The sequence below is a fragment of the Rhinoderma darwinii genome, chromosome 8, assembly GCF_050947455.1.
Source record: "Rhinoderma darwinii isolate aRhiDar2 chromosome 8, aRhiDar2.hap1, whole genome shotgun sequence".
Taxonomy (NCBI): domain Eukaryota; kingdom Metazoa; phylum Chordata; class Amphibia; order Anura; family Rhinodermatidae; genus Rhinoderma; species Rhinoderma darwinii.
In genome coordinates this window covers 20,400,453-20,544,631 of record NC_134694.1, presented here as the reverse complement: position 1 = coordinate 20,544,631, position 144,179 = coordinate 20,400,453, and the positions used below count along the sequence as shown (strand labels likewise).

The 144,179-nt window shown below is 43.7% G+C and overlaps 3 protein-coding genes and 2 non-coding genes across 6 annotated transcripts; 4 read left to right on the top strand and 1 right to left on the bottom strand.

Moving 5' to 3' along the window:
* Positions 1-74,468: 74,468 nt before the first annotated feature.
* SRPK3 (SRSF protein kinase 3) lies at positions 74,469-111,071 on the top strand. The gene is made up of 16 exons (XM_075835472.1): positions 74,469-74,812; positions 75,434-75,554; positions 91,335-91,471; positions 92,593-92,701; positions 92,989-93,076; positions 93,239-93,326; positions 93,479-93,585; positions 93,984-94,149; positions 95,110-95,144; positions 98,458-98,677; positions 100,073-100,330; positions 100,417-100,517; positions 100,606-100,713; positions 101,272-101,341; positions 104,009-104,101; positions 104,528-111,071. The coding sequence occupies exons 1-16, from the start codon at positions 74,482-74,484 to the stop codon at positions 104,710-104,712; spliced, it is 2,217 nt and encodes a 738-aa protein (XP_075691587.1). The 5' UTR covers positions 74,469-74,481; the 3' UTR covers positions 104,713-111,071.
* Positions 111,072-112,258: 1,187 nt separating this feature from the next.
* Positions 112,259-127,154, bottom strand: IDH3G (isocitrate dehydrogenase (NAD(+)) 3 non-catalytic subunit gamma). Of its 2 annotated transcripts, XM_075835469.1 has the most exons (14): positions 127,000-127,154; positions 125,763-125,804; positions 124,852-124,863; positions 124,242-124,339; positions 124,049-124,164; positions 123,910-123,970; positions 121,576-121,708; positions 117,404-117,537; positions 117,224-117,326; positions 116,804-116,950; positions 116,226-116,320; positions 116,053-116,113; positions 113,658-113,760; positions 112,259-112,515 (listed from the first exon to the last, which is right to left on the bottom strand). In XM_075835469.1, exons 1-13 carry the CDS (start codon positions 127,075-127,077, stop codon positions 113,659-113,661), a joined length of 1,182 nt encoding a protein of 393 aa, XP_075691584.1. In that variant the 5' UTR covers positions 127,078-127,154; the 3' UTR covers positions 112,259-112,515; position 113,658. The 2 variants fall into 2 exon arrangements, with proteins under 2 accessions (XP_075691584.1, XP_075691585.1); XM_075835470.1 differs by lacking the exon at positions 125,763-125,804.
* On the top strand, positions 127,076-134,960 carry SSR4 (signal sequence receptor subunit 4). Its single transcript, XM_075835471.1, has 7 exons — positions 127,076-127,107; positions 127,515-127,612; positions 130,365-130,483; positions 131,629-131,703; positions 133,538-133,627; positions 133,706-133,771; positions 134,763-134,960. Exons 1-7 carry the CDS (start codon positions 127,091-127,093, stop codon positions 134,865-134,867), a joined length of 570 nt encoding a protein of 189 aa, XP_075691586.1. The 5' UTR covers positions 127,076-127,090; the 3' UTR covers positions 134,868-134,960.
* LOC142660107 (small nucleolar RNA SNORA42/SNORA80 family) lies at positions 127,803-127,939 on the top strand. The gene has a single exon (XR_012850423.1). It is a non-coding gene; the product is annotated as a small nucleolar RNA SNORA42/SNORA80 family (small nucleolar RNA).
* LOC142660108 (small nucleolar RNA SNORA42/SNORA80 family) lies at positions 130,517-130,650 on the top strand. The gene has a single exon (XR_012850424.1). It is a non-coding gene; the product is annotated as a small nucleolar RNA SNORA42/SNORA80 family (small nucleolar RNA).
* Positions 134,961-144,179: the final 9,219 nt, after the last annotated feature.

Here is a 144,179-nt window from a genome sequence, read left to right as displayed (position 1 = left end):
GATAGAGGAACTAAGGGCAGTGGGGAACCCTTTGCCGCAGTATCTGACATGGCATTTCTTTTACCCATGCAGCTGTGTCTGGTACTGGAGCTAAACCCTATTTAAGTAAACAGGGCTGAGATGCAGTACCAACTGTGACCACACACACAGGGGTGGCCCTATGTCGGGCAGTGAAGTCAAGGTGACACGTCTCTCCATCATGTTTCCTTCACTCTGTTGATTAGTGGGCTCTCGCGCTCAGATCCCTATCGATCACACATTCATGACCTAAAGTCTCTAATACGCCTTTATTTATGGATTACTTGGAAATGATTATTCTTTAGGAAATCACCCAAAGTTGACTTTCAATTGTGGACAGAAAGTATCTTTAGACCTTGCAGTCCTACAACCTCGATGATACCTGTATCTGCAGTATACAGTGTCATTACTTGTGTATTATGGAAACACATTGTTTGGAATGGTTTAGGGGCTGAATTATGTGGAGAATTGCAGCAACATGAAATATACAGCAAGACATCACGCCACAGGGCAAACAAACTGATATATTTATCCCTGTGGTTGACTTACGTCAACTTCATAGATAATTGTCATGTAACGTATAAATCTTCAACTGTACAATTTCATTCTCAGCTATGTTTTTATACTATGCAAATATAAATTCACGGGATTGTTCTATGCATTATTTATCTGTTATATGATGCCCTTTACTGAGGGTGTTTATAGGCTATGAAAATACCTGGGGCACCAGGTAGAGCTGGTGGGGGGCAAGGATGCAAATATAATTGAATGTGGGAATCGCTGGTCCCAATAGACCAGGGGAACCGAGCTAGAGACCCAGGACAAGTGTCCCTGGTGGGAGGTGCTAGCAACGCCACTGCCCTTTACCCAATCAAAACCGTGTTCGTTTGACTATTCACATTCAGATTTGCAACAAATTAATTAATCAGGTGACCGCTGTTCTCAAGATAGGCGCAGGTCCTAGGGTTGTGACCCGCATTTATCAGTCCTTTATGGAATATCTCGTAAATATGCCATAAATGTCTATAGTAAAATTCCACCTGTGGGAAAAAATAAATGTTAATAAAGTTTAACAACATAATTAGTTAAAAAAAAAAAGCACAGAAAAATAAGGAATAAAATGATTTTTAATAAAAAGAGTTGTTATTATATAGAAGTCATAAAACATAAAAACACATATATTATAAATCCCCTTAATTGTTAGAACCGGTAACAATTTAGGGTATTCAGAGAACTAAAAAAAAAAAAGCATGGTGGAAATAAGTTTTTTGCACATTCTGTTTAAAAGAGATTAAATTCATATAATTTAACCAGAATTTTTTATATACTCAAAAATTCAACAAAAAACCCTAAAACGACTCACACAGCAACGCCAGTGAAAAAATAAAAAAAAAGTTATGACACTCGGAATACGATAAGGCAAGAACGGAAAAATATGCTGCGTCCTGAAGGTTAAAATAAGCCGCATACTTAAAGGGGATTCCCATTTTGGAAATTTTTGGCATATCCACAGGATAAGGCATAAATGTCCGATATATGCGGGTACCACTATGCTGTCTCTAGAATTGGGACCCCTGTTCTACCTTCTGCCGCTGTCACTAGGCTCCGGCAATTGCCTGATGATGTGGCCGGGCTTCGGAGTGCGATTTGATACGGTGTTTCCGGAATTCATATAGAAGTGAATGGAAGTTCGGGAAACAGCGAGCTCTATAAGGGCATATTGACATCAGTGAGGGGGTTCTGCGGCTTAAAATCCACCTCTAATAGCAAGAGCTAGGACAAATGGGGACTTTTGCTCTGGCGGACTTATTTACCATAATTACGCAGCTTCCCTCTGCAATAACAGCAGGAGTTTCTGAAACCAAAGTGGAAACCCCACCATAAGTTTTATACCGCCACCTGATTTATGTGACCCCAGCAGATTTGGGGTCATGTAGGACTATAAAGTGTATGGCCAGGTTATAGCCAGTGCTGCCTATCAGATTTACCTTCAGCAACATTGTCGCTACAGCTAAACAGCTACAGTACGTCATCAAAATAAAGCTGCATATAAATGATTATAGAAGGGAGACTACTGCACCCACTCCCACTGCACACACCTGACCATGACAACCTAGCAGGGCTGAGTATGTCAATGAACCAAAGTGGAGTATGTCCTTTGGCGCAATTCATTGTAATATTATGATATGCCACAATTCAAAACTAGAATAGCCAAATTAAACATTTACAAGAATACATCTGTAATCGGGTTATCATACATGACTCAGTCGCATTAAAGGGGTTTATCGAAACTTCAATATTGCTAACGTATACTTGAATGGGTAAACATTAAAGGAGACATGAAGTGGCTGATTGGCAGGTGCCAGGGAGTCTGACCACCTCGATCAAATATTGATATTAATGTAATTGAAGGGGTTATCTGGCTCCTAGTAAATAAATGTTACATACGGCTATCAAAAAGATAAATCAATACTAATGTACATTGGGGCTCATTTACTTTTCAAATTGAGCCATAATTCAAGCGAACATGCTGTGCGCCACATTTATTAACTGTTGTAGACACTTTTTTTGCCATGCTTGACAAGGGGGTGTGGCTTAGCAGAAATGGGTGTGGTCCAGAACAAAGTAGCTCGCTTAAAGGGGTACCCCCATCAGGATATCCTAAATGTCAGGTAGATGCGGGTCCCACCTCTGGGACCCGCACCTATCTCTAGAACGGCGCCCCCCTAAACCCCGTTCTATCTCTCTGTGTTGTGGCTGAAGCGTGTGATTTCCAACCATGAAGAAGAAGACAGCATAGCTCGTTGAGCTGCGCTGTTTCCGGAAGTCCCATAGAATTAAATGGCAATTATGGAAAAAGCGTAGATCGCATGCTGCGCTGCTTCTGTAACTGCCATTCACTACTATGGGAGTTACGGAAACAGCGCAACTCCACGAGTTATTCTGTTTTCTTCTCCATGGTCGCACGCTTCAGCCGCAACACAGAGCAGTTGAATAGGGTTTAGGGGGCCCCCATTCTAGAGATAGGTGCAGGTCCCAGAGGTGGGACCCGCATCTACCTGACATTTATGACATTTATGACATATCCCGTTGATATGTCATAAATGTCCCTGATGGGAAAACCCCTTTAACAGAGACATTAATGCCATAATTGTGCCAAAGTTTTGGCGTAACAAAATTGGCATAAACTAAGCCAATAAGTGGTATAAGGAAGACAAAGGTGTGTAGATTGTCTAGCAAAATGCACCAAATATATCATACATGATAAATTTGGCGAATTTCCTGACTGCCTTGTCTAAAGGGGTTTTTACACTGGGCGGTTATAGGGCAAACGAGCGTTCATATAACGCTCGTTGCCTGAAATTGGCCTGTGAAAACAGGGAAGCGATCAGCAGATGAACGAGCAAACGCTCAATCATCTGCTGATCATATCATTTTAAAAAAGTGAAATATAATCGTTGTCGGCAGCAAATCTCCCTTTGTAAACGCGCTGCCGACATGATGATAATGTATGGGGACGAGCGATCAGAGTAACGACCGATCGTCACCATTCATAGCTCCGTGTGACAGGAGAAAACGAGCACCGATCAACGATGTCTCGTTGAACGGCGCATGCTGTACCGGCCAATTATCGGCCAATGTAATAAGGGTGTCTTAAACTTAGAAAGGATTTAGAAGACCTGCCCCATTGACTTCTAGATATACATGGTTTCATAACGCAAAGCCTGATATCCAAGCCGATGTCCAGGCATTCAATGATCTCCTAGCCCAGAACTGTGGCATACAAGTAGCTGGGTGGGAGCAGAGCTGTTAATCACACTCTGTCCCACCCACATTCAGCTGCCCACATTGTAGATATTAGGGAAAACACAGCAGTGGCCAGTACAGGATAACTATGTGTTCTTCTTTTATTATGCTTAACAAGAATACATTTTTATTATAGGTTTTCTGGGGCATTCTTTTATTTATTTTTTTCCGGGATTTTTCAAGGGTGTGGCTAATGGGGGATTAGCCACACCCCTGAAAATCCAATTATATGAAAGTATATCTTTCATACAGATATTTGACTCTGAATATTAAAGCCGTGTTCCTCTTGTATAACAAAAACGAATTCTTGTGTGTGCTTTATGTCGCACTCCTATTCATTTCCCAGATTAGACTTGATAATATATCAGGCACATTTTCGTAGCTTTACTAATTCATTCAATAACAAAGCTAGCCTTGTCTCATTCCTGCTATCAAATACCACGTGCCAGAACCAAAAATGATGGGGCTTATCTTCTGTTCCCAGGAAGTATTTACAAGCTTTGGAACTAGTTGAACATTAAGATTTGTAAGAATTGTTTGGACGGCTGCGAGCGTTGATTTATACCCCATTGCTTTACTAAGGGCAGGTTATGTAAAAAATGAATTATGATAAAACCAATTTCATATTGTGTGATGCAGTACTACCACTATAATATGATCTTAACCTATTCATGACCAATGTTTTTATTTTATTTTTTATTTTTTATTTTAAAGGGGTTGTATGAGATAAGAATGTATAACTGATACATTGTACCAAATCATCAGTGAGATGTATTTAGCTGACAGAGCACTGCCCAGACTGGGTACAATTGTATCCACTTCTCAGCTGAGAATAGGACTAGGTATGTAAAGGTTTGATGTCTCTAGTCTTCTTATTCACTGACGGCAAACAGATATCTTGAAAATGGTGCGGAATTGAAACTTAAAGTTTATTAGAAAGTTGCAGAATTTTTCATTTACGCACTAGTTAAGCTTTATTTACATAAAACCCGAGAAACCCTTTTAAGGCACAAAATTTAGTGCATCCTTTCAAGAGGGGTTAAAAAAAAATCATTCATCATGACATATCCTCTTTAACAAGGCAAAATCCACCAAACTGTCGGTTCGTTAAAGTTATTAACAGCTTAAAGTGCATGTCTACTTTTTAGCACCATGTAATTTTTAGGTCTAACTTCCTATCTTGAATAATTTTTGAATACATCTGTATAATGGTCAGAGCTCTATTTTTCTGATACAGAGCTCCAAATTCCCTGCATTGACAAAGAGTTAACAGCTAAAATTCTATCTGCCTGTAGCCACCACTAGAGGGAGCTTCGGAGCTTACTGCATACTGGTTATGCATTGAACTCAATAGTAAAACTGTATGCAGTTAGCACCTAAGCTCCCTCTAGTGGGGGCTACAGGCAGATAACATTTTAGCTGTTAACTCTATCTTCCTGTAGCCACCACTAGAGGGAGCTTAGGTGCTAACTGCATACAGTTTTACTATTGCATTCAATGCATAACCAGTATGCAGTAAGCTGCGAAGCTCCCTCTAGTGGTGGCTGAAGACAATAGAATTTCATCATTTAGATATATGTCTATGCAGGGGATTTGGAGATCTGCATCACAAAAAGGAAGCTCCGACCACTAGAAATATATATTGAAGAATCAATCTACACAGAATTTTGGTCCTAAATACAACATGGTGTTAAAAGTTGAACGTTCACTTCAAACTTCAAAACTTTGCTCAGGAAAATTCCATGTGTCCCATAGATAACTATGGGGCACATCGACTATACTTTTGACCTAACTTTTGATTTTGAAATACCAGGAAGACAAAATGTGTAGGTGAAACCCCAAGCCGATAATATCTACAAACAGATGTAGCCATCTTTATCTGGACTTTTAATGCATTAAATACACAGTGGCAAGATCCTTTACTTTGACCTTTTCAATGACTTTTCAATGGCTTTTGATGTGTGATATCACGCTGCAGCAAGTTATCAGAGTCAAGATAAAGATGGCTACATCCGTACAGTTTCAATCCCATATAGAGTATAAGGAATTCTAGGAGAAATGATAGCAGCTTTTAGTGGCTTGCAATTACTGGTGTCCCGTTTTTACCAATTTCGTCAAAGGTAAATAATCTGATTGGCTGTAGTGTTTACAGCAGCTGTATCTGTAGTAGCGACCCCATTACTATTCTAGAAACAGCTTATATATCAATGTCAGGCATGTCGCATCCAACTGTGGAAAGAATTCGGAAATATAAGCCTTAGCGGCCTCGGGATATATCTGATCAGAATACGTAAGATCAGATTGCAACAATCTTTGCAAATAGAACTCACTAAATGTATGTTAATTAAAAGATGAGATGTGGGTCGCACAGCCAAAGGACACAAGGAAACTGATCTAACTGCAGGACTGGCTTGTGGGTAAGCCAAATGAGGTAACAAACTAAGCGTATCAAAAAAAGCCCTAAGAAAAAGTGTAAAAGGTGTCAGAAATTATTATTATTTATTTAGATCCCTATAGCATTATATACTGTATTAGACACGGGTGCAATACATCCTCCTGGATGACTATTCTTTTCCTAGTCAACCACGATTGAATAACATCTATAGGAAATACATGGAAAGCATTTAAAGGGCAAGGAAAATGGAATTATCACCCATGATGTGCTCTGTCAAGTAAGAAATAAGAGATTAACTAAGTGCAGCAACCCAGAACATGTATAGAGATGTTATAGTCACATTAAAGGGGTTTTTCGAAACTTCAATATTGCTATCCTATCTTTGAATGGGCTGAGCTAGGGTAAACATTAAAGGAGAAAAGAGTGGCTGATTGGCAGAGGTACCAGGGAGTCAGACCACCTCGATCAAATATTGATATTAAAGTAATAGGGGTGTCTTCAATGGCAGAATAGACCGTCAGATTATCGGAGGATCCTCTGATGGGCCACAATAAAAGGCCCTAATGGTGCAGTAGTGGATAACCCCATTTGTAGATGACTCTGGAGTCAATCACTTTCCACTAGGGTCTTTAAGGTTGATTCCCAATAGATAAACACATGTTCCGTATAGATGGAAAATGAGACCTCAGAACCACCTCTAGTGGGCTTGTAAGGGTGTGGGGGAGATCCCCAACCTTTAAAAGGGAACTTTGCTGTATTTTTGGCCTGTAAAGTGTGATTTATTTATTTATGTACTGTGCCTTTAACACATGCTGTTGCTGTCTTTTTCACCACCCTGGTGGCGTTCTACAGTAGGAGGGGCCTGTTCGGCTTACTGCACTTATGTGGCCAGTCCAGGCTGTTTATTTGTGCTGTTGTTGTGGTAATTCTAACGTCCACAGCCGCGGACTGCGTGCTTACCTGTCCCCTGATGGACGCGACCATGCACAAGTGAGTGCCGGGCGGCATCTCCCTCCTGAGGAACACTCACTTCCACATCGCTGCACTAGCTCCCGTAGGATGTGTGGGTGCGCCCGGCCATAAAGGGCCAGTGCACTCACATGAAGAAAATTTGTAATAAGCCCATGATCACCCTGGACTATAAAAAGGGATCTGCCCTTTCATTCATTGCCTGAGCGTTGTTGTGTTTACCCATGTTAGTCTTAGCAAATGGTTCCTTAGTGTTATCCAGTTCCTGTACCCTGCTACCTGTATCCTGTATCCCAAGCTATATTTGTTCCTGTGCCTTAACCTGTTGGAGTCGTGTTGTGCCATCGGTCATGCCTGCTGATATACACCATGTCTGGTGTCTACTAGTTCATCTGTGCCGAGCCTCCATTACTGTCTGGACTATTACAGGTACTATTGTACTAGGACTGCTGTTTTGCCAGCTGCTACTCCACCACTGCGGTGCTGCCTAGTGGGTCCACATATCCACGGATCGTGACAGTAATGCATGTAACGTTATAGGTTGATTTGTACAGGTATGATGATGGTTGGCCCGCTGTCAGGAACCCTTATAGGACCAGCGCCGAACGACCCCGGCTGTAATACAAGGGTTGTGTGAGTAGTGGTGGGTACGAACAGGAGCTTTCCCACGGGGGAAGGTCAAAAACCATGGCAGAACATGATGTTTTTTTATGCATCTCCCTTTCAAAAAATATTAAAAAAGCTCATCAATTATATGTACCCAAAAATAATACCACTGAAGACTCAGCTCATTCTGCAAAAACAAAAGCCCTAACACGGCTACATCGAAATTCAAAAAGTTATGAATCCTTAGAAAGTAGCAACATAAAAATTATGTTTTTATTGTGCAATAGTACTAAAACGTAAAAAAAAAATATGTATATTTGGTATCGTCACATTTGTGCTGACCCCTAGAATAAAGTTGACATGTTATTTTTTACCACACGGTAAACAGCGGGGGATATAAAAGAACTCTAAAAACAATTGTGGAATTGCTGGGATTTTTTTTTTTTGCATTCTCTCCCAATTTTTTTTTTTAAAAGCTAATCAATAAATTATATGTACCCCAACATGGTGCCATTGAAAAATACAACTCGTCCTTCAAAAAACAAGCCCTCATACAGCAATATCACAAGTCTTTAAAGAGTAACAAAACATTTAAAATATCATGTCGACATATCAGAAGTTTTGATCGTTGGGTGTTCGGGTGCTGAGACCCCCACCTTAAATGAAACAAAGGGGCAACAGCACTCAAGCTGAGCTCTCCGTGCCTTCAGTTGTGATTGCTGCAACTTATTAGAAGATGGCTCTCATAGACATTCTAAGTGAGATGTCTTCAGCCATACAAGAATTGCCGATCACAGCTGAAGCTTTTGCACCTTCGTTTCAGCGACAGTGGAGGTCTCACCATCCGGACCCCCACCGATCAAAATTTATGATATGTCAATATGACATACAAAAAGTTTTCTAAAAGTACAGTTACACTTAAAGGACCTTTGCACAGGGCGCATCTCTCCAGCAGGTGGAAGGGGGCGCTGTGCCGGCTCCCTCCCCCTGTTTGTGTTTCAGAAGTGCCTGGTCCAGGCGACTCAGCAGCTGCCTTTCCGCCCGGGTGCTTCTTCTCTCAGTGGTGCTGTAGCAGCCAAACGTGTGTGTGTGTGTGGGGGGGGGGGGGGTGCTACCTACAAGGAGGCTGTGTGCCACTACCTACAAGGGGGCTGTGTGCCACTACCTACAAGGAGGCTGTGTGTCACTACTTACAAGGGGGCTGTGTGCCACTACCTACAAGGGGCTTTGTGGCACTACCTACAAGGGGGCTGTGCGGCAGACATGGGACAGGGGCATTATACCGTGTGGAGGCCATTAAGCTGACACTATACTGTGTAGGGACACTACAGGGGTCAATATACTGTGTGTGGCATGATACTGTGTGGGCACAATTAGAGGACAAAATACTGTGTCCTTGAAGGGGTTATAATATATTATTGTTAGGGATCTGCCAGGTACTTCATCTAGGTATACTCCTGGGATTAATCAATCCACACCTGAGGCCAGACCTGTTCGACTGACACCATCTCCCACCAACCAGGGTGGCAGGCTCAGGAGTGGGAGAGCCTATCGCGGCCTGGTCTGTCGGAGTTAGCTCCGCCCCCTGTCCTTTATTACCTGCCCTGTTCTCTCCCTCAGTGCTTGTAATTCTTTTGGATTCCTGGCCCCACTGCTGCTTGCTCCAGCCTGCTTCTGCCGTGCTTCTGCCTTGCTGCAGTTCTGCTTGACCTGCTTTGCTTTGCCCCTGGCTTGCTTCTGTCTCCTTGCCCGCTCGGGTGTACTCACTTCGTCCTGGTCCTGACTGTCCGTTCGCCGCTCCGTTTCCTCGTGGCGTTCCGTGGCTACTGCCCCTTCCCTTGCATGTTCCCTGTTTGTTTTCCTGTGCACTTAGACAGCGTAGGGACCGCCGCCCAGTTGTACCTCGTCGCCTAGAGCGAGTCGTTGCAAGTAGGCAGGGACAGGGCGGTGGGTAGATTAGGGCTCACTTTCCATTCACCTCCTTCCGGCCATTACATAATTACAAGCCCTTACCTAGTCTACCATTTCTCCTACGCTGACGCTATCATGGACCCCCTTGAGACCCTGGCCCAGCAGATGCAGGGCCTCTCCCTACAGGTCCAGGCCCTGGCCCAAAGGGTCAATCAGGGTGACGCTGCTTTAGTAGTACCCCTCACCTCACCTCTAGAACCCGACCTCAAGTTACCTGACCGGTTCTCAGGGGACCGTAAGACGTTTCTCTCCTTCCGGGAGAGTTGCAGACTGTATTTCCGCCTAAAGCCCCACTCCTCAGGTTCCGAGAACCAGCGGGTGGGTATCATCATATCCCGACTCCAGGAAGGGCCCCAAGAGTGGGCCTTCTCCTTGGCTCCTGACGCCCCTGAACTTTCCTCTGTTGATCGTTTTTTCTCTGCCCTCGGACTCATTTACGACGAGACTGACAGGACTGCCTTAGCCGAGAGTCAGCTGGTGACCTTACGTCAGGGTAGGAGACCGGTTGAGGAATACTGTTCTGATTTTAGGAAGTGGTGCGTAGCTTCTCAGTGGAACGATCCGGCCCTAAGGTGCCAGTTTAGGTTAGGATTATCTGACGCCCTGAAGGATCTGCTGGTTAGCTACCCCTCGTCTGACTCCCTTGACCAGGTTATGGCCCTAGCAGTACGACTTGACCGACGTCTCAGGGAACGTCAGCTAGAACGCTTCAGTGTGCTCCCCTCTGACTTTTCTGCAATCCCCCCCGAGGTCCCGTCTCCTCGCCCCTCCACGGAGGACTCGGAGGTACCTATGCAACTCAGGGCCTCCATGTCCCCTCGACAACGTAGGGAGTTTCGCAGAATGAATGGTCTCTGCTTCTACTGTGGGGACGACAAGCATCTACTGAACACCTGTCCCAGGCGCAAGAATAAGAAGCCGGAAAACTTCCGCGCCTAAGTGATCATCGGGGAGGTCACTTGGGCGCACAGGTATTTCCCGTTAATGTGAAACGCAATAAAATTTTGCTTCCCTTTCAGGTCTCGTTTGCTGGCCGGGCTGCCACGGGCAGTGCTTTCGTGGATTCAGGGTCATCTGCTAATATCATGTCTGCGGAATTTGCTATGTCTCTAAAGATGCCTTGTATTGATTTACCTTATCCTATCCCTGTAGTAGGAATCGACTCAACTCCACTTGCTAATGGTTATTTTACTCAGCATACTCCTGTTTTTGAACTCCTTGTTGGCTCCATGCATTTGGAGCAGTGCTCTGTACTGGTGATGCAGGGATTATCGTCTGATCTGGTTTTAGGCCTTCCCTGGTTGCAGTTGCATAATCCCACGTTTGATTGGAATACTGGGGATCTCACCAAATGGGGTAATGAATGTCTTATGTCATGTCTTTCTGTTAACTCTATTTCTCCCCGGGAGGAGGTAAACACGCTTCCTGAGTTTGTTCAGGACTTCGCCGATGTGTTTTCTAAGGAGGCCTCCGAGGTGTTGCCCCCCCATAGAGATTACGATTGCGCTATCGATTTGGTGCCTGGTGCCAAGCTTCCTAAGGGGAGGATATTTAATCTTTCATGTCCTGAACGTAAAGCTATGAGGGAATATATCCAAGAATGCCTGGCCAAGGGTTTCATTCGCCCCTCGACTTCTCCTGTAGGTGCTGGCTTCTTCTTCGTGGGGAAGAAGGATGGTGGTCTTAGGCCGTGCATTGATTATCGTAACCTGAATAAGGTCACCGTAAGGAACCAGTACCCACTTCCTTTGATTCCGGATCTTTTTAATCAGGTTCAGGGAGCCCAATGGTTTTCTAAGTTCGATCTACGGGGGGCATATAACCTTATCCGCATCAAAGAGGGGGATGAGTGGAAAACTGCGTTCAACACACCCGAGGGTCATTTCGAATACCTGGTCATGCCCTTTGGGTTGTGTAATGCCCCTGCTGTCTTCCAGAATTTTATTAATGAAATCCTGAGAGAGTACCTGGGTAATTTTCTTGTTGTGTACCTTGATGACATACTGGTGTTTTCCAAGGACTGGTCCTCCCACGTGGAGCATGTCAGGAAGGTGCTCCAGGTCCTTCGGGAGAATAATCTGTTTGCTAAGACTGAAAAATGTGTCTTTGGGGTACAGGAGATACCATTTTTAGGGCAAATCCTCACTCCTCATGAATTCCGCATGGACCCTGCCAAGGTTCAGGCTGTGGCGGAATGGGTCCAACCTGCCTCCCTTAAGGCGTTACAGTGTTTTTTAGGGTTCGCCAACTATTACAGGAGATTTATTGCCAACTTCTCGGTCGTCGCTAAGCCTCTTACGGACCTTACCCGCAAGGGTGCTGATGTCCTCCATTGGCCCCCTGAGGCCGTCCAGGCCTTTGAGACCCTCAAGAAGTGCTTTATCTCGGCCCCCGTGCTGATTCAGCCCAACCAAGAGGAGCCATTTATTGTGGAGGTTGACGCTTCCGAGGTGGGAGTGGGGGCCGTCTTGTCCCAGGGTACCAGCTCCCTCACCCATCTCCGCCCCTGTGCTTACTTCTCTAGGAAGTTTTCGCCCACGGAGAGTAACTATGATATTGGCAACCGCGAACTTCTAGCCATTAAATGGGCTTTTGAGGAGTGGCGGCACTTCCTGGAGGGGGCCAGACACCAGGTAACGGTCCTTACGGATCACAAGAATCTGGTTTTCCTAGAATCGGCCCGGAGGCTTAATCCTAGACAAGCTCGGTGGGCACTATTCTTTACCAGATTTAATTTCTTGGTTACCTATAGGGCTGGGTCCAAGAATATTAAGGCTGATGCTCTGTCACGTAGTTTCATGGCCAATCCTCCTTCTGAGAAGGATCCTGCTTGTATTTTACCCCCTGGTATAATCGTCTCTGCCACGGATTCTGATTTAGCTTCTGATATCGCGGCTGATCAGGGTGCAGCTCCCGGGAACGTCCCTGGGGACAAACTGTTTGTTCCCCTGCAATACCGGCTGAGGGTACTCAGGGAAAACCATGACTCCGCTCTATCTGGTCATCCTGGCATCTTGGGCACCAAACACCTCATTACCAGAAACTATTGGTGGCCTGGGTTGCGTAAAGACGTTAGGGCTTACGTCGCCGCTTGTGAGGTTTGCGCTAGGTCCAAAACCCCTAGGTCCCGACCTGCGGGCCTACTACGTTCCTTGCCCATTCCCCAGAGACCTTGGACCCATATCTCCATGGATTTTATCACCGATTTGCCTCCATCTCAGGGCAAGTCGGTGGTGTGGGTGGTAGTCGACCGCTTCAGCAAGATGTGCCACTTTGTGCCCCTTAAGAAGCTACCTAACGCCAAGACGTTAGCTTCTTTGTTTGTGAAACACATCCTGCGTCTCCATGGGGCCCCAGTCAATATCGTTTCTGACAGAGGGGTACAATTTGTTTCCTTATTTTGGAGAGCTTTTTGTTAATAGTTGGAGATTGATCTGTCCTTCTCCACCGCCTTCCATCCCGAAACTAATGGCCAAACGGAAAGGACCAACCAATCCCTGGAACAATATTTAAGGTGTTTCATCTCCGACTGTCAATTCGATTGGGTCTCATTCCTTCCCCTTGCTGAATTTTCCTTGAATAACCGGGTCAGTAACTCGTCAGGGGTCTCCCCGTTTTTCTGTAATTTCGGGTTTAACCCAAGATTCTCCTCCGTCTCCCCTGGTTGTTCCAATAATCCTGAGGTAGAGGATGTTCATCGGGAACTGTGCACCGTCTGGGCTCAGGTTCAGAAGAACCTAGAGGCGTCCCAGAGCGCACAAAAGATTCAGGCAGATAGTAGACGTTCTGCTAACCCCCGGTTTGTCGTCGGGGATCTGGTCTGGTTGTCGTCCAGGAACTTGCGCCTTAAGGTCCCGTCCAGGAAGTTTGCTCCCCGATTTATTGGACCTTATAAGATCATTGAAGTCCTCAACCCTGTATCCTTCCGTCTGGAGCTCCCCCCATCATTTCGCATACATGACGTCTTCCATGCCTCCCTCCTTAAACGCTGCTCCCCGTCCTGGTCCCCCTCGAGGATACCTCCTGTTCCCGTTCTCACCCCTGAGGGGGTGGAATTCGAGGTGGCCAAGATTATGGACAGTAGGATGGTCCAGGGCTCCCTCCAGTACCTGGTCCATTGGAGAGGATACGGGCCGGAGGAGAGGACTTGGGTACCTGCCCGTGATGTTCACGCTGGGGTATTGATCAGGAGGTTCCACCTTCTCTTCCCCACTAAACCGGGTCCCCTTAGTAAGGGTCCGGTGGCCCCTCATAAAAGGGGGAGTACTGTTAGGGATCTGCCAGGTACTTCATCTAGGTATACTCCTGGGATTAATCAATCCACACCTGAGGCCAGACCTGTTCGACTGACACCATCTCCCACCAACCAGGGTGGCAGGCTCAGGAGTGGGAGAGCCTATCGCGGCCTGGTCTGTCGGAGTTAGCTCCGCCCCCTGTCCTTTATTACCTGCCCTGTTCTCTCCCTCAGTGCTTGTAATTCTTTTGGATTCCTGGCCCCACTGCTGCTTGCTCCAGCCTGCTTCTGCCGTGCTTCTGCCTTGCTGCAGTTCTGCTTGACCTGCTTTGCTTTGCCCCTGGCTTGCTTCTGTCTCCTTGCCCGCTCGGGTGTACTCACTTCGTCCTGGTCCTGACTGTCCGTTCGCCGCTCCGTTTCCTCGTGGCGTTCCGTGGCTACTGCCCCTTCCCTTGCATGTTCCCTGTTTGTTTTCCTGTGCACTTAGACAGCGTAGGGACCGCCGCCCAGTTGTACCTCGTCGCCTAGAGCGAGTCGTTGCAAGTAGGCAGGGACAGGGCGGTGGGTAGATTAGGGCTCACTTTCCATTCACCTCCTTCCGGCCATTACAATTATGTTATTAAATATTATTATTATACTGTATGGGGGGCACTAAAGGGGCATTATACTTTGTGGGGGCATTATATAGGGCATTATACTGTGGGGTGCATTTTACTTTTTTATTGGGCATTTTTTATGATGGGGTGGGGCACCGAAAGATAATTTCGCACAGGGCGCCATCTATCTTAAGGCCGGCCCTGGTCTTACCATATCCACTGTTCACTTGCAGGCATAGAGGGAAGGTTTTCAGAGGTTTTGTTGAACCTCGGTAGAGGAAGCACTTCCAGACCGAAGGATCCTCTAATGGGTCCAGCTTCAGACTATAATGGGATCCTGCCACAAAAGGGGCCATGAGATCTAGAGGAGGACAACCCAATCTGAAGCTTTGGACCTGACATCTTACCGCTGTTGTTTTTTACTGTTTGGGTTTTTTAAGAAATCCCCTATTATTATTTATTCCAGATATATCCCCAGAAGTTACAATGTAGACATGAACTTGTATTGTTGTGTGGATGGATTATGGGTCCTCCAGTCTAGCACTGGATCCCAGTTACAAGAACCAACTGGAGGCACATGAGGCTAGAGGTGTCCGGAATCATTACCATGTATATTGTTTGAAAAATATTATCCTAATATATATATATATATATATATATATATATATATATATATATATATATATATATATTCAGTATATTACACAAAGATATTGGATTCATGGAGCACAAAGAGCCTGCATAACACGCCTCTGGAAGACACCGCCCCCTGGAATGCAAAGAGGAGTGTGCAGAAGAATGTACAGGAAAACTTACAGCTGAGGAGCCAATGGGATTTAAGCAAGTCCCACATCTATAGGGAGGGGCATGTGTCTTCTCTGTGTGTTTCTTTGTTCTGAATAAAGTTCAGTTCTCTTTGTCTGATCAAGGGAAGTTATGTACCAAACATTTTTGGCCGGTTTATTTCTTTCCAGGCATGCCTTCAGCTTTCAATTTACAGAGGTGGTTATTCAGTGTGAAATACGGACCTGACATTTGGTGCCCGAACGTGGGGCCTCACTCGAGGAAATATCAAAATCAGGACAATCGACAATCACAGGGTGAAACAGATAACTCAAAGTTGCCCACTGAAGGAATTTGATCACCTCCGCAATAACACGGTAAGCGAATTGATTTTATAAATCTTCGTCTTATCTGTGTTAGTGGACAGTCTTGTGGCGATCTGTAGAACCCTTTTGTTGATTTCCTGGATTATCTCAGGCGACAGAGGTGATATTTTCCGCTGTGAGGTTGAAAACCTGTGAGACCTTAGTCGCGCCCGACTAACCATCCTCTGGGTAATTAGAGTCTAAATAAAAGATTATATAACCGACCGGAGAGCTGCAGACTGTGAAATTTTAATATTTCCAGCGAGGCCAGAGAGTCTAATTAAAGATTTTTATATCCTAGCGAGATGTAATAAATTACATTGCAGACTAGAGATGATACTATTTCGGCGAGACTTAGCGTTGGAGACTGTGAAATTATAATATTTCCTGCCAGACGAAGAGTTGCAGATCGAAAATTGTTATATAAATTACGTGTATAATATAGACTGTTAGAATGGATGGTTTACGGTCCATATTCAAATCATCAGGATCACCCGATCCTATTCATGATTTGGTGAAGTGAATGGAAGTTAGGAATAAGAAAGGTATTGTATGTTATATGTATTAGAAAACACAGGACCAGCCGACGCCCGGTAATGGTGTCCGTACCTCATGTTGAGTGTGTCCTCATTGTGGGTGGGAAACCACCCCCCCCCCTTCACAGCTGAGCAATGTGTTTCCAATGGGAGAGGCTGCCCCCCCTGCCCCTGATGTGGCCACGCCCGGCCCAACCAAATCAGTATGAAATAATCGCCTTGTTAATTTTGTCATTTGTAGTGTTTTTTTTTCTATTTACAGAAGTTCCAGTCTAGTTCACTGATGAAACAACACGTCATCATAATATAGAGATGGTGGCCGACAGATTGTACTGTTACAAATTATGTGGTTGATGTTTTGAACGTAGATAATTCCTATACAATGGTGTGATGAATGATTGCAGATACGTATGTTGTTTTGCCGGCATTGAAAGTGTTAAGATTGTGAGACTAGACGCTGTTAGAAGCTGTGAGTGTGTGACCCCCCTCCCTCCCCCCTGTAGTATACTGTGCTGTGTTTGGGAGGAGGAGGGGGGCTGACTGGGTGCAGTCTGCAGGGCTGATGGGACAAAGGGATGTCAATATGCACTGCTAGATATATATCAGTAATGTCTACAAACCTAAATAAATTTCTTCTCTTTGCGCATGCGCTGTTGTTTATAAAAGTTCCGATATTTATGTGTTATGATGTGATCAGATTTCATGTGTTTTGATGTTAATTAAGATGTATTAAACTACAGATTCTGTGAGACACGGGGTTTTGAAAATGTATGTGCCCCCATCGTTCCCTATTTTTATATACAGTTTATTGGTTTGCAGTAATTAATGTTATCAGATATAATATTTTCTGTTTTATTGAATAACTAACTACAATTGTTTTGTTTTTTATTTCACACTTGAGTCATGTCATTGTAAAGATCAAATGTATTTTCGTCAGGAAAAAAGTCATTTTTGTTTCAGGCTGTTGTACATTACAGGGGTTAAACTAGTGTTATGTTGAGATGTAGTTTTGAACTCTGCTACATTACTTTCGCAGAGTCCACAAAGGGGGGAAGGGTGAAGGAACTGATCAGGTACAATTTTGGTTTGTTTTGAATTAATTAATTTGGTTTCAGGAGATCTACAAAATGTGTAAGAGACCCCAATGAGTAATCCAGATTAAATGTGTATGAGAGTAACCTAAATTTTGAGGTTTTTCTGTGTAGATGGTTCCAGATCTTTCCAGAACAGTAAATATGGCACTGGGTATGCTGTGCTGTAGTCTCCACCCAATATGTGGTATTGTGTAAGAGACCATCCCCCTCCAGCAAATTTACACAGGAGGTGACGTCACTCACAGATGAGTCTTTACAGATTTAGAAGGGGGAGAAGGAAACAAACAAAAATTGTCTGGACATTGTTAATTTGATGTAAAGTTTTTAGGAATTTTTTTATTTTGTTTTTGTATTAATCAAGTATTTGCAGAATCTGATAAAAGTGAAGATTCTCAAAGTGTTCTGGATTATAAGATGAGTGTGGAGAAGTGTATAACATTTGGTTTTATTTTTAGAGGATGAAGACGCCACCCCTTTGAGATGTTCTATCTATATGTGACATGGGTTTCTAATGTAAATTTGTAATAAAGAGATTTATTATACAGTATGTACATGACAGGATACGAGGCACCAGGTAAATTACCCAGAAACCACTCTCACCTTCTTGTTCATCTCAAGGAGCGGAGCAGGAGGTGCTCGCTGAGACTTGTAACCTGGCAGAAGGTAAGACGGCCGATATTTACACTGACTCTAGGTATGCTTTTGGCATCGCCCACAATTATGGGCCCATTGGTAATAGGAACTTTATTGGATCATCGGGTAAGCCAATTGAGAGAGCAAGAGAAGACAGACCTGACAACAAGGATATGTGCAGTCAGGTATCAGTAAATTGGCTTGTCCCTGGATACAATAATGCCACCACTAGGTTTGTAGCAGCTGGCATGATGTGCGCACGGCATGACATAGGTAAAACAGCAAAGGTACCTGTGAAAAGTGCAGCCCGGCCAGATTATCCGTCCCAGCGACTGCAGAACATACAACTACCCGAGGTAGAAGTGTATGACAATGTGCTCGTGTGTGTAGACCAGTTCTCTGTATTTTCCCCACTGCAGACGTTGTGTGTAAGTGACGGGGGAACAGTGTTATCCCAAGTATTGACCTGTTGTTTGTACAATGATAAGATGTTAGCAGTTCTCTAGATGTTATTCCAAAGTTAGTTTGTTTAATAATTGTATTTAAGAAGTGTTGTGGGAATATTAAATACGGAGGTTAAGTTTTATGTAAAGTTCTGGACCAGCCTTAGCATTGGACTATTGGAGGCGTCAGATAAAAGGTACAGAAGTGGAATATTCCCATTCGAAAACATTTTTATTTGTTTATTTTTTGTTGTGAAAGGGAAATTTTAGAGCAGAGCAATTCTGTGCAGTGTATATGTGTATGTATAGATATGTATATGAAGAAGAAGAATCAGTTTGTAAGTTTTAGTTACTGACCAATGTGAACATTCGATGTAAAGATGCAATTTGTTAATGTTTTTCTTCAAATTAATTATTTGATTAAGATCAATTAATGTTTATACAATGAAAAAGCTTGTTCTCCACAGGAAGAGTCCAACTGGGAGCGGAAGGCGTGAGAACCAGATTCTAACAGAATGTGGACGGATAAGGGAACGTGAACCGGTAACACCCAAGGCACTCTTGATGGCACTTGCATTGATGGTGTATGACCTCACATATGCCCCAAGACTGCAAGGATCGATTTGGTAAGATCTATTTGGTATGTCCCAGGCTTTACAGCTGATGCTGCTAAATTCTGTTAGAGCTGTTTGATTTGCCTACAGAACAGTCCTGGCAGACCGGTGCCAACCTTACCGGTGCCTCCCACAAAGAGAACCGACCTTGAGAGGTCTTCCCAGGTAGAACGAACCAGATTAGAGTAAGAAAAATAGGTTTAAGACACTTGTCAGATAAACATGTGGAATCTGTGTATGTTTCTGTGAGGTGGAGATGTTCTAGGCAATCAGCTGAGATCAAGGTACAAATCCTGCTGAAAGGGTATCACCAAGTGCAAATGAAATGTACCCAATAATTACACATCTTCTAGGTGCCCTGTCCATTGTAACAGAGAAGTTTTTCCTTATATAAAGGTGTTTGATGTCATTTAAGGGCCTGACATTATTGTATGTACTTAGAACAACGTTTATAATGTATGCGGATGATGTTATCACCAGATTAGTATTTATTTTATCAATTGACAAGAGTTGGGGGTCCCCAGCAAGTGCCAGAAAATATGAACTAAAAGACTTTTAACACGATGAACTCCATCACAGAGATGCGGCAGGCGCAGCCTGAGCCACTACAACGCGTTTATCATGAACTGACGGCAGTGTCACAATTCTAAGCGGCCGCCCAGACAAGTAACTTGCCAGAGGAAGAGTACAGATGCGGAGGGTTTGATAGTCACAATACCACTCCACTAATCCGCCTACGTGGGATCTCACTCCAGGCTCACAACATGAGGTGCTATGTACAGCCTGATGACGTAAACTAAAGGAGACAGTGTCGGACAGATGAGAAGGACCAAACCAAGTCCTGATGACATCAGCAAAGATCAAAGTAAAGACCAAAGACCTGAGTGAATCCGTCAGCAGGATCAAGTGTTTTGATAAGTAAGTGGCTAGGAGGGGGTAATAATAACTCCCCCACTGGACACCAACGTAGTCTGACTCCACAATTGTGTGGGTTACCCTGAGGGTGACAGTCAGTGAAGAGCAGAAGACAGGAGAAGAAGAAGACGATGGTGTACAGGACTGGCAATGAACTGATGGGACCCGAAACCTGAGGGTGATAGCATGAGATTGGTGATAGCATTATGATTATTAGTTGAGGCCCTATTGTTTATATTGTCTGAGGTTTATAATTATAATGTGTGTAAATATGCCACGGCACTGCAAATTACAATCTGAGGAGTTTTATGTGAAGGTGTGAGGTGAAGGTCACTGTGCTGCCCATGACCTGTCATATCTGCAGGGGTAAAAGTCCCATTAGGATAGTAAGTGATAGTGCGACAGTTGTTACTATTAATAAAATGTAGACTGGATTAATTATATATACATTACAACCAGCAGCGGTTTGTAGATTATATCAAGACAACCATCCTGTATCCAGAGGAGAATAGGGAAAGTTAGGACCACTCTGACACCTTGGAAGTCCAGGTACAAAGGGGGGTTACTCATCAGGAGTAGCTCGTCTCAAGCTGGTGAAGAAATCCAAAACCCCTACCCGCCTGGTTCGAGTGGTTAGTGGTAGGTTGATAGGCAAGACTCAGGGATAGAATAATAATATTCAGGGATCATTACCATGTATATTGTTTGAAAAATATTATCCTTACACATATATATATATATATATATATATATATATATATATATATATATATTCAGTATATTACACAAAGATATTGGATTCATGGAGCACAAAGAGCCTGCATAACACGCCTCTGGAAGACACCGCCCCCTGGAATGCAAAGAGGAGTGTGCAGAAGAATGTACAGGAAAACTTACAGCTGAGGAGCCAATGGGATTTAAGCAAGTCCCACATCTATAGGGAGGGGCATGTGTCTTCTCTATGTGTTTCTTTGTTCTCAATAAAGTTCAGTTCTCTTTGTCTGATCTAGGGAAGTTATGTACCAAACATTTTTGGCTGGTTTATTTCTTTCCAGGCATGCCTTCAGCTTTCAATTTACAGAGGTGGTTTTTCGGTGTGAAATACGGACCTGACAGAGGCACATGAGAAAGAGGACAGTCCCACAGAGGCTTAATATGTTACAATACTACTATCACTGCCCCCTCGATGGTCACCCACCCTGCCTGCCTCTTCTCTCAGCCCTTGTAGAATGTTCAGTTATTCTCAATGGTTTATAGTGTCTGGAGATGGAAACTTCACTCCAGATACAGCGCCACTGCCGTCCATGGGCTGGGTCTAGTATTACAGCTCAACCTTATTCAAATGAATGGAGCTGAGCTGCAATACCAGACACAGCCACTAAACAAGAGAGGCACTGTTTTTTTGAAAGCAGACCCTTTTTTCTGATTTGCATACATTATTAAAATACTAAGCACCACAGAACACAAAATTAAGAATTCTAACCAACCCCCACTATGCAGGGGATACACTTACACTATGCCAACACTACATGGACATCCTCGTGTTCTCCTTTCTAAATGATTTACGTAAATCAGAAGATGTTTTGTCTTCACCATGTTTAGTTGGATTTTCTGTCGATTTCACCATCGTGACTGACCATTACATTGCCAACCTAAGCGTGCCAGCTTCGAGAAAAATACATATTTGTTAAAAAAAAAGTTTGTAAATTGGTTACAATTCTTGGACAATTGATCAATTCTACATATTACAGGGTGTATGATGTGATGAAATCGCCCTTCTCTGCCATATGTCGGACTGGTATGTGATAATAGGGACTGAATGTGATCCCATTCAGCAGCATGGCACATGTACTACAAGGATCAAGAGCTGTATTGTACAATCAATATCTCCAGTCCATACACACTAAACAACAAAGTGGCAGCTTCCTTATTGCCTCATTAAAGGGCCACCACGATGTCCTGACCTTTGTCTATATAACATTGAATGTGGGACAGCTGGGAATGATGTATTGAAGTCATTGCGCAGGCAGAGCTGTGTTTAGATGTAACCTTTCGGAAGGTTAGTTACGCAGTAAATTCTTGTACCTCTTGCTGTATCTTCCTTTATCAGTACATAGTGGATATTAAGATACTATTGATTGCTAGCGAAACACGCGCTAAGATTAATGACATACATTACACGGTAGCAGTGGTTGAGGACACAATTCAATGGTCATCGTTACATTAGGACACCGAGTATATAGTAATAATAATAGTAATAATAATAATAATGCGGACTATAACATAATGAAAGACTCTAGGTAAAATGTGATCTGAACATATTACAAATGTGAAGGTGTAATAACCAGGGGGTTGTGGACCCACTGTGCTACTTAACCGGTTTGACTCTGGGCTACCTCTAAGGGGTCTTGTCTAAGTAGCCTCCCCGGTCTTTATCCTTTAACCCCAGGATCCTTCGCAGGAACAAACTAAGTTGCATCAAAGTTGCTCAGGCACGCGGTAACCAGAGGACTTGCCTTCAAGAGATGGCCAGGGAGAGCGCGCACCCTATGGGACATGTGTGTAAAGTGGCGGCGAGAAGAGAAAAGAGGAGGAGCGCGGTCATGGAAGGCATATGAGGACCGGGGTGGGTAAACTGGTGGCCAGCACCGCCGGCAGGGGCAGCACCCGCCGACAGTGTTACATAAGGTCTCATGCACTCTAGTGTATTACGGTTCTGTACAACCATCGAGATGTAAGGGGCTAGACGTCTATGGGGCTCTACTGTACCTTCATCTGCCTTCAAGTTAATACATTTAAAAAAAAATAGTGGCAAGCTCTATCAGATGCCATATTATATTCCCTAATATAGCACCATGTTAGGTACCGCACTGTGGCACACGGAGTGCCTATGACTATGTGGTTTCTAGCCATAGGGACTCTGCTGTATGCATGAGGCCTAAATATAAATGTTTTGATATGTAAAGAAGAATTTATTTTGATCTGCTCATCTGGGCGATTGATGCTGCTGAGGAGACCCCACTTTCCAATAATTTCATAGAGCCTTACTGAAGGGTCTGGCGGAGCATTCGCTCCGGGGCTTAGAGTGTGCAAGAGTTAATAATAACGGAAATCACTGTACATGGTGAAGTATAGTGGGGCTGCCTCCCGACCGCAGCAGTGCCAGGGTAAGGCAGGTTGATAGTTGGCTCCGTTACTATGCTGAAAAAAGGAACTTGTAAGGGTCCATGCACACAGTCATATTACAGATGTGTTGTTAGGATCCATAATACGGTGCCCACATACTGCTATGGGCTTATACTGTACTTTTGTTTGCCTCCAATTGTATACATGGGCACACACAGGCTTTTTTTTATCACTGATTCAAAATCACTGATAAAAAAAATGGGGAATGTTCCATCACGTCCTATTTTTGAGGTTTTCCCTCCTAGAAGCATTTTATTTCTTCTGCTTGAGCCATTATGTGGTGGAAGACCAAGTCTTTAGAATTCATTTTCTAAACATTTCCTAATGAGCTTCAGCATTTTTGCTTTTGAGATCCTACAGGATGTTCTATCTATCTATCTATCTATCTATCTATCTATCTATCTATCTATCTATCTATCTATCTATCTATCTATCTATCTATCTATCTATATATCTATCTATCTCATATATATCTATCTCATATCTATCTATCTATCTCCTATCTATCTATCTATCTATCTATCTATCTATCTATCTATCTATCTATCTATCTATCTATCTATCTATCTATCTATCTATCTATCTATCTATCTATCTATCATCTATCTATCTATCTATCTATCTATCTATCTATCTATCTATCTATCTATCTATCTATCTATCTATCTATCTATCTATCTATCTATCTATACAGCAGCTCTCTTATTAACCCCTTCTAGACCAAGCCATCTTACTTTTTTTTTTTTTAATTACCGCTTTTCCATTGTTGCATTCCAAGAGCCATTACTATTTTTCCGTCTACATAGCCATATGAGGGCTTTTTTTTTGTGGCACGAGTTCTATTTTTTAATGGTACCATTTAATGTATCATATACCGTAACGTACTTGGGGGCTGAATTTTTTTTTATGGTTAATATAAAACAAACAAACAAGCGATTATTTCATAGTTTATTGGGGTTTTGCTTTTACAGCATTCTGCTTCCAGTAAAAACAACACGTTAACTTTATTTTGTGGTTCAATACGACTACGCCGATAAATATATAAACTCTTTTCATGATGTACAACTTTTACAAAGAAAAAACAATTTGTTAAAAAACAAAATAGTTTTGAGCTGCTTTATTCTGAGAGCCATAACTTTTTTATATTTGATGGAGCAGTGTGAGTATTTTATTTTTCTTACGGCATCCACCTTGCAGGTTAAATAACATAATATTCTAATGGTTCGGACATTTACGGATGCGGTAACACCAATTATGTTTATTTTTTTATTGCTTTGATCCTTTTTGTAAAAAATGGGTAAAGGTTTTTTTTTTACTATTGGTAATTCTTTCTTTAGTCACTGCACAAGGATAATAAACCGAGCCTAATAATCCAAGAATAATGCACACAGTAATGTCACGCTACAGGGGCAATGCACGCAGTGATTTCACTGAACAGGGCAATAAACACTGTAATAAAACATGAAAAATAATGCACACAGTGATGTCACAGTACAGAGGATAATAAACACAGTGATGTCAGAGTGTAGGGAAAATAAACATTGTGATGTCATACAACAGACGTAATGTGCGCTGATTTCACAGCACAGGGAAAATGAATGTCGCGAGGTCACATCACAGGGGTTCTAAACACAGTGGTAAAACTAAAAGATGATGTCACAGTACAGAGGTAATGAATTGCAGCGATGTCACAGCACATTGATAATAAACACGGTGATGAAGCCATAAGAGAATGCACACTGTGATGTCACAGCACAGGGAATAACACTGGTATTCCCTCATGTGGCAGGTTAGCCATTGGACCCCCTCAGACCCTAGGAACTGGGTATAACTGTAACTGCATCCCCTATAGTAACATATGCTTGCACTCATATGTGATAAAGCCAATGACCCACTAGTATGTTTTTAGACTAGGGGAGGAATATGCCTTGTAGACACATATATATAATATATATATATATATGTATAAAATCAAATAATTATTTATATTTCTAGAATATCTGCAAACACTGGGAGAATACAGAAACTCCATTAAATGGTCCCTATCAAACAGATACTCATGCAGCCAGGCAAATGAGTAGCTACTGAATAAAATATTCGTAAAAAAAAGGTAAAATAACAAGAAACATATTAAAATTGATACTATCTTGTATTTGCTGCTTTGTCTACATCCAATCATTTGTGGGCTTTTTATTCCAGGCAAGATGTTCCACAATAAAACTAAGATTAATATTAACCAGAATCCTATATAAATCCTGGACATTGATGAACGATCAGTAGACTATATAACAAGCCTATACTGAGCACTAGTGCGACCCATCATTCATTCTGTGGGTGTGCTGTGTTTCCCCCCACATGCTGATACGATCACGTCTACTTATAAACACCCTCCGAACATCTCAAGCCTACATCCCCAGGAAAATTACATTCAGTCTGCAACCAGAGGAATATTATTGCATTTTTTTTTTCTGGATGAAAGTGGCTGGAAGAAGCTGTATCTGATGAAAGATAACGGCAAGCGCAAGCCAGGAATCTGGCATCAGTTTATTTTCACAGCCTTCGACAACTGTGTCCTACTGTACTAGATTTGGTCTTTTAACCCGTTTTCTTCAAAAAAATAAAGTTCTCAATGCTCTCATTTATGTGTCACTCATATTGTGAGTTTTATGGTTTTCTAAAACAAGGGTGTGAAACTCTGGAAATGAGATGGATATTAAAGTGGATCTGTCATCTTTAATAATCCCTCAAAGCTGCCGGGCCTATAATGAAGCAGTTGTCGTATGCGGCAGAGGTTAGAGGTTTATAAAGTCTACAGTATTCAATAAAAATTCTAATTTTCTTTCTGTCAAGGACAAAATTAGTGATCTGTACTGAGCAGATAGACCTAATTATACTGTACGTGACAATATTCGTCTGTTTTAATTGAAACCACAAAAATACATTAAATTGATAGACAGAACTGAGGAGAAATGACATACAAAGAAGAGATGTGGCTCCATAGCAGAGATTGGGTCCGCCAGTATGTGCCATCTTATGCCACCCAGAACAGAAGGGCCTTGGCCATTTCCCTAACCCCCTCTGTACGAGGGAGTCCTATACTCAATAGCACAGGGGATGTGACCAATCAGTAATAGTCCCGTTGCTCTAAGAGCCCCGTAGTGGCCAAATTATCTGTCTCCGTGTTATGTATACAGCTCCCAGAAACTGTGCTACTTATCTCAATGAAACAATAGAATCAGATAGGAAAAATCAAATCTGTCAGACCTATCTTTTTCCTACTATCATTTTTCGAGGAAGGGTCTGGCAGCGCTAAAGGTCCTTTTACACGGGTCAATTAACAGGCAAACGAGTGTTCACAGAACGATCAGCCGATGAATATGCAAATACTCGTTCATCGGCTGATCGTATAGTTTAGGCAGCATAAAGTATTATCGTTGTCGGCACCACATCCCCCTGTGTAAACCGGGAGATGTGCTGCCGATATGATAGAATTGTATGGGGACTAGCGATCGTAGTGCTCATCCCCATACTAGCTCCTTGTGAAAGGAGCAAACGAGAGCCGATCAACAAACTTACACGTTGATCGGCACTCGTTTACACGGCCCACGTCGGGCCGTGTAAGAGGACCCTAAAGGTTCTTTTACACGGGTCAATATAGGCCTTGTAAATGAGTGCTGATCATTGAGACAGCTTGTTGATCGGCAACCTTTTGCTCCTTTAACAAGGAGCAATGATTGGTTATGTGTGGGGACAAGCGAACGTTACTACGATCACTCGTCGTCATACATTTCTATAATGTCGGCAGCACATCTCCCTGTCTACACAAAGAGAGATGTGCTGCTGACAACGATAAAATTTAGTGCTGCATAAAAGATGCTATCAGTCGATGAACGATCATTTCCCCATTCATCAGCAGATCGTTGTCCTATTTACAGAGGGCAATGATCGGGAACGAGCGTTCATATAAACGCTCGTTTGCCCGATCATTGGCCCATGTAAAAGGACCTTTATGGACATCAGATTTGACTAGATCTTGTTACAGAAAATGTCTAATGTCTTTGGGATGCTTAAAGGAGTTTTCACCCCACAGATTTTTTTTACCACCTATTAATAGGATGTTTCCATTACTCACATAGAGTTAGAATCGAAAGGGAGCATGAATACTGGACCGCTGCTCTTTGATTGCATTTACAACCTGAAATCATTTGGATCCCCCCTTGTTTGTATGGGCAATAAAAAGCGCATAAAACAGATCATAATCATTGTACAAACACCATTCATACACACGGCACAACTATGGTCACTGAGCTTGTATGGCAGCACACAGAGTACCTTTAAGATCATATTACAGTGTACCGTCATACAGTACCCCTGTTCAACACCATATTCTGCCCTAGAAGCAATGGCATCTGTATATGGAAGTCCAAGAGGAGACTTTCTGCCCAAAATTTTTTTTTTGTACCCCACCCCCATCTGATGGCAAAATGACAAAAATTCTTCGGCAGATTACTAACAATAAGAAGTACACTGGTTTTATCGGCAGATAATGCATCTTCCCGGCATGGTCGGTATATGCTTGCTCAAAAAGCGAGGCCATCAAAATCTACCTAGAACGGCTTGTATAGCATCGACTTTGCTCTTCTCTGTAATTATGTATTATGGGATGAGGGTATGCAAGAATGAAGAGGGGCACTTATTTTACTTCATTGAGATACAAAAGCTCTTCTGAATTTATTGAATGCAGCAAAACACTACATACATTATTTCCTTTCAAGATAGGCCGATAAGTACCAGACACCTGCAAGAGGAGGAGGAGGATTAGGTTACATTTTCACAATTGTAAATCCGAGGTGTTGACAGTGCCTGCAAGCACCTGCGTTTATGTAACCATCAAACCCTATTCTTCCCTAACATTCCTTCAATGCCCTAAAATACCAGGCCCTGAATAGCTAACTTCTTACATTGCCAAACAAAGAAAATCAAAGTCAAGTTCTTGCCCTTACCTCTGCCCCCGACCAATGTCAGATACCTGCAAATCTAATATAAACATTTATTTCATCAAGTTCATTCTGCAGTATAAATAGTTTATGGAGTTCAAAATGTATTCTACAAAAAAAAAAATTGTCTGTAAATATAATTTAGTTTTGTCTTTTGTGAAGTTGTTATTCAATTCTATCAGCATTTATAGGTTTTATATGTCTTTTCTGTCACCAACCAGTGGATAACATTCCAGCTCCATAGTGGTTGTCACCAGGGACGGGCTTACATTTCATGTAAGTACCTTCTGTTGGTGACCTCCTCTCCCATGTTGTGTTTTGTCACACAGTGTACAAATAACCATATCAACCACCTTACAGTGCCATATGTTGGCCAAATGATACTTCCATATAGTTGCCTAAATAACAATACTGTACTGTGCTGTCGCCACCAGCGCACACTGCAAAGATAATAAACTATACAGCGCCTAAGTACACACAATGTCAAATGAAATACCACCATACAGTGCTCAAATAATACCAACATACAGTGCTCAAGTAATACCAACATACAGTGCTCAAATAATACCAGCATCCAGTGCTCCAATAATACCACCATACAATGCTCAAATAATACCAACATACTGTGCTCAAATAATACCAGCATACAGTGCTGAAATAATACCATCATACAGTGCTCAAATAATACCAAAATACAGTGCTCAAATAATACCATCATACACTGCTCAAATAATACCAACATACAGTGCTCACATAACTGACAGTGCTCACATAATACCACCATATAGTGCTCCAATAATGCCAACATACAGTGCTCAAATAATACTAACATACAGTTCTCAATAATACCCCATACAGTACTCAAGTAATACCAACATACAGTGCTCAAATAATACTAGCATACAGTGCTCAAATAATACCAGCATACAGTGCTCAAATAATACCTACCAACATACAGTGCTCAAATAATACCAGCATACAGTGCTCACATAATACCAGCATACAGTGCTCACATAATACCACCATACAGTGCTCAAATAATACAAGCATACAGTGCTCAAATAACATCATCATACAGTGCTCAAATAATACCAGCATACAGTTTTCACATAATACCAGCATACAGTGCTCACATAATACCAACATACAGTGCTCAAATAATACCAGCATACAGTGCTCAAATAATACCAGCATACAGTGCTCAAATAATACCTACCAACATACAGTGCTCAAATAATACCAGCATACAGTGCTCACATAATACCACCATACAGTGCTCAAATAATACAAGCATACAGTGCTCAAATAACATACAGTGCTCACATAATACCACCATATAGTGCTCCAATAATAGCAACATACAGTGCTCAAGTTATACCAACATACAGTGCTCAAATAATACCAGCATACAGTGCTCAAATAATACCAGCATACAGTGCTCAAATAATACCTACCAACATACAGTGCTCAAATAATACCAGCATACAGTGCTCACATAATACCACCATACAGTGCTCAAATAATACAAGCATACAGTGCTCAAATAACATCAGCATACAGTGCTCAAATAATACCAGCATACAGTGTTCACATAATACCAGCATACAGTGCTCACATAATACCAACATACAGTGCTCAAATAATACCAGCATACAGTGCTCAAATAATACCAGCATACAGTGCTCAAATAATACCTACCAACATACAGTGCTCAAATAATACCAGCATACAGTGCTCACATAATACCAGCATACAGTGCTCACATAATACCACCATACAGTGCTCAAATAATACAAGCATACAGTGCTCAAATAACATACAGTACTCACATAATACCACCATATAGTGCTCCAATAATACCAACATACAGTGCTCAAGTAATACCAACATATATTGCTCCAATATTACTAACATACAGTTCTCAATAATACCACCATACAGTGCTCAAATAATACCAGCATACAGTTCTTAAGTAATACCACCATAGAGTTCTCAAATAATAGCACCATACAGTTCTCACATAATACCACCATACAGTGCTCGAATAATACCAACATACAGTGCTCAGATAATACCTAAATACAATGCTCAAATAATACCACCATACAGTGCTCAAGTAATACCCACATGCAGTGTTCAAATACCAAGATACAGTTCTTAAATAATACCAACATACAGTGCTCAAGTAATACCTACATACAGTGCTCACATAATACCAGCATACAGTGCTCAAATAATACCAGCATACAGTGCTCAAATAATACCAGCATACAGTGCTCAAATAATACCTACCAACATACAGTGCTCAAATAATACCAGCATACAGTGCTCACATAATACCAGCATACAGTGCTCACATAATACCACCATACAGTGCTCAAATAATACAAGCATACAGTGCTCAAATAACATCATCATACAGTGCTCAAATAATACCAGCATACAGTGTTCACATAATACCAGCATACAGTGCTCACATAATACCAACATACAGTGCTCAAATAATACCAGCATACAGTGCTCAAATAATACCAGCATACAGTGCTCAAATAATACCTACCAACATACAGTGCTCAAATAATACCAGCATACAGTGCTCACATAATACCAGCATACAGTGCTCACATAATACCACCATACAGTGCTCAAATAATACAAGCATACAGTGCTCAAATAACATACAGTGCTCACATAATACCACCATATAGTGCTCCAATAATAGCAACATACAGTGCTCAAGTAATACCAACATACAGTGCTCAAATAATACCAGCATACAGTGCTCAAATAATACCAGCATACAGTGCTCAAATAATACCTACCAACATACAGTGCTCAAATAATACCAGCATACAGTGCTCACATAATACCACCATACAGTGCTCAAATAATACAAGCATACAGTGCTCAAATAACATCAGCATACAGTGCTCAAATAATACCAGCATACAGTGTTCACATAATACCAGCATACAGTACTCACATAATACCAACATACAGTGCTCAAATAATACCAGCATACTGTGCTCAAATAATACCAGCATACAGTGCTCAAATAATACCTACCAACATACAGTGCTCAAATAATACCAGCATACAGTGCTCACATAATACCAGCATACAGTGCTCACATAATACCACCATACAGTGCTCAAATAATACAAGCATACAGTGCTCAAATAACATACAGTACTCACATAATACCACCATATAGTGCTCCAATAATACCAACATACAGTGCTCAAGTAATACCAACATATAGTGCTCCAATATTACTAACATACAGTTCTCAATAATACCCCCATACAGTGCTCAAATAATACCAGCATACAGTTCTTAAGTAATACCACCATAGAGTTCTCAAATAATAGCACCATACAGTTCTCACATAATACCACCATACAGTGCTCGAATAATACCAACATACAGTGCTCAGATAATACCTAAATACAATGCTCAAATAATACCACCATACAGTGCTCAAGTAATACCCACATGCAGTGTTCAAATACCAAGATACAGTTCTTAAATAATACCAACATACAGTGCTCAAGTAATACCTACATACAGTGCTCACATAATACCAACATACAGTGCTCACAGAATACCAGTATACAGTGCTCAAACAATACCAGCATACAGTGCTCACATAATACCACTATACAGTGCTCAAATAATACCAGCATACAGTGCTCAAATAACAGACCGTGCTCACATAATACCACCATATAGTGCTCCAATAATACCAACATACAGTGCTCAAGTAATACCAACATACAGTTCTCAATAATACCACCATACAGTACTCAAATAATACCAGCATACAGTGCTCAAATAATACCAGCATACAGTGCTCACATAATACCAGCATACAGTGCTTAAGTAATACCACCATAGAGTACTCAAATAATACCACCATACAGTTCTTAAATAATACCACCATAAAGTGCTCAGATAATACCTACATACAATTCTCAAATAATACCCACATGCAGTGCTCATGTAATACCCACATGCAGTGCTCAAATAATAACAACATACAGTGCTCAAGTAATACCAACATATAATTCTCAAATAATACTAACATACAGTGCTCAAGTAATACCAACATACAGTGCTCAAGTAATACCAGCATATAGTGACCACATAACAGGTGGATTCAATTTATATTCAGATAGTGCTGCTCTGTATATTAGATACATCTGTGGATGAGATAAACCAAGTCCACAAATAGGCGTAAACCACACCACCACATTTTAACCTTGGATGCTATCCACCTGGTTTTTCCACATAAAAGCACCACACATAATTTACTAACAGTGTTATGCAGTAAATATTAAGATTTATGGTAGTCACAAAGTGCCCGTAACGCACACTGTGTGACCCCCTAAGTTTGGCTCTGATTGTCACCAAATAATAAATAAATATATAAACCTAGATATAATAACTAATAATCATTAAAAGAAGAATAGATAAATATACCTAGTAATAATAAATAATAATCATATGAAGAATAAATATACCTAGAAATAATAAATAATAATAATAATCATATTAAGAATGAATATACCTAAATATCATAAACAATAAGAATAAATAAAAATACTTAGATATAATAAATAATACTAATAAGATGAATAAATATACCTAGATATGTAGTGATATGCCCCTCCCCCACTCTGTATTGCATCAAAAGTATGCAAATTAGCCATTTCTGGAGACAACCTATGTAAAGGCTCATGCACACAGTTCTGCCTGTACGGAAACACACGGAGTCCCTGTGGTTCTATAGTAGGGCGCTGTGGACACCTCCTTATGGCACCATAGTAAGTAGAATATCTCCATAATATGGCATTCGATGGAATCATTTTTCTTTCTTTCAGATTCCATATGGATCCAATCTCCATATTGCTTCATATGATAATGGAGGTATACGGAGGTAAATTATAGTCCCATAGACTTCTATTGTTACCGACTCCCTACAACTTGTAACTTCTACGTAGCCATAATACGGCCATGTGCAAGAGCTGTTACCCTTAGGATATGTTCACACGGCAGCGTCCGTTACGGCTGAAATTATGGGGCTGTTTTCAGGAGAAAACAGCTCGGTAATTTCAGGCGTAATGACATGTTGAGGCGCTTTTTCGCTGCGTCAATTACGGACGTAAATGGAGCTGTTTTTCCATGGAGTCAATGGAAAACGGCTCCATTTAACGTCTGAAGAAGTGACAGGCACTTCTTTGACGCGGGCGCCTATTTACGCCCCGCCTTTTGACAGCGGGGTGTAAAAAAAATGACCGTCGGAACAGAACATCGTAAGACCCATTCAAATGAATGGGCAGATGTTTGCCGACGCTATCGAGCCGCATTTTCGAACGTAAATCGAGGCGGAAAACGCCCGAATTACGTCCGTAAATAAGCCGTGTGAACATACCCTAAGGGTGCAATGATGGGAAGAGAAACAGGACTCACAGCATTTCTCTATTAGTCCTGGCAGCATTTACACAGATTTTTACATGAAAATACTGAATCTAATGATAGAAAATTCAGTGTCTCCTATTCTATACTATGTGGCCCCCAAATCTATCAGCGTAAATAACCGGACAGATCCACTTTAAGATCATAGTTTAGCTCATGGTTCATAGACAGAAGAAATTTTCTATAGACGTCCTTTAACTTTTGGTTGCATTGAAGTAAATTACTAATCTCCTCGTCGTCTTAATCTTTCCCTTTAATAAATGGAATATAGAATTTTCCAGTATACGGAGAGTTAACAAGAGGACAATGAGGGACATGAAAACTATTTGGTATTTTTAATAACAGAAAGTTTAATGATATTTCATTACAGTCTAATACGAGGATTATTTTTTTTATACTTGTAATCTGATAACATCAAAAGGTTTTTACCTCGCTAGAAGTCTCAAAAACTCATGGAAAATTCAGTGGTTTTTTTTGTTATCCTACTTTTAATTCTGTTTATTTTTTTAAGTGTGGAAGAATGTGTTTGTGAAATTTACAAAAATAGCAACAATAAGATATTAAAGTAATATTGTTCTGGCCGGAGGGGTTACTTGAAGATTGAGTGCTCCAATGCAAAATATGTAACTATGATGCATCAGGGGGGCACGACGGCAGAAGTCATCTCTGTCTAAGTGTCATACTGTCAAAGTGTCCTGGCAGTTATACATGGCAGTTGCACAGGGTCAGTGACAGGTAAGCTGCATTACCAAACCAGACAAACTAGCCCACGCTCTCAATATTAGATTTCTAACTATCTGTAAACAGACATGTTTGCCACCGCTCTCATCATTATAGCTGCTCTTGGTTTTCAATCCTATCGCCCATTTAATACTTGCTCAAAAACAGTCCACATCAGTCCTTCTCTCCTTGCCTCACCCATGTACAGCTCCCATTCACTATTCACTTTCCTCAGTCAACTTAACCCATCTCATCCCACTGCCCAACATAAAAAACGCTCTCATAAATCACAGAACCATCTGCTGTCTCTCTCCATTCTCCTGCTATTAGCTGCAGGGGACATCTCTCCCAACCCTGGTCCTCCCTCTTCTTCTGCCAAGCTCAACCACTTACCTGCCACACATAGAAACCTTGCAAATCTTCTTACCATTCCTTGTATGTCTTCTCCTGTCTCTTTTAACTGTGCTCTCTGGAACTCTCGGTCCGTGTGCAACAAACTCACCTTTATTCATGACTTATTCCTTTCTAACTCTCTCAACCTTCTGGCTCTTACAGAAACATGGCTACACCTGTCTGACACTGCTTCCCCTGCTGCTCTATCTTATGGTGGTCTCCAGTTCTCTCATGCCCCCAGACCTGAGAACAGGCAGGGTGGAGGAGTAGATATACTTCTTTCCCCACACTGCACTTTCCAGGTCATTCCCCCGGTCCCCTCACTCACATTTCCCTCTTTTGAAGTCCACACCCTCAGACTCTTTCACCCTTTTTCCCTCCGAGTGGCAGTTGTCTACCGCCCACCGGGCTCACCCCGCCAATTCCTGGATCATTTTGCTGCCTGGCTTCCACAATTTCTATCCTCTGAAACACCCACTCTCATCATGGGTGACTTCAACATCCCCATTGATAACCCAATCTCCTCATCTGCCTCCCAGTTTCTATCTTTAACCTCATCCCTAGGTCTGTCACAACTTACTAACTCTCCTACACATGAAGACGGGCATTCACTTGACCTGGTCTTCTTCCGGCTCTGCTCAGTTTCTGACTTTATTAACTCTCCTCTCCCGCTTTCTGACCACAATCTTCTCTGCTTTACTATCAAATATTCTCTGCCTCCTCAGGTCATCCCTACGTATCAGACATACAGAAATCTACATGCCATTAACACTGTGAAACTCATAGACAGTCTACAGTCCTCACTGTCCCCTATCTCTTCCCTCTCCTGTCCCAATCTGGCTGCCAAACTTTATAATAACACTCTAAAAAATGCATTGGATGAAGCAGCCCCCACTACACTCCGAACCACCCGACAAAGACGACGACAACCCTGGCACACGCCTCAATCCCGCTTTCTTCAGCGGTGCTTGAGATGTGCCGAACGACTGTGGAGAAAATCGCATTTAAATGCAGATTTCCTCCATTACAAATTTATGCTCAAAACTTACAACTCTGCCCTTCACCGCGCCAAACAAGTCTACTTCACTTCTCTCATCTCCACACTATCTAATAATCCAAAACGCCTCTTTGATACTTTTCACTCCCTCCTTAGTCCTAAAGTTCAGACGCCAATCACAGATCTCAGTGCTGAAGACCTGGCCAATTATTTTAAAGTTAAAATTGACAACATCCGGCATGATATTATCTCCCAGTTCCCTAGTAACATCGATCCCCTTCCCCCCCGCACTCCCTCTTCTTCACTCTCAGCATTTCACCCAATAACTGAAGAAGAAGTCTCGAGGCTCCTCTCTTCTTCTCGTCCTACTACCTGCCCTAGTGATCCTGTCCCCTCACACCTCCTCCAGTCCCTCTCCCCAGCTGTCACTAGTCACCTGACTAAAATATTTAACCTCTCTCTTTCCTCTGGTATCTTTCCCTCCGCTTTTAAACATGCCATTATAAACCCATTATTGAAAAAACCAACTCTTGACCCATCCAGCGCTGCCAACTACCGACCAGTCTCTAATCTGCCCTTCATCTCCAAACTCCTGGAACGCTTGGTCTACTCTCGCCTTATCCGCTATCTCTCTGCTAACTCCATTCTTGACCTCTTACAATCTGGTTTCCGCACTCTACACTCCACAGAAACTGCCCTTACTAAAGTCTCAAATGATCTCTTGGCGGCTAAATCGGACGGTAAATCCTCTCTCCTGATTCTTTTGGATCTCTCTGCAGCCTTTGACACTGTAGACCACAAACTCCTACTTAACATGCTCCACTCTATTGGCCTCAAGGACGCGGCTCTCTCTTGGTTTTCCTCCTATCTCTCTGACCGCTCATTCAGTGTGTCATTTGCTGGTTCCACTTCTTCTCCTCTTCCCCTTGATATCGGGGTTCCTCAGGGATCAGTCCTAGGTCCGCTCCTCTTTTCTCTCTACACAGCTCCTATTGGACAAACCATCAGCAGACTTGGCTTCCAGTACCATCTCTACGCTGATGACACCCAATTATATACCTCTTCCCGTGACATCACCCCTGCTCTAATACAGAACACCAGTGATTGTCTGTCCGCTGTCTCTAACATCATGTCCTCTCTCTATCTGAAACTGAATCTTTCTAAAACTGAGCTCCTTGTGTTCCCACCATCTACTAACCTCCCTAAACCTGATGTCTCCATCTCTGTGTGTGGCACTATCATAACTCCTAAGCAGCACGCCCGCTGTCTCGGGGTTATTTTTGACTCAGATCTTTCCTTTACTCCTCACATACAATCACTTTCACGCTCCTGTCATTTTCACCTCAAAAACATCTCCAGAATCCGCTCTTTTCTTACGGAGGAAACTGCCAAAACTCTCATTGTTGCTCTGATTCACTCTCGTCTTGACTACTGTAACTCATTACTAGTCGGTCTTCCCCTCACTAAACTCTCCCCTCTCCAATCTATCCTCAATGCAGCAGCCAGGCTCATCTTTATGACCAACCGCTACACCAACGCATCTAATCTGTGCCAGTCACTGCACTGGTTGCCCATCCCCTTCCGAATAAAATTCAAACTTATTACTCTCACCCACAAAGCTCTCCACAGTGCTGCACCTCCTTACATCTCCTCCCTCATCTCTGTCTACCACCCTACTCGGGCTCTACGTTCTGCCAACGACCTTAGATTAAAATCCTCCATTATCCGAACCTCCCACTACCGTCTCCAGGATTTCTCTCGTGCTGCACCCGTCCTCTGGAATGTGCTACCCCAGACAATCAGATTAATTCCCAATATCCACAGTTTTAAACGTGCCCTGAAAACACATCTATTTAGACAGGCCTATAACATTCCCTAATCTGACTCCTTTCCATGGCCCTCCATTTAGATTAGTCATCAGAATAAGATTCCCTCACACTCCTTCTCTTCATGTCCGTCATACACGGATACTGGCTGGTGACCGGCTCATGCAGCTTTATGTTACCACCGCATGTGTATAAAAATGGCCGGACCATTGTACAGAACAAACACTATTACACTTTGTGTCTCCCTTATGTCCTCATAGATTGTAAGCTCTTGCGAGCAGGGTCCTTACTCCCCAGGTTTGAATTGTAAATGAACTTTGTCACTATGTAATGTCTGATATTGTTTGTTTCATGTTCCCTCTAAATTGTAAAGTGCTGCGTAATATGTTGGCGCTATATAAATAAAGATTATTATTGATAGGAATGGTCTCAGGGCATGGGGAACTTTAGCCCCCCCAGGCTCCAGGGCTCAGGTGAGACATTATTACCATCATTATTATTATCATCATCAATATTGAATATCCCATGGTTTTCAGCCTGTCACCTCCACAAAGTATGTAATTCTTCTCCTGGACACTACTCAAAATTTCTCAAAATGTTGCTATTTGAGAAATAAGAAGAAGAGACTTGCTTGGCCAGGGCACATAGCCAGTGGACATCAGACCAGTGGAGGTCTGTTCTTTGATCTGAAGAGTCCAAATTAATTGTTAAGAGAGGTGAGCAGATGATGTCTGGATGTGTGGTTCCCACCAAGAAGCATAGAGTAGGAGGTGATGGTGATGATGTGGAGGATGATCTTCTCTGGTGACATTATTGAAGACTCACTTGTCCAGCATGACTACAACAATACTTTCCAGCAACATCCCATATGGTTGAATCTCCTTTCCTTTTCAACAGGACCCAAAACACATCTCCAGGCTCCATAAGAACTATTCGACAAAGAAGAAAAGTGATGGTGTGCTACAGCAGATAACCTGGTCTCCAAAAATCACGTAACCCTAAACCCGGTAGAGATGATCTGGGAAGAGTTTGACCAGAGAGTGAACGAAAAGCAGCCACACATGCTCAACCCATATGAGTATTCCTTCAAAACTGTCGGAGAAGCCTGCCAGGTGGCCACCTCATGAAGCCAGTTGGGAGAATGCCAACAGTGTGAAAAGCTTTTATGAAGGCAATGGGTGACTTCTTTGAAGAATCTATAACATAAGATTTCCGTTTTATGTGTGTTATTACATAGTTGTGATGACTATTATTATAAAATGTAGAAAATAGTAAAAATAAAGAAAAGCCCTTCTTTCAATAGCTGAATCTATTTAAAGAGAATCTCTAGTGCAACGGTAATAATTCATAAAATAGCAACGTTTGAATAGATAAATTCAATGAAATTAGCATTTGGGCAGTAATTTTTACACCCTGGCTTAAGGAGACGCATCCCAATTGCGGAACCCTCTTCTATGTTCATATACTCCAATAGAGTCCACATGTGATGGAATGGACAGCCCCTTTAAGTAAATACACTGCGCCCTAATACATGACTGAACTGGGTGGCCTTAAGGTAGGTTGAAGGCCATGTTGGTCACTACTGATCATGTATGTAGTTTGATTTTTTTTTTATTTTTTTTTGTTCTATTGTTTAAAGTATATATTTTTATTCCTGTGTCATGATTACAATTTTCTTCGTCTCTACCCGGAAGAGTGAAAGCGTCTAAAAACTCTGCAAAAGAATGGATTGCTAAGACAGGTCTTTATACCTATGTGGTATTTGGAGATCAGCCTTACATGGATCTTTACAAGGATCTTTAGATGGGTTCTTGGTGTCATGCATGAATGAGCCATGTCCACTAGAGAGAAAATTCTCCACTATGGCAACTAGAGGGGAGTTCCGAGCCAAAGATCCCCCTCCATTACATCCTATAAGGGCATATTAATATGGGTTGTCTGAGCCAGAAGAACAAACAAGTAGCACTGTGGCTTGAGAGTTGAAGAGAAGTCTACAGCTTTGCTTAGTAATTATTCATTTCTGACCCATAAACATTGGATTGCATACAACCAGGAACGTGGACTTGTCACAGTAAAGCCAAGGATTGTGCACCAGAGAATATTGTCCAACATTGTCATACTGGGGTGTCTTGGGCCCACCAGGAGAAATAATTCTGAGGGTCCAGCCTGCATCTTTACATAACATGTGCATGTTCACTTTTAATCATAAACTTTGTTGTTATCATTGTATACATAGGATATATCATCAATAAAGACAAAAACGCTATTTGAGAATCAACTCATAAGAAATCGACTATAGGGGAAAGCTCCAATGTCAGCTCCAAATGAGGTTGTCTTCTTCTCCACCTTTGGCATCCATTATTGGGTCGCCTTCCGAGTATTCTCTGGTATTTTGTTGGACTAATACAACCTTGGAGACCTACCAGGAAAGTAATCCAAAAAAAAACGAAGATAACTTTTATAGTATACTCCATAGTATTCAGAATACAGGACCCGTTTATACACAGACAGATCTTTCTCCAAGAAACTACTCTATGTACAGCACTCTGAAGGATCAAATTGACTTCTTCCTTTCTGTTTTCGGTATAGCTTCTATATCAGGATGGTGAATGCATTCATTCTACACATTAATACATATCTTGTATAGTATAAATAAACATGGTAAAACCCAGCCATCAGTGAATGATTTCTACAATCGATCTTTCTCTGCACAATATCCTCTATCTGGAGACTTCGCTCCTCTGAAGAGAGTGGAGAAAAAAAGCAATAAGAGTTTTGCAGATTTCATCACCCGCTAAATTCAATAAAAACAATGTTTATTTTATAAGTTCAATAAAGGCAAGAGGGGCATCTCGCGGAGAACCTATGTGCCTTCCACAAGTCAATAGCTTCTCTTTAAACATCAATATATGTGGATTTGTACTAAAGATTAACCCCTAATGCAAGCTGCTTAGAGAACCTTTCAACATAGTATATGGAAGTGTCAACAAATAAATAAAATCATATAAAACACAACATAAATGCTAATTGTCAATGTGTCCGGCATATAACATCATTTAGATTGTGTTTTCTTTTCCAAACAAGACCTATAGAGACCAATATAAATTCTGGTACATATGTACTGTATGTAATAATGTTGTAGATGCATATTAAAGATGAACTCTAGCAGGCACTTGCAATCATTTCCACCACGCCTTAACCTAGCCCACATTATAAAAGTGTTGTTCTATTTAACCCCCATGCCAACTTTAATTGGCTTTTTAGAAATGAAAAATCCACTGTTTGTAGGCAGTAGCTCTGGTATCTACTTATACCATGATGTCTTGTCAATGTATAACATAAGGAGGTGTGGGCAGATCACATCTACCAGAAGCTATAGTCATATAGATCATTCTAAACTGTAGCAGGATGCAGGAGAGCCTCAGATGCAAGCACACGAAAATGCACAGGAGAGGCCGGAGACTGTTTCTATGCAGCAGCATGCATGTCACAGGCAGTGTGAAAACTCCAGCCCACTACAGGTAGGGGAAGAGATGATGGTTGACAATACCCAAACAATATCTACAAGAAACAGGAGGCAGTCTGGAGGAGATTCAATGACAACAGCAGAATACACAGGGCTAAGAAGGGTTGCAGTTGTCAACAAGTGCATCCCTGAAATGTTGTTATACAATGGCCTAGACACATTCTGCCTGATATTTCTTTATTGAGAAACCTACAAGAGATGGTAGTGACATCAATTATCGTGATAACAAGTGATAAATTACATGGGAAACTACAGTTCTTACCCGTTTTCCTTTAATTTCTATGGACACCTTTGACATGGAAAACAATATTTTTACATATGTTAGTGGTTACCTGGAGTTGAAAGTTTCAGGCTGCAAACATTTATTTTCAGACCCCCTGATATGCAGTTCGCACGCTGCTCCAGTTTTAGACTTTTTCCATGTGGACATGTCCCTCCCAGTACTACATGCTGGATGTGAGTTCTGTGTGTCCAGGATGCTGCTACCTTCTTTTATGCCCGGGGAGCCGCGACCGCCGGACTGCATCTTCATGTCGGCATCTCCCTCCTCAGAGACGTCGACACACACGGCTACAGGGCTCTCCTGTGTCCTGTAGGGTGCTTAAAGGGCCAGCGTGTGCACCTGTCTAAAGTTTCCCAATCAACCCAGTAACACCCTGGACTTTAAAAAGGGTTTTGCCTATCCTCGCCTTGCCTGAGCGTTGTTTGTATTCCTGTGTTTGTATATGCAAATGGTCGCTTAGTTGTATCCAGCTATCCGTGTTCCTGTATCCGTGTTCCTGTATCCTGTTGCTGTGTTTGTTCCCGAGCCTAAGCCTAATGTGGGAGTCGTGTGTGCCTCATCTGCCACATCTGTTGCCATCTTCCACATCCGGTATAATCTGCCATGTCCAGTGTCATCTGCTACGCCAAGCATCATCTGTGCCTGCTTCACCACGTGTCTGCTACTCCGAATACATGCCTGATCTTCTACCCAGGTACCCATATCCTAAAGATTGTTAGTGACTGTTGTTTGGCCAGCTGCTTTTCTCTTACGGCGGAGCGGCCTTTTGGGTCCACATACCCCACAGCCGTGACACCTTCACTAGCTCTCATGTATCAGCACAGCTTTCACTCTACTCTGACAGCCTATGTGATTCCCCTTCTGCTCTCCTCCCTATCTACACTTTAATACTGACAGCCTGTGTGATCTTCCCTCCCTTCTCTCAGTATTAGAAATAGAAGCAGGGCGGAAGAGGAGGCCATCTACAGCAGATCAGAGTTTGGAGAGGGGGTAAAGCATCTAACTGATAGCCTATGTGATCTCTCCCACCTCCCTCCCCTGTGCTTTCCCCCTATCTACTTGATTGACAGTCTGTGTGATCTGTCCTCCCTGAATACTTTGATGCTTTCCCCCCTCTCTACTATCTGATCATTCATGTACAGATTATGTCAACCTGTGAGGAGAAGCGGATTGATGGATTTCAGTTAGAAGTAGCAGCACAGCCAGTTATCTATAGGAGCTACACAGACTCTACAGTGGTCAAATGGGAGTGTAACGTCTGTGGCCGCGGACCGTCGTTCTGACTTAACCTCAGACGGCCGCGGCCATGGACGTGTGAGTTCTTGGCGGCATCTCCCTCCTGAGAGACGCCGGCACTCACTTCCTGGTTCAGAGACTGTCTCCCGCAGGGGGCGTGCACGGCCTTAAAGGGCCAGTGCACGCACAGTTGCAGAATATCTGCAATTAGCCCAGAATTCTGCTGGACTATAAAAGGGGCTCTGCCCTCTTGATCATTGCCTGAGCGTTGTTGTGTTACCTAAAGTTTGTCTTTGTAAATGGTCTCCTAGTGTTTTCCAGTTCCCAGTGTTACCCGTTCCTGCTGCCTGTACCCTGTATCCCATGCTACAGTGCCTTTGTGCCGTCAAGAGTTGGAGTCGTGTTGTATCCTCCACTGCATCTAGTGTGTCGCACCCCGCCGGGTGTCTGTCTACTATCAGAGCCTCATCTTAGCCTGAATCCATCGCTACTGTCTACATTGCCTAAGGTACCCTTTCTGGACTATAGACATTTCGTTATACCTGTTTGGCCAGCTGCTATCCCGCTACGCGGTATGGCCCAGTGGGTCCACACCCCGCACCGTGACAAGGAGAAATGTCTTATGAAAATTATTTAGAAAGTGCACTTTTCACCTACAAGTGTAGGTTTGTGTTGGTAAGTAGAAGCCAAAAATATTAGGAACACTGACTAAAAGTTGAGGGGGGTGAGAATAATTAATAATTGGGTAGTCTTATTGATCAGTTAAACTATGATGTGGTTACCTGAGAGATCTACTGAGGCAAGAAAGAGTGGCCTTCAGAAGTATCCAACATTAAAATGATATCTTAGGATAATATGGTTGGTAGTGGTGGGGTGGGTTTCCTTGAGACCCTTTGAACAGGAATGTTACTTGTTTCTTCCAGGCCTGTCGCTGCTCTCCTTTCCAGTCATCAGACCATCCTCTACTTGTACGTCACTTGTCTTGTTAGGACTTGCTGTGCTCCACAGTCCAAGTGCGTTCAGGAATAATATCTACATGTCTATATCCTGGGCCAGCTGAGTACTTGTGAGGATCCCTATCGGAAAAGGGGTGTTATAGATGCATCCCCTAAACTTTCCCTGTGCACCTGGCTGCGTTTGGAAAAGCATTACAATGGACAATATGGTTTTGTAGCATGCGAGATTAAAGCCCCCTATATGAAAACTAAGCTCTAAATTATAATATGCAGTCCCACCTTGGTAACCGAATGGTTAATGCCCGCTTTCTATGGCTTATCTATTTTATAACAGTTTGTAGCAATTTTGCTGGTGAAAAGGCATGCACAATACAATCTAAATCCCTTGGCAGAAACCAGATGATAAATAGAGGGTTCTGCCTTAGTGGCTGTGAAACTGCCACGACTATAGAGAGTGGAGATATTAATATATTAGAACAAAGGGGCATTGAGCTCGATCTCAGATGCCTATCACCCTCACAGATAACACACTGTCTGCTATCCTGCGCCTCCTCCGACCATGTTTAATTTAACAACAACAGAAAAAACTCATTTAGCTCTGCCAAAGAAAGAAAGAACATTCCACTTAGGTTTAACCCATCCGCCCTGTATGAAAAAAGTGCTCAGAAGCAAATAGCCATGAAATCATCTTATTGGCTCATTGACACTGTGGAAACCAAGTATACTGTTAACTTTTGGGCCATGACATTTTTTCCTATCTATACTGTGGTGACAACTTAGGATCCACTTGGATATCCAATACACGGGGTAGGTTTTTCTACTACCCATTAGTAAGACCCAAATCTATCAGCGCATGTAATTTTTTACAAATTTTCATCATTATTTATTAAATATATAAAGTGCAATGAATTAACGGGTCTATCATTAAAAGAGCCATTAAAAACACGTATTGTTTCTACTTATTGTGCCGATTATTAATGATATGTATTAAAAAGTAAAAAATGTTCTACATATTATTTATAAGATTGCTACTTTATGCACCTTTCTAGTGTGTTAGATGTCCAAGTAGCGGGAGGAAATGAAAACAGTGGTGTACTGAGAATTGGCATGGCCCATAGGATGGTACGTCACACTATGCCAAGTGAAATAACTTAAAGGGGTTGTCTAATCAAGACTCTGTACCTTGGGACTTCCCCTCTATGTGCCAGAGCAGAAAGACGGTAATTGAGAGCCGCACCATGGTTGGCCTTTTATTTAAATGGCCGACATGTAATACTACACATCCCCTGCAGGTGCAAATTACCCTTGTGGTAACAGCTGATCACTGAGGGTTCCAGGACGGCGGTTATTAGCGAAGGAATTTTATTCATGTGGCAATCCCTTTTAATGTGAGATGGCCAGCCATAGACCTCTTACTCACCTATTTCTGTTACAGCAGTGTTACCCTGCTGGAGGTTGTGGCACCCTCCACTTTTCGTGTCAGGTAGCCATGGCAACCAGCGCTTCTGGATGACGTCAGCCCAGTCGGGTTATGTAAAGGGGACTCCGGCCTGAACAACTCGCTCTACAGACTAAGGTACCTCCTTATTTGGCTCTTTGTTCCTAACCCTCATCTTGACCTTAACACTGATTCTGACCTTAACTTTATAACCGATGCGCACACACCCTTGGCCATCCACATGATGTAAAAGAAAAAAAAATGTGATTCATCAGACCAGGCCACCTTCGTCCATTGCTCCAAGGTTCAGTTCTGATGCTCATGTGCCCATTGTAAGTGCCTTCTGTTGTGACAGGGTTCAGCGTGGGCACTCTGCCTGGTATATTTCTACCCGGCCCCAAATTCAGCATGATGCAATACACTGTATGTCCTGACACTTTTCTATCATAGCCAACAGTAACTTTAACTATGTACTATATATATATATATATATATATATATATATATATATATATATATATATTTGTATATATAGTATGTTGTTGCTTGTCATCTAGTCAGAGGAACAGATTACATGATGCAATGGTGACGGACAAAAGGCCACAGACTCAAAGTTAAAAGATGCATCTGCAAGATTTTTAAGTAAAGTCCAACCGATATGGCTTCTTGGAATAAATGAGCTGCACTTATTTTTATACTTAGCTGCCAATGTATTAAATAATTTAAACCTTTCTAGGCACTTTTATCATACTTTGGTCATATCTAAGACGGGCAGTTATCAATGCTCAGCCTGGCTCATTCACATACAAAAATAAAAATTTTTTCCATGCTTCTCCTTATAATTTTGTCCTGGGATGGGAAAAAAACACAATCCCCGCTAGATTACTCTAGATCAGCAATACCCCAAGCTAGATCTTCCCCTGTTAATTGGAGCTCCTATTTTGTAAATGCTTAAATCCTCCTCTACAGTGCATCCCACATTTGCTGGAGGGGGGGGGGGAGGGGTAGGGGAGGATCCATAGAGCGAACAAGACGATCGAGGTGGTCCCACAGATGCTCAATTCGGTTCAGTCTGGCGAATTAGGGGGCCAGGGAAGTACTTAGAAGTCTTGGTCATGCTCTTCCAACCATTGTCGGACATTTCTAGCCGTGTGACATGTCGCATTGTCTTGCTGGAAGATTCCATCTGCCCCAGGGAAGACAAACAGCATGTATAGGTGGACGTGATCTGCAACGATGGATTCACTCCCAAATCGGTTCAAAGTGCCTTCTACATGGATGAGTGGGCCCAGAGAATGCCATGAAAAAGTTCCCCAGACCATAACGCTGCCGCCACCAGCTTGTCTTCTTCCAGCAATGGTTTCAGGGTGTTTGTTCTCTGATGTTCCTCGCCTCATATGCCAACGTCCATCCATTAGATGAAGCAGAAAACGTGACTCATCGGAGAAGGCAACCCTTTGCCAATCATCAGTGGCCCAATTCCGATACTGCCGTGCAAATTGAAGCCTTTCTTTCCAATGCACCTTTGTTAGTATAGGAGCGCTGCTCATCCATCTGCTTCGGAGCCCCATATGCAGTAGGGTTTGCTGAACTGTTGTTTTAGACACACGTCTGGTAGCCCTCTGGTGTTGATTTTCACGGTGAGTTGCTCCCCTGTAGCCAACGTTCACCTCTCACATCAATGGCACAAGATGCTCCGCAGTGTCCCTGTTAATTATTCCCAATGGTGCCATTTGCCCACTCACGAAAACTTTCTCCACAGCAGCACGCAAACAGTTTACAAACTGCACTGTGTGAGAAATACCGCCACACTTGGATTGTAAGCCAATAATCATCCCTTTTTACAACTCTGATAAATCGCCCCTTTTAACCATGGCAACGAGTGATATGTCTTCAGACGGCCTATCGCACAACTTATATACCCACCAAGCCAGCCCACGATCACTTCCTACATGGGCTACGCGCTGCAGACTTCGAAAGCAGGATGTAATGACGGGGGGTAGGGAAACGGACAAGTGAGCCCTAGTCTACCCGCCACTCTGTCCCTGCCTAGTAAGTGCACGACAAACACGACAAACATACAAGGGAATACAAGCAAGGGAAAGGGGCAGTTGCCCACGGCAACACCGTGAGCAACCAGAGTGGTGAACGAGCCGAGTCAAGCCAGGAGTGTGCGAGGTACCAAACGAAGAGCAGAAGAGTAGTCAGTAAGCCAGGGTCTGTATGGAGCAGGATCAAAATAGAAGGAGCTGTAGCTGGGCCAGGAAACCACACAAAAAGAATCACAAGCACCGAGGGACAGGAAGGGCAGGCTTAAATAGACCGAGGGCGGGAGCTAGCTGAGTCTGGCCAGGTTGCGATAGGCTCTCCCACTCCTAAGCCTGCCAGCCTGAGTGGTGGAAGCTGGAGTCAGTCTCAGGGATGTAGATTCAGGTGCTGACTGATTAATTATGGGAGTTAACCCCGAAGCTGTGCCTGGCAGATCCTTTACACAGGAGGTGATCATAATAATGTGACTCAACTGTGTATATCCTGTAGGTTCAGAAATATCTGTAATTACAAAAAAAAAATATGCCTAGGTTTAAACAGTTAAATTAAGTCAGGGAGGAGAGGGAGGAGGGGTGTGCTACTGCAGTTTCGCTCTGTTTGTGAGACTGCATGCTGTGAAAGGGGAGAGGGAGCGAGAGCAGAGAGACAATTCATTGAGTCAGACCACCGAGGATACCTCTTACATCAAACCAGGTAGAGCCCCCCCACTCTATAGACATGGAGAATGTAAAGAAACTAGCAGAGGGAAAGAAAAATATTAGAAGGTTGCATACATTTGCCTTATACTAAGCTGTAATTATATAAAATCAGACAACCCCTTTAAGCAGTCTATAAACTTAAAAGTTCTCTGTATTGGTATGTTACTTCTATACAAGGGGTAGATAATTGTCTGTCGGACAGGGGAAAGAAATCGGGGTAAAAATCCAACCCATATGATCCTTTATTCCCTGTTTGAAATGTTCTTCAGTGTCCTTTGCTTTTCTACCTATATCCCTTTATTGGTATGCTCACAGAGGTCCATATTCTCATACACATATAGAAAGGGATGGCAGGTGGGGTTAGGGGTTAAGAAGGAAGGAATTTGCTGGCTAATGTGCAGTGGCCAATGTGACAAAGACACATGTGAGAGGGGATTAGTTTAGGGACAGCGGACCCTTTGAGAAACGAGTTGTCTGACTGGTTATCAGAGTCTGGAACGGCTGCCCCAGGTCTGGATAAAACATTGTGTGTAATCGTTCAGTGTTATGGGGCTGGATTTGGGATAGGGAAACAGAAAGAGATTGTTTTACAGAAGCACGCGTAACCACAACCCCATTGTGTGGGTCAGACCCACCTGTGGAGAGGATTATAGGGACAGGTATTCATGTGGTAACCCTTTACTTGCTATGGTCATAATTACTGGTACAAAACTCATAAACTAGATGTATAATACATGTAGACACTAAAAAAGACACTTTGTAAATACATTGTTTTATCTTTATTGTACTGATCCTGAGTTAAGGCACAAACTATATTATAGTACAGAGCTGCATCACAATTCTGCGTGCTTCAGGGATGAAATCTTCCAACATTCCTTGTGGCTCAACATCTTATGAATGCAGCTGGAATATAATACAGTCTAACTGAATTAAAAAAAAGAGAAACTTTGCAAATAAAAATGAAAAAATAAAAATGTCCTATTGTTTTGTCTACAGTTCCTATGTAGATCTATGCATTTCCATGGTAACAGACAACAGACAAACCCTGTGTTGTCTGTTCCTACAGTCAAACTCCCTTCCATCTGTATCCTACTCTTTGCTTATCTACCAAATGTATGTCCGTAAGAAGTAAGGGAAAGAAGAACGGGAGTATGACTTCAGAATCAGACTACACAGGGTTTGTTTGTTTGTTTGTTGTCTGTTACCATGGAGACACAAAAGTCTGCATAGGAGCTATATACCCAATAGGATATTTTAAATGACTAATTGCACAATGGCTATATTTTTTATTTTAGATGCATTGGAGAAATCTAAAACAAATGGTTGGGAGGTGGACATAGCTTTAAAGATAAACCAACTGGGCAAAAAAAAAAAACACCAAAATCCATACGTATAACTGATGATGCAGTTGTCATTTTTTTTTTTTTTTGTCATGTATAGAGCTGGACTGAAGTATTCTCCGAGATGTTCAGTTTTGCTCACCTCATTCTTACCCTACATGGTATTATCAGAACTCCCTGACCACTAAATATTACATTTCCATAATTGTAAGAAATATCTATTTTAGCAATTCCATAATAAATCCTTTAAAAAGGAGCTTCACAGCAATGATAGGTAAAGCTTGGCTTTAGTCTTCATACCAAAGTTTCGCCTAGCAGCATCATTTTCACCATGATCAGGACCATGGACAGCAAATGGAATTAGATGTTCACTTTCATATCTCTGAGTAGTTCAACATCTCATTCTAAAAACAAGGGCAAAAATATTTTTCTTTCCTCCTTTTCTGCCAGAGCCAAGATAAAGCTTAAAGCTCCTGTGCCCCAGTTCAAAGCCGGTGCCAGCGCCCCCAATACTTACGTGCTGCTTAGCAGCTTTGCCGCTAATGTGGTAGAGCAGTCTCAAGTACAGGACTTGGGTCCAGTTGTTTTTGCAACCCCTATAGCCCCACTCTTCCTTTAGAAGGTTTTCTGCTAAGTTCTGGAATATGGTTATATGGATTTGGCCACTTAGTCACAAGAGCAGTAGTGAGGTCAGGCGCTGATTGTTGTCTTGCAGTTGATGTTCCAATTAACCCCAAATGTGCTAGACGGGATTGAGGTCACTCCATCGTTGATACTATACATTTCAGCAAGAAGTTTTCTGCTGAGATCCCTTAAAGGGGACTTCCAGTTAAAAAAACATATTGACCTATTGCAAGTTTATCCAGAGTTCAATAAATTACTAATAGAAGTCCTATAGAAATTCCAGTACCCTCTGTGCTTTCTAATCCGATCGCCACCCGGATCGCGTAGTTCCTGTACACTCAATAGCATGTCAACATAGACACTTGCTATGATCCCACTCCTCCCTGCTCTCCTGTGTCGGCGCGACACAGTGAACGTCATTGTAATGGGCTTGGCTTCCATTCCTGTTATCAAATCAAGGTCACCCCTCTTGCTGCATCTTCTCCCCCACTCTTGCTTCCTCCCCCCACACTACATCACCTCCAATCGCTGCGTCATGTAACCACCTGACCGCACTTCTTTTTTCCAAGAAAATATACTGTGAGGGTGGGAGAGAGAGGAAACATCACATGAAGGGGCGGTGAGCTGGAGACAGAGTGGGAGGGAGTCAGAAAGAATATATGCCGCAAAGTCTCAGGGGCATTGTAGTTTAGAGCAATACGCACTCTGCTCATGAACCGCCCCATTACAGGAAGCGCAAATGTTTTCAAATGCAGTTGGAAGACGGGGACGAGAGTTCAAATAATGAAAATGTAACTAAACGTTCAACAAACTTCTGACATGTCATAATGAAATATCCGAAGTTTTGATTGGTGGGGGTCCGAGAACTAAGACCCCGACCAATCGCTCGTGTGAGCACTCAGCCGCTTCATTTCTGTACGGCTTTTTCCGGAAAGCCGATGTAGCAGAATACGGGCCCATAGACTTTCTGTTGACTCTGTACTCCGCTACATCGGCTTTCCAGAAAAAGCCGAACAGAAACTAAGCGACTCAGGGCTCACACTAGCAATTCTGCCGCTTCGTTTTAGCAATTGTTGGGGGTCTCAGTGCTCGGACCCCCACCAATTAAAACTTTTGACATGTCACTATTTGTTGAACGTTTAGTTACCCTTTAACAAAAAGTGACATGGAGAAGAAGAAATACTTGTGAAATGGATTTCAGGTATTTTTTTTATTTTGTTTTGTAAACCGGAAAACCCATATGTTGGACTGGCCTACCTTGGTCTGACCATGAGAAGTGATTGAGGACCTATGCTCCAGCTATGCAAGTCCAGTTTATGTTCACACTAAACTGAGGCCATGGCTTCAATAAAGACTCAAAGGTGATTTGTACAATAACCCAAAAAAGTAGAAAATCCAGTAGTAGTGATCAGCTCCTCTGCTGGATCTCATGTTGGGGCAATCTCCGAACCTTAGCCAACCAGAAGTTTCTCTTGTGGACCAACTTAATTCCGTACGCAGTGTTACTCTAGCCGGGTAGTGGCGCAAAGTAGCCGTTTCAGAATGTGCCACCCTGTACATACTCGGACCTTGAATTTCCAATTTAACCCTGTATGTGAATTTGGTCTCTGAGGTTGCAATTTAACCCTTTACACAGTCTAGCGACAGCCAAGGATGGAACAAACTCTCAAAGTAGTGGTTTCAAAATGTGCCGTCCCCTTACCCTCGTTTCCAAATCAGCATGATCGTGATCGGGTGGACGATTATTATGCTGATGGCTATATATGTATATATATGTAAATGTGGACAGAGATATATAATTATAGGGAAGTGCTGATTGGTTACAGTGGGTCAATTCCCGTAGGACAGGTGCCATCCTACCACCAATATTTTTTTAGTGTTCAATGTACCCTGGCATTACAATATCTGTTCGGACATAGCATCCTATTGGCTGTACAAAGACGTTTTAAGGCAGATGTATAAATTGCGTACACATATGACAACTGCACATATAAATACCTAGTAGCCATAACTGGAAAGGAGTTGTCGTATAAGGTACTCATAAGTAGTCTTATGTTTTTGCATTTAAATTTATAGTCCGTTTATGGCAAACTGGACACATTAATAATCGTAGCTTATAAAATACAATAAAACACACTGAGATTGAGAAAGTATAATCAAACAAAATAGATATAAAAGCATAATAAAAAAACCTCTTGAGAATGTAAAGGAAAATCTCCACTAGGGGGCGATAATAGCTATCTAGATATTATTATGTGATCTATCTGGGTACATTCCATGGGTTTATAAAAGCCACAATACAGACTATGTAGTATTCACACTTCATCGCTATAACATAGAAATCCTGTGTCCTGCTTTCGGCCATATAAACACCGGGGCGACTGATATTATGGTCTTCCCTCTGCTGCGTATCCAGTGACAGACAAATTGCATCTCACTCAATTTAAACCGATTTACTTTTCAACATTCCCTCTCTGCCAATTAATGGCTTTAATTTGCTGCGTTACGACCCCGTAAATTGCTGCCACAGAAAAGATAATTGACAGTGACCTGATCTCTTACAGGAGAAGCCAGACACAGGACTGTTCTCTACTAATCTTATTTTTACTTATCAATATCAGCATTGCAATTAAGCTAGTGAGAAGTAATGCCCAAAGACACACATTAACACACTCGTACTGACCAATCCCAAAATAACATTTTCTAGGACTTGTCACATTTATAAGACTACTATATTGCACTTATTTAGTCCCTTAAAGGAATTGTCAGGGAATAAATTAAAAGGATATATTTTTTCACAAACCGTACCACTCTTGTCCATGGATTGAGTCTGGTATTGCAACTCAGCCACATTCACTAGTATTGGAATGAGCTGCAATACCAGACTCAGCCTATGGACAAGAGTGGCGCTATTTTTGCACAATCCCTAATTTTGACACTAATGACCAAAATATTATATTATAAAAATAAATATATATATATATATATATATATATATATATATATATATATATATATATATATATATATAAAAATAAAATTATTTTTTTTCATTATTTTTTTTACATCAATGAGGTCCTTGTTGTTTTGCAGGACAAGTTATGGTTTGTTTTAGTGCTTTTTTGAGGCAAGTATATAAACATTTATAGAGGACCAGTCAACTCTCCTGACATCTCTGTTTTACTAAATAGTTACATTCCCCATAAAATAACCATTCTGGAACACTTTTTCTTAGAACTTTGTGTTGTGACCTTCCTCTGCTATTCCTCCTGGAAATGTATGAATAAATTGATAACTGGATGTTACTTTTCTCTGACACTGTCCAATCAGTAGCAGGTCACATCTTATTGACAAGAGGAATGGTAACACCCACTTGTCAATTTCTTTCATACATTTCCAGGGTGAAAAACAGAGGAACGGCACAACCTAAGTAAAAGATGATCGAGAATTGTTATTTTATGGGGAATACAAGTATTTTCTAAAACAGACATGTCAGGAGAGGCGACAGAAACCCTTTAATTTATATTCATTTATATTATCAGGAAAATGTAGAATAAAATACAGATCATGCCATTGTTTTCTATTTTATACTAAAAATACTATATGTATATTATTTACTGATGTGACGTTTATTTAGAACACTTGTTTTGTTATTGTATTTTTTTTTAGCTTTATTTTTAAAATATGATGTACCGGCATTAGGCTGCCTGTAGAAAAAGGTAAACCCCGGAGAATATGCTACGGTGGCCAGTCACCCTACTGCAGGCGATCTTGAATGCACAACTGTATTACCACATGTGATCACCAGAATATGCATACAGATCCAAATACCGGATGCAATATACATGTATGTCCAGCTACAGGAAGGATTTAAAGGGACTGTTTAGATAAGACAATCCAATATGAAAAACCTATTAGGGTATTCTGAGTTAACAGGGGGTGCGGGTCTCTGTCAGCCGGAGCAGATAAACTCTACATAGCGGAGCACTCACTCTGGAGGACCTGCCATATCTGTGCACTACATGTATGAACCTTTGATTTTAACTGATACCAGGTGATCACGGAGTGCCAGCAACGGTACCCCAATGATCAGATGGTCACTGGGACTCCTTACTAACAAAAAGGGGCTGTCAATGGCAGACAACCTCTAACTTAAAAAGTCTAAAGGACCTTTACATGGGCCAATTGTCGGGCAAACGCTCGTTAATCTGCTGATCGTTTTAAAAATGAAAAATATTATCATTGTCGTCAGCACATCTCCCTGTGTAAACGGGGAGACACGCTGCCGACAGGATAGAAATGTATGGGGATGAGCAATCAGAGTAACGAGCGCTCGTCCCCATACATAGCGCCTTGTGACAGGAGCAAACGAGCACTGATCAACGAGCTGTATCATTGATCGGCGCATGGCCCAGGATGGGTCGTGTTTATGTAAGAGGACCTTAACTCTACTCAAAAGCAGAACCTGTGTATGAGTGGACCTGAATTTAAACCCAATCACAGCTCGCCCAATGTCACATTCATAGAGGTCACGCTGTCACACAATGCAGAGTCATATCCTGCAGAGTCACAATTTCGATAGGGATAGAGAATCACCAGTAACCCTCCATCCTATACCTCCGAACTGCCCCGCGAAAGTACCTCAAATTTTGTGTCCATTTATGGGTGAAATGTGGCAGGCTATAAAAATGTCCTGTAAATGGGGCTTGAAATGTTGGGAGGTATACTCACTATAGCAGCTGGACTAATGGGAGGGCGAGGGAGATATTGAACCAACCCCTAGGTCTACCTTAAACTAGGACTACTTGAGCCAGTTCAGGAGTAGTCACATTGCAGTCAGGGGTGGACAAATCATATATGCAACCTGCAGAGCTGAACAGGGACCTTGTAGACAAGGGACCCACTGCCACCCTAAAAAACACTACAGTGCCTATTAGAATGAATGCAAGGGACTACACTAATGATTCCCATATCTTACAATTACTGGTTTGGATTGGACCATCATTGAAGGATTTTCTAGACCGCCATAAGTCTCATACGATAAGCAGCTGTAGGGCCATCACACTGTCTTCGTGTTCTCTGTGTCCACTCCAGACGTCCACCTTCTATTTTTAGGTCCAAAATGATGTGCTAATTATTTGCATAATATATCTGTACAGTATGGGGGAGCTGGATTTTCCCGACTTGATAAATTATATAATTTTGCCAGAAGCAGCAGCCACCACTAGGGGGGGCTCACTACATACATACTTATACAGCTGGTATTAAAGAAGTACTCTCGCATTCTCTTCCACCATTTGAAAATGTTATTAAATGCAATGTAGTGATGTGTATTGGATTACCGGGTGTTTTATTTTACCAGTAGCCGCTCCGTTCCGTTCCTGGCCACCGTTGGGTCACATGATCTACATTCTGACACGCGAAGGTCAATCTCTCAATGCAAGTCTATGAGAGACTTGATGTGACCCTGTAGGATTTGGATAATCAAAATGGAGATCACGTGACCCAATTTTCAAACAGGGAGGGGGGTAGAAAAAATATCACGAAAGTTGGAACTGTATAGATCTATATGCTGTGAGCTCCCCCTAGTGGTGATTGCAGGTAGCTTCTATGACATTGAAAGAAGGGGAAGCAGCCTACTATGGGCCCCATTGCAGTTTTGACTTTGTGGTAGGTATGCCCCCTGTAGGTATATATTGAGTGGTGCAGCTTTCATGTACCTTTTGCAACAAAATAGCAAGAAGGGTGCAAAAATTTGCACACAAGTCACTCTCAAGTTACTAGTGAATTGTTGTGCGTCAGTCTGTGTGTAGCCGCAGCCTATACCCACCCTGAATTACATTATATATATTGAATACACATAAACACTTTACTTGCATCATTCAATCTCCCATATAAACTGCAAAACTGAATGAAATCACCCCACCCAGAGCAACAAACACACAAAACCAAAATTATAATGTCACATAAAAACACCGACAGCATGACATCCTTACTAATGGAGCTTTCAGGTAGGCATGCTCCATCTTGACTTGGATTACCATACATGCCCCATCATTGATGTCATATACTGTACTCAGTGATGGTAAAACAGGGGCTGCCAGATTAGACAACCCCTTTCCTCTTGCTGGGTCCTCCAAAGTCCAGCTGATTGTAGAGGTGTCCTGCTGCTAGGACTGGTACCAAAATTCAGCTGTAATATGTGGGGAAACTTGGTGCTGAATGCTCATATTCCCAGCAACATTAGAAAAACAGCATTACATGGTGTCCCATTAAAATCAAAGGGGTTGTCTCATCAAGAGGGACTCCCTATATTAATGGGGTTTTCCAGTCCTAAGAAATTGACGGCCTATACTCAGTATATGCCATCAATATCTGATCGGTTGGGGTCCGACTGCCATCACCCCCGCTGATCAGCTGCTATGAAAGGGCCACAGCGTTCATTTGCTTTACTGCTCGCACTGTGAACTGCCGACACACTTGAATGGGAGACGGCTGTAACACTGTGAATGGTCGCTATAAGTGTGTCGGTGATACACAGTGTGAGGAGTAAAGGAAATGAAGGGGTGGCAGCGCTCGTACAAACAATGCGGCTCCTTCAAAACAGCTGATCGGTGGGGGTGCCGGGAGTCAAACCCCTACCGATCAGATATTGATGATTTATACTGAGGATAGGCCATCAATTACTTAGGACTGGAAAACCCCTTTAAGTACAGTTAACAAAGTATGACTCTCGCTCTGATGGACCCAAAATGTCCATTTATTACATGGATGTAATACTACATGTCTCCTGTAGTTGCTGCACAGGGGAAACATATGGCCAGATACAGCTTCCCCCAGGGAATTACATCTGATTATCGTGTCAATCCACCGATCACCGGGCCAGCTTTAATCTGTCTTCATGAGACAATGCCTTTAACAGACACACTGGGTCCTCCGGAGCAAGAGACGTTATTTGCAACAGCTCTTCACTCTGGTTTATATAGGGGTGGTCCCAATTAAAAGACCCCAATTATTATCTTTAAATGATTCCACGATCGTCAACTTTATATCTACAAAAGTAAGTGAATAGCACTACATCAATAGTTTATGATATAGATCCCTCATACCATATAGATCCCAGTGGCGAATATCAGGCGACTTTGCGGCATTCCTCAAGGCTGCACGACATCAGAGAAAGTTAATATTAATCAGAACTTTTTTTGCTGCTCATCTGACATCGATGTCACTAGGAGACACATACGTGACTGTCACACATGCCAGCTCTTATCTGACAACAGCAATGTGAGAGGAAATTAAAAAACTGGAGATATTCTCAACCTGCGGCTTTCGGAAGGGTAATAATGTAATGTGTCCAGGCAGAGCTACCTCTGAATATTTCCTGGCAGATCTATACAGGTTAACGTGTCTATTAGTATGCCGTCTGTGTCTTCCCTCCAGATTGGAGCTCTAGGCCTCCAGTGCAGACGCTATACCTCAACATTACGCCATATGTCAGCCCATGTACTATATAGGATCTTTACAAAATAAACATCCACAATTTATTTGTATAGTGGGGTAGTTGTGTATATCATTTTTATATTATTAGCACTAGACCTCATAGAGTACTGTTATTTCCCTATATAACATGGGGGCCTATGGTAGGGGTCCTGATTCAACTACTACTATTGCTTCCCGTTATATCAATCTTGGATACAAATCCTTTGCTCCTTTTTCCAATCTGTCTCCTTTCTGAGTCTAATATATTCTGTCAATTATTTATATCATATGTTGTATTGCTTTCCGCACACATTTGAAATCGACAAGCGACTGGAGGTAGCAGAATTATTATAATATAAAGTAATATTCATATAAAATGTTCTGTAATGTTCAAATGCCACTAATACGACTTCATCTATAACAGGTGACAACCACTTAATGAAAAAGTCAGAGTTGTTGTCACAGCCCCTCCCCTAAGTCCACTGATCAGTGATATCATCAGTTGCTGCACTGGCTGCTCCGCCTTCTCGATTTTACCGCTTTGTGTGTCCATACATCTAGTCATGTGCTTTTTGGAAACTGCTTGGATGCGTTTGAGGTGTAGATACTTTATAAACTTTTAGAAGGGTTGTCCTTGTTCAACTACCCCTTTCTATACACCCTATTAAACATATAACAGTAATAAGGGGGGGGGGTCCTGAGTTGATGACATTTATTAAAACTATCCAACACTATCTGAACTAACAAGAAAAAGTTTGTCTTGTTGCCCATAGCAACCAATCACAATTCATTTTTACAGAACAGTTGAAGAAATGAAAGCTGAGCTTTGATTGGTTGCTATGGGCAATAGGATTTTATTTTTCTCTTAGACAGTTTTAATAAATGAGGCCTACTCCAGTGTAATGTTTATGAGGACTGTCACTTGGGCTTTGCTGATTTTTCTCTGACAATTTTTATTACTACTCCGGTTATGGTTAACGGAAATGGCTGAGAGCAGCATATGCTCATCCTCTTCATAGACCGTAGAAAGTATGTTCACTGGGTATTTGGGGTGTTAAAGTAATTATCCAGTACTGGCATTAGATTCAGTTGTTTCCATAACTTCCCTTCCTTTCTCCTCTTAGAGAGAACTTGCGATAGACCGCATCCTTTTGCAGTTGGGTGAAAGAAAGCACGTACTCGGGCTAAGAAAAAAAAAAAAGAACTTTGCTGGTACTACAGCTCGGACACACTAAGCCCCATACATTTTAATAGGCAAAGCTGCAGTACCAGGCACGGCCACACTTATTTGCACGTCGCTGTACCTACCAAGCAAAACAGCCCTTCTTGTTGCTGATCGGTGAGGATCACAGGGGTCAGACCCTACTAATCATACTAATATCCTAACAATAGGCCAGCAATTGAAAAACTTGGAAAACCCAATTAACTAAATAAACAAAAAAAAACTGCTTTTGTTGAGGGCCTTTCTGTAGTTTAACCAGTGCCAGGCTGGAATTGGGGCCACTTTTTGGACAGTGGCACAGTGTGAGAAATACATCCAAATGTATGGGCATCAGAGGTAGCAACGTAAATTATCTCCATTAAAGAACCTATAAGCTTTTGGGCTTTCCAAAAAGTCCAGGGTGCTCCATATTTGCCATGGACAAGAGTGTGATTTAGGATTTTGTGTCTGACGTAACAAAACATCAAAAGGTAGTAATTTGCTTTAAAATCCCCTGTCACCTTATAAACACACATTTTAAATGTGCAGTAATTCCTCGCTCCGGCCTATATCCTGTGGAACATTTCCACAAGAGCAGGTTAAAATAAAGAAAATATATTGAGCTATTAGGGTGACCTCATTGCCGACAGATCTGAAGTCTCCTAGACGGGACTCTTTATACAATGTCCTACAGCACCACCTGCTGAACTTCTTGCGGACTGCAAGTTGTCCCAGTTAGGACTGGCCAACAAAATGATAATTTGATGTTTTTTGACTGTTCAGACACGTTTTACACGTGTGATAAAGTTCGGGTCACATAGTGCTATACCATATGGATAAGAACAAAAATCATCTATAATGCATGTAGTGTATTAAAGATATTTCTACAGACTCCCCTGTGCAAGCCTTGCCCCAAAGGGCATAAAAGGATAGAGCGGGGCGCTGTGCCGGGCCCCATAACCACAGAAGTGCCTCACAATATATTGTGGGATCTGTCCGAATCAGGACTAGTTATAAAAAGGGTCATAACAGATCCTTCATATCCATCGCGGATTGCGTAAAACCGGAAGCCATGACATCAGAAAAAATACTTACCTGACTGCCCTGCCCCAGTGATAAGGACCAGCGCAGTCTACTCAGATCTTTACATGTAGAGGATTTTCTTTAGGTAGTCTAAATGAATAATTACTGACTTATAAACCTCTGTTACTTGGTTCTGATGACCCTTAAAGGGTATGTCCACCTTTAAATTCCATTAACAGTTTTTTTAAAATAAAAGTGTGTTTGGTGCAACTTTCGAATTACTTTTTATTAAAAAGTATTTTGTAATTATGCTGTGTATCCTGTACACAGAGCAGCTGTATCGCGCGCTGATACTTGAACCCGTCAGCGGGACTGACGGATTCAGCGTCAGCGGGTCCTGCGTGTCTCTGACACGCAGGATGGAACTGTTATCGATCACATCTAAGTTATGAGACCCGCTGGACCTCTACCCGTCAGTCCTGCTGACCTGACTTATACAAGTGTCAGCGCAAGATACAGCTGTTCTGTATACAGAATACAAAGCAGCCAAATTGTGCATCACGTACCCGCGCATGTGCAATAATGAGGAACAGAGGAGTACTGGCATTTTGCCAATCCGGTAAGTATCGTAAGGAACAACTTACATGTCCATTGTCACCCCATAAAAATATTATAATAGATAAATAATATTAATGTGACAATATCGAACTACTCACTGTATATCCCCCCTTCACAAGTGATTGTCAAAATCTGCATTTAGCGCTGCAGTAAAATAAATAATTACACTCACTATAATGAATATACTGTGCGGTTCATAATTAATTATGCTAATTTATACATAAATATAATAAAAAAAATAAAAAACATGTAAATTCATAATTGTATTATAATGTGCTGAATTAATAAATAATATTCATGTGTTTAAATACTTGAAGAAGAAAAAAAAGTAGGGGACTCTCCAAGTTCTTATTATCTTGAGATCCTCTTCATACTCTTCCTGTCATCCATAGAGGTTTTCTTACCTGGCTCTATCTATCTATCTATCTATCTATCTATCTATCTATCTATCTATCTATCTATCTATCTATCTATCTATCTATCTATCTATCTATCTATCTATCTATCTATCTAATCTATCTAATCTATCTATCTATCTATCTATCTATCTATCTATCTATCTATCTATCTATCTATCTATCTATCTATCTATCTATCTATCTATCTAGTAGCGGATTATCAGACTTTCTGGATTAAAGGAATTTTACTGCACTAAACAAAGCCGAGTGCAACCTGGAGCTGTTGGTGCAGGTAATTTAATTCTCCTTTACCTGCCAGCAGAGACTGAAGCCAGGAGAACGATCGCACGGTGAGATGGTGATTTCAATATTATGTTCTGCATAATAGATGGGCAAAGTCAAGAATGTTTGTCATCAGTGCTATGATTCACCACTAGGAGGCAGTGTATCCCAGCTTTTAGAGATGGAAGAAACCTTCATTAGGCCCTGTTCACATAGAGGTTTTTTTACAAAGGACCAGGGAACATTCGATGCGTGTGGAAGAAAGACGTTTCAGACATCAATATGGGAAAGGGTTCTTTACAGTTAGAGTAGTCAAACTATGGAATGCCCTACCCCAAGAGGTAGTGATGGCAGACACTATGTCAGGTTAGCTGTTTATTTACTGATTAATGGCATTGAGGTTTATAATTAATCAAGCAATAAAAAAACGTGTAATTTATTGAGAAAGGTTGGACTTGATGGACCTGTGTCTTTTTTCAACCCATGTAACTAGGTTGCTTTTACTATCTATATAAAAATGTAACCAAATGAATGAATCTGATAAACAGTTGACTTTTGTGACCGCTGGTGCCAGCGATTAATCATTTACACCAGGGCATGTGTCAGAGACTTCACCAGGATCTTCAGGAGCCACCACTGAGGCGGTAAAGACCTACTGATGACTGGCAAAGACATGTTTAAGACTTGCACAGTGCCGATAATAATCAAAGGGTTTCTCTACTTTGGATAATCCCTAGTTGTTAGAAGGGTTCCTTGACAATAAGCAGATCACAAAGTGTCCCCATGCTGGGACCCCAGCAAACTGCTGTAACATGTGCCACCACAGCGCCACCACAGGGGAAATTAAGCATTACACAGTGCCCATTCATATAAATGGGTTGTCTGTGTAACGCAAACCAGGAGAGCTCCTCCAGAGCGACAGATGCTCTTTGTAACCATTTAAATACAGCCGGTGGCCGAGAAACGGTTAAAGTCTAATGTCACCAGAACTTCAGCTGCTTGCAAAAGTGATATACTGGTTACCAAATTACTGGCGCTTTTCGATATGTCACGTGACTCAGTGGCACCAGAATTGGTCCATCAACCAGAAGATTGTCAGTCAATGGCAGGCAACTAGTCAATATAATTGACAAGATGCCACAAAGTTCACATAAACATGACAATAAATTTACCATAATAACTGTTGGCCGAGCGCTCGTTCGTCCTACAGTAATTTTCCGCCTAACGCTTGAGCTTGCATGTTTATTTCTATAAGGTGCTGCAAAACACCTCTTTTTTTTTTACTGCAATTCAGCCGCAATTCTTGATGTATATTTTGCAGAATCGGATCATCATATGCCCACAATAACCCTCTGTCCTAACCAACATCTGGTGCAGCTTTATAATGGCGACCCTGAACATGCTGTTAGGCTTCAAACGACGACTCGTGGCTTGTGAACGCCTGGCACCGTGAGGCGACTGTCACACAATGTAAGTCACATGATTTTTTTTTATCCCATAGAATACAGTAAGATTGACTTCCATATTAGCGGAGGGATAAAGACGATTTGCAGAATAGTTGCCCTCAGTTGGCATTTTTGGTGGTAGATGTATAACAGACGCATTGAGTCACTCGCAATTGACTGATCAGATTTATATGGATTGTCATAATTTATGGCAGTATATAAGGTCTATACCCATGCCGCATCAGTACAAGGACACAGTACAATAACTGCAGCAACTACTGGAGGGTGGAAGGGGATGGGCACCAGGACTTTTCCGATATTGGACGTTTGAGACTGAGTTGATTACGCAGCAAAATTGGGCACAGTGATATGGCACGCCAACTGGCAATGACAGCTTTAAGTCATACTTAAGTCCAGGGTAAGGATCATACTAATGTGCCACCAAATTCTTCAGCAAAAAAAAGTGAGGGCTTATTGTTGTGTCCAAAATGTAAATACATAAAGATGTCCTGACAGCAGGATCCTTGGGAGTGTATTACACTTAAAGGGGTTGTATTAGGGTATGTGCACACACACTAATTACGTCCGGAATTGACGGACGTATTTCGGCCGCAAGTCCCGGACCGAACACAGTGCAAGGAGCCGGGCTCCTAGCATCATACTTATGTACGATGCTAGGAGTCCCTGCCTCGCTGCAGGACAACTGACCCGTAGTGTAATCATGTTTTCAGTACGAGACAGTTGTCCTGCAGCGAGGCAGGGACTCCTAGCATCGTACATAAGTATGATGCTAGGAGCCCGGCTCCCTGCACTGAGTTCGGTCCACTACTTGCGGCCGAAATACGTCCGTCAATTACGGATGTAATTAGTGTGTGTGCACATACCCTTAGTGTAAAGGATCTGCCAGGCACAACTTCTGTGTATACGCCCATAGGTAATCAGTCTGCACCTGGTTCTATGTCTGTGAGACTGACTCCATCTTCCACCACTCAGGATGGCAGGCTTAGGAGTGGGAGAGCCTATCACAGCCTGGCCAGACGGAGCTAGCTCCCGCCCTCTGTCTATTTATACCTGCCTTTCCTGTTCCTCCTTTGCTTGTGATTCTTCTCGTGTGGTTTCCTGGCCTTGCTGCAGCTCCTAGCTATTTGACCCTGCTCCATACAGACCCTGGCTTACTGACTACTCCTGCTCTGCGTTTGGTACCTCGTACATTCCTGGTTTTACTCGGCTCATTCACCTCTCTTGTTGCTCACGGTGTTGCCGTGGGCAACTGCCCCATTTCCCTTTGCTTGTGTCACCTTGTCCGTTTGTCTGTCGTGCACCTACTGAGCGTAGGGACCGTCGCCCAGTTGTACCCCCGTCGCCTAGGGCGGGTCGTTGCAAGTAGGCAGGGACTGAGTCGTGGGTAGATTAGGGCTCACTGTCTGTTTCCCTACCGCCCCGTCATTACAATTAGATTAGAAAAAAAAGTCTGTGAAAACAGCGCCACTCTTGTCTATAGGTTGTGTCTGGTATTGCAGCTCAGCCCCATTAACTGATATTGTCCTTGTTACTACCTACAACAAGCTGGGAACGGCTGACTACAGTGTTCTTGCATAGGACTGAAGAGAAGTTTGCATTAAAATCTATATATATATAATGATCAAATACTCATCTGGAATAAACATCATATAATATAACTATGGCAGACTTACAGGCGCATCAGTAACTGGCATTTTTTAAAGAGGCATCTGTGCCTGGCAGTGTTATAGGAACATCTTTCCCTGGCAGTGTTATGGGGGCATCTTTCCCTGGCAGTGTTACGGGGGCCTCTGTGCCTGGCAGTGTTACGGGGGCATCTGTGCCTGGCAGTGTTATGGGGGCATCTGTGCCCGGTAATGTTAGGTAGGGGATTCTGTGTCTGTTAGTGTTATAGGGACATGTGTTACCAGCAGAGTTATGAAGACGTGTGTTACTAGCAGTGTTATGGAGACGTGTGTTACTAGCAGTGTTATGGAGACGTGTGTTACTAGCAGTGTTATGGGGGCGTGTGTTACTAGCAGTGTTATGGAGACGTGTGTTACTAGCAGTGTTATGGGGGCATGTGTTACTAGCAGTGTTATGGAGACGTGTGTTACTAGCAGTGTTATGGGGGCGTGTTACTAGCAGTGTTATGGAGACGTGTGTTACTAGCAGTGTAATGGAGACGTGTGTTACTAGCAGTGTAATGGAGACGTGTGTTACTAGCAGTGTTATGGGGGCGTGTTACTAGCAGTGTTATGGGGGCGTGTGTTACTAGCAGTGTTATGGAGACGTGTGTTACTAGCAGTGTTATGGGGGCATGTTACTAGCAGTGTTATGGAGGCGTGTGTTACTAGCAGTGTTATGGGGGCATGTGTTACTATCAGTGTTATGGGGATGTGTGTTACTAGCAGTGTTATGGAGACGTGTGTTACTAGCAGTGTTATGGAGACGTGTGTTACTAGCAGTGTTATGGAGACGTGTGTTACTAGCAGTGTTATGGAGACGTGTTACTAGCAGTGTTATGGAGGCGTGTGTTACTAGCAGTGTTATGGAGGCGTGTGTTACTAGCAGTGTTATGGGGGCGTGTGTTACTATCAGTGTTATGGAGGCGTGTGTTACTAGCAGTGTTATGGGGGCGTGTGTTACTATCAGTGTTATGGAGACGTGTTACTAGCAGTGTTATGGAGACGTGTGTTACTAGCAGTGTTATGGAGACGTGTGTTACTAGCAGTGTTATGGAGACGTGTGTTACTAGCAGTGTTATGGGGGCGTGTGTTACTAGCAGTGTTATGGAGACGTGTGTTACTAGCAGTGTTATGGGGGCATGTGTTACTAGCAGTGTTATGGAGACGTGTGTTACTAGCAGTGTTATGGGGGCGTGTTACTAGCAGTGTTATGGAGACGTGTGTTACTAGCAGTGTAATGGAGACGTGTGTTACTAGCAGTGTAATGGAGACGTGTGTTACTAGCAGTGTTATGGGGGCGTGTTACTAGCAGTGTTATGGGGGCGTGTGTTACTAGCAGTGTTATGGAGACGTGTGTTACTAGCAGTGTTATGGGGGCATGTTACTAGCAGTGTTATGGAGGCGTGTGTTACTAGCAGTGTTATGGGGGCATGTGTTACTATCAGTGTTATGGGGATGTGTGTTACTAGCAGTGTTATGGAGACGTGTGTTACTAGCAGTGTTATGGAGACGTGTGTTACTAGCAGTGTTATGGAGACGTGTGTTACTAGCAGTGTTATGGAGACGTGTTACTAGCAGTGTTATGGAGGCGTGTGTTACTAGCAGTGTTATGGAGGCGTGTGTTACTAGCAGTGTTATGGGGGCGTGTGTTACTATCAGTGTTATGGAGGCGTGTGTTACTAGCAGTGTTATGGGGGCGTGTGTTACTATCAGTGTTATGGAGACGTGTTACTAGCAGTGTTATGGAGACGTGTGTTACTAGCAGTGTTATGGAGACGTGTGTTACTAGCAGTGTTATGGAGACGTGTTACTAGCAGTGTTATGGAGACGTGTGTTACTAGCAGTGTTATGGGGGCATGTGTTACTAGCAGTGTTATGGAGACGTGTGTTACTAGCAGTGTTATGGGGGCATGTGTTACTAGCAGTGTTATGGAGACGTGTGTTACTAGCAGTGTTATGGGGGCATGTGTTACTAGCAGTGTTATGGAGACGTGTGTTACTAGCAGTGTTATGGAGACGTGTTACTAGCAGTGTTATGGGGGCGTGTGTTACTAGCAGTGTTATGGAGACGTGTGTTACTAGCAGTGTTATGGAGACGTGTGTTACTAGCAGTGTTATGGAGACGTGTGTTACTAGCAGTGTTTTGGGGGCATGTGTTACTAGCAGTATTATGGGGGCATGTGTTATGGGGGCGTGTGTTACTAGCAGTGTTATGGAGACTTGTGTTACTAGCAGTGTTATGGGGGCGTGTGTTACTAGCAGTGTTATGGAGACTTGTGTTACTAGCAGTGTTATGGAGACATGTGTTATGGGGGCGTGTGTTACTAGCAGTGTTATGGGGGCGTGTGTTACTAGCAGTGTTATGGAGACGTGTTACTAGCAGTGTTATGGGGACATGTGTTATGGAGACGTGTGTTATGGAGACGTGTGTTACTAGCAGTGTTATGGAGACGTGTGTTACTAGCAGTGTTATGGGGGCGTGTGTTACTAGCAGTGTTATGGGGGCATGTGTTACTAGCAGTGTTATGGGGACATGTGTTACTAGCAGTGTTATGGAGACGTGTGTTACTAGCAGTGTTATGGAGACGTGTGTTACTAGCAGTGTTATGGAGACGTGTGTTACTAGCAGTGTTATGGAGACGTGTGTTACTAGCAGTGTTATGGAGACGTGTTACTAGCAGTGTTATGGGGGCGTGTGTTACTAGCAGTGTTATGGAGACGTGTGTTACTAGCAGTGTTATGGGGGCATGTGTTACTAGCAGTGTTATGGAGACGTGTGTTACTAGCAGTGTTATGGGGGCATGTGTTACTAGCAGTGTTATGGAGACGTGTGTTACTAGCAGTGTTATGGGGGCATGTGTTACTAGCAGTGTTATGGAGACGTGTGTTACTAGCAGTGTTATGGAGACGTGTGTTACTAGCAGTGTTATGGAGACGTGTGTTACTAGCAGTGTTATGGAGACGTGTGTTACTAGCAGTGTTATGGAGACGTGTGTTACTAGCAGTGTTTTGGGGGCATGTGTTACTAGCAGTATTATGGGGGCATGTGTTATGGGGGCGTGTGTTACTAGCAGTGTTATGGAGACTTGTGTTACTAGCAGTGTTATGGGGGCGTGTGTTACTAGCAGTGTTATGGAGACTTGTGTTACTAGCAGTGTTATGGAGACATGTGTTATGGGGGCGTGTGTTACTAGCAGTGTTATGGGGGCGTGTGTTACTAGCAGTGTTATGGAGACGTGTTACTAGCAGTGTTATGGGGACATGTGTTATGGAGACGTGTGTTATGGAGACGTGTGTTACTAGCAGTGTTATGGAGACGTGTGTTACTAGCAGTGTTATGGGGGCGTGTGTTACTAGCAGTGTTATGGGGGCATGTGTTACTAGCAGTGTTATGGGGACATGTGTTACTAGCAGTGTTATGGAGACGTGTGTTACTAGCAGTGTTATGGAGACGTGTGTTACTAGCAGTGTTATGGAGACGTGTGTTACTAGCAGTGTTATGGAGACGTGTTACTAGCAGTGTTATGGAGACGTGTGTTACTAGCGGTGTTATGGAGACGTGTGTTACTAGCAGTGTTATGGAGGCGTGTGTTACTAGCAGTGTTATGGGGACGTGTGTTACTAGCAGTGTTATGGAGACGTGTGTTACTAGCAGTGTTATGGAGACGTGTGTTACTAGCAGTGTTATGGAGGCGTGTGTTACTAGCAGTGTTATGGAGACGTGTGTTACTAGCAGTGTTATGGAGACGTGTGTTACTAGCAGTGTTATGGAGACGTGTGTTACTAGCAGTGTTATGGAGACGTGTGTTACTAGCAGTGTTATGGAGACGTGTGTTACTAGCAGTGTTATGCAGGCGTGTGTTACTAGCAGTGTTATGGAGACGTGTGTTACTATCAGTGTTATGGGGGCATGTGTTACTAGCAGTGTTATGGGGCATGTGTTACTAGCAGTGTTATGGAGACGTGTGTTACTAGCAGTGTTATGGAGACGTGTGTTACTAGCAGTGTTCTGGAGACGTGTGTTACTAGCAGTGTTATGGGGACGTGTGTTACTAGCGGTGTTATGGAGACGTGTGTTACTAGCAGTGTTATGGAGACGTGTGTTACTAGCAGTGTTCTGGAGACGTGTGTTACTAGCAGTGTTCTGGAGACGTGTGTTACTAGCAGTGTTCTGGAGACGTGTGTTACTAGCAGTGTTCTGGAGACGTGTGTTACCAGCAGTGTTATGAAGACGTGTGTTACCAGCAGTGTTGTGGGGGCATGTGTTACTAGCAGTGTTATGGAGACGTGTGTTACTAGCAGTGTTATGGAGACGTGTGTTACTAGCAGTGTTATGGAGACGTGTGTTACTAGCAGTGTTATGCAGGCGTGTGTTACTAGCAGTGTTATGGAGACGTGTGTTACTATCAGTGTTATGGGGGCATGTGTTACTAGCAGTGTTATGGGGCATGTGTTACTAGCAGTGTTATGGAGACGTGTGTTACTAGCAGTGTTATGGAGACGTGTGTTACTAGCAGTGTTCTGGAGACGTGTGTTACTAGCAGTGTTCTGGAGACGTGTGTTACTAGCAGTGTTCTGGAGACGTGTGTTACTAGCAGTGTTCTGGAGACGTGTGTTACTAGCAGTGTTCTGGAGACGTGTGTTACCAGCAGTGTTATGAAGACGTGTGTTACCAGCAGTGTTGTGGGGGCATGTGTTACTAGCAGTGTTATGGAGACGTGTGTTACTAGCAGTGTTATGGGGGCATGTTACTAGCAGTGTTATGGAGACGTGTGTTACTAGCAGTGTTATGGGGGCGTGTTATGGAGACATGTGTTACTAGCAGTGTTATGGGGGCATGTTACTAGCAGTGTTATGGAGACGTATGTTACCAGCAGAGTTATGAAGACGTGTGTTACTAGCAGTGTTATGGAGACGTGTGTTACTAGCAGTGTTATGGAGACGTGTGTTACTAGCAGTGTTATGGAGACATGTGTTACTAGCAGTGTTATGGAGACGTGTTACTAGCAGTGTTATGGGGACGTGTGTTACTAGCAGTGTTATGGGGACGTGTGTTACTAGCAGTGTTATGGGGACGTGTGTTACTAGCAGTGTTATGGGGACGTGTGTTACTAGCAGTGTTATGGAGACGTGTGTTACTATCAGTGTTATGGGGGCGTGTGTTACTAGCAGTGTTATGGAGACGTGTGTTACTAGCAGTGTTATGGAGACGTGTGTTACTAGCAGTGTTATGGAGACGTGTGTTACTAGCAGTGTTATGGAGACGTGTGTTACTAGCAGTGTTATGGAGGCGTGTGTTACTAGCAGTGTTATGGAGACGTGTGTTACTAGCAGTGTTATGGAGGCGTGTGTTACTAGCAGTGTTATGGGGCATGTGTTACTAGCAGTGTTATGGGGCATGTGTTACTAGCAGTGTTATGGAGACGTGTTACTAGCGGTGTTATGGAGACGTGTGTTACTAGCGGTGTTATGGAGACGTGTGTTACTAGCAGTGTTATGGAGACGTGTGTTACTAGCAGTGTTATGGAGGCGTGTGTTACTAGCAGTGTTATGGGGGCATGTGTTACTAGCAGTGTTATGGGGGCGTGTGTTACTAGCGGTGTTATGGAGACGTGTGTTACTAGCAGTGTTATGGAGACGTGTGTTACTAGCAGTGTTATGGAGACGTGTGTTACTAGCAGTGTTATGGAGACGTGTGTTACTAGCAGTGTTATGGAGACGTGTGTTACTAGCAGTGTTATGGAGGCGTGTGTTACTAGCAGTGTTATGGAGACGTGTGTTACTATCAGTGTTATGGAGGCGTGTGTTACTATCAGTGTTATGGGGCATGTGTTACTAGCAGTGTTATGGGGCATGTGTTACTAGCAGTGTTATGGAGACGTGTTACTAGCGGTGTTATGGAGACGTGTGTTACTAGCGGTGTTATGGAGACGTGTGTTACTAGCGGTGTTATGGAGACGTGTGTTACTAGCGGTGTTATGGAGACGTGTGTTACTAGCGGTGTTATGGAGACGTGTGTTACTAGCAGTGTTATGGAGACGTGTGTTACTAGCAGTGTTATGGAGACGTGTGTTACTAGCAGTGTTATGGAGACGTGTGTTACTAGCAGTGTTATGGGGGCGTGTTACTAGCAGTGTTATGGAGACGTGTTACTAGCAGTGTTATGGAGACGTGTTACTAGCAGTGTTATGGAGACGTGTGTTACTAGCAGTGTTATGGAGACGTGTTACTAGCAGTGTTATGGAGACGTGTTACTAGCAGTGTTATGGAGACGTGTTACTAGCAGTGTTATGGAGACGTGTGTTACTAGCAGTGTTATGGGGGCATGTGTTACTAGCAGTGTTATGGAGACGTGTGTTATGGGGGCATGTGTTACTAGCAGTGTTATGGGGACATGTGTTACTAGCAGTGTTATGGAGACGTGTGTTATGGAGACGTGTGTTATGGAGACGTGTGTTACTAGCAGTGTTATGGAGACATGTGTTACTATCAGTGTTATGGGGGCATGTGTTACTATCAGTGTTATGGGGGCATGTGTTACTAGCAGTGTTATGGGGCATGTGTTACTAGCAGTGTTATGGAGATGTGTTTTACTAGCAGTGTTATGGAGACGTGTGTTACTAGCAGTGTTATGGAGACGTGTGTTACTAGCAGTGTTATGGAGACGTGTGTTACTAGCAGTGTTATGGAGACGTGTGTTACTAGCAGTGTTATGGAGACGTGTGTTACTAGCAGTGTTGTGGGGGCATGTGTTACTATCAGTGTTATGGAGACGTGTGTTACTATCAGTGTTATAGGGGGCGTGTGTTACTAGCAATGTTATGGGGGCGTGTGTTACTAGCAGTGTTATGGGGGCGTGTGTTACTAGCAGTGTTATGGGGGCGTGTGTTACTAGCAGTGTTATGGGGGCGTGTGTTACTAGCAGTGTTATGGAGGCATGTGTTACTAGCAGTGTTATGGGGGCGTGTGTTACTAGCAGTGTTATGGAGACGTGTGTTACTAGCAGTGTTATGGAGGCGTGTGTTACTAGCAGTGTTATGGAGACGTGTGTTACTAGCAGTGTTATGGAGACGTGTTACTAGCAGTGTTATGGAGACGTGTGTTACTAGCAGTGTTATGGGGGCGTGTGTTACTATCAGTGTTATGGAGACGTGTGTTACTAGCAGTGTTATGGGGGCGTGTGTTACTAGCAGTGTTATGGAGACGTGTGTTACTAGCAGTGTTATGGAGACGTGTGTTACTAGCAGTGTTATGGAGACGTGTGTTACTAGCAGTGTTATGGGGGCGTGTTACTAGCAGTGTTATGGGGGCGTGTTACTAGCAGTGTTATGGGGGCGTGTGTTACTAGCAGTGTTATGGGGGCATGTGTTACTAGCAGTGTTATGGGGGCATGTGTTACTAGCAGTGTTATGGAGACGTGTGTTACTAGCAGTGTTATGGAGACGTGTGTTACTAGCAGTGTTATGGAGACGTGTGTTACTAGCAGTGTTATGGAGACGTGTGTTACTAGCAGTGTTATGGGGGCATGTTACTAGCAGTGTTATGGGGGCGTGTTACTAGCAGTGTTATGGGGGCGTGTTACTAGCAGTGTTATGGGGGCGTGTTACTAGCAGTGTTATGGGGGCATGTGTTACTAGCAGTGTTATGGGGGCATGTGTTACTAGCAGTGTTATGGAGACGTGTGTTACTAGCAGTGTTATGGAGACGTGTGTTACTAGCAGTGTTATGGAGACGTGTGTTACTAGCAGTGTTATGGGGGCATGTTACTAGCAGTGTTATGGGGGCGTGTTACTAGCAGTGTTATGGGGGCGTGTTACTAGCAGTGTTATGGGGATGTGTGTTACTAGCAGTGTTATGGGGATGTGTGTTACTAGCAGTGTTATGGAGGCGTGTGTTACTAGCAGTGTTATGGAGGCGTGTGTTACTAGCAGTGTTATGGAGACGTGTGTTACTAGCAGTGTTATGGGGGCATGTGTTACTAGCAGTGTTATGGGGACGTGTGTTACTAGCAGTGTTATGGGGGCGTGTGTTACTAGCAGTGTTATGGAGACATGTGTTACTAGCAGTGTTATGGAGACGTGTGTTACTAGCAGTGTTATGGGGGCATGTGTTACTAGCAGTGTTATGGGGACGTGTGTTACTAGCAGTGTTATGGAGACGTGTGTTACTAGCAGTGTTATGGAGACGTGTGTTACTAGCAGTGTTATGGAGACGTGTTACTAGCAGTGTTATGGAGACGTGTGTTACTAGCAGTGTTATGGGGGCGTGTGTTACTAGCAGTGTTATGGAGACATGTGTTACTAGCAGTGTTATGGAGACGTGTGTTACTAGCAGTGTTATGGGGACGTGTGTTACTAGCAGTTATGGGGATGTGTGTTACTAGCAGTGTTATGGAGACGTGTGTTACTAGCAGTGTTATGGAGACGTGTGTTACTAGCAGTGTTATGGAGACGTGTGTTACTAGCAGTGTTATGGGGATGTGTGTTACTAGCAGTGTTATGGAGACGTGTGTTACTAGCAGTGTTATGGGGGCGTGTGTTACTAGCAGTGTTATGGAGACGTGTGTTACTAGCAGTGTTATGGAGACGTGTGTTACTAGCAGTGTTATGGGGACGTGTGTTACTAGCAGTGTTATGGAGACGTGTGTTACCAGCAGTGTTATGGGGGCGTGTGTTACTAGCAGTGTTATGGGGATGTGTGTTACTAGCAGTGTTATGGGGACATGTGTTACTAGCAGTGTTATGGGGACATGTGTTACTAGCAGTGTTATGGGGACGTGTGTTACTAGCAGTGTTATGGAGACGTGTGTTACTAGCAGTGTTATGGGGATGTGTGTTACTAGCAGTGTTATGGGGGCGTGTGTTACTAGCAGTGTTATGGAGGCGTGTGTTACTAGCAGTGTTATGGAGACATGTGTTACTAGCAGTGTTATGGGGACGTGTGTTACTAGCAGTGTTATGGAGACGTGTGTTACTAGCAGTGTTATGGAGACGTGTGTTACTAGCAGTGTTATGGAGGCGTGTGTTACTAGCAGTGTTATGGGGGCGTGTGTTACTAGCAGTGTTATGGAGACATGTGTTACTAGCAGTGTTATGGGGACGTGTGTTACTAGCAGTGTTATGGAGACGTGTGTTACTAGCAGTGTTATGGAGGCGTGTGTTACTAGCAGTGTTATGGAGGCGTGTGTTACTAGCAGTGTTATGGAGACGTGTGTTACTAGCAGTGTTATGGAGACGTGTGTTACTAGCAGTGTTATGGGGGCATGTGTTACTAGCAGTGTTATGGGGATGTGTGTTACTAGCAGTGTTATGGAGGCGTGTGTTACTAGCAGTGTTATGGAGACATGTGTTACTAGCGGTGTTATGGAGACGTGTGTTACTAGCGGTGTTATGGAGACGTGTGTTACTAGCGGTGTTATGGAGACGTGTGTTACTAGCAGTGTTATGGGGACGTGTGTTACTAGCAGTGTTATGGGGACGTGTGTTACTAGCAGTGTTATGGAGGCGTGTGTTACTAGCAGTGTTATGGAGACGTGTGTTACTAGCAGTGTTATGGGGACGTGTGTTACTAGCAGTGTTATGGGGACGTGTGTTACTAGCAGTGTTATGGAGGCGTGTGTTACTAGCAGTGTTATGGAGACGTGTGTTACCAGCAGTGTTATGGGGGCATGTGTTACTAGCAGTGTTATGGGGGCATGTGTTACTAGCAGTGTTATGGGGATGTGTGTTACTAGCAGTGTTATGGAGGCGTGTGTTACTAGCAGTGTTATGGGGGCGTGTGTTACTAGCAGTGTTATGGAGACGTGTGTTACTAGCAGTGTTATGGAGACGTGTGTTACTAGCAGTGTTATGGAGGCGTGTGTTACTAGCAGTGTTATGGGGGCATGTGTTACTAGCAGTGTTATGGAGACGTGTGTTACTAGCAGTGTTATGGAGACGTGTGTTACTAGCAGTGTTATGGGGATGTGTGTTACTAGCAGTGTTATGGGGGCGTGTGTTACTAGCAGTGTTATGGAGGCGTGTGTTACTAGCAGTGTTATGGGGGCATGTGTTACTAGCAGTGTTATGGAGACGTGTGTTACTAGCAGTGTTATGGAGACGTGTGTTACTAGCAGTGTTATGGGGGCGTGTGTTACTAGCAGTGTTATGGAGACGTGTGTTACTAGCAGTGTTATGGGGATGTGTGTTACTAGCAGTGTTATGGGGACGTGTGTTACTAGCAGTGTTATGGGGGCGTGTGTTACTAGCAGTGTTATGGGGGCGTGTGTTACTAGCAGTGTTATGGGGGCTTTGTTGTGTATAAAATGGAAGTGCCATTCACAGCAGCGCCTATTATAACCCAGCTCATGCATTCTTCATTGTGCCAACTTAGAAAAGTACTGTTTAGTGCCACTATTGAAGGTTGGCATTCCAGCCATTCTATAATTGGATAAAATAAAACATGAAATAGATATTACTGAGGGAATTGAATGGTAAAATACAGACAACCGCACTTTACGTCCAATTTGGATACAATGAGCGCTCAAGATACGCAGTGATGATGGTGGAGCGGACATTACATGGAGGAACACTACAGTCATCTCCCCGCCTGAAATGGCTGATAACAGAGAACAGCTCCATACATGACGCTAAGCCGCCCGCGTCCTCCCAGCTGTCATGTCTCCTCCCTCCCACCCGGTGACGCTGTGGTGACATCGCCGCTCCTCCCCGGCCGCCTCTGCCTGTCTCACTATCAGCCCCCATCTCTCTCCTGTTCTCGGCGTCTCGTCCAGCGCTGGGCTCCCCTGGTGTGTGTCTCTCCTCCCGGTGCAGCTGTCTCTCGCCCGTCTCTCACCCTGCTGCCAGCTGTCTGTCCCCCTCCTCCCCTCTCCTCCGTGCCGCTGTCTCTTCTCACTCATTATGTCTCCTCTCCTCCCCGCTGCCTCTCCAACTCTGACATGAGCTCCAAGAAAGGTGAGGACCCCAAGACATGACCGCAAGCAGAGCGGGGGACAGACTGATAACCCCTCAGTGTGGGGGAGGGGGGTGGTGAATCTATACTAGGGGGCCATCTATCTATCTATCTATCTATCTATCTATCTATCTATCTATCTATCTATGAGTATGTGGGCATTGCCATATGTGCCTGGCAGCAGTACCCTTGCTTATATTCTCCAGGCTATTATAACATTGGGACATACATTGAATATATACCCCTCCCCCAGTGATGATGTAGTTATATTAATTACATGTATTATGTGTATATGACTCTTTAACCTCATCTTACCTTTGCTTAATTCATTCAATGCCCATAGTGTGTGCGTGTGCGCGTACGTACGTACGTACGTACATACATATAATACTTCCATCCTAGTATACAGCCGGCGGACATTATAATTTCTGCTCTGCAGCCGCTGCTGTAGAAAGTTCCTGAAATGCTTAGTCTACAGTTCAGTCCATGATTATGTCGCCTACAAGAGTTGTGTCTGTGCCGTCCGTCTACTGACATCCTATCAATGTTTGTTCAACCCTTTCATTGATTGGTAAGTAGTGACTGGTATCTGTGCCCGCTCATTTACCTCTGCCCGCTCTTAGTTTCAGGTAACAGTTCAGGAAAGAAAAGCAAGAAGAAGCAAAGAAAGCATAAGAGGGCGACTGAACGGGACATACCGGGGGCTCCAGGGGCGCGCAGCCCCAGTCTAGATAGCCAGAACGGGTATGTACTCCCCGGCCTTGTCACCAGTCACTTGGCATTTGTTATCTGTTATGGCATGCGAGCTGATACCAAGTCTAAGTGCAGCGTGCTGACCTCATTTATACGTGTGCCTGTATATATAGGATTCACATGCATATCTGTGCCCATATATATAAGATTTACATGTGCCCATATATATAGGACTTACATGTATATGTGTCCCCGTATCTATATAGGACTTGCATGTATTTGTGCCCGTATGTATAGGACTTACATGTATACGTGTGCCTGTAAAAATATAGGATTCACATGTATATGTCTGCCCGTATATATAGGATTCACATGTATATGTCTGCCCGTATATATAGGATTCACGTGTATATGTCTGCCCGTATATATAGGATTCACATGTATATGTCTGCCCGTATATATAGGATTCACATGTATATGTCTGCCCGTATATATAGGATTCACATGTATATGTCTGCCCGTATATATAGGATTCACATGTATATGTCTGCCCATATAAATAGGATTCACATGTATATGTCTGCCCGTATATATAGGATTCACATGTATATGTCTGCCCATATAAATAGGATTCACATGTATATGTCTGCCCGTATATATAGGATTCACATGTATATGTCTGCCCGTATATATAGGATTCACATGTATATGTCTGCCCGTATATATAGGATTCACATGTATATGTCTGCCCGTATATATAGGATTCACATGTATATGTCTGCCCGTAAATATAGAGGATTCACATGTATATGTCTGCCCGTATAAATAGGGTGTGTGTGAGAGAGAATTTACATCTATAGGTGTAAACGTATAGATATACAGCTCTATAGGCACACAGTTGCATAAGGTAATCACGACCCAAGCCTTACATGTACAGTGAGATGATCCGTCACCCCAGGGACCACCTAACAAGTAGTTCCGGACCATCTAACGCTTCTTGTACATATAGATACACATGTATACATATACCCATATATACATTTAAGCAATTACGCCAGTTTTTTGATAGAAAAGAATGACGCTGAGCCTACGTTCCCTGTTCCTTTTTTGGAGTTACACATTTTTTGCAAGTGTCGGAAAAATGGGGGAATATTCTGCAGGTCGTTCACTGTGCCGCTTATTTACTAAAGATCCCCACCACTTTTCTACATAGGAGATTCCTCACGGTAAATACTACTCGGTGGCGTGCCAGTATGAGTAAATGTGCCCAGCTATATGTACCTACCTGCTGCCTGGAAGAAGATCATGATGAAGACCCTGCTCTATTACCAGGGCTACCATCAGAAGGGGGGCCCTAGTGCGACGACCCTTGTACTGATCGTGCGGGGTTTGGATGGACCATAGCTCTGGAGCGATCATTTATATGTTCATCCCAACAGGATTCATACGTAGATCCCTAAAGACTAGTAAACAAACACCCAGCACCTGTCACTCATCTTAAAGGGGTTGTCCAACCCCCATGAAATCGTCTACAAACAGCTAATAAAGGTGTAAAACAAAAAAACAAGAGGAGTTGTACCCGTCTTACCAATCCCCTGCCGCTCCCATCCCGACACTTCCCTGGTCTCCACCGCCAGTCTCTGTTTACCCGACTCCAGCGATGACGTTTTGTCCTGACATGTGACTGCCGAGCCATGACGTGTCACCCCACTGCGGCCAGTGATTGGTTGCAGCAGTCACATGTCAAAACGACACGTCATCGATGGAGCTGGGTAAACAAAGACCGGCGGGGGTCCAGGAAAGCGTTGGCACGGTGGTGGCAGGGAATTGGTACGGTAATTACTTCTTTTGTTATTTATGCCTTTGTCAGCTGTTGGTAAAAAAAACAAAAACCTTATGGGGTTGGAACAAGTCATACCAAAAGGTTATCCTGGAAATGCCAATTAGACACCCCCTCCTCAACTTTTTAGAAGCTGTTAGTAGGAAGTGTGCCATGTGATCCGACAGAGGAGGGGGGGGGTATAGGTGGCACGCTGGGTACTGTATTGTGAGTGCAGTTGGGCCCCTAAGCAGAGAATTATTTGGTGCCCTGAGGTCCTATATTAGAGATCTATAAAAGTATAGGACCCCGTAAAGAAACGTGCAGGATTACAAAGAAGGAGCTGTCACATTGAATACCCGACATGCGCCACTTTAGCTGTCCTACGTGTGATAACTGGGCAGGCAGTATATTTTATCGTTGGGCCCTGTATGGTCCACTAAGGCGCAGAATACTTTATTGCAGGCAGTTCTTCAGGGGTAATATTTCTTGCACGTGTTTGCGTTCCCCTTACTTGGCGACTGGATCGTGGTTTGTTGGTGACCCAGGCTTTGCACGCTGGAGCTCTGCACTGGATCCCAACCCCCACAGGCCGACGGCAGCTGCTGTGTATTTATAACCCTGATGCTGCTGCCAATCTATCTGTGAGCTGTGAAATCACCACCGACCCATTCAAAGCCAGGAAATCCATTGCAGTGAGTTCTGCGTACACGGCTCTATTACTGACTTGTATATACAGCAGGTCTGCAATATCCTGGGCTTGTCATGGTGGGTCTGTATAGCGCACGCAGCTGAATGCAGGGGTCGGATGTTTCCTTCCGTGTTATATCGGGGATGGAGGCAGCGGGCATTGTTTCCTGGATGTACAGGGCACTGTTGTTCCAGTGCGGTTGGTACTAATTGTACATGTGTCTGCCAATCACAGTGTTCAACGGTCTTAGGGAATTGCTTGAATAGCAATCGCTTTTAGAAAAATCATTCCCTGAGTGCAGGGAGTATTCTGATAACACAGATGCAGGGAATTTAAAGGGGTTTATTGAGACTTTAAACTATCCTTTAAGTTAGGCTATCGATATTTAATTGGTGGGGGACAAACTCCCGGACCCCACTGATCAGCATAATGTTCTCATTGTGCTGATAAGCAGGGGTCCCGGTTAGACCATCAACGTTTAAAGGGGTTGACTAGGATTAGAAAAACATGTCTGTTGTTTTTTCTAAAAAAAAAAAACAGCGTCACACGTCCCCATGGGTTGTGTCTGGTATTGCAGCTTTGCTTCATTGTAGTGTATGGTGCTGAGCTGCAATACCACAAACAACCTGTGAACAGGAGTGGCGCTGTTTTTGGAAGACAGAAAAAAGCAGGCATGTTTTTCTAATTCTGGACAACTCATTTAACCCCTTTTAGCATTCACCTCATAGGAGTTTTTGCCTTCTTCTGGATCAACATGGCAGGGTTATAGGTTGGAGTTGATGGATCTGTATCTTTTTTCAGCCTTATCACCTATGTAAGTCATGGAGGACTCTTTTTTTTTTTTTTAAGGTAACCAATGGGTAATCCATCATCGGTCTGTTGTTTATGGGTAGCCTGTGTTCTGCTATAGCTCAGCAGAGACAGGCTGTCATAAAATACCCTGCAACTGTCCAAGAGGGTAACTCCTCTTTTGTATTATCTTCATGCTCCATTGTCATGGGAATCTTTCCTATAGTAAGAATATATTATGGAGTTGCTATTTTTGCAATATGTTCCCTTTTTCACCTTCCCAGTGATGCAGCAAATATGGCTGTCCAGCAATGACCCAAAGGCATTAGATTGTCGGTGTATCCTGTCAAACTCAACGGGATCTACTGAATGACATCGAATCTATGGCCGGATTTATACCCCTTGAGAACATGTCCTAAAGTGTAAGATCAGCGTTAATGAACCTTAGAGGACCTGTCATGGGTTTGCCTCCTGCATCACTGTGACAGTATCCAATCAGAGCTCACAGTGATGTAGAAGACCCTCTCTGATTGGACAGCGTCACAGTGATGCAGGAGGCAACGCCTACTGAAGAGATGAGGTCTCCTCCTCTCTGTACCTTTACTCAAAATTAGCATATTAGGCACCAAACGGAACAGGGGCCGTAGCAGGCCAATGGGAGGACCAAAAAAAAAAAAGCACATGACTGGTCCTATAGCCTGTGCACGCTGATGTCTGAATGCAGCGCTCGTTCTCATACTCAGTTGTTTTGTCTGGTTCATATAAATCTGGATACAGTCCATCATCTTCACTAGCTGCAGCCAATCCGGACCCTCATAGCCTCCACAATAAATATATATATATATACGTGTGTGTAAATTGGCTTAATCTAAAAGCATTAAATGAAAATGGGAACCAGAAACCACTTTATACCGCAGTGTAGTGATTTATTAGGCTGTATATGATTAAATAGAAAAGACTTAAAGGGGTTTTCCCATAATCATCGTCACCTATACACAGGATCGGTGATAAATATCTGATCTGTGGGGGTCTAACAGCTGGAACTCCCACCTATTCCGAGAACGGATGTGAATGGAGCAGGACTGCGCATTCGCCATCTATGGGGCTGCCGGAAATAGCGGTGGAGATGTGGAATGGTGTGCATGCATGCGTGCGACTCTCTCCATTGATTTTCTATGGGAGTTAGGGAAACAGCCGAGCCCGCTTCCACATGCGTAGCACCTCATCTCATTTCATTCCTTGCGCGGGTGTCAGAGATGGGACCCACATGTATCAGACATTAATGGCATATCCCGTGGATATGCCATAAATGTCTAAGGTGGGAATAACCCCCTAACCTGTATATGTTGTTCATGCTGCGAGAGGGGAGTAGGAGCAGCAAAGAGGAGACGTCTATTCGGTCACAGCTCACTTGACAGCTCCACACCACAAAGAGCCCGTCCACTCAACACCGTTTTAGAAAACGTACAGGTACGCAAATGACTATAAGTAAAAGATATGTGAAGTTATGAGGATTCTCCATGTGTATTGCTGCACATGTATGTTCTCATCTATTCGCTAATTTAACTCTTTGATCCCAGCATGTATCCGTTCCTGCAGATGGAGCCGGTTTCCATTGATCTGAGCTGATGGTATAGCGCTATAGACATAGGGGTGAACATTGATCTGAGCTGATGGTATAGCGCTATAGACATAGGGGTGAACATTGAGCTGATGGTATAGCGCTATAGACATAGGGGTGAACATTGATCTGATGGTATAGCGCTATAGACATAGGGGTGAACATTGATCTGAGCTGATCTTATAGAGCTATAGACATAGGGGTGAACATTGATCTGATGGTATAGCGCTATAGACATAGGGGTGAACATTGATCTGAGCTGATGGTATAGCGCTATAGACATAGGGGTGAACATTGATCTGAGCTGATGGTATAGCGCTATAGACATAGGGGTGAACATTGATCTGAGCTGATCTTATAGAGCTATAGACATAGGGGTGAACATTGATCTGAGCTGATGGTATAGCGCTATAGACATAGGGGTGACCATTGATCTGAGCTGATGGTATAGCGCTATAGACATAGGGGTGAACATTGATCTGATGGTATAGCGCTATAGACATAGGGGTGAACATTGATCTGAGCTGATGGTATAGCGCTATAGACATAGGGGTGAACATTGATCTGATGGTATAGCGCTATAGACATAGGGGTGAACATTGATCTGAGCTGATGGTATAGCGCTATAGACATAGGGGTGAACATTGATCTGATGGTATAGCGCTATAGACATAGGGGTGAACATTGATCTGAGCTGATGGTATAGAGCTATAGACATAGGGGTGAACATTGATCTGAGCTGATGGTATAGAGCTATAGACATAGGGGTGAACATTGATCTGAGCTGATGGTATAGCGCTATAGACATAGGGGTGAACATTGATCTGAGCTGATGGTATAGCGCTATAGACATAGGGGTGAACATTGATCTGAGCTGATGGTATAGAGCTATAGACATAGGGGTGAACATTGATCTGAGCTGATGGTATAGCGCTATAGACATAGGGGTGAACATTGATCTGAGCTGATGGTATAGCGCTATAGACATAGGGGTGAACATTGATCTGAGCTGATGGTATAGCGCTATAGACATAGGGGTGAACATTGATCTGAGCTGATGGTATAGCGCTATAGACATAGGGGTGAACATTGATCTGAGCTGATGGTATAGCGCTATAGACATAGGGGTGAACATTGATCTGAGCTGATGGTATAGAGCTATAGACATAGGGGTGAACATTGATCTGAGCTGATGGTATAGAGCTATAGACATAGGGGTGAACATTGATCTGAGCTGATGGTATAGCGCTATAGACATAGGGGTGAACATTGATCTGAGCTGATGGTATAGCGCTATAGACATAGGGGTGAACATTGATCTGAGCTGATGGTATAGCGCTATAGACATAGGGGTGAACATTGATCTGAGCTGATGGTATAGAGCTATAGACATAGGGGTGACCATTGATCTGAGCTGATGGTATAGAGCTATAGACATAGGGGTGAACATTGATCTGAGCTGATGGTATAGCGCTATAGACATAGGGGTGAACATTGATCTGAGCTGATGGTATAGCGCTATAGACATAGGGGTGACCATTGATCTGAGCTGATGGTATAGAGCTATAGACATAGGGGTGAACATTGATCTGAGCTGATGGTATATAGCGCTATAGACATAGGGGTGAACATTGATCTGAGCTGATGGTATATAGCGCTATAGACATAGGGGTGAACATTGATCTGAGCTGATGGTATAGCGCTATAGACATAGGGGTGAACATTGATCTGAGCTGATGGTATAGCGCTATAGACATAGGGGTGAACATTGATCTGAGCTGATGGTATAGCGCTATAGACATAGGGGTGAACATTGATCTGAGCTGATGGTATAGCGCTATAGACATAGGGGTGAACATTGATCTGAGCTGATGGTATAGCGCTATAGACATAGGGGTGAACATTGATCTGAGCTGATGGTATAGCGCTATAGACATAGGGGTGAACATTGATCTGAGCTGATGGTATAGCGCTATAGACATAGGGGTGAACATTGATCTGAGCTGATCTTATAGAGCTATAGACATAGGGGTGAACATTGATCTGAGCTGATGGTATAGTGCTATAGACATAGGGGTGAACATTGATCTGATGGTATAGCGCTATAGACATAGGGGTGAACATTGATCTGAGCTGATGGTATAGAGCTATAGACATAGGGGTGAACATTGATCTGAGCTGATGGTATAGCGCTATAGACATAGGGGTGAACATTGATCTGAGCTGATGGTATAGCGCTATAGACATAGGGGTGAACATTGATCTGAGCTGATGGTATAGCGCTATAGACATAGGGGTGAACATTGATCTGAGCTGATGGTATAGCGCTATAGACATAGGGGTGAACATTGATCTGAGCTGATGGTATAGAGCTATAGACATAGGGGTGAACATTGATCTGAGCTGATGGTATAGCGCTATAGACATAGGGGTGAACATTGATCTGAGCTGATGGTATAGCGCTATAGACATAGGGGTGAACATTGATCTGAGCTGATGGTATAGCGCTATAGACATAGGGGTGAACATTGATCTGAGCTGATGGTATAGCGCTATAGACATAGGGGTGAACATTGATCTGAGCTGATGGTATAGCGCTATAGACATAGGGGTGAACATTGATCTGAGCTGATGGTATAGCGCTATAGACATAGGGGTGAACATTGATCTGAGCTGATGGTATAGAGCTATAGACATAGGGGTGAACATTGATCTGAGCTGATGGTATAGAGCTATAGACATAGGGGTGAACATTGATCTGAGCTGATGGTATAGCGCTATAGACATAGGGGTGAACATTGATCTGAGCTGATGGTATAGCGCTATAGACATAGGGGTGAACATTGAGCTGATGGTATAGAGCTATAGACATAGGGGTGACCATTGATCTGAGCTGATGGTATAGCGCTATAGACATAGGGGTGAACATTGATCTGAGCTGATGGTATAGCGCTATAGACATAGGGGTGAACATTGATCTGAGCTGATGGTATAGCGCTATAGACATAGGGGTGAACATTGATCTGAGCTGATGGTATAGCGCTATAGACATAGGGGTGACCATTGATCTGAGCTGATGGTATAGAGCTATAGACATAGGGGTGAACATTGATCTGAGCTGATGGTATATAGCGCTATAGACATAGGGGTGAACATTGATCTGAGCTGATGGTATATAGCGCTATAGACATAGGGGTGAACATTGATCTGAGCTGATGGTATAGCGCTATAGACATAGGGGTGAACATTGATCTGAGCTGATGGTATAGCGCTATAGACATAGGGGTGAACATTGATCTGAGCTGATGGTATAGCGCTATAGACATAGGGGTGAACATTGATCTGAGCTGATGGTATAGCGCTATAGACATAGGGGTGAACATTGATCTGAGCTGATGGTATAGCGCTATAGACATAGGGGTGAACATTGATCTGAGCTGATGGTATAGCGCTATAGACATAGGGGTGACCATTGATCTGAGCTGATGGTATAGAGCTATAGACATAGGGGTGAACATTGATCTGAGCTGATGGTATATAGCGCTATAGACATAGGGGTGAACATTGATCTGAGCTGATGGTATAGCGCTATAGACATAGGGGTGAACATTGATCTGAGCTGATGGTATAGCGCTATAGACATAGGGGTGAACATTGATCTGAGCTGATGGTATAGCGCTATAGACATAGGGGTGAACATTGATCTGAGCTGATGGTATAGCGCTATAGACATAGGGGTGAACATTGATCTGAGCTGATGGTATAGCGCTATAGACATAGGGGTGAACATTGAGCTGATGGTATAGCGCTATAGACATAGGGGTGAACATTGATCTGAGCTGATGGTATAGCGCTATAGAGATAGGGGTGAACATTTATCTGAGCTGATGGTATAGCGCTATAGACATAGGGGTGAACATTGATCTGAGCTGATGGTATAGCGCTATAGACATAGGGGTGAACATTGATCTGAGCTGATGGTATAGAGCTATAGACATAGGGGTCAACATTGATCTGAGCTGATGGTATAGCGCTATAGACATAGGGGTGAACATTGATCTGAGCTGATGGTATAGCGCTATAGACATAGGGGTGAACATTGATCTGAGCTGATGGTATAGCGCTATAGACATAGGGGTGAACATTGATCTGATGGTATAGCGCTATAGACATAGGGGTGAACATTGATCTGATGGTATAGCGCTATAGACATAGGGGTGAACATTGATCTGAGCTGATGGTATAGCGCTATAGACATAGGGGTGAACATTGATCTGAGCTGATCTTATAGAGCTATAGACATAGGGGTGAACATTGATCTGAGCTGATGGTATAGAGCTATAGACATAGGGGTGAACATTGATCTGAGCTGATGGTATAGAGCTATAGACATAGGGGTGAACATTGATCTGAGCTGATGGTATAGCGCTATAGACATAGGGGTGAACATTGATCTGAGCTGATGGTATAGCGCTATAGACATAGGGGTGAACATTGATCTGAGCTGATGGTATAGAGCTATAGACATAGGGGTGAACATTGATCTGAGCTGATGGTATAGAGCTATAGACATAGGGGTGAACATTGATCTGAGCTGATGGTATAGCGCTATAGACATAGGGTGAACATTGAGCTGATGGTATAGCGCTATAGACATAGGGGTGAACATTGAGCTGATGGTATAGCGCTATAGACATAGGGGTGAACATTGAGCTGATGGTATAGCGCTATAGACATAGGGGTGAACATTGATCTGAGCTGATGGTATAGCGCTATAGACATAGGGTGAACATTGAGCTGATGGTATAGCGCTATAGACATAGGGGTGAACATTGAGCTGATGGTATAGCGCTATAGACATAGGGGTGAACATTGATCTGAGCTGATGGTATAGAGCTATAGACATAGGGGTGAACATTGATCTGAGCTGATGGTATAGCGCTATAGACATAGGGGTGAACATTGATCTGAGCTGATGGTATAGCGCTATAGACATAGGGGTGACCATTGATCTGAGCTGATGGTATAGCGCTATAGACATAGGGGTGAACATTGATCTGAGCTGATGGTATAGCGCTATAGACATAGGGGTGACCATTGATCTGAGCTGATGGTATAGAGCTATAGACATAGGGGTGAACATTGATCTGAGCTGATGGTATAGCGCTATAGACATAGGGGTGAACATTGATCTGAGCTGATGGTATAGCGCTATAGACATAGGGGTGAACATTGATCTGAGCTGATGGTATAGCGCTATAGACATAGGGGTGAACATTGATCTGAGCTGATGGTATAGCGCTATAGACATAGGGGTGAACATTGATCTGAGCTGATGGTATAGCGCTATAGACATAGGGTGAACATTGAGCTGATGGTATAGCGCTATAGACATAGGGGTGAACATTGATCTGAGCTGATGGTATAGCGCTATAGACATAGGGGTGAACATTGATCTGAGCTGATGGTATAGAGCTATAGACATAGGGGTGAACATTGATCTGAGCTGATGGTATAGCGCTATAGACATAGGGGTGAACATTGATCTGAGCTGATGGTATAGAGCTATAGACATAGGGTGAACATTGAGCTGATGGTATAGCTCTATAGACATAGGGGTGAACATTGAGCTGATGGTATAGCGCTATAGACATAGGGTGAACATTGAGCTGATGGTATAGAGCTATAGACATAGGGGTGACCATTGATCTGAGCTGATGGTATAGCGCTATAGACAGGGGTGAACATTGATCTGAGCTGATGGTATAGCGCTATAGAGATAGGGGTGAACATTGATCTGAGCTGATGGTATAGAGCTATAGACATAGGGGTGAACATTGATCTGAGCTGATGGTATAGCGCTATAGACATAGGGGTGAACATTGAGCTGATGGTATAGCGCTATAGACATAGGGGTGAACATTGATCTGAGCTGATGGTATAGCGCTATAGACATAGGGGTGAACATTGATCTGAGCTGATGGTATAGCGCTATAGACATAGGGGTGAACATTGATCTGAGCTGATGGTATAGCGCTATAGACATAGGGGTGAACATTGATCTGAGCTGATGTTATAGAGCTATAGACATAGGGGTGACCATTGATCTGAGCTGATGGTATAGCGCTACAGACATAGGGGTGAACATTGATCTGAGCTGATGGTATAGCGCTATAGACATAGGGGTGAACATTGATCTGAGCTGATGGTATAGAGCTATAGACATAGGGGTGAACATTGATCTGAGCTGATGTTATAGAGCTATAGACATAGGGGTGAACATTGATCTGAGCTGATGGTATAGCGCTATAGACATAGGGGTGAACATTGATCTGAGCTGATGGTATAGCGCTATAGACATAGGGGTGAACATTGATCTGAGCTGATGGTATAGAGCTATAGACATAGGGGTGAACATTGATCTGATGGTATAGAGCTATAGACATAGGGGTGACCATTGATCTGAGCTGATGGTATAGAGCTATAGACATAGGGGTGAACATTGATCTGAGCTGATGGTATAGCGCTATAGACATAGGGGTGACCATTGATCTGAGCTGATGGTATAGCGCTATAGACATAGGGGTGAACATTGATCTGATGGTATAGAGCTATAGACATAGGGGTGAACATTGATCTGAGCTGATGGTATAGCGCTATAGACATAGGGGTGAACATTGATCTGAGCTGATGGTATAGCGCTATAGACATAGGGGTGAACATTGATCTGAGCTGATGGTATAGCGCTATAGACATAGGGGTGAACATTGATCTGATGGTATAGAGCTATAGACATAGGGGTGACCATTGATCTGAGCTGATGGTATAGAGCTATAGACATAGGGGTGAACATTGATCTGAGCTGATGGTATAGCGCTATAGACATAGGGGTGAACATTGATCTGAGCTGATGGTATAGAGCTATAGACATAGGGGTGAACATTGATCTGATGGTATAGAGCTATAGACATAGGGGTGACCATTGATCTGAGCTGATGGTATAGAGCTATAGACATAGGGGTGAACATTGATCTGAGCTGATGGTATAGCGCTATAGACATAGGGGTGAACATTGATCTGAGCTGATGGTATAGCGCTATAGACATAGGGGTGAACATTGATCTGAGCTGATGGTATAGCGCTATAGACATAGGGGTGAACATTGATCTGAGCTGATGTTATAGAGCTATAGACATAGGGGTGAACATTGATCTGAGCTGATGGTATAGCGCTATAGACATAGGGGTGAACATTGATCTGAGTTGATGGTATAGCGCTATAGACATAGGGGTGAACATTGATCTGAGCTGATGGTATAGCGCTATAGACATAGGGGTGAACATTGATCTGAGCTGATGGTATAGCGCTATAGACATAGGGGTGAACATTGATCTGAGCTGATGGTATAGCGCTATAGACATAGGGGTGAACATTGATCTGAGCTGATGGTATAGAGCTATAGACATAGGGGTGAACATTGATCTGATGGTATAGAGCTATAGACATAGGGGTGACCATTGATCTGAGCTGATGGTATAGCGCTATAGACATAGGGGTGACCATTGATCTGAGCTGATGGTATAGCGCTATAGACATAGGGGTGACCATTGATCTGAGCTGATGGTATAGCGCTATAGACATAGGGGTGAACATTGATCTGAGCTGATGGTATAGCGCTATAGACATAGGGGTGAACATTGATCTGAGCTGATGGTATAGCGCTATAGACATAGGGGTGAACATTGATCTGAGCTGATGGTATAGCGCTATAGACATAGGGGTGAACATTGATCTGAGCTGATGGTATAGAGCTATAGACATAGGGGTGAACATTGATCTGAGCTGATGGTATAGGGCTATAGACATAGGGGTGAACATTGATCTGAGCTGATGGTATAGCGCTATAGACATAGGGGTGAACATTGATCTGAGCTGATGGTATAGCGCTATAGACATAGGGGTGAACATTGATCTGAGCTGATGGTATAGCGCTATAGACATAGGGGTGAACATTGATCTGAGCTGATGGTATAGCGCTATAGACATAGGGGTGAACATTGATCTGAGCTGATGGTATAGCGCTATAGACATAGGGGTGAACATTGATCTGAGCTGATGGTATAGCGCTATAGACATAGGGGTGAACATTGATCTGAGCTGATGGTATAGCGCTATAGAGATAGGGGTGAACATTGATCTGAGCTGATGGTATAGCGCTATAGACATAGGGGTGAACATTGATCTGAGCTGATGTTATAGCGCTATAGACATAGGGGTGAACATTGATCTGAGCTGATGGTATAGAGCTATAGACATAGGGGTGAACATTGATCTGAGCTGATGGTATAGCGCTATAGACATAGGGGTGAACATTGATCTGATGGTATAGAGCTATAGACATAGGGGTGACCATTGATCTGAGCTGATGGTATAGCGCTATAGACATAGGGGTGAACATTGATCTGAGCTGATGGTATAGCGCTATAGACATAGGGGTGAACATTGAGCTGATGGTATAGCGCTATAGACATAGGGGTGAACATTGATCTGATGGTATAGCGCTATAGACATAAGGGTGAACATTGATCTGAGCTGATGGTATAGCGCTATAGACATAAGGGTGAACATTGATCTGAGCTGATGGTATAGCGCTATAGACATAGGGGTGAACATTGATCTGAGCTGATGGTATAGCGCTATAGACATAGGGGTGAACATTGATCTGAGCTGATGGTATAGAGCTATAGACATAGGGGTGAACATTGATCTGAGCTGATGGTATAGCGCTATAGACATAGGGGTGAACATTGATCTGAGCTGATGGTATAGCGCTATAGACATAGGGGTGAACATTGATCTGAGCTGATGGTATAGCGCTATAGACATAGGGGTGAACATTGATCTGAGCTGATGGTATAGCGCTATAGACATAGGGGTGAACATTGATCTGAGCTGATGGTATAGCGCTATAGACATAGGGGTGAACATTGATCTGAGCTGATGGTATAGCGCTATAGACATAGGGGTGAACATTGATCTGAGCTGATGGTATAGCGCTATAGACATAGGGGTGAACATTGATCTGAGCTGATGGTATAGCGCTATAGACATAGGGGTGAACATTGATCTGAGCTGATGGTATAGCGCTATAGACATAGGGGTGAACATTGATCTGAGCTGATGGTATAGCGCTATAGACATAGGGGTGAACATTGATCTGAGCTGATGGTATAGCGCTATAGACATAGGGGTGAACATTGATCTGAGCTGATGGTATAGCGCTATAGACATAGGGGTGAACATTGATCTGATGGTATAGCGCTATAGACATAGGGGTGAACATTGATCTGAGCTGATGGTATAGAGCTATAGACATAGGGGTGAACATTGATCTGAGCTGATGGTATAGAGCTATAGACATAGGGGTGAACATTGATCTGAGCTGATGGTATAGCGCTATAGACATAGGGGTGAACATTGATCTGAGCTGATGGTATAGAGCTATAGACATAGGGGTGAACATTGAGCTGATGGTATAGAGCTATAGACATAGGGGTGAACATTGATCTGAGCTGATGGTATAGCGCTATAGACATAGGGGTGAACATTGATCGTGGTTTATGGCTGGATTAATGATTATCATTACTTGAGCTTTTGTATAACGTCACTTAGGCCGCATGAGTTGCTGAATTCTGTACCTTCGTGTGCCTTTGATTTTACACAAAACATATGGGAATTAATGAGGAAAAAAATGATGTCGTTCTCCATAGCATACCCGATTACTGGGGCACTCTACCCCAGAAGCATTGCTTTTAGATGAGGATAGGATTCCTCCCAGAAGCTTCATATGGCAGCACACGGAGTGCCCACATCTCTGTACTATGACTTATTTCTGACAGTGGTTTCCCAACAGAACAAAGGATCAGGTACGTTGAAGCATAACATGAATCCAACACACCCGATCCAAAACCTGACCTCTGCCACCAGGGAACAGTCGGGGTCCTTCATGCGGAGGGTCCACTGACATTAATCTAATGTGCATGGGCAGCTATAGACCAGGGGTGCACAACCTGCGTCCCAGGGGTCGCATGCAGCCTGCAATGCTGTTCTGTGTGGCCCCCGGCCATCTCTGGGACCCCTGTGTATGGAGACCCCTCTCCGTGCTTGAGTGTGTCTATGTCTAACTATTTCTGTAACTATAAATTACAATATAGATGGGCCCCCCTGCTATAGACTGTTATGTGCCTATAGATGTCATTGACTTGACAGCCGTTACTCCCGATCCCCCGAACCTGTTACATCTATGGAGGAGGGAGACAGAGCTATGGGCAGGCACCACTGCTGCCATTTCTCTTTCGGGAAGAAACGGATAAACAGCCCTACAAAATCGCAGCCCCCCCCCCCCTCGAAAGCAGGTGCATCAAAATGCCAGGCAAACTCCATAGGCATGTTGTAATCCGCGTCCTATAGTTTGTAATGCCAGTGCTATATTACCTGCATCTGCTTGAAGTAAAAGTGATTTAGATAGTGAAAGTGTATTGGGAAATTACACAAAATTCTGTTCCCTAATATAAGAGAAATCCCCGGTCACACAGGGAACCTGCACGTCGCACTCCTTCCATCTGGCTGTCTGCGTAATATGGATGTCTTACATTTTATAAAGGAGTTCTGTGTTATTACCAGTTTAACCGAGCACTAGGGAAGTCTTCTCCGAAAATACATCCTGTCCCCGAACTGAGATATTGGGGGTGCTAGCTGCAGACTACTACTCTATTCAGTTACATGCATATATAACCGATTCTACTTGGAGCCATATATAGAAAAGATGTAAGATTACAAGTCAAATGTCTTTTTAGTACTTTCTTTATATATCTAGCAAAAGTTGGTGATTTTTATTATGTTTTCTTACAGCTTCACTGACCTCGGCCTACAGGATGTGCCTATGTCCCCAGGACCCCCACCTACCCCACCTACACCAGTGTTACCTCCTCCCGGGCCACTGGGCTCTGACAATGAGGAGCAAGAAGATCCTGAAGATTACTGTAGAGGTGAGAAGAGACCTGTCAAGGGGCTATTAAGGCTATGTTAGGGCATATGGACCTCGTAGAGGAGGGTCCCCTGCTTGGGATCCCCTTTCTATTAGCCAGAGAGGAGAACAACTAAGAAAAAAACAGTTCCAGCCCTGGCAGACTCAGTCCAGCCATGGATTACAAGGTTACCTATTGGTTTGTATTTGGTTGCGATGCAGGGCCGTCTAGAGAAGTTCACTAACAGAATGGAGTTGCGATTTAAATATTGGGAGGCATGGATTTTAACCCTGTATCCCTGGTGGTCTATAGTGGAGAGGTTAACGACTGCTTCCCTGGTGGTCTATAGTGGAGAGGTTAACGACTGCTTCCCTGGTGGTCTATAGTGGAGAGGTTAACGACTGTTTCCCTAATGGTCTATAGTAGTGGAGGGGTTAACGACTGCTTCCCTGGTGGTCTATAGTGGAGAGGTTAACGACTGCTTCCCTGGTGGTCTATAGTGGAGAGGTTCACGACTGCTTCCCTGGTGGACTAGAGTAGTGGAGGGGTTAATGACTGTTTCCCTAATGGTCTATGGTAGTGGAGGGGTTAATACCTGTGTCCAGCAGGGGGTTACTCGCCTCGCAATCATTTACTATCAGAAAGTTGAGCGTGAGGTGGACGTCAGCAGCATCTTCCTCGTCACTGCCTGCAGGCAGAGTTACAATGAACTGTGCTGCCTGCTGTGAATAGACTCCAGCACAGTTCTCTCTATGATTGGGAAAATCTTGCTCGTCCGCCCCAGTGATGGCCCTGGTGCCATGTAATACTGCAATACCCCCATAATGGCCACTGCAGGGGAAATGGGGGGCCAGCTATAACTTTCGATCTTCGGATTGCCGAGGGGGTTTCTTCAGATAATGCTTTCATGCCTTCGCTGTAACTACACATAGGTCTAAGACGGACCCCAATATAAGTGAATGGGGTCTGTCGGTTGCCGTTTGGATCTGACGTACAACGAATTTGGCACTGGGTTATGGATTCTGTTACAAATCAAAAGCCATGATTCATGTGTGAACATTGCCTTTATATAGCAGTTTACGCAGATTTATCATCTGAAATGTTATAAAGTTTAATTTCTTATGTTTATGTCCATCTTTTAGGAGGCTATTACCCCGTTAAAATTGGGGATCTTTTTAACGGCCGATACCATGTAGTTCGAAAGCTTGGCTGGGGCCACTTCTCCACCGTGTGGCTGTGCTGGGATCTTCAGTAAGTTTATGTTGGAAATTGTCTCATTACTTATCAGTGCGGTCACCGTCCAATAGAAAACGATGGTAAATCTCTTATTTCTTGACAGTAGTTTGATCTCTAGCGGTCTTTATCTCATGTTCTATGTAGCACTAAGGCAGTGGTATCTGATGCATTTTCCTATTCTGCTCATCATGTATATAGATAGGGGCAGTCCTAATAGGATTACCCTTTTTAAGTGAAGTATTAAAATCTAGATAAATGTTGGCCACCCCTGTACTGTAATAATCTGGTGTTTCTGAGTGCAGGAGGAAGCGTTTTGGAGCTCTTAAAGTGGTGAAAAGCGCAGTGCATTACACGGAGACAGCCATAGATGAGATTAAACTGCTGAAATGCGTAAGTATCACTCCGATCAGGCTGCACGGATTGTGTCATTGATACACCGCCGACCTGACATGCCCTCCGCTAGTTCAGTTATGACTGGCTTATTACAGTCTCCTCTCTCCCCTCATGACGCGGCAGTAAGTCACCGTGCCTCCTTCTCCGCTGTCTTCTCAGGTTAGAGACAGCGACCCCAGTGACCCCAAGCGGGAGACGATTGTTCAGCTTATTGATGACTTCAAGATCTCCGGTGTGAATGGTGTGCGTATCCTTTGGAGAAGGAAAGTAGGTTAGAGTAGGGATTTGTGGGATACATTGAGGAGCTGTATAGCTCTTTTATGTAGTACTTTTGGGGGGTTGGCAAAACACAGAATCGGTATGTGGGTGTCTATGGGTGTGTTTTCTTAACTATCTCAGATGTCTGTATGGTGCTGGAGGTGCTCGGGCACCAGCTACTGAAGTGGATCATCAAATCCAACTATGAAGGACTCCCCTTACCGTGTGTGAAGAGTATCATACGTCAGGTAGGTTCTGAACGCGCTTTCCGCTGACAGCCAATCCCCCCCCCCCATACACGTGCACGCATGCCAATCATATAGAGAGGGGAATAGGCCGCTGCCAGGCACCTTTGTCAGCAACTTATTTTCCAATAACCTTCAATAGGCCTGATCCTTCTTTCCTGCAACATCTGCCGTCGAGGGAGAGTTGGGACACCCCCTTAGACATTCGATGGTCGGCACCTACTTTCCCCTGACGGCAGATGTTGCAGGGAAGAAGGAACAGACTTGTATAGGCACCTTAAGTCTCACATACTGACCATGTTCCCCGCTGTCCGTCTTGTGGAAGCAGCGCAGGGAATCTCCTATCGATATGACTATTTGTGGCTACGATAACTTTAGTTCTGTTTTGGTCGTTCACTCAGGTATTACAAGGCCTGGATTATCTCCACACCAAATGCAAAATCATTCATACAGATATTAAGCCAGAAAACATACTAATGTGTGTGGAGGAGGGGTACATCCGGCGCCTGGCTGCCGAGGCCACCGTTTGGCAGCAGTCTGGAGAACCTCCACCCTCTGGGTCTGCTGGTGAGTATTTGATCTTGAACATCCATTACACTAAAGCCTTGAGAGACACTTTCGAAAAATTGTTAAGGAATTGCTTGAATAGCAATTTCCTTAGACACGGTTATAGAAGATTCTCCCACAGGCGGTGGGAACATCGCAATAATTACATGCAGTGCTGCTGGGAATGTCAACTCACTAGTGCGGCACTGCAGGACTGTCAGTGGATGCTTTATGACGGCCTGCAGTCTGGCGGACATTTACAGGCCGCCATAAACAGCAGTCTGCTGGGTCTGCATGGCAACAGAGGGGAATTTGAATTATCAGATAACTTCTATTTAAAGTGTAACTAAACTTTTAAACGTTTGACATGTCAGAAGTTTGGACCCTTGGGGGTCCGAGCACTGAGACCCTCACCGATGTCTAAAACGAAGTGGCAGAAGCGCTCGGGTGTTTTGTGCCGCTCCGTTTCTAATTGGCTTTCCTTAGAGAGTCGAGCGAGCGGTGTACGGTCTCATAGACTTTCTGGTGAGTCGAGGAAAGCCGATCAGAAACGAAGCGGCACAAAACTCACCCGAGCGCTTCTGCTACTTCGTTTTAGCGATAGGCGGACGTCTCAGTGCTCAGACCCCACTGATCAAAACCTCTGACATGTCAAAAGTTTAGTTACACTTTAAGGAATTTCCTATTTATTTTTTTCTACAGTGGCTCCAAAGGCAAACCTTCACTTTAAATCACATACTCTGACTGAAGTCCACATTAACCCCTTATGCACCCTAACACTAACGGCACGGAGCTGGGCAACCTACCTGGCCTGTACTGCCCGCACAGACTCACTGCTGCTGTATTCTGTCCCATTTTCTGTAGTAACAAGGTATTCATTGTTTTTCTCCTAAACACTGTGGGCTAAGGGTGTCTTTCTTTATGTTTTCTTTAAAACCTGCTCCTTTCTGCTCTCCTGTCCTATCCGCTGGGTATAATCAGTCAGCTCTGCACCTCCTCCTACACATCACAACTTGGTAAGTGAATAGGATAAGCCTCCGCAAAGGTTTCCTGAGTTTTGGCACAGACTGGATGACCTTTTTATGGACAAGTCGCTGTAGAGTAATGGAGGACTAGGCGTAGTATACGGTGTCCACATAACAACACGGTCTGTTTTGTGCTCTGGTTTTTCAGTGTTATCATAGGAACATTGTCATTCGGCCAATTTTCTTTCGGGCACTTCATAAATTGGGTTTAAGAATAAACGTAATCTGGGTAAAATCTGCAAAAATGGCGGCTGGATACTTTATTAATGTGGTGCACAGACGCCATTTTCCAAATCAGTTGTTTATAAATGTACATTGGAGAGATCCAAATAACCATCCACATCAATGTGCACACACATAACGGCCACTATGCAGGCCAGTTTACATGTGAACATTGGTATGGGTGGAAAATTGACACATTATAGGGGGCTTCTCATAATCCTCATTTTATCACCTAGAGTACAGAACAGGAAGTTTTGTCATAGGGACATAGGAACACATTTTGAAATATAGATTTAAAGTCAGACCATTTAAAGGGGTCGTCCAGTTTGGACATTCACTAATCACATAACAAGTCGTCCAACAATGGGCTGTTATTGCCAGAGGGGAGGGTCCAGCGAGTCCTCCTTTCTTCCTGAAGCATCACTTAGTGTCCCTATTAAGGGAATTGTAAATGTTTAACAATTAAGATTAGACTAACATCAGTACATAGGTAAGACCCCATTCCAGAGGAAGCCCGAGTTATGCCTATTGCACGGCCTTGGATGGAGAGGGGGGGTTTAGAGGGTTCAAAAAACAGAGAGGAAGAATCCCAGTGTCATGCTCCGCCCCCTCCTAAAACTACAAATCATGGGATTATTCCTTGCTATACCTGTTCATAGCATTAATGTTGCTGGATTAGTAGAAATTGTGGATCAGGGATCAGATTAAACGTTTTGTACTATAGCGGCCTCTCCAAGGAAACCAGCTTAGACATTAGATTTAGAATAGATATTTAACCCTTGCACTGCCGAGGACCTAGTAGTTGCCTCCTTGTTTGCTGGCCAGTAACACGTGATCTTTGTTTACACACTAGGAAAGTGAAATGTCTAAAGGATTTTGGAAAAGACAACGCTGTCGTATTAATTGACCTACCAATAGGCCTAAAAATAAGTTAAAGAGGCTCTGTCACCAGATTTTGCAACCCCTATCTGCTATTGCAGCAGATAGGCGCTGCAATGTAGATTACAGTAACGTTTTTATTTTTAAAAAACGAGCATTTTTGGCCAAGTTATGACCATTTTCGTATTTATGCAAATGAGGCTTGCAAAAGTCCAAGTGGGTGTGTTTAAAGTAAAAGTCCAAGTGGGCGTGTATTATGTGCGTACATCGGGGCGTGTTTACTACTTTTACTAGCTGGGCGTTCTGAGGAGAAGTATCATCCACTTCTCTTCAGAACGCCCAGCTTCTGGCAGTGCAGACACAGCGTGTTCTCGAGAGATCACACTGTGTCGTCACTTACAGGTCCTGCATCGTGTCGGACGAGCGAGGACACATCGGCACCAGAGGCTACAGATGATTCTGCAGCAGCATCGGCGTTAGCAGGTAAGTAGCTACATCGATTTACCTGCAAACACTGATGCTGCTGCAGAATCAACTGTAGCCTCTGGTGCCGATGTGTCCTCGCTCGTCCGACACGATGCAGGACCTGTGAGTGACGTCACAGCGTGATCTGGCAAAAGCTGGGCGTTCTGAAGAGAAGTGGATGATACTTCTCATCAGAACGCCCAGCTAGTAAAAGTATTAAAAACGCCCCGATGTACGCACATAATACACGCCCACTTGGACTTTTACTTTTAAACACACCCACTTGGACTTTTGCAAGCCTCATTTGCATAAATACAAAAATGGTCATAACTTGGCCAAAAATGCTCGTTTTTTAAAAATAAAAACGTTACTGTAATCTACATTGCAGCGCCGATCTGCTGCAATAGCAGATAGGGGCTGCAAAATCTGGTGACAGAGCCTCTTTAATACTTTTAGGTCTCCCATATGTTTTTGATACTCGTCGTATAAGTGTACTTATGTATGCATAAGGCAATTCCCTAATATAATGTGATGTGAATAGTTCCCTATAGCTGTGGGAATCTTATGATAATAGGCAGGGAGAATATAGGACCCCTGCAGATTGCAGTATATGATGGAATTGCTGTTTATGTCCTTATTAAAGGGGCTCCACGATGAAGTGAGAATGTAACAACTCCATGGCGGTGCAGCGAGACAATAAGGGAACGTTATTCAGAAAAAATGTCCATAAAACGGATCTTCAGTCTGTGACCTCTTATTGTTTGCTGCGTGTGACTTTATGTGCAGTGTATGTTGTATGTACCATATGGAGAAATTCTGTTAATCCAGTAGCACAACTCCAGTATTATGAAATATTCTGGACTATCAGATGGAAAAAAAACGTGAGAATCCTTATTCAAGTATTTTATAGCTATTCCTAGTTTTATTAGTTTCTAGGAAAGAGGGGGGACAACCTATATGGTCACATCTTTCCCAGACTCCTGAATAACACGTTAGCCTCGGTACGCATCATCCTGCTCCTTTATTGCTGCGTAACGAGGTCTGCCGTTCAGAAAAGCTGGGTGGCAACCTCTACGGAAGCCGGAATGATGTCATGGAAATGCCAAATTAGATGTTTGGACTATTGAATGCTGGATTAAAGGAATTGTTACTCATATCTTCTTTGTATCGTTCTCTGTTTTCCTTTACTCTATTGGTCTGCTGGCATCAATCTGCTGCTTGTTATTGGGGACATGTATGAAAATGGGTGAGATTAAAGAGGTCGTATCATTAGGACAACTCCAGTCCATATGACCAATTACAGCATAGCGACGTTTTGGGAGGGATGTCATGACCCAGACTCCAGACCCCCACCTATTATGCAGAGCGGATAGCTGCTGCAAATGGCATGTTTCATTCTGGAGGACTAGGCATGACTATTCATTACATGGCGGCCCTTTGAGTGGGCACCATGTAATACTACATTTCTCCTGCAGGGGAAATGTGTGGACGCTGATGGCTTCTCCTGACGATCGCCTGGGGTTACACCAGCAGGACCTCCGTTATAACCACATGGGGAGTTGCGCCACTAAGTGGGTTGTCATGATAGGACATCCCCTTTAATACATCCCCTTAGACCTGGTTGGTTACAAGAGGCAGTGCCGCCATATCCACACACTTATATGCATGAGCCATTTCATAAATGCCCCTTATGTTTTTTTTCCCTCACATTACCTTCTTACTCGCTCGTTTCTTTTAGAATGGGAAGGTCTCTAAAAACAAGAAGAAGAAGTTAAAAAGACAACAAAAACGTCAACAGAAACTTCTGGAAGAGAGACTGAAGGACATCCACAACATGGAGGAGCTGGGGTCTGGCAATGGCTGCCTAGGCTCTCCCATCCTAGACCAATGTCAGCAGGGACAACATGAGCAGACTTGGGACTGCCAGTCAAGCCATGAAGCTGCTGGCAATAGGCAGAGTGAGTATCTGCCACTGACACCATTATACTTTATATGCTAGGGTTGAACACTGACCATATCCCAATGCACCCCTCCCCTGGTGCAGGTTCACACCGCCACAGGTCTGGGCCAGGAGGACCTGGTGCTTCTTCAACCTGGACCCATTTTCTGTCCCTGGTAGGTAAAAAGGGCAGTGTGTTCCTTAGACCAGGGAAGGAGCCCTACACAAGTTAACACCCATAGAGTTGTAGTAAAGATTTTGCCCCTGTCCCGTTTGCCAAATTCATGTTCAAGTTGACGGGCCGCATTACTTTAAAATTTGCTACATTACAAAATTATTGTTAATCAATTAGTTATTTTAACTACTACAACACTACATTACTATAATAATAATAACACTACATTACTATAATAATAATAACAACACTACATTACTATAATACCGCTAGGTTTCAAATTTTAGATATTTCTCCACGTGCTTATTTCAACAATCCAGTTTAAGTGTCTAAATGCGTGTGGATGCTGCCGCAGTGCCCTCTGTAGATGCTGCCGCAGTGCCCTCTGTAGATGCTGCCGCAGTGCCCTCTGTAGATGCTGCCGCTGTGCCCTCTGTAGATGCTGCCGCTGTGCCCTCTGTAGATGCTGCCGCTGTGCCCTCTGTAGATGCTGCCGCAGTGCCCTCTGTAGATGCTGCCGCAGTGCCCTCTGTAGATGCTGCCGCAGTGCCCTCTGTAGATGCTGCCGCAGTGCCCTCTGTAGATGCTGCCGCTGTGCCCTCTGTAGATGCTGCCGCTGTGCCCTCTAGATGCTGCCGCAGTGCCCCAGACATCGCTGTTCATATGTGGACAGCGATGTCAGGGAATTCCAGAGTCTCGGAACAGAGCTGATACTAGCGGCTCTGTCTCCCGCGGGCTGCAGATGACAGCCCCAGGGGCCGCATGCGGCCTGCGGGCTGTGTGCTTGAGACCCCTGGTCTAAAGACTCTTGACAATGTGCAGCTCCAGAGCCGTTGTGTCACGCAGTCATGCGACCACTGAATGTGACATTGCATACGACGACGCGTTACCTGTGGGTGTATTGTTTGTGACCCTGGACAAAATACTTACTGCAAACATATGGTTAGGTGGCTTAATTTTCATTTAAAAATCCGGGGCTTGGGCCGTGGATGCCCAGTTCTAGGGATGCCACTGAGGGGGTCCATAATGCCCGGCCCAGCACATATATGTTCTTTTTAAAAGAACATTTATGTGCCAGCCGGGCGGCACAGGCCCCCTCGGGCCGCTATGGCTGCTATAGAGGTAGTTCCACCACTGGTAATGCCAAACTAAAGGAATTTCTGTATATGTAGACATGATGTGTATATGTATAGACATCCTAAAAACATGGATACAATTTTTATTTTACAACCATATCAGATCCTATCCCATCCATCCCTGGGGACAACGAAGGTGCAGACTCCTCCTTAGGAAGCGGGGGAACCACGTATCTCGCCCAAAGTCCTCAGTCCTCTGGCACATATGAGAACTGCAATGGATTCAACAGAGGTCCTCGGAGCATCAGTCCAGATACACACACCTCCGGCTTCTCCAGCTCCGCCTTCTCCGCCACTTCATGCTCTGCCATATCTGGGTTCTCTGGAGGACGAGAAAGAGGAGGCCATCTGTCCCCAAACTGTAAGTCTAGCACGCACAGACCGCATTACATTCACCTACTGGAAAGAGAGAGAAACAGGACATTTTTTAATTTCTCACATTTACAGTGTCCCTTACAGCTGCGGATTTCCTGATGAACCCTCTGGACCCACAAAATGCTGATAAAATATCGGTGAAGATTGCAGATTTGGGCAATGCATGCTGGGTGGTGAGTATACTGGTTGTGTATGTGCTGTGACCAGTCACAATAACTATATGTGGAGATGACTAGGGCACTGATGCCTGTCTCTTTGCAGCACAAACACTTCACTGATGACATTCAGACGCGGCAATATCGTGCCTTGGAGGTTTTAGTTGGTGGCGGATATGGAACCCCTGCTGATATCTGGAGCACTGCTTGTATGGTAGGTCATGAGCCGGGAGCATGAATTCCTATTAATTAGAATTGTTTAGGTTGTTTTCAAAATGGTGGCAATGTAATATTGGTAATGAGGTTGGCACAATTCCACCTTAAGTACAGTACACAACTTTCACAATTCTTCCGGATTCAGAGTTGAAATTTCTGAGCATTCCCTGCTTGTTCAGTGTCCTCACAGAGCTTGCTTTATAGGAGGTGTAGTCTTTGTATCATGTACTGTAACATAATCTGATATAGGGAAAAAATGACTGTCCCCATCCATGATAAGAGCTTAGTTGGGCAGTAAAGGGTGTGTCTGACAACAAGCTTGTTGACTGTTTTCAATAACAACCAGCAGAATTAGGAATATGGCTCTAGGCTATAACTCCGGATCAGTGCAAGATAAGTAATGTACATATATATACTGAGATGGGTGGCTCCTAACTTTTGATTCGGGCTGTATAATGAGAGGAAGGATGATGCACACTCTGCCGGTCTCAGAGACCAATTACAATAAATGATGTAGATCGTTCATCTTGATCAGTCTCCTCTGTTCCTCCCATAGGCCTTTGAGCTAGCGACAGGAGATTACCTCTTTGAGCCTCATTCAGGCGAGGATTACACGCGTGATGAAGGTATGCTACTGCGCAGAATATGTATTGGAATCGAAAATGTGTCTGCTTGTATATAGCACTGTTCCCAGGTGATGTTTTACCTTTAGAGCCATTTTAATCCCTCAAGCTTTCATATATCCTATAAGGCAATTCGGAGTTAATAGAGGGGAGTCCTGTGTTCAGGATCTTCATCTCTTGACCAAAGTGGAGCGTTACAAATAACGTCTCTTCTCCGGAGGACCTGTTCTGCATTAAACAACCCATTGATTTGAATGGGCACTGTGTAATGCTTAATTTACCCTCTGGTGGCGCTGCTGGGAAACTGAACACTTGATGCCCATTGACCCACAAATTTCAGCTGATCACTGGAGTTACCAGCAGTGGGACACTTTTATTGTCAAGGGACCCTTCTAACAAGTAGGGATTTTCCCGAAGAGGAGAACCCCTTTAAAGGGGTATTCCGGCCTCCAGCATTTTTTACCTATCCAATGGATAGATGAAAGATTCAAGATCGGTGTGGGGCAGACCGAGGGGACCCACACCAATCGTCAGAACGTGGGACCCCGGTCCCTCATCTTCTCCGGCCGCAAGCTGGTGGGTAGGGGGAATTTGAATGGAGCAGTGCCGCTCCATTCAAAATCCGTTGGGCTGACGGAAAATGCCGAACACATTTGGCGGGAAAGTTAAAACACTGGAACCCATTATAAGTCATGGGGGTCTGTCAGTTGCCGGTGTAGTACTCCGAACGACAGATCCAGCACTACATTGTGTCTTATGTTATAAACTCAAGCCACGAGGCAGATGGCTTAAATAGCAATTCCGCGTGTTTGCCCGTTGACATTGATGCGATATGCCATCAATGTCTAGCGAGACAACAACTATCATTCAGCATCGACTTACAGACCACAATACTTTGGGTTATAGTGCACTGCCCTTATGCTATGAACTTCTAAATCTCTAGCTTTATATATGCTGGACCTACTGTGGGTCCTACATCATTGACACCCTAATATATTGGAGCCCAACAAGCATAGTCCCTGGACATGGTATGATGGGCATTTCAGTTAAATAAAACATAAAAATATGTAGCAGAGCTGAATTTGTCGTTTAGCTTCTCAGGACTGCATTATGATTACTGTGAGTTGAGATAATGCTGTAGGGTTACCTGCAGTCCTATGTAAATTAACAAATGATATTCTGATGAATTGTGGCAAACTATGCAATGATACAGCTCCAAGGTCCAGTGGTTAGCACTGTTGTCTTTGGTTTCAACTGTATTTTTATTGAAAATTTTTCAAAATACACACACAACATTAGGACGCATGGGCAGGGCATACAATCCCTTTGACATAGCAGTAAATTCAAACAGACAAAACAAGACACCGGGGGAAAGGCAAAAGGGGGAGAAGGGGGGGGGAAGGATAATCAAAAATCAATCTACGGTCTAACCCTGAGATATCTGTAACCAATACTGATCCCACGGATCCCACACCACTTTGAACCTGTCCAGTGTATTATCAATTGAGGCCGCCATATGCTCCATAGTGCGAATTTCCCTAATTCTAGTCAGTAAGTCGATGTGAGAAGGAGGGGCAGTCTGTCTCCATTTCCAAGATGTCAAAATATGGAACAGGTCTCCTCTCTGATCTCTACATCACCAGCAATCTGAAGGAATACCCGGATTGAAGCCATGCAGAAAGGCAGGGGTGTGGTACCAAAACATAAGGATTTTGTATTGGTTTTCTTTATATGCAGTGCAGATGGAGGTTTTGGCTGCTTGTGACCAGATAATCTGCCACAATGAGAGAGGGATAGGTTTATTCAACAGGATCTCCCATTTTAACATATATCTATGCCCAGGTGGAGGGGAGTTATCCGGAGTCAGCAGTATCGCATAAATGGCGGATATAAGCCCTTTAGTGGTGGTAGTATGTCGACACAGCATTTCGAAGCTTGTAGGTGCAGTGACCCGAGTGGATCCGAAAGTTTGTTGCATGTAATGTCTGATCTGAAGATAGTGGAAAAATGTAGAAGAGGGGATGTTATGATGCCGTTGGAAATATGGAAACGGGTGAAGCTCTAGCGTGTAAGGGTCAACCATATCAGCCAAATGGAATACCTCTATCCCCGTCCACAATCGGACTACTCGGGAGGCGGTACTGCCCGGAATAGTGGGAGTGTAGAGTACTGAAGTCAAGGGTGGGCTACCCGACGCCAAATGAAAGCGTTGTTTACAGGTTTCCCACACCTCCCGTTGAAAGCACATGGGACCCAACAGAGATGAAGACGGCAATACCAGTGGGTCGCCCCATAACAGAGTTTGGGTGGACCGGAGCCATTCATAGCTTCTCTATTTCAGTCCACTTATTGTATGCCCGTAAGGACCACTGTTGTCTTTGCACTGAGGTCCAGGGGGGGATCTGACCAGGGGCAACATCTGCATGGAGTTTGTATATTCTCCCGGTGTTTACATGGGTTTCCTCCCACATTACACATGTATACTGATAGATTAAAGAGCTATATGAAAATAGCCCGTGTGTGTTTGAGAGATACAGAAATTAGATTATAAGCCCCATTGCAGACATAAGTGATTACAATCTGTCTACAACGCTGCGGAATATGGCGGCACTATTAATGTACCTGGAAATAAATACACCTTTTCCATCTGTTAACTCTGTCCTGTTCTAGATCACATAGCACACATCATTGAGCTTCTAGGAGATATCCCCCCACATTTTGCACTGTCAGGTCGTTACTCTCGAGAGTACTTCACAAGGAGAGGTAAGTGACAGATCCGCATGTAGGCTACTATATATATACTGTATATATTTTAAGTCCGGGGTGGACAAAATACCAGAAGGTAATCTAATCTGCCTAGAAATTTGCTACGGGTTCTTAATAGAAAGCCCCCAAAAAAGTTAAAAGGCTAGAGAGCTCCTAACTGGCTCCTCACTTTACAGGAATCTGTCCAATCCTGATGATAAAAGGGGTGTGTGAAATTGATCTCCAAATAGCGCCATTCTGATTTATAGGCCATGCCTGGTATTGCAGCTCAGCCACATTCACATAAATGAGGCAAAGTTACAATGCCAGACAGATCCAATGTACCAGGAGTTTCTGGGGAAAGCAGAGCCTTTTTTTATATTACCCTTTTGTATTATATTATGCTGGGCCGGCTCTTTACTCTTCACTCGTTTCGCTTTACAGGGGATCTTCGGCACATCCAAAACCTGAAGCACTGGGGCTTGTTTGAGGTCCTGGTGGAGAAGTATGAGTGGTCACTCGAAGAAGCCACTCAGTTTTCTGACTTTCTACTGCCCATGTTGGAGTTTATTCCAGAAAAGAGGGCCACAGCCGCTCAGTGCCTGCAGCACCCCTGGCTTAACTCCTAACCCTAGCTACGTGTCTGCTGTTTGGGATGCCTTGGCACGTCCGCTGGACATCTGCCATATAAAGGACCTGATTCTACAGATGAGATTTTGATATGACTAATGGTTAGTGGGTACAGGTCAATCAGAACGAGCCAGAACTCATTTGCCGCCAATCTGTCATCGTGGAGACCAGAAATGCCTGGCAGTATAAGGGTTGGTTTACTTTCCGACGTTATGGAACGGCTCATATTTTATATGAAACATTAGCCATTGCCTGCACATGAAGCTATAAGTATGAACTCCAGAAAAGCTAATGACCTCGCTGTGGAGTAAGACACGTGGTGCCTTATGCCTCAGTTACATCATTAGATCCCAGTAAAAAGAGAAATTAAACTAATGTAAACTGTAGCCTATCAGCTCATTGGAAATAAGTGACTGCGCTATGTAAGTTCTCTTTCACATCACGTCTTGGCCCTACGTTTAGCGTGTGCGTCCGCAATGCTCCCGACGTACATGCTAAATGCGTTCATAGGGCTCCAATAGCCAGATGCAGGCCAAAACTTTGGCCTCCAAAGTGTATTTTTTTTATAGGTATGGAATAGCGTAGTAGACTATGCAGTTCCATACAACGGGATCCTGAAAAAGAACGTATACCTGGGGTATACCGTTCCCATAGGTGACATATGCCACTGTATGTCATACAGCAAAGGCACCCGTTTAACATATAGGTCATGAGCTTTTCAATAGCTTTTCATGACATATACGTTAATCATATACCATAGTAGTCTATGGGCGACCGATGCCACGGTTAGGCAGCCGTCACAACATATGTTTAACATATAAGTCGGGAGATTTTTCCAGTGTATATGCTAAACGTCGGCCAAAAAACATGATGTGAACAGGACCGTAATAGATCGCAGCTTTCCAACAGATTTTGTGGTACTGCAACAAATGGAGGATTTAAAGGGTCTCTCCTGGAAAGCGAAGTTCAGGTAACAGAGCATTAGGTGTGGGGTCTGTTACGATTTATTCTCCTGGCTCAGATCTCTGGGACTGCAGCTGTGATTGTATTTGGTAAGTGTTTTTTACACACATGTTATGTGTATCTTGGGTTGGCAAAACACAAATAAACCCCCACTGCAGCCATCCTCAAGATCAGCACTCAGGGAGAAAACAGATAGACACTGTATTCGAATTGAAGATAATATATTGCAATTGCAGTACTCACAACAACCTGTAGGAGTGCTGTGATTTACCATACACACCAATATTCCTTGTCAATTACTTGGTTATTTTTTTCTGTAATGCTAACAAAGCGTCCTTCAGCTATTGAGAAACTACAAGCCCCAGAATATGGCTGTCTCAACTGCTAGAGAATGCATGGCATTACCAATGTTAATCCTACTTATATTTCAGTTAAAAGGCTCCATTAGAGCAACTTCTTGCATGAATCAATACAAGAACTGAAAATACGCGAGCCCTTGGATGGTCCACCTACGTTCATGCAGTGAGGTGGCTTTTCAGGAGAGACGTCTTCCACTTCCCAGTGTGATATAGGGACAGTTCTATTTTGCTATAGAAGGTCTATAGAGGATCTTGTTCTATTTTTATGTTGCGATATACCATTCTTATATTGTGCGATACACATGTTGATGGTTGCAGAGCTTTTTACTCACATGCAATGGATGCAGCCATCTTTTAATTGTCATGTATGTTTTTTTTATATGTCCAGTTCTATTCAGCCCTTAATTTTTATTTTAAAGTACATCCACTCCTGACTAACCCTGCGGCTTTTATAAAGGTTGTCACTCCGCTTTCTGGGGCTACTGAATGGCAGATTTGTCTCCCCAAATAAGGACACTCTTGGCAGAGCACGCAAATCTGCAAGCAACAGCCACTAGGGGGGTTACCTGCAGAGGTATTTATAGTGCGCTTACTCATTTCAATGTATGTAGTGAGCTCCCCCTAGTGGTGGGTGGAGGCAGCCAGTTTTTGTTTTTTTTAATGGGAGGATGCACTCACCTGACAGTATTGTTTATAAAGGGTCGCAGAATGGACTGTTTGAGGGGGTGGCATTGGTTGATGTTATGTGGGCATGGCTTGTACATATTGGCAGGATTTAGGTAGTAAAAAGATTTCTGCGGGACCTACTTTGAAGAATAAACTTCATTATGGTGGGAGTATGTGATCCGTAGAAAGGGGGAATGAGATGTACAGCTGCATCACTAGACATAAGTGCCTTTTAGGGGGTCTGGAAAAGCTGGGTGACTACTTCTATGGGAGCTGTACGAAACTGATGTCACAAACTACTTATTTACTGGTCATTTTTATGGTGTTAGGTGGAAATGAGCTGCCAGCAGTGTGCATAGTGGGTGCTACATGTATGCTTCATGGACTAAAGTCGGAAAACCGTCATGTTAGTAAAACTAATGAAGGGGGATGTGTGACTGTTGACATAGGGACTGGAATAAGCGGTTTTCCTATTCTGGATACACGTGATAGATATATATATATAACCATATCCAGTAACGAATTCTCACAAGTGATGTCATTGGCAAAAGAGTGGCGTTAGTCATTCATCATTGATAAGCGGTGACCCATTGCTGGGACTCAGCCCATTACACTGGACATGCAGACAGATAGACATTTTATACAGACACTGGTATAGAAGACAAGTGTGTATGTGTCAATGCTGCAAAGTATAATGTATAGATGAATCTCCTAGCAATGTATAGGCTTCCCACAAACCATATAAACATATGCATTATATATTTCTAATATATAGGTGTGTGAGTGAAAGGTAGAAGGAGCGCATGTATGGACCGTGACGTGCAACAGGTTGTCTACTCAATGCTCTTTATATCTTACAGCAAGTTGAATGGTATCGTCATAGTGCCCCCGTCCTTCTCTTCTCCCCCAGCATTGTGTGAAGCAGAGCACTGGGCCATGTTCTATATGTTGAATCTGTCGCTATGGTTTAAGATCCTCTTACACGGCCCGTCCTGGGCCGTATAAATGAACGCCGATCAATGAGACAGCTCGTTGATCGGCGCTCGTTTGCTCCTTTCACAGGTATGGGGACGAGTGCTTGTTACTACGATCGCTCGTCCCCATACACTTCTATCATGTCGGCTGCATGTTCGCCCAATAATTGGCCCGTGTAAAAGGGCCGTTACTCTACTTGACAGATCTGTTTGACATTTTTTTTTTCCTGTTGCTATCTGCACAATCTGTCAATAGTCTAAAACACAAGATCTCTGGCCATTCGCGATCAGGAAAGAGGTCAGCCTTGTTAATTTTAGTTAGTGTTTTTTTTTTTTTTTATCTCTACGGTGTCAAGCAGCCACGCACCCTCCCATGTAGAAGTATTTTGTGAGTTGGAACGGAGGGTGATGACTGCTGACCGACCAGGCTTGAAGGAATGGTCCAGTCTTATATAAAAACAGTTTAAATTGTTGTATATTTAAAACAACTTTATAACATATTTAATGTATCAATTCATCACTGTTAAGATATCCGTACGTATAATTGCTGCTATTGTTTGCTCAAAGAGTAATGGTCTAAACCAGAGTTTCCCAACTTTTCGGGCTCGAGGCATCCCCCCTGCTGGAAAAAATAGTTTCCTCAGGGCACCCCTACCAAAAATTGTTTAGGGAAAGACAGAAAATGGCTAAAAACAATCATTACAGTGTTCGGGATGTTCACATGGCAAACGAAAAACGGCTTTTTTTTAAACTTTTTTTGCGGCCGTTTTTGGAGCTATTTTTCTATTGACCCAATGAAAAACGCCTCAAACGGCCCAAGAAATGACATGCACTTCTTATGGGGCGTTTTTTTACGTGACATTTTTTTCAAACGGCCACGTACAAATTTAAATCAATGGGCAGATGTTTGGACGTGTTCAGCCTTCGTATTTTCGGGGCGTTTTCAGCACGAAAAACTGCTAAAAATAAGCCGTGTGAACAAACACTTAGGGTTGAGGCAGATTTTGAATTGACAGCGTTATTTGACTTTTGTTTTTTTTAAGCCGTTAAAGCGAATGCAAAAGGCGCAGGCAAAAAAGCACTCCAAACGAGCACCGCGGGTATTTTCTGACTATTCATTTTAATTGGATGTCAGACGTGGAAATCACTTGGAGACAATTAGCGCCCCCCCTCGCTAAAATGACCATTAGCCTGCCACTCAGATGCTCCCTTGTAGGTATTGCCACACAGCCCCAGGGCAGAGCACTTGATGTCTCTGTCTATATATGGACAGGGACATTAGGGGCAACTCCTGAAGTGGAATCCCCATACACAGCGTTGCCGACTCAGTGACTGGGGATTTCACTCCAGGATAAGCCCCATTCCGCTTCAGGAGTTGCCCCTCATGTCACTGTCCATATATGGACAGAGACATCAAGCGCTATGTACAGGAAGGGAGGGTGCGATCTACAAGCAAAAGATCTCCTCCTATGCACTTCGCGCTGTGAGGAGAGGAAGCGCGGTTGTTCAGGGGGTTCTCACGACACCTCGGTTGGGAACCACTGGTCTAGGCTGATACATTGTAGCAGACTCACATCATGCAGGTCTAAGGCTGGGTTCACACTTCCGCCTCAAAATTCCGTTTGGCAGTTTGAGGCAGATTTTCCTCTGCCTGCACGCCGTTTTTCGCCCACGGCCATTGAGCAGCCGCGGGCATAAAATCCGCGATATACGATTTCTCTGCCTCCAATTGATGTCAATGGGAAGTCAGAGGCGTAACCGCACGAAGATAGGGCATGTCCCATCTTTCTCCCGCGAGTCTGTTTTACCGCTCCACCTCCCATTGAAATCAATGGAAGGCATTTTCGGCCGGTTTTTGGCGAGTTTTGCAGCCCGGTTTCTGCGTCAAAAAACTCTGTGTGAACATACCCTTAGTGAGGATAGCTTTTTAACCTCTGGATGTAAACAAGAATGTTTTAATTCACAGACAGCCAGCAAAGATCTTTAAAAAATAAAAAGTGAAACACACAAAAGTCTATTATGGATTGGGCAACTCATTTAAGCTGGCTACAGACTTGCAAACAATGGACACTGGCAAAATATTTCAGCTGCCAATGGCACAGTCTACAACAGAGGTAGACATCAATATACATGGCCAAGTGTGCCTATAAATGTTTATTATTTATGTCGCTTCTATAGCACTAACCTGTTCTGCAGCGCTGTACAGAAGCCGTCATCACTCACTGTCCCCAGAGGGGCTCAGATAAGACGTTCCCTATATGTAGGTTTTATTTTAGTGGAGTGTGTGAGGAAAAACACGGGGAGAACACATATGGAGGTGAAAGCAGCTGCTTGGTGAAAATTTACCGATTTAATCCACCAGACTAAGGCTGGATTCACACTAGCGCAGAAATGCTCCAGTATTATCCTCTTGTAAGAGCCGCCATATTGTAAATAAAACCGCATGACCGAGAAGAGCCATTGGGCCTCTTATCAAAACTGCCCTGGTGCCAATAGCAACCAATCACAGCTCAGCTTTCATTTTTGAAAAATCAAAGCTGAGCTCAGAGTGGTTGCTACTGGCAAAAAGGACAGTTTTGGCTTCAATGCAGCTTATCGCATCTCCTCCATATACAGACATTTCTGACCAGGACAAATCGTACATTGAGTAAGGATCTAGTGTTGGAAACGGTCGTGGGTAACCAGCCCAAATAGAGAATAGGCCCTATAGCAGACATCATGATGGAAATACGGGACAGGAGAGCCTAGTGCTTGGGGCATGACCATTAGGCTGGTTCCCTTGTTTGCCACCACTGCAATGCATGTAGAGATGGTATCATAGCAGTTTGACGTAGTCCATGGATATGGGAGCTGGTACCACCCTGTGCTGGGCCCCTGCATTCCATGGGCCCCATAGCAGCTGTAGTATGTATACTATTGATTGGTAAAACGAAAGTGATGTTTTAATAGAAAACGGGCACATGAGTGACAACCATCGATAAAACCTCCATCATCCCTAATTCCAACTTGCTTGTCCTCCGCACAAGGTATTTCTAGAGGAGCTCACGGTAAATGCTTGATAATCGCGTCGCTAGAAGCAATATCACCAGACCTAGATCTGGAGGAAGTGTGAACACAGGACGATGGGCTCTAAGGGGTGAATGAAGACCGTTCCATTGTAAGCACATAGTACACATGTAGCTGCCTCGTACCGCCAGTGTTCACCCTATTCCCGTCCATGGGTCGGGTTGTTATCTGTGGATCCTGTATCTGTGTGTCTGGATACTTCGCTATAAATCCTTTTCTTCCAGGGGTGCATTGTGTTTGGGTGTCTGCAAGGGCTCAGAAACCTGTTTTAAATGACTGGTTTTGCATTATTTGAAATGTGTGTCTGTCATTAAATTGATACAAAAAGTTGATTAAGTCGTGATCATTCTTAATGAAGGCTGGAAATATGACCTGAATGCATCTGTGAGTTTCCCTAGTGGGTGCCTCAGTTCTAAAACCAAGTCCACAATATGGCCCCATACACACGACCGTGGGCATGGGGCCTATATGTACATAATACGGATATAACAAATAATATAGGTGAGATGCCCAGAGGGCTCGAGTGTAGAAAGCAGAAGTGCTTTACATCATTCCAATCTTAAGCATGTCTAGCATACCTAGAAGATGATCTGCCATAAATACATGGTAGGTAGCGGTCCCACCTCTGGAACCCTTACCTATCGGCAAAATGGGGGTCCCCGTTTGCAGATTCTGTGTGGCCGCTTTCTGCAAGTGTTGGGTGTTACGGAAAAGCGCCCCCAGAGGCGAGTCCCGCACCCATCATGGATTTATGGCATATCCTATGGATGCCATTAATGTGTAATTTCGGAATACACCTTCAAAACAGTAAGCAAAATAGTGTTAGCATTTTCAGAACATTTGACAGACCAGCCTCTACTGCCCCAATAGGCAGGGAGGGGTGTTCAGTAAGTGCCCACACTAGATGTCTGTCCTAATGACAGATGGCCATTTAAAAGGGGTTGTAGAGGATTACAAAAAGTTCTGTTTTCTTCCAAAAACAGCGCCACACCAGTCCACGTTTTGTCTGGTATTGCAGCTCCGCCTCAGTCATTACAATCGAGTGGAGGTGCAATACCAGACGACCTGTGCAATCCAGAATTTAGCTTTAGACACAAACTGATTTTGAGATGATGTTTTCTTCTCCATTCAAGACCAGCAACGTATTCACAAAGTTACTTACGTTTTTATGCAGATTTGCTATATTTACATCGGGGTTTTCCGGCCTTAGAAGAAAAGTCCCCAGAAACAGTGCTGCTCTTGTCCATGGGGTGTCTGGTATTGCAGATGAGTCTAATTTAAGTAAATGAGACTGAGCTGCAATACCAGACACAGCCCATGGACAAGAGTGGCGCTGTTTCTAAGAAAAAGTAAAAAGTCAACTTTTTACCCCTTTCATTTGTATAAGAATATTGTTCCATCATAAGAAAGAAGTGACAGCTTTGTGTAGGTCTAGGAGACAAGGTAATGTGTAATAGATATGCAGTAAACCATATGGAAAGAGAATTCTTCTATCAAAAATTACACCAAGAAGAAACTGGTTTATTCATCTCTTTATTTGACGTTAACACAAGAGTAAGTCCAGTTTACTTACACATACTGTGACCTGATCCAAGAACATATACAGATCTCCATGTAAAGCAGAGCATGACGTATGAAAGCCCATCAATTCCCGAGAACTCCAGAGTTATAATAGAAGTGCTCACACCTATGTACTAACAGAAGAGCGGAGTAATGGGGGAGGAGCGGCCATGGAGCGTGGAACACACAGGGTTTCTCATGTGAGGACAATATCCTGCAAAACCAAGAAGAGATCATGTGAACCTGAAGTGGATGCAACTGTGGAGGAACTATAAAGAAAGGGACAAGCCTGGGTGACTCAGTGACAAAATTAGAACCCTAAAGCTGGTGAAAATGGCGGCTGGGATTTCACTTCTTCCTGGATCAAAAAGATTTGCTTTAATATTTATTTATTTTTTTAAAAGTGTAATGCTTTAATATTTAGATACTATAGAGCGACTGTGATCGTTGCAAGGGAAATAAAGAGTTGCAGGCCGGTGCCATCAGCACATTTGAGGCGGCTTTCCTGTTACAACTTTGCATGTGTAATTTATACCTATATCCATATATTTAATTGCCTAAAATCACCTGAAATGTACTGTTGAAAAGTCTGCAATACCCTTCACGTGAAAGGGTGTCCAGTCTAAAGAAATCAATGGCCTATCCTCAGGATAAGCAATCAACATCCGATCGGTGGGGGTCAGACTCCCGGCACCCCCACCGATCAGCTGTTTTGAAGGGGCGTCCATAGGAGCGCTGCTTCCCCCTGCGAAAGCCTGTCACACTTGTAGAGGTGGTTCACAGTATCACACCCTGCTACTATTCACTTGAATACGAGAAGGCTGCAATACTGTGAACCACCGCTACAAGTGTAGGCGATTAACAGTATATACAGATAATGGATGAAAAGGAATGCCGCGGCCCCTTCAAAACAGCTGAGGGAGCCGGCTGTCAGACCCTGACCGATCGGATATTGATAGCCGATCCTGAGGATAGGCTATCAATTTCTTATGACTGGACAACCCCTTTAGACACTCTTAAGAGGTATTCCCATAGAGCTGGAGAGAGCCACTCTGATCACTTCTATAGGGGAAAGTGGCCGGTGTAAATCAGGGTCACATGACCATTCTCCCAATAGGTGAGGAACCCAGAGGTGGATATGGAATAAAAGTACAAGATAGAAATGCCTCTTTAAGGGGCTTTAGAAGCAAAATGGAATTTTCCTAAGGAATCGGTCACCTCCACAGAATATAGGCTGAACCATTATCTTGCCTACTATAGAAACTAGTACTGGTATGATATAGTCTGGACCGCACGCAGCACCGACGTCAACATCTCCTTATAACTATATAAACTGCAATCTCAAAATGTTCTTACCTCAAATAGTTACTGCACGGCCATTCTTCACAATAATCTGCCTGCAAATGGACTGTACCACTTCTGAGGTTGTACCCTGACCCCCTATATCTGGAGTGTGCATCTGCAGGGAAGACGAGATCATGTCATCAGTCGCAATGACAGCACATGAACGTTGTATATGTCCGTGCGCTGTACGTGAAAACAACGGGCAGCACACGACCTATGCAACTCAATGGGGCGATTCAGACATGGATGAGTTTTCACGCAGCGTGTCCATTGCGTGAAACTCACTGCATGGATTAATGGGTGCGTGAAAAAAAATCACGGACAGCACACAGACGTCTTCCTCTTGCTGTCTGTGATTCACGCACAAGTAGCTAAAGAATGCCACACGGAACACACACCGATGGGACACGGATGGCACACGGATTTGCAACACAGGAAAAACGCTGCAATTTTTTTCGCACGCAAAACGGACCTGCTCATGTGAATCAGGCCTTGGTGTCATTTTTTTACAGCCATTTTTGAAGTCCTAAAGAGAAGCCTATGGGAAAAACGCCAGAAAAAAAAAAAAAAAGTTATACTCGAAACTTGCTGCGTTTTGAAAAAAACACCACTAACCCCAAAAACACTACAAACCGGAACCTTGTGTATGTAGGCTCCCTTTTTGGTGGGGGAAAAAAAAAAAAAAGCAGCTATAAACGCAGCTGGAAACTCATTGTGTGAATCCCGCCTTACGGTGCAACAGGTACAGTCTGTAATAAAGCAGCCGGTGGAAAGGGACTAAAATTAGTTGAAGGAAAAAAAAAAATGAAGCAGTTGCCCGAAGCAACCGGATACCAGCAGCAACATGACTGGTTGCTATAGGCAACTGCTCCACTTTTTCTTTTTGAGAGGTCTCAGGGAATTTAACTCGGACAATTAATCTCTTAAAGAGGCTCTGTCACCAGATTTTGCAACCCCTATCTGCTATTGCAGCAGATCGGCGCTGCAATGTAGATTACAGTAACGTTTTTATTTTTAAAAAACGAGCATTTTTGGCCAAGTTATGGCCATTTTTGTAATTATGCAAATGAGGCTTGCAAAAGTCCAAGTGGGCGTGTTTAAAGTAAAAGTCCAAGTGGGCGTGTATTATGTGCGTACATCGGGGCGTTTTTACTACTTTTACTAGCTGGGCGTTCTGAAGAGAAGTATCATCCACTTCTCTTCAGAACACCCAGCTTCTGCCAGATCACGCTGTGTCGTCACTCACAGGTCCTGCATCGTGTCAGACGAGCGAGGACACATCGGCACCAGAGGCTACAGATGATTCTGCAGCAGCATCGGCGTTAGCAGGTAAGTCGATGTAGCTACTTACCTGCAAACACTGATGCTGCTGCAGAATCAACTGTAGCCTCTGGTGTTCTCGTCAGAACACCCAGCTAGTAAAAGTAGTAAACACGCCCCGATGTACGCACATAATACACGCCCACTTGGACTTTTGCAAGCCTCATTTGCATAACTACAAAAATGGTCATAACTTGGCCAAAAATGCTTGTTTTTTAAAAATAAAAACGTTACTGTAATCTACATTGCAGCGCCGATCTGCTGCAATAGCAGATAGGGGCTGCAAAATCTGGTGACAGAGCCTCTTTAAGTAAAGGTTGACTGTTCGTTCACAAGAGATGAACTTGCCCTTTAACCCCTTAAGGACCACCCATATGCCTTTTCACGGTGGTAATTAAGGGTACTTCTGCCACACGGTGAAGCGGTGCTGGGTCATAAGCCCGGCACAGGTGTTCCGTGCCGGCTAGAGCGGGCGTCGGAATGTCTAATGACAGCCGGGCTTACCTTTGATACCCGCTGTTTAGCCTCTTAGATGCCACGGTCATAAGCGACTGCAGCATCTGAGTGGTTACAGGAGGATGAGGCTCCCTCTGTCACCTCATCGGCACCCGCACGACAGGATTGTGGGTTCTTGATGGTTTCCATGGCAGTTGGGGACCTTACAAGGTCATTTCTATGGGAGGTTTTTCCAAAGAAAGCGCTTAGCAACCCCATAGAAGTGAATGAAACGGTGGTCGAGCGTGTGCGCGCCACCACTCCAATCTGTGGATAGGTGATAAATAATTACGGGAAAAGCCCTTTAAGCATTCTCACTGTTTAGGACTCGGTGACAGTCCACATGGCAGTAACAGCCAAAAGGGACGACCAAGAGCTTATATTTACTGGTGTTATTTTTTCCGGAAGGGCTCCTCTGGTCTGAATCTGTTTATGTATGTTCATGGAGATGACTGCTGGACACTAAGCAGCGGGCAGGTGTAGCGGCAGTGATACCCCCCCCCCCTCCCCCAGCACAGGAGGGTCTGTCTGGATCAAGTCCAGCTGTCACCACAGAACCATGAGTCAAGCACATCAGATCTGCTGAACTTACCCGGTGTTCATTCATACTGCCCAGAATAGCTTTACGAATGGAGGCAGCGTAACTGTGCAACCTGCCAAGACATCATCACAAGAGCGGCTTCGTTACACAATATATGCTGACTCTGGGACAGAGCGGTGTACAGTATATAGACAGCAGGCCAGGGAAATAGAGCTCGTCCTTACTTCAGATGGTCTAGCATCATGCAGCTGGCCAGGAGCATGGCGGTGGGGTTTGCAATGTTCTTGTTGGCTATGCTTTTCCCGGTGTTCCTGGTTGCCTGTAATATGAGGGATTCAGAGACATTTGTTATGCGGAATATATCTGTAAAGACATTAAGTGTATTAAAGGGGTATTCAGATAATAGGCAATGGTAACGATAGACCCCAGTCCTGAGACCCTCTTAATGTTGTCCAGAATGCCAATTTAATGAGGATTAAATTGACCCACCTCTCCAATGTAATCAATAGGAGCTATAGGATACCTGGATCACCTCTTTTATGGGATTCCTATAGACAAAAATGAAGAGCGCCTCACTCACTTCTATGGGGAGAGCATCCAGCCTGAATCGGCAAATAGGGGGGTTACAGAACCCTTTGTTCTTCTGATAGGGGAAACCCAAACCTACCAAACATGTATAGCATATCCTGTGACGTATCCTACAGATATGTCGTGGATATCAATGGTAGGAATACCCCTTTAAGAAATGTATACAGTTCAATTATAATACTAAAGAACTCCAAATCATAGGTTCTTATCTTACCGTTTCAAATACAGCATACACGCTGCCAAGGTTAGCTCCGGGTACAAGACCAGGGCCGCCGACAAGCCCAGCGCAGACATTATTGACTACGTTCCCATACAGGTTAGGCATCACCATAACGTCAAACTGCTGGGGATTAGACACAAGCTGCACAAAAGACGAGGTAAACGAATAGTAAATGTAGATCAACGCAATAATTACACATTACATCCCAATTATGCTGCCCTAACCCTAGGTGTCCGGTGGTGCACTGTGGTCTCACTGGCAACAATTGGCACTTCAGGGGGGCTATTTAACGGATGTAATGTCACCCACTAATTCAGCTTTGACAGGGCATTGTATGGATGTCCTGCCCTGGTAACAGGTTCCCTTTAAACTCTGTACTTTGCACCCCAGACTCATCACCCACCCCCTCTTTACCTGCATCGTGGTGTTGTCAACGATCATACTCTCAAAAGTGATATCCGAGTAACCAGCAGCGACCTCCCGGCAGCACTGAAGGAACAGACCATCCGCCAGTTTCCTGTAGAGACATTGAATACATCAGAATGAAGCCGTATGCAGAGCGCAGCCCTGACCACCACGAATACGACAACCTACATGATGTTGGCCTTGTGCACAGCAGTGATCTTCTTTCTTCCTTGCTCTCGTGCCAGTTTGAAAGCATAATCTGCAATCCGCAGTGAGTTAGTTCGGGTGATGATCTTCAGACTCTCCACCACTCCGGACACACTCTACAACGCACATGCAAAACAACGTATAATGACAAATATAGAGGATAGTGGATACAATGCCTGTAAAGGGGTTGTCCAGTCAAAAGCAATTGATAGCCTATCCTCGGGAAAGCCCATCAACATCTGATCGATGGGGTCTGACCCTCGATCGACGGATGGGTCCGCTTCATTCCGGTCACTGCCCATACTGTGAATCGCCAACACACTTGTAGCGGTGGTTTACACTATTAAAGCCTTCTCCCATTCAAGTGATTTTGAGAGGGCTGTAATACTGTGAACCGCCACTACAAGTGTATCGGCGATTCACAGCGCGAGCAGATGAGGAATAAAGGGAAAGCAGCACTCGTGCAAGCGCCAAAGCCCCTTCAAAACGGCTGATCGGCAGCGGTGCCGGGAGTTAGACCCCATCGATCAGATGTTGATGGCCTATCCTGAGGATAGGCCTTCCATTTCTTATGACTGGACAACCCCTTTAACCCGTTGAGGACCAGAACTATTTTTTGCCAGCGGTCATAACTTCTTTTATTTTATTGTTTGACGAGTTGTACTTTATGTAGGTGCCACTTTTTGGTACATATACATTAGCACTCAATTTATATTTTTTTATGGCATACATTGATCATCATATGGGATGTTATAAACTTACGCCTCATGCACACGACCGTGTGCGCTGCCCGAGTCCCGTCAGTCATCCGAGAAAAGATAAAACATGTCCTATCTTTCCTCGGATCGAAGACTCGGATCATTTTTCACGGACCCGATTCACGCTCTTTAGAATGGGTCTGTGAAGACTATCGGGTGCCACTCGGATGCCGTCAAAAACGGCCCGAGTGGCACAACGGTCGTGTGCATGAGGCGTTATTCTACAGGTTGTTACGGTTGTGACAATGGCAAATACGTGTATATTATTTCATGTTTCGAGTCTTATATGTAATAAAAGTTTATTTATAGTAAAACAATAGTGTTTTTCTACTGGTTGTTTTTTTTTTTTTATCCTATAGGTGTTTTTTTTAAAGCATGCCTTCAGTTATACTGAAAGTAGCAGACAGGGCATCCTCCATTGCTCCTGTATGCAGAACGGCCGCCAGTGCTGTAGGATGGCATTATGTTGTACAGCGGTGGCAGCCATTCTGGAAACTCCTAACCTATATTTATGAGCAGCCGGCAGCACCGACTATAGACAGTCCGTGCTGTAGTTCGGAGCAGAAACGGTAATAAAATCATTTAGAAAAACTATTATTCTGCACACTCCGGCAGCATCATCTTTTTCTATGTCATTTCAGTATAACTAGAGGTATTCTTAAGGGTATGTTCACACGGCTTTTTATTCAGCCATTTTTCGGGGAGGGGGGGGGGGTAAAGTAAACCTCCCCGAAAAACATGGAAGCTGAACGTCTCCAAACATCTGCCCATTGATTTCAATGGGAAAAACGGAGTTTCGTTCCGACAGGGTGCTTTTTTTAAGTGGCCGTTTGAAAAAAACGGTGCGTAAAAAAAGCGCTGTAAAAAACATGTCACTTTTTGAGCGGTTTTTTGGAGCTCTTGTGTCCATAGAAAAACAGCTCCAAATATGGACGTAAAAAATGCATAAAAAAAAAAAAAACGCTCGATGCTTAAAAAACGGCCAATTCAATTGAAAACAGCTCCGTATTTTACGGCCGTTTTTAGTTTGCCGTGTGAACATACCCTAAATTATAAAGCACTGAATATATCTATACACCAGTCTGTGCACAAATGGTACACAGGCCATATTTCGGGAATACGGTCACACAGACCAGGGATTAGGGCCTAAATCAAAATCACGATTAATTGAACATGTAACCTTGATTACGATTAATGAACTATTTCGGCCACACCTCTTTTTACATGCCACACCCCTATTTGCAGTTGAATATATATCCCCTGAGCCTGCTATATACAATATACCTCCTTACACTGCCCCACAATGTATAATGACCCATAGCTGCCCACCACAGTAAATTCCCCCACAACTGCCCCCACACAGTATAATGCCCCCCATAACTGACCTCCACATAGTATAAAGTCTCCCATAGCTGCTCCTACACGTGAAGTGTCCCCATAGCTGCCCACACACACCGTATAATGCCCCCATAACTGCCCCTGAAAAAGAACCGAAACTCAGCGCAGATAACCGACGTCATCTTGCACATTTCGTTTTTTTCGGTTATTACATGCAGCCCAGCCACTGCCGTCAGTAACCGTTTTCTACCCAATTAGAATCGCTGATATGTGATTAATATATCAGCGATTCTGATTGGATAGCATATAGTTACTGACGTTTGAGATAGCGAATTGCAGAGCAGGCTTAATGTGACGGCATCGACGCTCCTCCAGAATGCCGAAGGTATGGCTGCCGGGCGTGCAGGGATTATCATTTTAGCTCCGTTACTGCAGCTGCAGGCTGGCTGCTGGGGCACATATACAGGCACAAGCAGACCCACCAAATCACCCAGTGGGCACTGCCTGAGCAAAGAGTGCCCTCCCACATGAGCAGTGCAGGGTACAGTGCCATCGCTGCACCATTTACAGGTAGTCCACTAACAACTTTGCTTTGGTCAGCCATCGCTGCTCATCCCTCCAAGGTCCTCGAAGATGGAGAACGCACTAGTCTGGAAGAGCCCGACTTTGAGATGCCTCAGCGAAGTGTTAGTGGAGTGGTATACTACTGTATATAATATATACCCCGTGAGCCTGCCTGCGGTATACGAAGATATATGCTGTATGTATACTCGCTGGCTCTAAACCTTCTGTATACTAGTAGTATATAGCAGGCTCAGGGGATAAATATTAATTCAATGGCAAAGTATGCAAATAGGGGGGCGTGATATGCAAAAAGGGGTGTAGTCGAAATAATCGTAATCAAGTTTACATGTTCAATTAATCGTGATTTTGATTTAGGTCATAATTGTCCAGCCCAAAGCTGCCCCCACACAATATAATGCCCCCATAGCTGCCCCCACACAATATAATGCCCCCATAGCTGCCCCCACACAATATAATGCCCCCATAGCTGCCCCCACACAATATAATGCCCCCATAGCTACCCCCACGCAGTATAAAACCCCCATAACTGCCCCCACAGTATAAAGCCCCCATAGCTGCCATCCATACAGTATAAAGGCCCCATAGTTGCCCCCACACTATAAAGCCCCCATGTGGTGTCCCCACACAGTATAAAGCCCCCCACTTGCTGCCCTCCACACAGTATAAAGCCCCTATGGCTGCCCTCCACACAGTATAAAGCCCCCCATACTTGACCCCATGCAGTATAATGCCCACACACAGCCCCAATAAAAATAATAAAATACATCTAACCCTGTTCCAATGACGAGTGGAGGAGATCCCTCTGCTCCGTCGGTCTGTGTGGCTCGGTGCAGACAGGCACAAAGATGCCACTGCCTCACACCGGTCTGTACCGACCTGCGAGCAGCTCGGCACAGACACACACACGAGGCAGTAATGTCATTGCGCCCGTCTGTACCGAGCCGTGAGCAGCCCAGCGTTACATAGTGAACGGTGGAGTAGAGACCTAATGGGTCCCTGCTCTACCATTGCATTCAACTGTATCTGCGTAGGAAATGCACAGGATGACGTCACGCTGAGTTTGTTTTTTTATTAATTGCCCAGCCCTACCTGGGGTCCTTCACTGGATCCCGGACTGTCTGACCATACTAGGTTTGGGCCTTGATCGCATCACAGGGAATTCCTGAGGAGGACCCCCCAGTCTTTCCTATTGCTTGCTGCATTTAAAGGGTTAAATAGAGATCAGATGTTCCTCTGCCCTTAGAGCGGGGCTGTGTATTACACCTGATCGCACGTCGTCAAGGAGTTAAATCTGGTTTTGTTGCGGTATCCATATTGTTTCCTTTGACTGCTCGTCCTAGCTGAATTGAACGGATCTCCTCCCTCGATATCTAAATATAGCCAAATTGCCCAACATTGACTTTGCATTGTATGTTCAGTATAACGGACAACCTACAAAGATCAAGTGTAAATAATAACAACCCATTAGGTCACCTCGTGTTCCAGGCTGCTGTACTCCCCCTCCGTATTCTCCCGCACGATCAGGATGTCTATATCCTTATGACGGGTCTGTACGCCAGGCAGGCTCTGACAGTGGATAACATTAGCGTAAAGATCTAAGCTGGTACTGAAAGGCAGAAGACAAATCATTGTATTATCTTCACAAATAGGTGACAGTATAATATCTGAAGGGCGGCTTCACCAAGTGATAGATTTTGTACAAGTAGACGTAAAGTAAAAGTACTTTTAAAGGGGTTTTCCCATGAGGGACATTTATTCGCCTGTCCACAAGATAGATGATAAATGTCTGATCACTGGGGGTCCCACCGATCACTAGCCAAGCGCTGTACTTGGTGGTTTCAGTTATCCCTATAGACATTGAATGGAGCCTTTCACCTTTTGCAGATTTAATAATATATCTTTATAGCAGTTAAAGCCCCATCTTTCTGATACAGAGCTCCAAATCTGCATACATTAACTTAAATTATGCCTGCCTGCGGCCACCACTAGCAGGATGTTTCTGTATACTGTTTATACATTGAACTCCATAATGAATCTGTAGATTAGAACAAGAGCAAAAGAGCCAAGTGTTACACAATGTATACACTCAACATTGAAATTCCAACACCAAGAAGGACGAGCCGTAAAGTTATGGATATCGAGGAAGTAGCAGGTGTCACCAAGATCGGCAAATCATCAGATTTTCAAGCACCGAGCGCCAATGTGTGGCACGTGGAGGGGCATAAAAGCCAGATTGAAAGCAAAGTTTATTAGCCACGTATAACCTCAAAAATCGGATCCAGCGGTGTGGGATGATTGTGCGATGCCTCCTGTACATCGACGTGCCAGTTATCGCCACTTGTCATAAACTGTGAGGGACAGAATCCTTGAACGAAGAGACCTTGGTTTATCACTGCGGTAGATCGCTACACGCCTAGGCCGAGATGTCAGCACTGTTCAACGTCACATGTCCCAGAGGTTGGGAGAGAAACCAATAGGAATGACAGCAAAAAGTGTGCGGAGGTGAACCTCTGCATGGACGGATCCTCTGATTCGAAGAATGGCGCGTAGTTATCAATTCTGTACTGCAAGTGAAAGTGGACGTCACACCTCAAGCCTGGGGCGGCAACCAGTGTCAACACAAACCATCAGAGGGTGTTTGAACGACATTGGGCTACGAGCCAGACGTCCAGCTACAGGTGTTCCAATGACCACACGTCTGCTCCCAAAGTCTATCATGGTACACAGCAAGATGGCAGTGGAGGCTGGAATGGAGGGCTTATCCTCTTCAGCCAGGAGTCCTGCTTATGTCTCGGACGCAACGATAGCCGGAGATTGGTCTAGAGACCACGTGGGCAACGCCATGAAGACGCCTTCACAAGGGAACATCACACCAGTTACTCCCGAGATTATGATGTGGGGTGGCATTATGTACGGTAGCCGGACCCTCTAGTCTTCATTTCAGGTACAATTAACAGCTCAACGTTACATTGATTTGGTCGTAGAACCAGTGGTGCGGCCATTTCTCCAAAGTGTCCCAGAAGCAGTTTTTCAACAGGACAACACCAGGCCACATGTTGCCCGTGCTACTATGAGCAGCCTGCGTGGCCTAAACGTGCTACCATGGTCTGCAGCGTCTCCGGACTTCTATACCACCGAGCACATCTGGGAGGTCATTGGTCGGCAATTGAAAAGGAAGCTACAAGCAGCCGATCTTGATGATTTGCCTGCCCAAGTGCATTCAGCGTGGCATAACATCCCTCAGACAACCATTAATAGCCTCATTGATCGCATGCCAAGGCATGTAAGTGAGTGTATGTCTGCCCGTAGCGTTCATACCCCATACTGAATAAATCAAGACGTTTGGAATATTTTTTTTCCACTTTTTTGTCATTTGCACATCAGTAAAATGTCTATCAATCCTGTGACTTCCACAATTCCAAAACTTTTCCTTCCTGGTGTTGTAATTTCAATGTTGAGGAGCGTATATGTAACTTCTATTTGGATGTAAACCAACATGCCATTCAGAAGAAGTGAAACCCAACTAAGAGTACGGCCTACTATAGGCTCATTTACGTGGCCATATTTGTGGTCCATATTCCCGTCCGTATGGTTTGTTGACAAAGACGAGAAGAAAACGCTTTCCAAAATGAGAACATGGAAGAGAAATACAGTCGTGTAAAGAAGCCCTGAGGGGTCAAATAAGACCAACTCCAAAGCCCAAGGCGGTGATTGATGTACCCTCTGGGGCACCTTCTCCCCCTATAGGCTTACTGAGACCACCCTTAAACAATGTTGAAGCATGAAAGTCTTTCTATGGTTACTTACCGGAGCAGATTATTCCGAGACCGGTGAGATGGTGGCATGTTATGGTTTGTCTCAATGTTACCTGACGATAAAAACAGGAAGGCACCATTACTTTTTGCCATTGGTCAAAACTATCCAAACATATAAAACAGGTCGATACCTTTGAGTGCCACCCTGTTCCTTCGGATCGCAGTTATGGCGTTCTGAATGTCTTCTTCATCTATAGCAGTGGAGTTCACATTCACCACCTCGAAGTCCACGGGCACACAGGCATGTCTGTTAGAGTACACAATGTCATGTATCACCATCAGATCAAGGACCCGCAGATCTGACCGACCAGGGAAGAGCCTCACCTGAAAACCTCCTTAACATGTAGGGCAAGTTCTGGACCAATGCCATCTCCAGGGATCATAGTCACGGTGTGTCTTCCTCCATACTTTGCAGGCGGTTGCTAGAACCAGACATACAGGGCAGATGTTAGATATTGGAATAATGATGGGAAACGTTCAGAACGCCAGTCAGCCAACACCATCATTGCCAAATCTCCATAGAATCAACTAGGTCTAGACTAAAGAATAAAAGGGGTTGTCCATGGTTCAAAAGAAGGGTCAACTTTTTTTTTTTTTTTTTAAAACAGCACCACTCTTGTCCATTGGCTGTTTGTGGTATTACAAGTGAACGGAGCTGAGCTGCAATACTAGACACAGCCCAAAAACTAGAGTTGTGCTGTTTCAGCAAATAAACTAGACTTTTTTTTTTTTTTATTCTGGACAACCCCTTTAAGGATTATTTATCTCTATCCCCACCTTCAATAAGTTACGGCTACCAGTGATTGGTCACAGCTGAGACAGTAGTGTTAGGGAAGGAACAGAAAATTAGGTAACATTATGCAACAACGAGAATGCAACAAAAATAGCACATTAAAGCGAAATACACACAAAACACTCAAAGTCCCATACTTACTATCATGTGTTGCTGTTAAGAGAGAAAAAAAGGCAGAGTCAGTGACATATCAAATGGGATCACACTCGATGGATTGACTGGTTTGTGCCAATTGAACAGCAAATTCTTAGAGACATAAACCCTATGCCCAACAATCGCTGTCCTACTATATAAAAAGGCAACACCAAGGCATTAAAGGGGCAAACTGTTCTGCTTAAAGGGGAAATGCCATTAAAATGACACTCTTATGTGTCATATATACACACGTGAGAGGATCTCGGACCACCACAAATCCCCAGAATTAAAGGCTTCATGAAGAGCAAATACCCCTTTATGTTTCTGAAAAAGTAACAACATGGACACATCTGAATGGCCATTTGCCTAGAATTTTGTTTCAAGTTTCTATTAATGTAAATGTCTGGGCAGAGTTCTTCACATTAGTAGATCATATTTCGGGATTTCCCCTTTAAAGCATCAGTTCATCTTTGAAAATACTTTCACCACCTGCTGCTGCTGCTGCTGCTGCTTCTGACACCAGTCGACAGCTTGTTGACAGACACACCCCTAAATGCTTAGCTGATTTTAGGATATTTTTTCTTTTTCTCTACATCCAACTAAAGCTCCGGTAAACACCAGGAGGAGATGTGAGGTCAAAGCACATAAAATACAGCTCTGGATGTGAACAGAGTATAAAGCTTAAAGTAATTCAAAGACCGATAGACGACAGAAGTAAATGATTTGCAAAGTTTTTCTATGTAGACTATATCTAGATGACATATAGCATCAATCTAGAACCTCGATACAGGGGGTTGAATGACCATTGAATGACTCCACCAAGTCCCGAATAGGGGGAAAAAGGAACCTGACGCGTTTCAAGACTCAGCAGTAACAGTGGTAGAGATTTGACACTTTGGAAAGGATCATGTACTGACCGATGAATAGTCCCTGTGCGGAGTCAATGCTGCAGGCAAAACCTAAGAAAAATCCAAGACAGGGATCCAGACATTAAGATCTGTTAGGGCAATTTGTGAAGGCAGTGTGAAGAGTATAGGGACTGATCCACAGTGGGGACAAGAAAGGTGTAAAGTCCTGGAGTCACGCTTCACTGGGTTTGTCGTATGGGAGTAGAGGTCTCACCAGCACACGCGGGCGGTCGGACATCTGTCCGTCAACTCCAACCATCTTACGTATAACTTTTCAGAACAGAGGGGTCTACTTTAGAAAACCCTAATAGGCTTGTTCACACAGTGCAGATTTTGTGTGTATTTTTTAAGCCAAAAACAGGAACGGAACCTAAACAGAAGAAATAGATAAAGGAGGGCCCTATAGATCTGCTCTCCTGGATGTCATTCTGGTTTTGGCTTAAAATCTGCACTATGTGAACAAAGCCTTAGGGTATTCTGAGTTAAAGGAGTCTTCCCAAAATCATAAATCATCATCACCTATCCACAGGATAGGTGATCATTTTCTGATCGCTGGGTCCCAAACCCCCAGATCCTCCTCACGGAAGTTGCAGAGATGAGGATCTGTGGTCCAGGACCCCTGACCGCACGATCGGTGGGGAACCCAGCTATAAGAAACCTATCACCTATCCTGTGGATAGGTGATCATTTATGATTTTGGGAATACCCCTTTAATGAAGTAGAGTTCCTTATTCAGGACCTACATCGATTAGCTGGAGCAGAGAACTACAAAGAGCGTCTCCCTCTCTGGAGGACCGGTCATGTCCGTGCATTACACACACAGCACAATGAAAACAATGGGCACAGTGTAATACTTCATTTCCCCTGCATGGTATTGCAGGGTTTTCCGAGGATTACAGCAAATTTCTGGGGGTCCCAGCAGCGGGACACCCTGTGAGTTGCTTTTTATTGGGGACCCTTCTAACAAGAAAATATTGTAAATGGCGGAAAAAAGGATATGGGGCAGTGGTACTCACCTTGTGGATATTCAGCTGTTGCAAAACTACAAGTCCCAGCATGCCCAAACTGGCGCAGGTCATCAAGGCATGCTGGAAGTTGTAGTTTTGCAACAGCTGGAGAACAGTGATCTACGGCAGTAAATTAGCTCTGACGTTGAAGAAACATGGGCACATACTGGCTCAATCCTTTCCAGGGTGAGGTTTAGAAGAAATACGTTTACATGGTTTATAATAAATCCGGGCATTACCTGCTGTCTGATGCCAACCTTCCCAGGGAGAGGAGACACAAGAACCCTAAAAGCTGCGGACACAGTGCGAGCTGCCATTTTGGAGGCGTGAATGTCGCAGTCTGACAGGTAAATGATTTGCGCATGCCAAACACCTACCCAGTCAAACCCTTACTGTTAATTCTGCGCATGCGTCTAGTCTTTCGAAATTCACTAAGCATGCGCTAAACCTGACGTGTATAAAAGTTCGGCTATTGTGGACAGGAAGTGGTTGGACGCCATGTTTAATACTGGTATGGTTACGCTGTAGCTATACACACACGGAAATATACACAGATTTTAGCCATTGTTTGTTTTGTATAGAAAGCTACGCTTTTTAGGGTAAGACTTTTGGAAATGTTTCGAAATATGGTTCCAGTTTTCGTCTTGTGAAGGCAATTCCCATAGTAAAGATGGCGCCTTCGGAAGTATGTCCCAGTGTGCAATGCGTTTGAAGCTGAGGTGGCCCAATGTGACTCCTCCCTCTCTTTTCAAAGGTTTCCTGCAGCGGAGCGGTGTCGTGTCTCAGTTGGAATCATGGCAGGAGCGGTGCGTGTTTTGGTGGCGCTGCTGGTGGCGGTGGCGGGTTGTACGGGTGAGTAACAACCTCTAAGAGAAGGGTAATGCCAGGACTGTGCCAAGTACGAGGGCATCCTCTAATCTCCAGCCAGTGAGAATTATTCCTTGGACTGGTGGCTCACTGGTTACTCCTTTGACTGGGAGTGCTGAGGTCCTGAGTTCAAATCCCACTCCGAGCCACCAGCTCCCCCCATTGGTAATTAGAAGCATGGCTTAGGATTTATGGTGGGATGTGATCAGTGATCCCCTCATAGTGTTATCTCATGCTAGAGAGACTTGCTGCTCCGAACCATTGGCAGGCCTTACCACTGTGGGCCTGACCTCTGAAGCGAGCGGTACAGATTTTCTGTTTTATATTTGTGGGCGATTTATATTTTGGGGGTTCTGTGCCCTTCTTGGTGCTGCATTATTACAATCTGAAAACCAGTGCGGGGTCCAGACCGCCATCTTCCTCTCCCTGGGTGACACTTAAAGGAGGCTCTGTCACCAGATTTTGCAGCCCCTATCTGCTATTGCAGCAGATCGGCGCTGCAATGTTGATTACAGTAACGTTTTTATTTTTAAAAAACGAGCATTTTTGGCCAAGTTATGACCATTTTTGTAGTTATGCAAATGAGGCTTGCAAAAGTCCAAGTGGGTGTGTTTAAAAGTAAAAGTCCAAGTGGGCGTGTATTATGTGCGTACATCGGGGCGTGTTTACTACTTTTACTAGCTGGGCGCTCTGATGAGAAGTATCATCCACTTCTCTTCAGAACGCTCAGCTTCTGGCAGATCACGCTGTGACGTCACTCACAGGTCCTGCATCGTGTCAGACGAGCGAGGACACATCGGCACCAGAGGCTACAGTTGATTCTGCAGCAGCATCGGCGTTAGCAGGTAAGTCGATGTAGCTACTTACCTGCTGATGCTGCTGCAGAATCAACTGTAGCCTCTGGTGCCGATGTGTCCTCGCTCGTCTGACACGATGCAGGACCTGTGAGTGACGTCACAGAACTGCACTGCCAGAAGCTGGGCGTTGTGAAGAGAAGTGGATGATACTTCTCATCAGAGCGCCCAGCTAGTAAAAGTAGTAAACACGCCCCGATGTACGCACATAATACACGCCCACTTGGACTTTTACTTTTAAACACACCCACTTGGACTTTTGCAAGCCTCATTTGCATAACTACAAAAATGGTCATAACTTGGCCAAAAATGCTCGTTTTTTAAAAATAAAAACGTTACTGTAATCAACATTGCAGCGCCGATCTGCTGCAATAGCAGATAGGGGCTGCAAAATCTGGTGACAGAGCCTCTTTAATGAGCGAGGCTTGGGGATCCAGAGTTGTCACCCATGGACTGTGTCTTCTGTTACTAGGCAACAGAACATATTTGTCTCTGGTAAATGGCATTACTATCTTCAGCATTTATGGGTCCCTTTGCCCCCCCCCCCCTCCCATTCGCCACTTTAGCCATTGACCTACATGTAAGATGTTCTATGGGAGTATCAGAGTGATCTGTGCCCCCTGGTCATCTGATAGGTGAGGGATCCTGTGGAGATGTCATACTACAAATGCTCAAAATGTGAATCCATGGCTTCTTTCTCCCAAGGACATCGCCTCACCTGTCCTTGTGTTGTGTGTGGTATTGCTGCTCGGCCCTATTCACTTTAATGGAGCTGAGCTGCAATACCAGACAAGACCAATGGGCCAGGGTGGTGCTGTTGGAAGAAAGAAGCCATTTTTTTTTTTGGGCGTATGCCATAGATCTGTGATCGATACGTGTCCCAACTCTGCAACTTGCACTTCTCTCCAGAATATTGGGCACCTGAGACTCGTCCTTCATGGTTAGGCGGCTGCCGCATCTAGGTGGCGAATAAATGAAGAGGTGGCGTCACGTGTACGCAGCGCTCGATTCATTGCTTTGCTAGTTACGGACACAGACGAGCTGGGACCTATCAAACGGGAATATCCTGTTAAGCGTACAATGTGATCAACTGTTTTAATATATTCCATACTGAGGTATGATTGCTTGGCTTTACAGGCCCAAAGCCCCAAAGACTGCACTACTGAGATTCTGATAGTATTTTCTGTTGGGTGCGGCAATGTCTGTTATTAGGATCAAATGCAATAAGATCTACTAGTGATCTTAATAGTAAGTATGTAGCTTGTGTATACTGTATATCTGGGGAAATCTATGTGTTACATTCAATCCACAAGGCCTCAGTGACTGCTGTACCTGACCGAAGATGGGACGTGTTGTCATCAGACTCCCTCAGTAGTGCCGCCTCAGGCTTTTGGCCTGTATCTTCAAGTGATCAGATCTCCGCATAGAGGTAACATATTAGAAATCGGTGTTAATTTTTAAGAAATGGTCTTTTCTTTGGTAGGAACCTTTTTACAACTTGTCTGGTCAGCTGACTGGCATTGAGGTAACAGTCCTCCAAAAACAGGGCAGCTACGCTGTGCCAGCACGCCAGCCGGGGGTTTGATATGGCAGCAGCTGTCCGGCTCTGATCACATCGTGGCCTTTAACTCTAACAGAAGCCACGACGCGGGGCCGGAGCCGTCATGCCCGATACCAGAAGCGCCTGACAGACTCCATTGACTTCCATCTCCGATGTGAAGAGTCTTCTCTGCTTCCATTCATAAAGGGAGAGGTTCTGCTATCCGTTCCCTGTTGTACTGTTTAGAACCAGTCTGGTTCCCGGACTTTATCGCTGACCCCTTAGTAACTATTTATTTGATGTTTTGAGTTTCCCCCTTTCATTTCTCGTGTTTTCCTTTCAGCGGAGACCTGCACAGAACCCGTCATCGTCCCGTCCTACTACACGACCTCCGACGCCGTCATCTCCTCCGAAGTGGTCTTCATTGTAGAGATCTCCCTGACGTGCTTGAATGGGGCGCAGGTAACGAAATCCCTGAAGCGTCTCCTTATAATAGCATGGCCATGGATTTATGGTGGGGTCCTGTTAATGACCTTCCCATAGTGTACCCCATGCCAGAGAAAGTACCGCTCCGAACCATTGGCAGGCCTGTGCCCATAAGCGTGACCACTGAAGTGAGCGGTACAGTCACATCCATTCATGTCTTATTATTTATTGATATGTAAGGACTATATAACACACAAGGGATTTATCTGTCCAGTGATCTCTTTACAGCCAGCTCCATAATACTTCAACCGATTCATACTCCTAGTAGTGCAGGAAGCTGAGATCTAGGCTGCTGTATGCAGGATCCTTGTACTGCTTTACCTGCTTGTGGTGTGAAAGTAATCAGAAAATCTCCTTCACTGACAAGTAACGGGGCTACACGATGGAGTAGTGAGAAATATTTAGGATTCGTGACCCTCTGAGGGAAAAATATAGAATGCATGATTTTCCCCTGAGGGAAGGTGCCCACCCCACTCCAAAAGTTTTATATCTGCCCAGCTCCTGCCATTATGGATATCAATCAGACCGCTTCTTTATTACTCCTGCCTGCGCAGCTCCCAAGTAGATTGTCTTCAGGGGACCTGTACATTGAGTTACATGCGTGTCTGGACTGCCGCTGCTGCTTAGTCTACCTATTCTTTCATGTCACTGACGTGTCAGAAGTTTAAATTCTTGGTGGTCCGAGCGCGGAGACCCCCACTGATCACTAAAATGATGCTGCAGAAAGCTCAGCCGCTTAGTTTCTGATCAGCTTTGCTCTCCTCAAAGCTGGGCGAGCGGTGTACGGACTTTCTATTGCGCCTGTATACTGCTCGCTCGGGAAGCAGAGCCGATCAGAAACTAAGCTGCCAAGCACTTTTGCTGCTTTGTTTTAGCAATGGGGGTTTCAGTGGTTGAACCCCCACCAATAAAAACTTCTGACATGTTAAGTTTTATGAACGTATAGGTAAACTTTAATATTTATAGGGTATGCCATAAATGTCTGATAGATGATGGAGCCACCTCTGGGCAGGGTTGCTGTTCAGGACTCTAAAAGCGGAGCGACCAGACCTTCATGGATGTTACCACTATTAGATCTCACTGTCTGACCCTCCATTGTCTCTTCTTCCCCCTTTCTGCAGAATGTTGCACTTTATGCAGATGTCAATGGGAAGCAGTTTCCAGTTACCAGAGGCCAGGATATCGGGAGATATCAGGTAAGGATGTTACTAGATCTGCACGTAATAAATCTACTTCTCTGGTCTAAACCCTGATCCCAGGCGATTAAAGGAGTCGTACGATTGGGCCAAGCCGGTTCACCTGAATGGTGCCACTGAAAATGACCTGATTGTGGGTAGCGTGCCCACAACGAGCTATCTGTGCCGATTAATGCTGTGTTCACACAACCTATTTTCAGGCGTAATGGAGGCGTTTTACACCTCGAATTACGCCTGAAAAGACGGCTCCAATACGTCGGCAAACATCTGCCCATTACTTTCAATGGGTCTTACGATGTTCTGTGCCGACGACCTGTCATTTTACGCATCGCTGTCAAAAGACGACGCGTAAAAATACAGCCTCATTAAAAGAAGTGCAGGACACTACTTGGGACGTTTTTGGAGCCATTTTCTCAGACTCTATTGAAAACCGCTCCAAAAACGGCGCGAAAAACGCGAGTTGCTCAAAAAACGTCTGAAAATCATGTGCCGTTTTCCCTTGAAAACAACTCCGTATTTTCAGACGTTTTTGGCTCAGCGTGTGAACATCCCCTAAAAGCTAGGGGTCTAGAGAGGGTGACCGATGTACTAAGTTTTCATTGCTTCTCACTCATATAATGTTCTAAGAAGATTTTCCACCTAAACTTATATTTAGAAGAATCTGATGAAGGCCCCATGCACACGACCGTAGAATTACAGACCCATTTACTTCTATTCCGTATATTTGCGTGAAGCTGTCTGTGCCGTAGAACGACTCTGCAAAAGACAGGGCGTCCTATTTTTTTTTTTTTTTTGCTCTTTTAAGGACCTTGCTCCCATACTGTTATATTGGAGCACGGCCCGCGTGTGTCTGTCAGCATCCGACTGTACCCGTAATCACGGCCTGTGATTACGGGCACGGTTGTGTACATGGGGCCTAATAATGCAGGTGGGGACATTTTTTGTGACTTCTTCCATGTTGGTTTTCTCTGCTCGTAACAGAGGGACGTTCCAGCTTTGGCTGAACGCTTAGTCATGTCTGACATCTGGTTACTATGAGCACTACATAACCATGACCTTGGCGCTATCTACAGGGGGGGTTTGCGTGGGTTCTGTATGACGCTATCTACAGTGGGGTGGGCGGGTTTCCAGGGCTCTTAAAGCCCCGGCAGACATGAGAGTGCAACGCTGCTCACACTGAAGCAGCACTGCACTCATTAAAGCCCGTTCCAGGCTGCCAACGTTTAGATACGTGACAACAGCGCAGCGCATCGGCAGTTGGAACGTATATAGCCATATGGCAGTCGTTAAGGGGTTAAAGAGGCTCTGTCACCAGATTATAAGTGCCCTATCTCTTACATAATCTGATCGGTGCTGTAATGTAGATTACAGCAGTGGTTTTTATGTTATGAGCTAGTTTACATTTATGCTAATGAGTTTCTCAATGGACAACTGGGCGTGTTTTTACTTTTTACCAACTGGGTGTTGTACAGAGGAGTGTATGACGCTGACCAATCAGTGATCAATCAGCCTCATACACTTCTCATTGTTCCAGCCCAGCATGATCCACAGCACCGTGTGATTGTGCAGTGAAACAAGTAACACGCCCAGTTGCTAAAAACACAAGACACGCCCAGTTGGAAATAAGAGAAAACACGCACAGTTGTCCATTAGAAAGGCTCATTTGCATAAATATAAAATTGCTCATAACTTGGCCAAAAATGATCATTGCAGCGCCGATCACATGCAATAGGAGATAGGGATTTGATAATCTGGTGACAGAGCCTCTTTAAAGAGACATTGTCAGAATGTCAGATACATGACAATATCTTGGTCTCCATCGCTCTTCCACTAGGTCTCCTGGAGTTTGGAACACAAGAACGCTCACTCTGGCACCTACAAAGTCAAGTTCTTTGATGAAGAATCTTACAGTCTCCTGAGAAAGGTCAGCAGGGGGCAGTATTCTGGCGTCTGTCTAGCAATAATGCAGTCCGTGGACTCATGAATACGTTTTCTTCTCTAGGCCCAGAGGAACAATGAAGACCTCTCTGCTATCAAGCCTCTCTTCTCCGTCAATGTTGATCACCGGGTAAGATTATCACAATGCAGCACAGTACCTTGCACTTCTTTTTATTTATTTTTTAAGGATCAACAAAACTTAGACGGTCTGCAAACGTAGTCATCGGCATATAAAAAGTACTACACATCAGCAGCACGCTTGTAAATGTTTCTCAACACCTGGGGGTGGCTTTGGACCCTCGACGATCAGCTGTTGTGTGGGGGACCTGGCCACAAGTCCGCTGCAGCCTTATACCGCGGCCATTGAAATCGCTGGACTGTCTGTATATCGGGATGCAGAGCCCTCCAGAGTCAGGACCTTGGAACTACTCTGGGTTATAGATGTGGAGGTCCTGAACGGTCGACCCCTCTATTAACCCTGAATTCTCTAATAAGGGTTGTCTGATTTAAGAAAACCCAGTTTCATATCCTCTTTGTGAAATCAGGAATTGTCGTATTTCAAGTTTGGGTTTTTTCTTCTGCACCGTTATTTCTTGTGTTTTTTTTTTTCATGCAAAGCTGGGTGACTCAATATGGACTTAATTTGTTAGAATTATATTTCACCATTTCTTAGTTTCATCAGTTTTTTTTTTTTTGGGGGGGGGTGGGGGGGGATTTAAGGATTGACACTCCGCTTTCCCAGATTCCAGGATGGCACATTTACATAACAGCATCATTTAACACATAGTACCTACAGACAATCTGATATAGCGCCTATGTAACCGTATCACACAGTACCCACATAACAGAATTGTATAGTGCCTATAGATCAGTACTATATTGACAGTACGTATACCCAAAAGAAAAGGGCCCCCCCCCCCATCCCTGCAAGAGGACAAGAAAAAAATAATTAAAATGAACATTTGAAAAACTTGACAGGTGAGAGGGCAAATGGACATATACTGCCATAAATAAATATATATAAAAAAATAAAAAAAAACCTTTTTTTTTTTTTTTTTAAACCAATGTAACTTTGTAGGTTTTAAGAATTAGTAACTTGTATCATTCTGTTATCATTTCAGGGTGCATGGAATGGTCCTTGGGTATCCACAGAAGTGCTGGCAGCCTTGATCGGGATTTTGTTATATTACATCGCATACACTGCAAAGAGCAGCATCCAAGCATGAGAAGAACAAGCCGCGTTGTGGAAGAATGACTGGTCCTGGTGTAAAAAGTTGTCATGTTTTGTCATTAATGCGAATAAAACTTTTCTATACAAATTATTATTTTTTTTCCCTTTTGTGAAGGGAATTTATTTTTTCAACACTCTAACTTCTCCCACATCAATGTACAGCGCTTCTTCTTGGATCTTGGCATAGGGATGCATCGACAAATGACAATGCTTATTACTTCATGTGCTAATATAAAATACTTTTAATTTTAACAGTGCCCTCTAGTGGGCATTTTATAGTAGATGCGAGATTTTAGATGGCATTGTAGTGTGACAGACCATATGTGAAGTTATGTTACTATAAAAGTCTGTTTTATTAACTGCGATATATTCTGCAGACCTTTACAATCAGAGGTGGAAAGTTTGTTGCAGTGGATGTGATACTGGACAGGTAACAAAAAAAAAGTCAATGTATAAATTTTAATGCAGTTATTGTGCTTCTATAATATTGCCATCCAATGCTCAGATAATATAACACGCCACACTATTACCATATACACTCAACAGGGCACATATACATCGTTCAACCGGAACATTGAAACCGGTGAAAAGAATAACATTGATTATCTGGTTACAATGGCGTCCGACAAGGCGTGGGATATATTAGGTAGTAAGTGACCGGTCAGTTCTTGAAGTTATGTTAAAATCAGGAAAAAAGGGTGAGGGGCTGAGCGACTTTGACAAGGGCCAAATTGTGATGGTCAGAGGTCTTGTGAGGTGTTCCCGGTATGCGGTGCTTAGTACCCAAGAAAGGGCAACCGGCAACATGGACACCCAATGCTCGTTGCATGTTGGGAGAGATGACCTGTCTGATCTCACAAAAGAGCTACTGTAGCACAAATTGCTGAAAATGTTAAAGCTGGACATCCTAGAGCAGTGTCTGAGGGCACCGGGCACCACAGCTAACTGCTCTTGGGGCTTTGTGCCCGCAGACCTGTCAAAGCGTCCAGTCGGCACGTCAGAATAGAGCCATTTAAGAAGGTGACCTGGTCGGATAAATCCTGTTTTTATTTCGAGGTAGCACCAGGATGCATTATAGGCAGGAGGGGAGCTGGTGCAGACAGTGTGATGCTCTGGGTGACGTTCTGCTGGGAAACATTGGGTCCCGGCATAGATGTGGATGTTACTTTGACAAGTATCGCCTACCTAAACATTGTTGCAAACCAAGCGCAGCCCTTCACGGCAACAGTATTCCATTACGGCAGTGGCCTCTTCCTGCAGAATAATGTTCCTGCCACACTGCAAAAATTGTTCAGTAATGGTTTGAGGAACATGACCGAGAGATCAAGGTGTTGACTCCGCCTCAAATTCCTTAGATCTCAATCTGATCGATCATTTGTGGGATGTCCTGGAAAAACAAGTTCTATCCATGGAGGTCCCAACAAACAACAACGTCCAGGACCTAACAGATCTGCTGCTAACATCTTGGTGTCTGATACCACAGGACGCCTTCAGAGGTCTTGTGGAGTCCATGCCTCGACGGGTCAGAGCTGTTTGCTGGCGCAAGAAGGACCGCACAATATTAGGCAGGTGGTTTCAGTAAATGGGGCTGAGTTGCAGAATCCGGCACGGCCACGCCTGTATACATTGCTGTGCCTAAGTAAAATATGAAGGAGTGCCGCTAACCCTTCTTTTACAGATGATCATCAGGGGTCAGATCCCTACAATCATTAACAGTGTAAGGATAGGCCATTGATTAAAAATGGCTTTAAATGTACCAAACATGCCAATTAAAACTACATCTACACGTCCGTCCGAACCCTGGGGATACAGAAACTCGGCAAACTATTATAATACATATAAGAGCCCAGTAGGCGGCGCTCAGTGCCCTAGTATGAAACGGCTGCCATATTTACCATGTAAAGCAGGAAAATGAATGGATTCCTCACCCAGAATTGCTGTAAATTAAGAGCTAATGAATTGTGACTGTGCTGCATCTTGTTTAATAGATAATGAAGACTGTACCTTTCTTAAACAATCACAATATGTTACGTAATTAAGAGTCTCATTAGCTTGATGGGATCTGCTCTTCTGCGGCCTGGATGCCTTTATACTGTATTTATGATCGTCATTTCTCGAGTTACTATCGCTACTGCCCTGAATCAACCTTTAGGCTTTATTATATTTTACAGCAGTCTGGCATTGGGAATGAATGTTGTCATGTCAGCTGCTCACTGTTATCTTGCTACGTGGCCAAGCACTGAGTAGGTGGCTCTGTGGCCCGCTTGGACGTGTGGATAAGGCCATATTGGATGAGATCTAAATGTTCTCTTTCTAGTTCGAGCAGTTGGATCTTTTCCTAATTATTTTTTCTCAATGTTGAAAGTTTAAAGGGATTTCCTAGTTTTCACTCTTTTCTCATGTCATAGAGACATGTTAAAAGATAGCATCAGTAGGGATATCTAAGCTGAGCGTCAGCAATCACTAGAATTAAAGGTTCCCCTAATTTCAAGTCAATGTTCACCTTTAAACTTGTAGGGTTTAGAGTTTTCTGAGAGTTGCGAATTCCCTGCTAATACAGAGTTAAAATATACAATTCTGGATGCATGCAGCTGCCACTAGAGGGAGCCCTCTGCAAACCATTTCATTATTAAGATCAATGTATGCACAGTATGCAGTAAGCTCCCTCTAGTGGCTGAAGGCAGATATAATTTTATCATTTAACTATGCAAACTGAATGGTAATCTAAGAATCCTATGATGATCTGTATTTGGTTCAGTAGGTCCCGGAAGGTGTGATCGAAATAAGAGCATTAAAATACGGCTGTACGACAACTAGGCCTAATAGGAGATCTATAAACCCTGGGGTCAGCCTTTATTTTAGCAATCGGTTGGGGTCCTAATTTAAGTAACACCCCCCATGCTATAGTCTGACGTATCATAAAATTGTTAATATGGTGTCTCTCCCCCATTCCCTTGATAATATGTCAAAGCAAATGATGGGTACCTTTATGTTTAACACTGAATTCTGGTGTAAAGTTTTACTAAACATTTGCCGCCCCCCTAAAATAGAAAAAACAACAGTGATATTTGATTATGGAAAAGCTGAGTGACAACCAATATGGCTGCCAATACATCTCTACCCAGCTTTCCAAGTACTCTGAATGGCACATCTGCCTATTTATGCAGTATATCTGTATCGCTTCAGATTTTTCTGTTCAGGGCTCTAGGAAAGCTGGGTGACAATAGTTATAGTGACTATAACAATGCCCATTCTGGTTGTCACGCACCTTTCCCCGGAGTAGATGTTACTAAAAAATGACTGAATAGAATATGACAATGGAGGACGAGTCATGAATTTACTGGTCATTTTTATTTTGCAAAGAAATAAAATGTTACCTTTACATTTTTTAATTGAATGATAATAGAGATGAATAATAAGATCGTCGCTGCTGACGACTGCAGTTTCTGATCTGAAATTTACTGGAAATAGATGATCCCTAATGGTTTTAAAAATATTAGAGGAGACAATCACCCCACAAATCGCCGGGCATGGTTAATAATGGTCCCTAAACTAATAAGTGTATGTGTGTCAGTGCATCGCTGTGGTCCTCGGAGAGACGCTGCAGTCCTAGATGAATGGTTTTCATAAAGGAAAGAGACAGCATTGTAATAACTCGGGTCATATTTCTTAGGTCAGCTTGTTAAAACTTTGGCAGTGAGATACATGAGCGTCAAAGTTGAGTGCCCATTAGTTCATGTACCGGTGAGAATCTATAGCCCCTACATTTTAGATTTCCTATATTTAACCCCTTAGTGACCAGCCTATTTTAGACCTTAAAGGGAATGTGTCGCTAGAATTTTTTTTTTTTCCAGTTAAACAGTTAGTGTATAAGTGATTACACATTGTTTTAATTTTTTCACAAGTCAGGAAATATTATAAATTAGATTCTAATTTATAACATTTCCATGTGCTGGCCACTAGAGGGAGCAATTCCCAAAATTGCAGCATTGGCATGTGGTAAAGCAACCTCATTGCTTTATGCTGCAAATGTGGGGTGGACACACTCGCTCTAGTGAGCTCACACAATCCCCCCTCCTTTATCCAAGCTATTTTTTACGTTTTTCCATCGTCGCATTCAAAGAGCTATAACTTCTTTAATTTTGCATCCACACAGCTGTATAAGGTCTTGTTTTTTTGCGGGACAGGTTGTAATTTTTAATAGCAACATTTTGTGGTACATATAATTTATTGATTAACTTTTATTAACTTTATTTTGGGGGGAATAGAAAGAAAAACAGCAATTTCGCCACACTTTTTAGCGTCCTAAATTTACGCCGTTTACCGTGTGGTATAAATAACATAACAACTTTATTCAGCGGGTCGTTACGATTGCGGCGATACCAAATTGATATAGTTTTCTTATGTTTTACTACTTTTATACAATTAAAACACTTTTATTTTCAAAATTATTTGTTTTGTGTATTTTAGGAGTCATAACTTTTTTATTTTTCTGCCGATGCAGCTGTATGAGGGCTTTTTATTTTTTGCGGGACAATTTTTTTATTGCTATCACTTTGCAGTACATGCAACTTTTTGATCACTTTCTATCATATTTTTTTGAAGGCAGGATGAACTGAAAACAGCAATTCTGACACTGGTTTTTATTTTATTTTTTACGGCGTTTACCGTACGGGTTAAATAATGCAATAACTTTATAGTTGGGGTTGTTACGGACGCGGCGATACCAAATATGTGCAATTGTTTAACTTTTTTTTGTTTTTTTAATAATAAAGCATTTTGTAAGGGGAAAAGGTGGGTTTTTACATTTTTTTTACTTGGGATTTTTATTTATTTATTATAAACTTTATTAAACTTTTTTTTAACAATTTTTTTTAGTTCCACTAGGGGACTTTACTGTGCGATCATCTGATCGCATTTATAATACACTGCAATACTTCTGTATTGCAGTGTATTACTGCCTGTCAGTATGGACAGGCATCTGTTAGGCCATGCCCCTGGCATAGCCTAACAGGCATCAACTAGAGGCAGACCTGGGGGCCCTTGCTAGGTATTGAGCGCCACATCTGAGGGGTTAAACGAGCGGGATTGATACGGATATCGATCCCAGCTGCTCGAGCAGGTCTGCTCACAGCCCTGTTCCCGGCAGTGTTTATTTATTCCGATGCAGCGCCGTAAAAAGGCTACTGCCTCGGAATAAAGCCCGTTAGTAAAAACACCTATGGCCGGTCACTAACGGGTTAAACCGTTCCTGGCTTCTTTTTGATGGGGTGCCCATAACGACAGTCAACGTGCCCCCATGAAGGATAAGTTCATACTGACGCCATGGCTCTATGACAATATTCCAAATCCATCGTACGACAGTTTTAAATGGGGACTCTTGTTGACTTATACTTGGGTCCATTGGGGTTCTGTCAAGGTTTCTGTTGTTTTGACGGATGCCAGAAGAATGCCCGAACGCCAATGCCATTCAAGCGACTCTATTAAGAAGAGTGCCTCCCCAAAAATAATAGTGCTGGCCGAATGTCTCTTCATAGTAACATTAAGGACGGGTTCCCACGGGTCAGATACACTTCGTAAAAACTATGCAGCGTATCCGACCTAGAACCCGCAGCACATTCTGTCTGAAAAAAAACGCACCAGTGCGCACCGGTGCGGTTTTTCATCCGGAATTTCATCCAGAAAACACGCCCATACTTACCTAGGCCGTTGTCATGGTGACGCGTCCCTCCTTTGCCAGCTGGTCCGGCCTACCTGGTTGACTCTACAGCCCATGTGACCGTTGCAGCCTGTGATTGGCATCCGTGATGATGTGGGATAAAAACGTCATCCCAAGAGGCTGGACTGGAGGAAGAAGCAGGGAGTTCTGGGTAAGTATGATTTTTTTTTTTCTCAGTTGCGATTTTTGCGGTGGAATCGCTGCGATTCCGCTGCAAAAGGTCGCAATGATTGGCTTTCTGTTGCAGGTTTTGCATCCCCATTGAATTCAATGTGGTAAACCTGCAACAGAAAACGCAGTATAAATTGACATGCTGCAGATTTAAATTCTGCTCGGCAGGTCAATTTATGAACGTTTTCCCTACGTGGGAACCTGGCCTAAGACCATCATTATATGATAGAATAATATGTAATACATATTATACACCTACCATCGAAGGAGGTCTCCTAATGGCGGAGATCTTCCCTATTGTAGCCCATAGCAACCAATCACAGCACAGCTTTCATTTTCCAGAGCAGGTGAAGAAACAAAAGCTGCTCTGTGATTAGTTGCCATGTGCAACAAGGGCTGCTTTACAGTTTTGATAAATATGCCCCCATTGTGTGTAGTCACGTCACACTACAGTCATTCCCTATCTGTATGTCTTTAGAGAACACATGGGGGGAACATATAGATGTTGTCCTTGGTTGGAGTTGAACTCAAGACATCCCCTGCTGTAAGACATCAGTGCTAACCACTAAGGCCCCCTCCGTGCTACACCATCTCAGCAGACAGTATCTCACAGGGAGGATTAGGCCGAATTCAGACGACCGTACTATATATCCGTGTGACGGCTGTTAAAACAACGGACACATGTATTTCAATGGGGCCGTTCACACGGTCATTGTTTCAACTGAATGTGTGAAGGGTCCGTTGAAGAATAGAACATGTCCTATTTTCTTCTGTTTTCACAAATCCCTCCATAGACTGAAGTCTATGAGGATCCGTGAAAACGGGACCTGCAAGTGGGCAACTCGCGTTCCCACGGGTCGGATATGCTGCCGTTCTTCATGTCCGAGTTTCCCCATTTTTTCTGAATTTGGCCTTAGACACATGGCTCAGCAGACAGTATCACACATGAGAGGATTAGATACATGGCTCAGCAGACTGTATTACACATGACAGCATTAGATACAGGGTTACAGCAGACAGTATCACACATGATAGGCATATATATCCTCCCCGTTCCTGAGTTGGGTCGTTTTGAGCTCTGGGCGCAGGGCTGGGTGCTGATGCCCATCAACATCAGGACATTGTGTGCACCGCACAAACTGTACAACATCCTGACACTGAACGGCATCAGGACCCAGCGCTGCGCCCGGAGCTGAAGAGGACCTGCAGCGAGGAGGGTAAGTATATGTAGGTGTTATGGTAGTAACAGTAATTGCCCTTTTTGGAAACGACATCGGCCCCAGTCACTACAGTAACTGTTGACAGGCCTGGTGCTGGGGGCCATAGACCTCCCCAGGCTTCTACCCAAAACAGACCCACTGTTGTCCATGGGCTATGTTTAGTACTCTAACTGAGTTGCAATACCACACAAAGCCATTGGAAAAGACTGGTGCTGTTTTGGGAAGAAAGCAGCCATGCTTCTCTAATCTCAGACCCCCATTTATTTCCACTGTTGCTCTCTTGGTAGTTGTATTTATGCAAGTCCCCAATATATTACTCTGTGCACCTCCAAACTGCATACATCTTTTACTGGTATTATTATTAACCCTTTATTATAACCCGCTTTGGTGCAGCTCAGCATTTTCCTTACCTCCACAAATGAGCCTTATTGTATTTGATGACAAATATTGCACCTAACTGTTTAATCCCGACCTCGGCAGGAGGTCCCGCTAGACAACATATCATCCTTCTATTTGTTCATTATGTAATTAAAAACTCAAGCCCTTTGCTGAATGTTAATCCTATAAGTGTGGCTGAGAATTGCTCTTCTTGCCCTTGATTAACAACGGGGTGAAGTGGGCGACGTGCACGTTGTCACTTAGTATCTTACTGATGTAAATGATGACAGATGAGACCTCCAGCGTTGACCTCGGTCTCCTCCAAGTGACACATTAAAAGCTTTGCATTAGCGATGTTTTTTTCCAATTGTTTATTAGAACCTAAATCGACAAAAAATGTACCGTTTTGCCTAATGCATTGCAAAAGCAGAGTATATACTGTATATAATGCAATTTTCCTCCATTATCAGCCGGAGGATGCTGGTGGTGTGTACCTGGGATTATGCCATTAAATGGAGATGAACTCATACCCTGCGCGGAAATGCATAAAGTCATAACTGACTCACATTTATTACTGGAACTGTTCTGTCGCTCACATACAAAGCAGGTGATACTCCTAGTTTAGGTATATGGCCTCATCCTGTATTTTTAGATTATACACTAGTTAAGGCAGCTTTGCTCTCCACTGGTAAATGGATAGGTGGGTGACGCAATTTGGATAAGGACGGATGTCTATCTGGTTTGACAACTGGGCATATGGATGACATAGGGTGGGTAGCCAAGCTCAGGACGCCCTCTATTAGACAGAATGGAGAGCCAAAGAGCGGCTCTCCATGTGGAGGGACAGCCTTGTCCATGCATTGTTGTACTAACAGTCCATTGATTTCAAAGCAGCATGGCCGCAGGGGCAATGAGGATGGGCCGCCTGCTTCCTGCAGTGGTAACAGCTGATCTCGTAGGTCTCCACAGCAGGACGCTGCCACGATCTGCTCATCCTTAGGAGAACCGTGAAGTGGTCCCAAACTAGACAACCCCATTATGAAAAAAAAAAATTGCCTTCATAAGAAAAGGAATCATTCCTGACCCCTAGGGGCAATTAGACGGAATCAATGTTCAATTGCGATTATTTATACATTAAAATAACCTTCAATCTATAAAACTCCCCTTATAAACCCTTCTTCAAGCAATCCACTGTTCTTACAGGGCTTGTGTCATGAAGACCATCCACTTACATATATTAAATCATATGGACATCCTAGAGGTAAATCTCCCACTTCAGACCCCCCCCCCAATCTGTTAACCAGGGTTGAGAACTGCTAGTTGAGAGCGGTCCTTTCTCTGGTGGACCAGGTCCTTCCATTTACTATATGGTTGGCCATTCAATTTAATAGAGACATGTTATACTGCATAGTTCATGGGTGATATGGCAGTTGGAGGTAGTTGATCTCCCCTCCAGCAATAGACGACTCCTTTTTCTAATTTTGGTTTATTTTATGGATTGTGCTGTAGAGGGATAGGGAGATCGATTAAATATTCATATGGGGCTATGTGGGAGAATGGCATAACATTAACACATAACACTTACACACTATAGCCTGGCGCCTGCTTGCTGATTCTTCATGAATTTCTATGTTTAGGGACTGTGGGCCACGGTAGCATGGCACCGGCACCTACACTATTGAAACCAGCAATGGTAAGGCGGTAGATAGTTCTCTGTGGCTGACATACTGTTTTGGTGGCATCGGTAACAAACTTACTATTATGGGGGCATGTGTGGCAGGCATGCAGTAATGGCGGTATCTGTGGCTGAAATACTATT

Coding starts and splice junctions, on each gene's coding strand:
- IDH3G (XM_075835469.1), bottom strand. CDS start 127,077: ATGGCAGCTCGCACTGTGTCCGCAGCTTTTAGGGTTCTTGTGTCTCCT. Junction 116,951..117,223: donor TTGACAACACCACGATGCAG/GTAAAGAGGGGG, acceptor TCTTTTGTGCAG/CTTGTGTCTAATCCCCAGCA. Junction 116,321..116,803: donor TGTATGCTGTATTTGAAACG/GTAAGATAAGAA, acceptor CTCATATTACAG/GCAACCAGGAACACCGGGAA.
- SSR4 (XM_075835471.1), top strand. Junction 131,704..133,537: donor AGGATATCGGGAGATATCAG/GTAAGGATGTTA, acceptor CTCTTCCACTAG/GTCTCCTGGAGTTTGGAACA. Junction 133,772..134,762: donor CCGTCAATGTTGATCACCGG/GTAAGATTATCA, acceptor TTATCATTTCAG/GGTGCATGGAATGGTCCTTG.
- SRPK3 (XM_075835472.1), top strand. CDS start 74,482: ATGACGCTAAGCCGCCCGCGTCCTCCCAGCTGTCATGTCTCCTCCCTC. Junction 95,145..98,457: donor CTCCTACACATCACAACTTG/GTAAGTGAATAG, acceptor CGTTTCTTTTAG/AATGGGAAGGTCTCTAAAAA. Junction 100,714..101,271: donor TCTGGAGCACTGCTTGTATG/GTAGGTCATGAG, acceptor TTCCTCCCATAG/GCCTTTGAGCTAGCGACAGG.